General features: G+C 37.7%; 18 protein-coding genes and 1 long non-coding RNA gene across 24 annotated transcripts; 8 read left to right on the top strand and 11 right to left on the bottom strand.

Moving 5' to 3' along the window:
• Positions 1-4,956: 4,956 nt before the first annotated feature.
• Positions 4,957-6,624, top strand: LOC121768590. The gene is made up of 5 exons (XM_042165120.1): positions 4,957-5,102; positions 5,262-5,348; positions 5,443-6,159; positions 6,226-6,439; positions 6,580-6,624. Exons 1-5 carry the CDS (start codon positions 4,957-4,959, stop codon positions 6,622-6,624), a joined length of 1,209 nt encoding a protein of 402 aa, XP_042021054.1.
• A 12,952-nt stretch (positions 6,625-19,576) lies between these two features.
• LOC121767897 lies at positions 19,577-20,918 on the top strand. The gene has a single exon (XM_042164230.1). It carries the CDS (start codon positions 19,926-19,928, stop codon positions 20,778-20,780), a length of 855 nt encoding a protein of 284 aa, XP_042020164.1. The 5' UTR covers positions 19,577-19,925; the 3' UTR covers positions 20,781-20,918.
• A 2,139-nt stretch (positions 20,919-23,057) lies between these two features.
• Positions 23,058-25,340, top strand: LOC121767117. Its single transcript, XM_042163311.1, has 2 exons — positions 23,058-23,954; positions 24,049-25,340. The coding sequence occupies exons 1-2, from the start codon at positions 23,161-23,163 to the stop codon at positions 25,223-25,225; spliced, it is 1,971 nt and encodes a 656-aa protein (XP_042019245.1). The 5' UTR covers positions 23,058-23,160; the 3' UTR covers positions 25,226-25,340.
• Positions 25,341-39,646: 14,306 nt separating this feature from the next.
• Positions 39,647-42,283, bottom strand: LOC121766300 (E3 ubiquitin-protein ligase SPL2-like). The gene is made up of 6 exons (XM_042162546.1): positions 41,770-42,283; positions 41,521-41,622; positions 40,995-41,165; positions 40,776-40,897; positions 40,393-40,512; positions 39,647-40,096 (listed from the first exon to the last, which is right to left on the bottom strand). Exons 1-6 carry the CDS (start codon positions 42,166-42,168, stop codon positions 39,799-39,801), a joined length of 1,212 nt encoding a protein of 403 aa, XP_042018480.1. The 5' UTR covers positions 42,169-42,283; the 3' UTR covers positions 39,647-39,798.
• A 214-nt stretch (positions 42,284-42,497) lies between these two features.
• LOC121769152 (probable GTP diphosphokinase RSH2, chloroplastic) lies at positions 42,498-46,055 on the bottom strand. The gene is made up of 6 exons (XM_042165864.1): positions 44,930-46,055; positions 44,651-44,836; positions 43,813-44,273; positions 43,472-43,630; positions 43,038-43,389; positions 42,498-42,929 (listed from the first exon to the last, which is right to left on the bottom strand). Exons 1-6 carry the CDS (start codon positions 45,632-45,634, stop codon positions 42,633-42,635), a joined length of 2,160 nt encoding a protein of 719 aa, XP_042021798.1. The 5' UTR covers positions 45,635-46,055; the 3' UTR covers positions 42,498-42,632.
• A 3,935-nt stretch (positions 46,056-49,990) lies between these two features.
• Positions 49,991-50,629, top strand: LOC121768214. The gene is made up of 2 exons (XR_006043313.1): positions 49,991-50,082; positions 50,228-50,629. It is a non-coding gene; the product is annotated as an uncharacterized LOC121768214 (long non-coding RNA).
• Positions 50,630-51,810: 1,181 nt separating this feature from the next.
• LOC121767555 lies at positions 51,811-54,488 on the top strand. Its single transcript, XM_042163853.1, has 7 exons — positions 51,811-52,200; positions 52,815-52,914; positions 53,158-53,223; positions 53,334-53,442; positions 53,607-53,689; positions 53,921-54,027; positions 54,125-54,488. Exons 1-7 carry the CDS (start codon positions 52,034-52,036, stop codon positions 54,219-54,221), a joined length of 729 nt encoding a protein of 242 aa, XP_042019787.1. The 5' UTR covers positions 51,811-52,033; the 3' UTR covers positions 54,222-54,488.
• Positions 54,489-55,486: 998 nt separating this feature from the next.
• LOC121769550 (exportin-T-like) lies at positions 55,487-61,612 on the top strand. The gene is made up of 14 exons (XM_042166395.1): positions 55,487-57,489; positions 57,599-57,688; positions 57,758-57,847; positions 57,984-58,088; positions 58,371-58,430; positions 58,660-58,722; positions 58,799-58,894; positions 59,192-59,356; positions 59,748-59,921; positions 60,023-60,088; positions 60,167-60,265; positions 60,480-60,626; positions 60,865-61,030; positions 61,137-61,612. The coding sequence occupies exons 1-13, from the start codon at positions 55,759-55,761 to the stop codon at positions 60,952-60,954; spliced, it is 2,976 nt and encodes a 991-aa protein (XP_042022329.1). The 5' UTR covers positions 55,487-55,758; the 3' UTR covers positions 60,955-61,030; positions 61,137-61,612.
• Positions 61,613-62,986: 1,374 nt separating this feature from the next.
• On the top strand, positions 62,987-64,987 carry LOC121767471 (serine/threonine-protein kinase RIPK-like). The gene is made up of 5 exons (XM_042163741.1): positions 62,987-63,402; positions 63,494-63,629; positions 63,711-63,844; positions 63,937-64,060; positions 64,368-64,987. The coding sequence occupies exons 1-5, from the start codon at positions 63,016-63,018 to the stop codon at positions 64,913-64,915; spliced, it is 1,329 nt and encodes a 442-aa protein (XP_042019675.1). The 5' UTR covers positions 62,987-63,015; the 3' UTR covers positions 64,916-64,987.
• Positions 64,988-71,755: 6,768 nt separating this feature from the next.
• Positions 71,756-75,045, bottom strand: LOC121768258 (kinesin-like protein KIN-4C). Of its 6 annotated transcripts, XM_042164696.1 has the most exons (10): positions 74,831-75,045; positions 74,640-74,729; positions 74,113-74,274; positions 73,933-74,013; positions 73,605-73,676; positions 73,434-73,527; positions 73,329-73,360; positions 73,111-73,196; positions 72,552-72,623; positions 71,756-72,451 (listed from the first exon to the last, which is right to left on the bottom strand). In XM_042164696.1, exons 5-10 carry the CDS (start codon positions 73,641-73,643, stop codon positions 72,220-72,222), a joined length of 555 nt encoding a protein of 184 aa, XP_042020630.1. In that variant the 5' UTR covers positions 73,644-73,676; positions 73,933-74,013; positions 74,113-74,274; positions 74,640-74,729; positions 74,831-75,045; the 3' UTR covers positions 71,756-72,219. The 6 variants fall into 6 exon arrangements, with proteins under 6 accessions (XP_042020630.1, XP_042020628.1, XP_042020631.1 ...); XM_042164694.1 differs by having other exon boundaries at positions 73,933-74,230; XM_042164697.1 differs by lacking the exon at positions 74,113-74,274 and having other exon boundaries at positions 73,933-74,074.
• A 2,992-nt stretch (positions 75,046-78,037) lies between these two features.
• Positions 78,038-80,111, bottom strand: LOC121769429 (trimethyltridecatetraene synthase-like). Its single transcript, XM_042166229.1, has 3 exons — positions 79,143-80,111; positions 78,651-78,899; positions 78,038-78,514 (listed from the first exon to the last, which is right to left on the bottom strand). The coding sequence occupies exons 1-3, from the start codon at positions 80,049-80,051 to the stop codon at positions 78,131-78,133; spliced, it is 1,542 nt and encodes a 513-aa protein (XP_042022163.1). The 5' UTR covers positions 80,052-80,111; the 3' UTR covers positions 78,038-78,130.
• A 3,755-nt stretch (positions 80,112-83,866) lies between these two features.
• Positions 83,867-88,195, bottom strand: LOC121768778 (linoleate 13S-lipoxygenase 3-1, chloroplastic-like). Its single transcript, XM_042165326.1, has 8 exons — positions 87,671-88,195; positions 87,268-87,548; positions 86,569-86,806; positions 86,170-86,496; positions 85,684-85,877; positions 85,269-85,564; positions 84,906-85,172; positions 83,867-84,806 (listed from the first exon to the last, which is right to left on the bottom strand). The coding sequence occupies exons 1-8, from the start codon at positions 88,035-88,037 to the stop codon at positions 84,050-84,052; spliced, it is 2,727 nt and encodes a 908-aa protein (XP_042021260.1). The 5' UTR covers positions 88,038-88,195; the 3' UTR covers positions 83,867-84,049.
• Positions 88,196-90,666: 2,471 nt separating this feature from the next.
• Positions 90,667-91,441, bottom strand: LOC121768584 (putative late blight resistance protein homolog R1B-16). The gene is made up of 2 exons (XM_042165115.1): positions 91,087-91,441; positions 90,667-90,953 (listed from the first exon to the last, which is right to left on the bottom strand). The coding sequence occupies exons 1-2, from the start codon at positions 91,439-91,441 to the stop codon at positions 90,667-90,669; spliced, it is 642 nt and encodes a 213-aa protein (XP_042021049.1).
• Positions 91,442-97,584: 6,143 nt separating this feature from the next.
• Positions 97,585-100,190, bottom strand: LOC121768510 (subtilisin-like protease SBT1.4). The gene has a single exon (XM_042165042.1). It carries the CDS (start codon positions 100,157-100,159, stop codon positions 97,808-97,810), a length of 2,352 nt encoding a protein of 783 aa, XP_042020976.1. The 5' UTR covers positions 100,160-100,190; the 3' UTR covers positions 97,585-97,807.
• A 1,566-nt stretch (positions 100,191-101,756) lies between these two features.
• Positions 101,757-104,210, bottom strand: LOC121767153 (cation/calcium exchanger 4-like). Its single transcript, XM_042163357.1, has one exon. The coding sequence runs from the start codon at positions 103,911-103,913 to the stop codon at positions 102,036-102,038; it is 1,878 nt and encodes a 625-aa protein (XP_042019291.1). The 5' UTR covers positions 103,914-104,210; the 3' UTR covers positions 101,757-102,035.
• A 1,081-nt stretch (positions 104,211-105,291) lies between these two features.
• On the top strand, positions 105,292-109,294 carry LOC121769176 (aldehyde dehydrogenase family 7 member B4-like). Its single transcript, XM_042165894.1, has 15 exons — positions 105,292-105,453; positions 105,564-105,700; positions 106,072-106,158; positions 106,265-106,396; positions 106,594-106,666; positions 106,780-106,802; positions 106,895-106,958; positions 107,106-107,151; positions 107,494-107,674; positions 107,782-107,958; positions 108,051-108,215; positions 108,302-108,442; positions 108,524-108,621; positions 108,710-108,859; positions 109,007-109,294. Exons 2-15 carry the CDS (start codon positions 105,566-105,568, stop codon positions 109,059-109,061), a joined length of 1,527 nt encoding a protein of 508 aa, XP_042021828.1. The 5' UTR covers positions 105,292-105,453; positions 105,564-105,565; the 3' UTR covers positions 109,062-109,294.
• Positions 109,295-115,255: 5,961 nt separating this feature from the next.
• Positions 115,256-116,488, bottom strand: LOC121767671. Its single transcript, XM_042164002.1, has 3 exons — positions 116,149-116,488; positions 115,881-116,058; positions 115,256-115,807 (listed from the first exon to the last, which is right to left on the bottom strand). Exons 2-3 carry the CDS (start codon positions 116,054-116,056, stop codon positions 115,471-115,473), a joined length of 513 nt encoding a protein of 170 aa, XP_042019936.1. The 5' UTR covers positions 116,057-116,058; positions 116,149-116,488; the 3' UTR covers positions 115,256-115,470.
• A 5,242-nt stretch (positions 116,489-121,730) lies between these two features.
• LOC121768539 (putative disease resistance protein RGA3) lies at positions 121,731-125,177 on the bottom strand. Its single transcript, XM_042165074.1, has 2 exons — positions 124,584-125,177; positions 121,731-124,413 (listed from the first exon to the last, which is right to left on the bottom strand). Exons 1-2 carry the CDS (start codon positions 124,887-124,889, stop codon positions 121,843-121,845), a joined length of 2,877 nt encoding a protein of 958 aa, XP_042021008.1. The 5' UTR covers positions 124,890-125,177; the 3' UTR covers positions 121,731-121,842.
• A 715-nt stretch (positions 125,178-125,892) lies between these two features.
• On the bottom strand, positions 125,893-127,575 carry LOC121768583 (exocyst complex component EXO70B2-like). Its single transcript, XM_042165114.1, has one exon. It carries the CDS (start codon positions 127,573-127,575, stop codon positions 125,893-125,895), a length of 1,683 nt encoding a protein of 560 aa, XP_042021048.1.
• Positions 127,576-134,116: the final 6,541 nt, after the last annotated feature.

The raw sequence follows: 134,116 nt of genomic DNA, 5'->3' as shown, positions 1-134,116 counted from the left end.
GATAATTGATAACACTTGCATCTATTGTTTAATTCATAGCCAAAGCCAAAAATTAGGACAGACTAGTGTTATCACCCGTGCTATGCACGGGACATAAAATTTTTAAATATTAAAGATAAATTCTTAGGTAAGTAGATTAAAAAAAGATCATAAAAAATATAATGATGTTTATAATTAAGAATATGTGTTAAACAATAACAAAAAGAAAAATGTACTATAAACAATAACAAAAAGAAAAATGTAGTACTTCTCTAAACCCCTTCTAAATGAAATATTTCATATTCGACAAATGATGCTACACAATTTTAATTTGATATGAGTGGAGCAAAATAAAATAAAATAAACGATAAATAGAAGATGTGCGACTAAAGATCAAATAGTACGTGTTAGTTAGAATAAGATATGCAAGTAAAGGAAAATGTGCGACTACGAATTAAAGAGGAATAAATTATATAATTTGAAAAAATAAATAGCTCAATAGTTTTAATAAAAAAACTATATTCTACCTAGTTATTTAAATAAAAAATTTAAGTTAATCCATGTTTCTCTCCCTTGATTTTTTTTAATTGCCTCTTCTATCCTTCTTTCCATTCTCTGTGGCCGCCCGAGGCGTCGCGGGCGACACCGGCCAGCCGCTCACGTCCACAAAATTATGTGAGTTAATTCGAGCGCACATCATTTTATCCAAGCTAACCCAAATACTAATTAAAAAAGTGGTCCAAAAGAAAAAAGAAAAAAAGGAAAAAATAGAAGTAAATGAGAAGGCTATTAAAATGTCATTCTGTTATGTCCTCTCGATTAATTTAACACCGCAATTTATTAAAAGGAAAAAAAATCATCACAATTTCCATTGCTCCACCATAGTATGTTGAATTATTATCAATATAATATCTTTTTTTCTATTTCTTCTCTGTTGGAGAATCCAATTTGAAATCTCTCAAAAATTGAAATCTTACATCTATATTAAAATCTAACAGGTATATGCATGATTTATAGACTATTACCACCATTCAAGTTAAATTAAATGTACTACAAAAAAAATCAACATTTTAAAGTACAACAAATTAATAGAATTCATGGTTTAGGAAGATATATAGAATTAATAGAATTTTTTAGTTCATGATTTAAAACATGTTTTTTAGAATTAAGAAGACATGAGCAAACAAATACAAAAATCATATTTTTCACAAATAATAAATTCACTTTTATCAATACTAATTTCAATAATGCATGATAATATTCATAAACATAATATTTTGAGAATCATAAAAAAAGAAATAGAACTCAGTCATAAATAACAATATCTTAGGTAGTGGAATAAATCAAAATCAACTCAATTATAACTATGTATACTACTTATAGTAATTTAAATATAAATATATTTCTCTCTCTAGAGGTGTGATCAAATGCAAACTCTCTATCTTTGATACAAACTACAAACTATGTCAACGGACTGTACAAATTATGTCACCGGAGTGTACAAATTATGTCAACAGGGGTCGATGTCAACGGACTGTACAAATTATGTCACCGGGGGTCGATGTCAACGGAATGTACAAATTATGTCACCGGGGGATGTACGGAGTGTACAAATTCTGTCGACGGGGGTGTCCAAATTCTGATTTTTCGATGACAAAAAGTTGACATTAGAAAAATCTCTTATATTAACCGTTGATTAATTGTATTAAGTGAGTAGGATTAAAGTTTGTATAGTTTGTATTATAAAGAGTTTGTATTTTAACATGACCCCCTCTCTCTCTCTCTCTCTATATATATATATATATATATATATATATATATATATATATATATATGGGAGCGTTATTCTCCTATTCATCCCTTAGATCCTTTATTCTTCTTAATATGAGCCGTTAGATCTCATTCATCAACGGTCTAGATGATCTGCATTATTACACTATAATGATGCATTATTAATCAGTGTGCATTATTCAACTGAAAATCTGCATTATTACACTATAATGGTGCATTATTAGTCGGTGTGCATTATTCAACAGAAAATCTGCATTATTAACTGACACGTGGCACTAATCTAACCGTCGGATGACAAAATCGTGGGTCTGAGATCAAGGAGGAAAAAAGAGAAAATATGCAAAAAGGAAATGAATATATCACTATATATATATATATATATATATATCTTGAATGTAAATATATATTTATAAAGTAATTTCAACACATTAAATTAAATTAATATATTTAAATAATTTTAAAAATATATACTATTATATACAATAACAATCCAAATGTAATTTTAAAAATGTGTTCAATTTAAAATTCTACTATATTATTAAAAGCCCATATTATTAAATACACAAAAAAGCCCAAACTAAACCCGAATAGACTAAACCCACGCCTCCACATCTACTCTCCCACCTAGAATATATATTTATAAAGTAATTTCAACACATTAAATTAAAGCAGTTCATTTCACCATTTTTTTGTCCAATAGATGCTACCTTTTATTATAGATCCACGCTGCCACATACACAACCCATATACATATATAGTGTGAACACAAATTCTGCAATTAACAACATTCCCACAAAATGACTAAAAGGGTAAAAAATTAGGCTTCACAGTTTCTCGCCAAAAGGACATTTTTGACTTTTCATTAAACTGTCACTTTAGATTAGTATAGATTGTAATAGGCATGTAAATACATGCATATTCAGTGTTTTATGATTTTATCTGAAAATTGAATTCAAATATGTTGAATTCGGTTTATTTAATTTTTGTTTCATTAAAGTTGGTGCAGAAATCGAAATTTGCAAATTGAAATTAGTTAAGATCCAAATAAAAAAATGATGTTTTTATTACCCCAATGCTAAATTTAATTTATCATATAAGCTTTATAGACTTCTCCCCCGAAATTTGTATCGAAAAATAAGATAAATAAAAAATTTGTATATCTGAATTATAAAAAATGGTGAATTTTTAAAATACATTAAAAGTTCGAATATTTACCGACCCACTATAATATAAATTGTTTATCATTTTTTAAAATTGGGCATAAATAAATAGTGATAGTATTCGATAGCCTATTCATGTCATAATTAATTTTGCAATTACTCGATACATAATCGGTATAGTATATCATTAAATAGCGTATTGTAGGCTATAATAGTATAACTCCGATTCAAAATGCAAAAATTAAACGGCACAAAAAATAAATGATCTTGTAAATAATTATAGGGTTTAATGGTAGAAGTATAATTATTGGAGTAGTCAAAAAGCGAAAACAAATTGTAACTAAAACAAATTGCCAACATCTTATATCTTCTTATTAATTTCCCTATTCTTTTCTATTTTATGTACTAAAACAAATTGTAATGGAATTTCATAGAGTGGTCCTTGTGGAATTTAAAAAATCGAAATGACTTCTTTTTAAGTTTTTATTCTGAATTTATTATTATTATTATTATTATTATTATTATTATTATTATTATTATTACTACTATTATTATTATTATCAATCATTTACTAAATTTATCATCTGTGGAAGTTTGTGTAATCATGTCGATATTTAATTTTCCTCTTAACTTTGAGGACTTATTCAATCAATAATTGATATTGGGTGGACTATAACCATCTGATCAATTAATGCTAGTGTGAACACAAATTCTGCTGCCCACAAAATGACTAAAAGGATAGATTATTATGCTTCATAGTTTCCCGCCAAAAAGGGCATTTTTGACTTTTCATTAAACTGTCACTTTATATTAGTATAGATATGTGTCTAGGCAGTTTGATTAGTTAAATATCGAAGACATTTAAGAGCTTCCAAATATCCCACATGTGTGAGAGAGAATCTTTATCTAACCAACACATGACATAGCTAGTAAGGAATGTCAATAGGGGTTGATGACGTTTTGATTCTACCTCAGCACAAATTAAGCAGTTGGAAATGAGCAATTAAATAGCAGGTAAACGCAAAGAAGCAGTCTTACTGATCTGTGTGAACAGTGAGTTTTTAGTCTTTTTTTAATCTATCATTTTATTGGAATTTTAAATTGTGAGATTGAAGATTTTTGATATATATAGCATATAGTCTTAGACTAGTAGTTGAACCATACGATGAGAGTTCGCATCGGAGAGGAAGAAGACAATATGGTGGCTAGCCGAAGTCGCAAATTAATGACATCCTAACTAGTTGAAATAGTCTAAATCTCATGTATGGATCAGATCATCGAGGATTCACTGATTACAAAACCCTAGATACACGTTAAATAGTCACCAATCTAAAGTCCAAGCTATTAATAGAGTATTAATATACAGACATTATATAGTACTCCTATAATACAAGGTATTCTTATAATTGTTTGCCTAAAAATTATACCACAATTTATTACTACAAAAAATATGAGCAATGATGCCTTATCCAACACCTAGGACTTTTCATTGAAGTAAGAAATGCGAGCTGAATCCAAAGAGAAAAGCAAAAGACAAAACAAACTGTGAGAAAAACAAAGATAAAGTGAAGAACAAAAGACAAAGATGTAAGAAAAGCAGAAGACAAAAAACAAAGATAAAGAAAAAAGAAAGACAAAGATGTTAGAAAAGCAAAGTGATTGTTCGATTAAGTTGTGATTGTATTACAGTACATTCTTTTTCCGTATTGTGATTAGATATCTATATACTCAAAAATCAAGCTGAACCATACAGTTTGTGCTTTTAAAAAGATAAATCCTTAAAGCAGAATACATAATAATTGAGAATATAATTAGTCTCATCACTAAAAGATAATTACATGAAAAAGAGAAAGACAGTACCAAAGAAAAAGTAGATTCTTTAAGTGAAATGCTTTTTTTGTTGTGATACATTATTCTGTGCTATATATCTGCTATAAAATGTTTGAAAGATTGAATAGTTTGTCAGTATATTTTTTCTGGAATTAGTAAACAACACATAATGAGTGAGAAAGAAAAAAAGATAGAGATGGAGGAGGATGAGAGGGAGATGATTGATCATTGGAGCCACGAGCATCCACTTCCTTTGGTGGATACTCGTAAATTAGAATACTGTTATGGTTGTGAAGTTCAGTTTGGTAGCGGAGAGCAAGCTTATGGATGCAGCATCGACGGGTGTGAGTATTCAAAACTATTGCACCAAGAATGTGCAGCGTTGGCGAGAGAGATACGGCGTCCACTGCACCACCCTCAGCACATACTCATCCAACGACACAAAACAGATTTTTGGAAGTGTGGTATCTGTGAAAGGATTATTTGGAGCATTGGTTACAGATGTAGAAGCTCAGGATGCGGGTTCCAGATGCACCTGAGATGCGCGCATGACAGTGACCTGATCGATGCAGACGTTGATGTGCAAAGGCGCACCATCATACGCCATCCTAGCCATTCATGTCATCTCATTACTTGTTAGATTATCCTTAGTCATATTGACATGTGTTTTTATGTGCACCAGAGATATTGGGAAGGACATGATCCATTTTCCAACAAATGAGGTGGCTGAGGAGCTAATTACACCTTTCGTGATGAGAGAAAATGGAGGAACAACATTCATGCCACCCATCATCATACAACCTAATAATGATGATGAGTTGGTGAATGTGAAATATAAGTTCCTTCATCACCAACATGAGCTCACTTTAGTCTCATCCACATCTCAACACCCTCAAATCCTAGGAGAAGAAGAAGACGAGGAAAATTATGGAGTGAGATCGGAATTGATATGTGATGGGTGCATCACTCCTATATCTTCATCAAGTAGTAAATGTTACTACTACTACTACTACTACTACATGAGTTGCAGTGAATGCAAATACAATCTTCACATGGCTTGCTTTCACTTGCCACCTCGCCTCCACTCTGTTCCACTCCACCACCACGATTATCATCACTCACTGGACCTCCGATCTTGCGACAAACTTCGACCTTGGGAGGGGAAAATGTGCAGTGTGTGTGAGTATCCTATGAATGGGCTGTTTTACACTTGTACAAAGTGCGGCTTCAAAGTCGATATCCAATGCGCTTGTATGCCGGATACCATACACCAAGCAGCTCACCCGCGACATCTCCTAAAGTATGTGACTCAGTCGGATCTATACAGGGATATTAACCGACGGCGCTTGTCGTGTGCTGCTGGTTGTGGCATAGACATAGCCTATTATGATTGTTACAGGTGCTGCAATAGTTCATGTGATTTCATTGTGCACGTCTGATGCGCTTTGCTGCCTGTATCGGTCAGCAGCCGTAGATGGGACAAGCACCACCAGCTGCTGTTGACGTACGACGCCACTCTCAACCGTCCTGGCGATTTCTACTGCGATCAATGCGAAACACAAATGAATCCCAGGAGTTGGATGTATCACTGCCGCGCCTGCGATATATCCTTCCATCCAGATTGCTTTCCAACTACATCAGGCGAGTATAGAAACAAGAAGTTGGGGCAGGAATATGATGTGAATGCAGAAACCCATCCACACCGTCTCACCTTTCAACTTCTCACCACAAAGCGCCGCTGCGACATTTGTCGTTATAAAAGATATGAATGGGAAGGATTTTACTGTGCATTATGCAACTTCTTCATTTGTCTCTACAGCTGCGGTCCAAAAATGATAATGGTGACATGAAGGCCATTGATTGATTGAGAGAATTTATATGTTTCAGATTATTCGTTTAGTACCTCTTTCCTCTTGTATTTTTATATCTATATATTCTGTGTGTAATTATTTCATTTGTTTGAAATGGCTAAATATAAAACTACTACTACTACTAACTTAATACACTACTTATTTCAAATGATCAAGAACTAACAACAAGAGATGAAGCACGAGCCGGCACGGGGCAAGGAGAAATGGTGTGTGGGAGATCGAAAAAGCAGGATTTGATGGAGAGGTGTTGGGAGAGGATACCATAGATGGAGCCAGAGCATTGCTGAGGAAGTGCGACAGCAAGTGGGAGATTTGGGCCGACAAGAAAGGCATCACGAATAATCTCAGGAATCGTAAATTCTAACGGAGCTGTGGATCGTCTGTCTACATAGGGGAAATTTTGGAGCTATCTCATGCTCGACAGAGAGGGCGCAGCGCTGACAGCAGACCAAATGCCCGCAGGGGACAAAGGCAGAGCGCCGCCTTCTCATGAGGCAAATGACACAGAGCTCACAATCATTCAAGAAAATGGACATCTTGAATGAGACATGGGGAGTAATATAAAATATGAGCGAGGATAAGAAATGCAAAACAATCTTTGGTCTGAATCCAAAGTGAAAAGCAAAAGACAAAACAAACTGTGAGAAAAGCTAAAGACAAAAACAAAGATAAAGAGAAAAACAAAAGACAAAGATGTTAGAAAAGCAAAGTGATTGTTTGATTTAGTTGTGATTGTTTTACATTCTTTGTTTTCATATTGAAATAATGTATAACAACTATATACTCAATAATCAAAGTAAACCATTCAGTTTTTGCTTTAAAAAAATAGAGAAGTCCTCAAAGCAGAGTATAATAATTGAGAATATATATCTGGTCACATGCATCAAGAAAATAATTATTCCACAAGGTGAAATTAAGCCCTACACAATGAAAAAAAGAGAGAGACAGTGCCAAAGAAAAAGAAGATTCTTTGAGTGAAATGCTTTGTTGTTGTGATACTTTATTCTTTGCTGATGTTGGAAGTTTTGTACTATGATTTTATAGATGTGTGCTGTATGTTTGCTATAAAATGTTTGAAAGATGTGATAGTTTGTCATAACAATACATAATGAGTGAGAAAGAAAAAAAGATAGAGATGGAGGAGGAGTGGGAAAAAACAGAGATGATTGATCATTGGAGCCATGAGCATCCACTTACTTTGGTGGATACTCGTGAATTAGAATTCTGTTACGGTTGCGAAGTGCGGTTTGGTAGCGGAGAGCAAGCTTATCGATGCAGCATCGACGGGTGTGAGTATTCAAAACTATTGCACCCAGAATGTGCAGCCATGGCGAGAGAGATACGGCATCCATTGCACCACCCTCAGCACATACTCATCCAATGGCACGAACCAGATTTAATGCGGTGTGATATCTGTGAAAGGGTTATTTGGAGCATTGGCTACATATGCTTATGATGGGGTACGAACTAAACAACTAAACCCTAATGGCGAGCCCAATAGCAGTGACGGCCCATTAGCCCAAAACCCAAGAAAGAGTATCAGTTCGGCACGACCAAAGAGTTCAGTTCGGTTCGGCACAACCAAAGAGTTCGGTCGCAGCCTACAGCTCGGTAAAAGCCAACCAATCAAGCTCTACTCTCAGATCGGCAAAAGAACCAATCAAGCTCTACTCTCAGATCGACAAAAGAACCAATCAAGCTCTACTCTCAGATCGGCCAAAGCTGATCGGCAAAGTTCAGCAGTTCGGTCTCAGTATTCGACCGAACAAGGAGATAGTGGACCCATGCAGGACCTCCACGACCTCCACTACACCCACGATCTATTTAGTGGTATGAAGCAGTTGTCAACCTGCAAGCCACGATCTTGGATAGTGGACCCATGCAGGACCTCCACGACCTCCACCACACCCACGATCTATTTAGTGGTATGAAGCTGTTGTCAACCTGGAAGCCACGATCTTGGTTCACATGTATAAATAGAACTTAGATCAGATAGACGAGAGAGCTCTCTAGATATCGAATATCATATAGCAAGTCAGTGTTGTAAGCTGTAATCCAGATCAAGCAATACAAATTTGCCCTCCTTTCTTCCCGTGGACGTAGATTTACCTCAGTAAATCGAACCACGTAACTTTCGGTGTCGTGATCTATATTTATTACCTGCATTTATTACCATCAAAAATTCGCCCAATCATCACTGGCGCCGTCTGTGGGAACCAGAGAACCAAATCTGTGATAAAAGCGAGTTTTTGATCCTCTTCCACCAAAAAAATGCATACCAGATCACATAATACCCGTGCTTCCGTCCGTGATAACCATGAGGAAGCTAGTCCAGCCCGTAGGTCTGGAAAACAGCCTCGTGAGAAATCTGTCTCCAGTTCTCACGGTGAAGGAACAAGCCACTCCAGAAGTCGTCGCACCGAGTCTTCCCAGCAGCCCGATTTGAACGAGGCTGTCAAGTTGTTTTTGGCCGAGAAGCAGGATGAATTCTTAACATTCCTGCAAACAGGCCAAAAGCCGGAGACGAAAACGGCGGATTCTCCCTCTCCATCCAGACATGAAAGTCACTACCGCAGTAGTGTCGCATCTCCCCGGAGAAAGAATCCTCACCACCGACATGTTCCTCTTCCTCCTCGTTACCGGAACCACAGGAGAACTCCATCTCCACCATACCGAAGAGATGTCGGGTTCGCCATGTATGGAGCGCTGAAGACTCCATTCTCGGATGATATCACCCGAACTCCGTTGCCGCAGAATTACCGAACTCCGTCAATGACTTATGACGGGTTAGTGGATCCTCATGATTTCTTGGGACGCTATCAGTATAATATGGCGAACCAAGGTCTCAATGAGGTTCACATGTGTAAGCTGTTTCCCGAGCTGCTCATCGGGAACGCAAGGAGGTGGTTTGATAGCCTCCCTCAAGGCAGCATTAGATCTTACAGAGATCTAATGGATGCTTTTCATAGGAGATTCTTCCAGAAAGCGGAAGCCCGAATCACTTCGGCTCAGCTGCTTTCTATACGTCAAGGTCGCGATGAAAAAATTAGCGACTTCATGACGAGGTTCCACAAGGAATGCCTACAAGTAGATGATCTCAATGATCTACTTGTCATTTCGGCATTCCAAAATGGAATACTGCCAGGAGCTCTCTACAGGAAGCTCGTTGAATGCAGTCCGCAAACAGCTCAAGAGATGTGGGACATTGCGGACCAGTTTTCTCGTGCCGATGAGGCAGACCGTCGAAAACGGTCTTTAGACAGCTCATCTAGAGGAGACAAAAAGAAGCCCGATCATAGCGATCAGAGGCTTCCTCGCCGAACTCCTTTTGAAAGAATTCAAAGGGCACCGGTACAAGGCAGATTGGGACCACGTCTCGATCTTGAGAAACCGCCCGCTCAGTTCGTACCATTGAACAAGTCGAGAGCGGAAATTTTCGAACTGCATTCCGATATGTTCGAAAAGCCAAAGCGGATGACGAAATCGGCCGCGCGCCGAAGTCAGGATAATTATTGCTCCTTCCATCAAGACCACGGTCACGATACCGAGGAGTGCCGACATTTGGCTGCAGGTATTGATGTTCTTGTGAAAACAGGGACGTTAAAAAAATACCAAAGCAAGCAGCCGAAAAAGAACAAGAAGCAGAGAGGTACGAACTATGCTCCTCAGGATACGAAAAGGCAACAGGATCCCGAAAACGATGACGAGCCGCAATATGATGGAGTAATCCAGACTATTGACGCTCTCCCAGCCGGGAAGACTAAATCGTCCCTGAAGTCAGAGCGCAGAGGCTTCAATCGAGAGGAGCCAACGCATAAAAGGCTGAAGCAGGACGAAGTGATTACATTTTCAGATGCCGATCCCGTCCCGGCCATCTCTCCTCATCAAGACGCCATTGTCATTCAAGCCGGAGTGGCAAACAAACTGATCCACAGAGTGTTCGTGGATACAGGAGCGTCAGTTAGCATTCTTTTTAAAGAATGTTTCGATAAACTGGAAGTGGATCCAGCTCGGCTCAGTCCGGCTCCGCTTCCTCTGAAAAGTTTCGCCCAGGAGGACACCCGCCCTGAAGGTATTATCAGCCTTCCGATTACGGTGGGAAGAGCGCCTACAAGCTCCAGTACGATGATCGAGTTCTTTGTGGTAAAAGCTCGGTCCCCGTACAACATTATACTGGGAAGAGACTGGCTCAACACAGTTCGGGCCATTTGCTCTACTTATCACCTCACCATCAAGATCCCCACTAAAGGAGGGATAGCGGTCATCCGAGGTGATCAAAAGAGAGCAAAAGAGTGTTTGCAGATTGCGCTTAAAAGTGCCGAGCAATCAGATCGGCACCATCAAGCATAGCAATCACAGCAGCCGGAGTCAGAGGCAGGCGAAATGACCGAAGTCACACCAGAGCCGAACTCGATGGAAGTTCAGTTATATGAAGATGATCCATCCAGAACGGTGAAGATCGGTTTCGCGGGAACACCTCTACTCCGGGAAAAGACCATCCAGCTCCTCAAAGAGTACAAAGACGTCTTTGCGTGGTCGCCGTTGGACATGACCGGAGTGCCCCCCGAGGTAATTACACATCGGTTAAATATTGATCCTTCAGTCCGGCCTATAAAACAGAAGCAAAGACTCTTTGCGGCAGAAAGAAGTCAAGTCATTCATGACGAAGTCCGCCAATTACTAAAAGCGGATGTGTTATTTGAAGTGAAATATCCTTCTTGGGTGGCCAACCCTGTGATGATCAAGAAAAAAGAGGGAGGATGGCGGATGTGCATAGATTTTACCGATCTAAACAAGCACTGTCCTAAAGATTGCTATCCCCTTCCGAACATAGATAAAAAAGTAGAAGCTTTGATAGGCTTCGAAATTTTTTGTTTTCTTGATTTATACAAAGGATATCACCAAGTTTTAATGGATAAGAGTGATGCTTCAAAAACGGCTTTCATTATTGACTTCGGCATTTTTGCTTACAAAAAGATGCCATTCGGTTTAAAGAATGCCGGAGCCACATATCAAAGGATGGTTGACAAGCTATTTCGGCACCTAATCGGAAAAGAGGTTGAAGTGTATGTTGACGACATAGTCGTTAAAAGCAGAAGCACTTCGGAGTACGAAGACAATCTCAAGTCCACTCTCGACGTGCTCCGAAAAGCCAACCTCAAACTCAATCCCCAAAAATGTACCTTTTTGGTAGATTCGGGAAAGTTTCTAGGTTGTTGGGTTTCAAAGGAAGGACTCGAGGCAAATCCGCTAAAAGTTCAAGTTGTTCAGAACATGGCAACGCCGAAGTCCATACATGATGTGCAAAGGCTAACTGGATGTCTAGCCGCACTGAATAGATTCCTTTCCCAAGCAGCCGAAAAGCAAATGCCGTTCTTCAATGTGTTGAAGAAGGCACCAAAGTTTGAGTGGAGAGTCGAGCAGAAAAAGGCTTTTGACGAGCTCAAAAGTTATTTAGCCGAGCTTCCTATTCTCTCTGCTCCAACAGATGCCGAAGTGATATTCTTATACTTAGCGGCATCAGATCAAACCATTAGCGCGGTGCTTGTGCGAGAAGAAGGCCTAAAGCAGCTTCCCATCTACTTTACAAGCCGAGCATTAAGAGGTCCAGAAACAAGGTATCAACCTCTGGAAAAAATTGCTCTGGCATTAGTAAATGCAGCAAGGAGACTGCGGCCATATTTCTATGCTCACAAGGTATGCGTCTTAACCGATCTTCCACTTCGGCAAGTTTTGACTAAGCCTGAAGCGTCAGGCAGAATTGCCAAGTGGGCCATAGAGCTGGGAGAACACTCAATAGAATATCTACCTCGGAAAGCCATCAAGGGACAAGCCTTGGCAGATTTTCTTGCAGAGGCAAAGTTCGATCAAGCAATCCCTGTTATTGCCGAACAGAAAAATCCTGCCAATGACGAACTAACACAGCCCCAGGAATCCGAAGTAGAACCGCCGGACTGCTGGAGTGGATTCGTAGATGGAGCTTCGAATAAGACGGGAAGTGGAGCTGGTATTCTACTTATCGCTCCCGACGGACACGAGGTAACTTATTCACTTCGGTTCTTATTCCCAACTACTAATAACGAAGCCGAATACGAAGCCCTCCTTGCCGGACTTCAATTAGCGCAAAGTCTATTTGTCAAATCTCTCAAAATCCATTGTGATTCACAAGTCATAGTGAATCACATGCTGGGTACAAGTGAAGCCCGAGATGAGAGGATGAAAAAATACTTGGACAAAGCGCAAAGCATTAGCCGAAGTTTCTCTTATTTTCGGATAATCCGCATTCCCAGAGCGGAAAACAGCCGAGCAGATACTTTAAGTAAGTTGGCCTCATATCCGAGCTCAAAGGTGGAGGAATTACTACACCGAAGCATTGATGAAGCTGAGGTACATTCAGTAACCAGCTCGCCGAACTGGATGACGCCGATCTTACAGTATCTAGATCAAGGACAACTGCCCGAGGATAAGAGAGAAGCTCGGAAAATCACATGCCGAGCACTTCGGTATGAACTTCATGAAGGAGTCCTATACAGAAAGTCCTACCTTCAACCGTTATTGCGATGTGTAGGACCAGAAGAGACGGACTACATCCTTAGAGAAGTTCATGAAGGATCTTGCGGTAGCCACATCGGAGCTAGAGCTTTAGCTAAAAAAGTTCTGAGATGGGGATATTATTGGCCAACTTTGGTACAAGAAGCAGTGCAGCTCGTCAAGACATGTACGAAGTGCCAAATCCATGCAAATATCCCAAGGATGCCGCAGACCGATCTATGTGCTATGCAAAGCCCTTAGCCTTTTATGCAATGGGGCATAGACATAGTAGGACCACTACCACAAGCTCCTCGGCAAATGAAATTCCTTATCGTTGCCGTGGATTACTTCACGAAGTGGGTGGAGGCTGAACCATTAGCTACGATAACGAGCTCGAAGGCATTGGATTTTGTCTGGAAGAACATAGTTTGCCGATTTGGCATACCCCATATCCTCATTTCGGATAATGGGACTCAGTTCACCGACAGGACATTCAAGAATTGGTGCCAAGAGCTGAATATTCAACAGCGGTTCACTTCGGTCTCTCACCCACAAGCAAACGGACAAACGGAAGTAACAAACCGTATTCTGGTGAAAGGGTTAAAAGCTCGGTTAGAACAAGCCAAAGGACAATGGGTAGAAAATCTTCCTCAAGTCCTATGGTCTTACCGAACTACACCAAAAACCTCAAACGGTGAAACTCCATACAGTCTGGTGTACGGCACTGAAGCCGTGATTCCGGTTGAGATCGGCATACCCAGTCCCCGAACTCTTAATTTCTCAGCAGAACTGAATGAGGACGGACTGAGAGCCGAACTAGATCTTGCCGAAGAAAGAAGAGAATTGGCCTGCATAAAAGCAGCCAAGTACAAGGAGCAAGTAGCCCGGTATTATAACCAAAGGGTGAAAAAGCTGCAATTTCAAGTGGGAGATCTCGTCTTGAGAAACAATGAAGTAAGCCGAGCAGAAAAGCTGGGCAAACTCGAACCCACATGGGAAGGTCCATATCGGGTGTCAGAAGTCCTCGGCAAAGGGTCTTATAAATTGACTCACATGTCAGGAGAACAAGTACCCCGAACATGGCACATTTCCAACCTCAAGAAGTTCCATTTGTAAGAGACAGTCCGGTCAGTCAGTCTTGTGTCTAGTTCGGTCCTAGGGGTATGTGCTTTCTTTGTTTTTTACTTGTTTTTCATGCTTGTCGTTTTATAAAAGTTTAAAACCTTTTTCGTCTTTTTTATTTGTCTTTATCTGCGTTGTCTCTCTATGTGCGTGTCGTCTCTTACAAATGTTACTGAGGTATCTTGTTCTTTAAAGGCTGATCCCCTTTTTAGAACATGTATTAAAGACAATTGTGAGTCCAAGCTTCTCAGGAAGATACAAGACTCCACAATTCAGCTTAAGAAACAAGCAGTTCGTCTGAAACGAACTGCAAAAAGGGAAAGTCCGATCCGAGCGATAAAACTCGCCAAATTAGGACAAAGGGAAAGTCCGATCCGAGCGATAAAACTCGCCAAATTAGGACAAAGGGAAAGTCCGATCTGAGCGATAAAACTCGCCAAATTAGGACACAAACCAAGTCCGGTCAAAGAAGTTTACTTCATAAGACCAAAGACGAGTCCGGTCAAAGAAGTTTACTTCATAAGACCAAAGACGAGTCCGGTCAAAGAAGTTCACTTCATAAGACCAAAGACGAGTCCGGTCAAAGAAGTTTACTTCATAAGACCGAGGACGAGTCCGGTCAAAGAAGTTTACTTCATAAGACCGAGGACGAGTACAGTAAATGAAATAAAAAATCGCTGAACTGTAAGTACGCAGTGATAGAAGCGAAATGAAAAAAATTTCATTTATTAAGTCTTGTTCGGCATACAACTCCGTTGCCCTACGAGAAGGCGTTACGCTATTACAAAGGACTATTCTACTGTCCACGGTTGCTAAAGTTGAGCCACCTATCCGAAAAATCCTCATGATGCTGAGTTCGGGCGTTCCGAGCAGTTGAAGAATAAGTAGGTGGACGAGCTGCTCTGATCGATCTACCGCCTCTTCCCTGAGTCCGGGAAGTTCTGGCACCTCGGCGGCGAAGAGTCTCTTCACGAAGCATTTGTTGATCTTGCTCACTCATAATCACAGCTCCTCTACGAACTTCAGTCCGTCCTTGTCTTGACGTTTCCGGTTGCTCCTGAGTCCGTTCTCGTCTTGACGTTTCCGGTTGCTCCTGAGTTCGTTGCTGATTTGGAGTAGGATTTTGAGCAAGTGGATCAGAGGTTTGAGCTGGAGTGTGAGCATCTGTTGGCGGGAAATACCTAAGGAATCTCTCGATTGAAGGACGCCGGGAAAGAATGATGTCGTATCGAGAAGCCCAGCGCCGCAATGATTTCACAACTTGTTGGCAAGCCGAGCTCTCCAGCGCATTGTTCCTCCGGAGTACATGAAGCTCCTCCCACAGTTCATCAACTTGATTCTGAACTTCAGATATGCTCATTCCCCCGCGTCCGCAGATGAAATCCTCATATGCAGTCCTCTCAGCGACGACAATATCCAGCTCGGCCTCCAGATCCTTCCTTATGGACCCTAAGTCCTTATTGTCGGACTCCAGCTCCACTGAACGAGCCAAGAGTTCGTCATACTTCATCTGGTCCTCTATGGCTTTTTTCTCAGCTTCGTTTAAAGCCGAAGAGTATAGCCGCTTCCAGTGAAGTACCTCCAGCTCCTTAGAGTTAAAGAATACAAAGCAGCTAGGTCAGTTCGGCATTTCAGCTTACCGAGCAGGCAGTAAACCATAACAGGAGTAAAAGAGGTCAAGAAAAGCTATACGAAGACACGAGTGTAGAAAGAAAATTTTTTCATTCATAAGAAAAAAAATTTTTACATAAGGAGGGCTTCAAGGCCATTTTACAAGAAGGAAGAAAGAAACTAAACTAAGAGAAGGGAGACGAAATCATACTCCGCCAGTTTCATCTCCGGCTCCCCTCCGGGTTTCAGCTTCTCCCTCCTTGTCCACCTCGGCTTCAGCCTCAGCCTCCCTACTCCCCCCAGCCTGCTCGGCGCCCCCATAGCCGATCTGCTGCACCTCCTGCTCGGCCTGCCCGTCGCCGGTCTGCCGATCCGGCTGCTCGGTCTCCTTGCCGGCCTCGTTTTCCTGCTCACCCTCTCCTTGGAAAATTGGAGCGGGTGAAACAGGTCCCAAGGAGGCAAAGATGGCCTCCATGTTCTCGTCCCGGTCAGCTCGGCAATTACGGACTCGGTCAGCAGAAAGCAGGACCGAGGAAGACGCGAGCTCGTCAAGGAGCGGCAGACTCTGGAGACGAGCTGCAATTTCTCGGCCATACAGCAGCAGGACGACTTCGGGTCCCTGCTCAGCATTATCGGTCATCAGTTTCAGCAGATCACCGACAAAGGCCGAAAATTGATTGCTCAAAAAGAGTTTCTCCGCGAAAGCACGGAGAGCCTCCCCTTGGGCAACCACGGCAGCAGCCTCCCTCTGTTTCGACTGCTCTCTCTGGATAATAAGCTCGTTTTTTGCCCGCTGTGCCTCATCCTGAGCCGAGATCCTAGCAGCCCTTGCCTTCTCAAAGTCTGCCCTAGCCTGTTCGGCCTGGTGACGAGCAGCAGTCAACTTCCTCTGCATCTCAGCATAGTCGCTGGACGCTTTAGAGAGTTCAACTGCGACGAGCTTGCTGAGCATATCGTTCCTCTGAAAATGGAAAAAGGAAAAAGTCAACCGAGGGGCCACAAAAAATACAGGAAAAAAGCAAGGCCAGAAAATCAAGAAGAGAATTCACCTCGGCGAAGTCCGTGGGCCATAAAAAGGGCTCACAGATATGTTCCGAAGGAGGCGCCAAGACCACGTCTTTCTCTGGCGCTCTTGGGGGCTTCTGAAGCTTCGCCTTCCTATTTGCCGAAGTCGACTCCGGCTTCTTTGGATCCGAAGAGGTCTTTTGCCTCTTCGGATTCTTCTCGGCATCAGACGCCGAGCTGGTGGTTTTCGGCCTCTCCGGTTCCTTAGATTCGGAGGATTTGTGACCGAGCTTGTTTAGCAAGTTCACTGCCAAAAAGCAAGAAAACAAGGTTAGTTTTCGTCGTCAAGGTAGTAGTGCATAAAAAAGAAATCCTCACCCTCAGTCTCGTCGTCCGAAGACGAGGAGTCGAACACGAAGTTGCCCTTGACGAGCTCAGACTCCAAGTACTGCGTCCTAATCATAGGAATCTTATTGAGCTCGCCCTCGAGCTCGTTCAACGGTTCTAACCGAGGATGAGGAATTACGGACTTCGGCCCTCTCCAGGGAAAGCCCGGAGCCGCTGTCCTATTGTAAAAAAAGAAGCGATTTTGCCATTTCGGCCATTTGGTTTTACAAAAGGCTCTAAAGGGCTGTAAAGGGATCAAGTAAAACCAAGATCCCTTCCTCTTAAACTGGAAGAAATTAAGGATTGCCCTCAGAGACAGATCCTTATCTAGCCTACGCAGTTCGGCAGCAAAGGCCGATAAGTGCCTCCAAGAATTCGGAGTCACCTGACCTAAAGGGAGTTGGAAAAAATCAAGAAGCTCTACAAAAGGTGGGGGAAGAGGGAAACGAAGCCCGCATTCTAAGCAGGCTTCGTAAACGGTGGCATAACCCTCCGGCGGCGAGTTAGCCCTATGATCGTCGTCGGGAATCACCACCTTCCCCCCGGGAAGAAGATATTTTCCGTGTAGGGATATCACAGTGTCCTTACTCAAGATGCTGTGAAAGTATTCTACGGTCTTCTCCCCGGACTCTTTCCGGCTAGAAGATCCCTTACCCCCTTTCCTACCGCTACCTGACTCAGAAGAAGAAGAAGAAGACATGATTCTTACTCTTTGAAAGTCTGAAGAAGTTCTGAAGAAATTCTTGAAGGAGCGGAAGGAAATTTTGCGCAAAAGAGAGAGAATGCAGAAGAAACAATAGCAAAAGTGTTCCAATGATGGAAAATGGTAATATTTATCAGATTCACAGAGGCCTTTCAAATCCGTAGCGCCGTTTCAAATCCCCCTTTTTCTGGATTCAACGGCCGGATTTGCTATCGCATTTAATGCAGACACGCGCATGGCACGTCCCCTGACGTCAGCCTCCCCCTTACACTCATCCAAAATGCCGAAGTGATTCACTTCGCTTTTTGGGGGGGGTAGTGATGGGGTACGAACTAAACAACTAAACCCTAATGGCGAGCCCAATAGCAGTGACGGCCCATTAGCCCAAAGAAAGAGTATCAGTTCGGCACGACCAAAGAGTTCAGTTCGGTTCGGCACAACCAAAGAGTTCGGTCGCAGCCTACAGCTCGGTAAAAGCCAACCAATCAAGCTCTACTCTCAGATCGGCAAAAGAACCAATCAAGCTCTACTCTCAGATCGGCAAAAGAACCAATCAAGCTCTACTCTCAGATCGGCCAAAGCTGATCGGCAAAGTTCAGCAGTTCGGTCTCAGTATTCGACCGAACAAGGAGATAGTGGACCCATGCAGGACCTCCACGACCTCCACTACACCCACGATCTATTTAGTGGTATGAAGCAGTTGTCAACCTGCAAGCCACGATCTTGGATAGTGGACCCATGCAGGACCTCCACGACCTCCACCACACCCACGATCTATTTAGTGGTATGAAGCTGTTGTCAACCTGGAAGCCACGATCTTGGTTCACATGTATAAATAGAACTTAGATCAGATAGACGAGAGAGCTCTCTAGATATCGAATATCATATAGCAAGTCAGTGTTGTAAGCTGTAATCCAGATCAAGCAATACAAATTTGCCCTCCTTTCTTCCCGTGGACGTAGATTTACCTCAGTAAATCGAACCACGTAACTTTCGGTGTCGTGATCTATATTTATTACCTGCATTTATTACCATCAAAAATTCGCCCAATCATCAGCTTACAATGCGGATTCCAGATGCACCTGAGATGCGCGCATGACAGTGACCTGATCGATGCAGCAGCAACCCGTGACGTTGATGAGCAAAGGCGTGCGGTCATACGGCATCCAAGTCACCCCAGCCATGACTTGAAGTTGTTGAGGAGAAGGTGTCCTTTCAAATGCGATGCTTGCGGTGCCACACGCAAAGGGAGTTCCTATATATGCACCAAAGATGCTTGCCAATATTTGATCCATCAAAAATGTGCTTCATTGCCTCAACACTTGAAAAGGGAAGACCATCATCACTCTCTTTCTCTCTCTTTTCATGTCCCAAGAGAATATATCAGATTGCGATACAAATGTGATGTATGCAGCATATCTTTTCTACCCAACTATTGGATATATCATTGTCCACTCTGCAGATATATCGTCCACATCAAGTGCGCCTTCAACAAGAAGCCTCTCGTCATTGAGTATGATTTATATTTACACCATTCATGTCATTACTTACTACATCATCCTTCCTTCTGTTTACTAAATTATTGTTGTACTATTACTTATGCAAGTCCATCCATTGGGAAAGACATAGTCCATCTTCCAACGAATGAGATGGTCGAGGAGCTAATTACACCGTTTGTGATGAGACAAAGAGGAGGAACAACATTGATACCACCCATCATCATCCCTGCTGCTGCTGCTGCTGCTGTTTTTTGATGAGTTGGTGAATGTGAAATATAAATTCCTTCATCACCAACATCAACTCACTTTACTCTCATCTTCACATCTAGATGATCAAAGCCAAGAAGAAGAAGATGAGGAGAATTATGGAGTGAGATATGAATTGATATGTGATGGGTGCATCACTCCTATAACTAGTAGTAAAAATTACTACTATATGAGTTGCAGTGAATGCAAATACAATCTTCACATTGCCTGCTTTCACTTGCCACCTCAACTCTCTTCTCTTTCACCCCACCACCAAAAACATGATGATGATGATCACCACCTACTCCTCCAATCTGGTGACAAACTTCAACCTTGGACACAGGAAATGTGCAGTGTCTGTGAGTATCGTATGAATGGGTTGTTTTACCGTTGTGGAGAGTGCAGCTTCAAAGTAGATATCAAGTGCGCTTGTATGCCAGATACCATACATCACGAAGCTCACCCGCAACATCTCCTCAATCATGTGGCTGAGGATGACCTAGACAGAGATAAGGACAACTCAAGACGCTTTTTGTGTGCTAGTTGCGATGTGAATGCATCTTATTATGATTGTTACAGGTGTTGCAACAGCTCTTGTGATTTCATCGTGCATGTTAGATGCGTTGTGTTGCCAGCATCAGTCAGCAGCCGTAGATGGGACAGGCGCCACCAGCTGTTGTTGACGTACGACGCCACTCTCAACCATCCTGGTGACTTCTACTGTGATCAATGCGAAACACGAATGAATCCCAAGGGCTGGATGTATCACTGCCGCACCTGCGATCTATCCTTTCATCCTATATGCTTTCAAACTACATCCGGCGAGTATAGAAACATGAAGTTGGGGCAGGAATATGTGAGTGCCGCAACCCACCAACACCCTCTCACCTTTCAACTTCTCACCATAAAACGCCGCTGTAACATTTGCCGTTTGGATAAGCATGAACGACCTGGATTTTACTGTGAATCATGCAACTTCTTCATTTGTCTCAACAACTGTGGAGAAGATATGATCGGAACGGGCGACATGAAGGCCGTCGATTGAGAGAAATTATATGTTTCAGATCAGTTGTTCAGTACTCTGGCTAGAATGATGAATCATAGGTTGTTTACCTCTTTCCTCTATAAGTGTACTTTAATGAAACCATACATGAGTTACATAAGTAATTGATAGTTTGTTTTAGTAATGTCTCTGAATATTTGTTTTGTGGAACTGGATTAATTTTTGCTATTCTTTTGGATGACTAAATACTTGATTATCATTTACAGTTAGTTGTTTAGTTTGAAAAATATGTGACCATTTGTGAAAATGTGAATAAACACAGATTATCAGATAATTGTATGGTGAAATTCTGCGGCTAATGACTTTTTAAATCAACTCAAAAAGGCTTGACTTGAATATTCACAAGAGTTGCAGTGTTTGATTGATTTTATATTTCACATTTTATTCAATATTTGGCTACTTCTTGTTTGATCCGTTCTCGCAATTAGGCTATCGGTGTATACCTAAGTGGTGCAGCTTCCATTGAAGAAAGAACGAAGTGGCCTGCATTGTATATATAAAGCAACTTACAAAAGTGGTGATTAAGAATGCTGAGATCAAAATGCTGCTGTGCAGGAAGTCTAGGAGGCCGGGCTTCTGGGGCCGGATTGGCCTGCAGGTTAGTCATGCTGATTTAACAATGGATGGATTCTGATTAACTTTTGCTTTTGTGTTTCTTGGTTATAACATCTTCTACTGATTCAACATCAGTTCAAATTATATACTACGTATTTGATTTACTTTAGTAAAGTCAAGAGCATTATATAGAAGTATAAATGCAAAACAATCCGTGAGTTGTATCAAAAGAGAAAAGCATAAGGCAAAACAAACTGTGAGAAAAGCAAAAGACAAAAACAAAGATAAAAAAGAAACATGAAGTTGGGGCAGGAATATGATGTGAATGCCTCAACCCATCCACACCCTCTAACCTTTCAACTTATCACCACAAAACGCAACTGCGACACTTGTGGTTGGGATAAGCATGGATGGGAAGGATTTTACTGTGCATTATGCAACTTTTTCATTTGTTTTAACTACTGCGGAGCCAAAATGATCGAAGATGAGGACACGAAGGCCGTCGATTGAGAGAAATTAACTATCATACTTTGTCTAGAGTGAATGAATGATGATAAGGGATGTTGTCTACCTCTTTCCACTCCTTTTTTTTTATGTTTATCATTTCTTATAATACATTATTAATTACAACAACAAAACAGTAAAATTAGTACAATACATTTATAAGCAAGCATCACACATATTCTCTTACTAGTCATTGTAAAGATTTGTTGTTAAGTGTGATAGTTGCATGGGAAACATATTGGGGGACGGAGGGAGTAAATATATATATATATATATATAATGGGTTTTGATCTATGCAAAACTAGATTTAAATACAGAAACGCAGAACAATATCATAATTAGGTCACTTTTAGGTCATAATTAGGTAATTTTTAGGTCATGCTAACAAAGCATGACCTAAAACGATCTTAGCATGACATTAAACCCAAATATTATAATATGACCTAAAATTGCTTAATTATGACCTTCCGTGTTTTTTGTTAATTATTGACCATTAGATCATCTAATCCTAGGGCCAAGATTTGGTCTGCATTTCTGGATTTAAACACATACTTATTTTGATCATCTCCCTATATATATATATATATATATAAATATTGTCACGTTCTCAATACTTTTCTAATGACTCTACGGTCAGTACAGTAGAAGTATCACACAGATGTAGTTTATCTCTTTGCTATCATGAACAATCTCAAGAATCGTAAATTCTCACGGACCTCTGGATCGTCTGTCTACATAAGGGACATGGTCATCTTGAATGAGATGGAGGGAGTACTATAAAATATGAGCGATGATAAGAAATATGCAAAACAATCTTTGAGCTGAATCCAAAGTGAAAAGCAAAAGACAAAAACAAAAGACAAAGATGTTAGAAAAGCAAAAGAAAAAATAAAGAGAAAAAAAATATACAAAGATGTTAGAAAAGCAAAGTGATTGTTTGATTTAGTTGTGATTGTTTTACATTCTTCTTTTCATATTGAAATAATGTATAACAACTATATACTCAATAGTCAAAGTAAACCATTCAGTTTTTGCTTTTAAAAAATGAGAAACCCTCAGAGTAGAGTACATAACATTATATTTGAGAATATATATCTAGTAACATGCTTCAAGAAAAAGAGAGAGACAGTGCAAAAGTAAAAGAAGATTCTTTGAGTGAAATGAATACTTTGTTGTTGTGAAATTGTGACACATTATTCTTTGCTGATGTTGGAAGTTTTGTACTATGATTTTATTGATGTGTGTGCTATATGTCTGTTATAAAATGTTTGAAACATAGGATAGTTTGTCATAACAATACATAATGAGTGAGGAAGAAAAAAAGATAGAGATGGAGGATGATGAGAGGGAGATGATTGATCATTGGAGCCACGAGCATCCCCTTACTCTGGTGGATACTCGTGATTTAGAATATTGTTATGGTTGTGAAGTTCGGTTTGGTAGCGGAGAGCAAGCTTATGGATGCAGCGTCGACAGGTGTGAGTATACAAAACTATTGCACCAAGAATGCGCAGCGGTGGCGAGAGAGATACGCCGTCCATTGCACCACCCTCAACACATCCTCATCCAATGCCATGAACCTGATTTAGGGGGGTGTGATATCTGTGGAAGTACTATTTGGAGCATTGGCTACAAATGTACAAGCTCAGGATGCTGGTTCCAGATGCACCTGAGATGCGCGCATGACAGTCACCTGATCAATGCAGCAACCCGTGATGATGAGCAAAGGCGCACCATCATACGTCATCATCCAAGTCATCCTGACCATGGATTGAAGTTGTTGAGGAGAAGGTGTCCCTTCAAGTGCGATGCTTGTGGCGCCACACGCAAAGGGAGTTCCTACACATGCACTGCAGATGATTGCGAGTATTGGATCCATGAGAGATGTGCTTCATTGCCTCAAAACATGGAAAGGGAAGACCATCATCACTCTCTTACTCTCTCTTTTCATGTCCCACCAGAATACATCAGAATGCAATACAAATGTGATGTATGCAGCATATCTTTTCTACCCAACTATTGGATATATCATTGTCCTCTCTGCAGATATATTGTCCACATCAAATGCGCCTTCAACAAGAAGCCTCGCGTCATTGAGTATGATTTATATTTACACCATTCATGTCATTACTTACTACATCATCCTTCCTTTTGTTTACTAAATTATTGTTGGTACTATTACTTATGCAAGTCCATCCATTGGGAAAGACATAGTCCATCTTCCAACGAATGAGGTGGCCGTGGAACTAATTACACCGTTTGTGATGAGACAAAGAGGAGGAACAACATTGATACCACCCATCATCATCCCTGCTGCTGCTGCTGCTGCTGCTGCTGTTTTTGATGAGTTGGTGAATGTGAAATATAAATTCCTTCATCACCAACATCAACTCACTTTACTCTCATCTTCACATCTAGATGATCAAAGCCAAGAAGAAGAAGATGAGGAGAATTATGGAGTGAGATATGAATTGATATGTGATGGGTGCATCACTCCTATAACTAGTAGTAAAAATTACTACTATATGAGTTGCAGTGAATGCAAATACAATCTTCACATTGCCTGCTTTCACTTGCCACCTCAACTCTCTTCTCTTTCACCCCACCACCAAAAACATGATGATGATGATCACCACCTACTCCTCCAATCTGGTGACAAACTTCAACCTTGGTCACGGGAATCGTGCAGTGTCTGTGGGTATCCTATGAATGGGTTGTTTTACAGTTGTGGAGAGTGCAGATTCAAAGTAGATATGAAGTGCGCTTGTATGCCGGATACCATACTTCACGCAGCTCACCCGCAACATCTCCTCAACCATGTGACGCAGTCGGATCTACGCTGGGATATCAACCGACGGCGCTTGTTGTGTGCTGCTGGTTGTGGCCAACAAGTAGCCAATTATGATTGTTACAGGTGCAGCAACAGCTCATGTGATTTCATTGTGCACATTGGATGCGCTGTGCTGCCGGCATCAGTCAGCAGCCGTAGATGGGACGAGCACCACCCGCTGCTGCTAACGTACGACGCCACTCTCAACCGTCCTGGCGATTTCTACTGCGATCAATGTGAAACACAGATGAATCCCAGGAGATGGATGTATCACTGCCGCAGTTGCGATCTATCCTTCCATTCATATTGCTTTCCAACTACATCCAGCTGGTTTAGAAACATGAAGTTGGGGCAGGAATATGATGTGAATGCAGAAACCCATCCACACCCTCTCACCTTTCAACTTCTCACTACAAAACGCCGCTGCGACATTTGTCGTCGGGATAAACATGAACGGCCTGGATTTTACTGTGCATTATGCAACTTTTTCATTTGTTTGTTCTACTGCATTGAAAGAATGATCGATGCTGTTGATTGATTGAGAGAAATTATATGTTTCAGATTACTTGTTTAGTACTCTGTCAGTCTGTCTAGAATGATGATACACATGTTGTTTACTTCTTTCCTCTTGTATTCTTATATTCTCTGTGTAATTATTTCATTTGTTTTCCATTCAATTAACATCGGGAATAAAAAAAACTTACTCTATCCATTCAATTAACATCGCTAAATAATCTAGAAGAATCACTGATACGAGTGGCCCCCGACGCAGAGGAGGCAACTGTCCCGGAGGTGGAGGAACACACGGCTGGCCATGAAGCATCTCCAGCGCCGCAACACAAGAAGAAGGAAGCAGCCGCGACGAGGACGCTGAGACCGCGGGATCGGATCAAGGCACCGGCGAAGTTCATGAATTAAGTCGCCAAGGCTGCGACTAATTCATTTGTTACGTTTTTATTATTTTATGTTTTTGTTTTACTTATTTTTGGATTATCCTTGTTATTTTAATTATATTTGAGTCGGACGAATTATAAGCCTCGTTCGGGTTTTCTTAGTTGGTTCTTTCCGGAAAGTATTAAGATAGGTCGTACCAACTCTAGGGTTTTAGTATAAATAGAGCCAATATGTCATCCATTGAATTATCTATGAAATTAACACTTTGGCTCAATTGAGTTTTGCTTCAAGAAACAAACCCTCGGCTGCCGACGAGTTACACTCGCGCTCAGCCACCCCTTCTGCCGGACTCGCCGCCGACCCAAACGCTTGGGCGCTCGACGACGACGGCAATCGTTTCTTGATTGCGTGTGAAGTTTACACGTTGAGGAAGTAGAATCATAACAATCACAGAGATGTATATGTAGTTTATCTCTATACTAATTCTGGCAGGCATCACGAATAATCTCAGGAATCGTAAATTCTACTCAGCGCTGGCAGCAGACCAAATGTCCGCAGGGGACATTCTACTAGTTTAGGAGCAGTGAGGCCTTATTACTCTAACATTTCTTACATACGAATCTATTGTGTTTATGAATGCATTGTGATTCCTGACATCATTAGATGGACATTCTACTAGGTATTATGAAAGTTCTATATTTATCAAGCAAGATTATGTGATTATATGTAAGTCTATTTTAACATTACTTATTGAATCTAAAACTATATGATCCATTCAGTTCGTGATTATAAACGAGAAATCCTCAAAACCATGGATTATCAATGATGGCTTATCCATAGCAGTAAGAAAAGCAAAACACAAAACAAACTGTTGACAAAGCAAAAGACAAAAACAAAGATAAAGAGAAATATTAACTCTTAATAAAGCAAGAGACAGAGACAGAGAAATAAAAAAAGAAGCTTCTTTAATTGAATTTATTATGTGATTAGATATAACAACTATTCTAAAAGCATTATAAAAAACGTAGATGAAAACAAAATACTTTTGCCAAAACAGGGCTGGTATTAATTACTGTACGGATTGATTACTGAATAAAATACTCCTAAAAACTACACATTTGATTAATCTAATATTTAATGCCAGATTCGCTGTGACATTAGTGGTCAGTAGAGTAGGTGTATTCTAAAAATTAATTTTGTTAATGCTTTGAATTAAAATTTAAAGCATTATAATTAAAATTAACTAAGTGAAAAGGTATGCCTCATCCCATATAACTTGTCATAGTAGAGATTTAATAGGTAATCGAATCTAATGACCTATACATGATATGTGACATTTTTTCTATCTATATATGGACTTATTTGAAATTGTAAGTAATAATTCAAGTGTCATTTAATTACCAACTACTCTATATAGCAGTAATATATATTACGAATAAATAAAAAAACTATGCAAATTTATCACTGAATGAAAGTTGGTGTACATGAAAATGAAAAATGAAAATGAAATGAATTAGGTGTTACGTAGAACTTATAGAACCACTAGTAGTATGTTATTTTTGTCAAAATAGCTGGCTGGCATTAAGGTTCGTTACTAAGTTTATAGTTTATTTGTTACGTACGGATTGGTTAATGAATAAAATAAAGAGAAAAGATAAATGTACATTTTGATTTTGATGCTTTAGATTATAGATTTAAAGCATTGGGCTTTTCCAAGGGAAAATCTTTTTGATGAAATGTAGTGGAAGGATTTAATTAAGTGGGCCAGCTTTATTGAAATAAAAGGACGGGGCTGGTATGAAGAAATTAAAGCCCAAATTCAAATGTAAGTATCGACTGTGAGCACTATTTTTGTTTAATTCATTAATTTTATTTTGTACATTTAATTTGATTAATAATATCTTTAAAAAATTTATTGATGTTATTAATTTTATAAAGACAAACAAATCAAAAGGAAGGGGCTATACAAGGACTTCACCTACTGGAACTGCTATATTGTACTGAGCGAGTCCGAGAAGTTTCGAGTAGGTGTCGACGCTGGCTGGCCGAAGAAGCAACGACTGAACTACACCGGCGATTACAGCGGCAGCAGCGGTGGTTCCCACGACCTCCCCGAGACGACGCAGGAGTTCCCCACGCCGCGGTCGGTCGGTGGCCGACCTCGACCGATTGGGCGCAAGCGCGCTCAGCAGGCGGCGAGGGGGAACGCCGGGGCTTCCCAGGAGGTCCAGTCGGCATCCCCCCTTGGCCACTCCACCCGGGAACTCAAATTCTTCGCTCGCACCCAAACGCGCGCTCAGTTGATCAAGACGATGGCCGAATGGCGGGTGGCGACGGATCCCGTGGAGAAGAGCGTGCTTCAAACCTTGCTCATGAGCCTGCAGGATGAGTTGGAGGCGATACGGAGGGAGGACGGCGGCAGCGGCGGCGGTGGTGGCGGCGGCGATGGTGGCGGCGGCGATGGTGGCGACGGAGGCGGCGACGACGGAGACGAGGATTGAATTGTCACTCCTTTTTATTATTGTATTTTTTTAAAAATTTATGTACTTTTTTTTATTATTGTATTTTTTTTTAATTAATGTACTTTTAAAATTATTGTACTTTTTTAAATTTTAATAGTATTATTAAACTTTTTCCGTATATGTCTCGTAAATTAAATTTCGCATATTGTGTGATTGTTAATTATTTCATTTTGTATATATTTGTTAATAGTGATGTGGATATTAGTGGCTAGGCTATGGCTGGGCTATTGCTGAGCTATTTGCTTGTTTTGATGATGTGGCAGGAGTATTTTTAGTGCTGCTGATGTGGCAGTGGCTGGACTATGACTGGGCTATTGCTGGGCTATTCCTACTGTGGATGGCCTTGATGGCTTATCCATAGCAGTACGAAAAGCAAAACACAAAACAAACTGTTGGGCTGTTGGCTAAGCAAAACACAAAAACAAAGATAAAGACAAAAATTAACTGTTAATAAAGCAAAAGACAGAGACAGAGAAAGAAAAAAAAGAAGCTTCTTTAATTGAATTTATTATGTGATTAGATATAACAACTATTCTAAAATTTAATACTCCTACTATATGAAGCATTATAAAAAACGTAGAAGAAAACAAAATACTTTTATTATTGTACGGATTGGTTACTTAATAAAATACTCCTAAAAACTACACATTTGATTAATCTCAAATTTAATGCCAGATTCGCTGTGACATTAGTGGTCAGTAGAGTAGGTGTATTCTAGAAATTAATTTTGTTAATGCTTTGAATTAAAATTTAAAGCATTATAATTAAAATTAACTAAGTGAAAAGGTATGCCTCAGCCCATATAACTTGTCATAGTAGAGATTTAATAGGAAAATCGAATCTAATGACCTATACATGATATGTGACATTTTTTCTATCTATATGTGGAATTATTTGAAATTGTAAGTAATAATTCAAGTGTCATTTAATTACCTATTACTCTATATAGCAGTAATATATATTACGAATAAATAAAAAAACTATGCAAATTTATCACTGAATGAAAGTTGGTGTACATAAATATGAAAAATGAAAATGAAATGAATTAGGTGTTAGAACTTATAGAACCACTAGTAGTATGTTATTTTTGTCAAAATAGCTGGTATTAAGTTCCTAGTTTATTTGTTACGTACGGATTGGTTAATGAATAAAATAAAGAGAAAAGATAAATGTACATTTTGATTTTGATGCTTTAGATTATAGATTTAAAGCATTGGGCTTTTCCAAGGGAAAATCTTTTTGATGAAATGTAGTGGAAGGATTTAATTAAGTGGGCCAGCTTTCTTGAAATAAAAGGACTGGGCTGGTATGAAGAAATTAAAGCCCAAATTCAAATGTAAGTATCGACTCTGAGCACTATTTTTGTTTAATTCATTAATTTTATTTTGTACATTTAATTTGATTATTAATATCTTAAAAAACTTTATTGATGTTATTAACTTTATAAAGACATAAAAATCAAAATCTCAATTTATTATTTTATTTATTTACTTCAGCTATATAAATAATAGTAAAAAATAATCTTAAAATATTAATTAACTTCTAATATAATGATGTCAATAAAAATATTTAGGGTATTGGAATCAAGATAAACTAATAAAACAACAACACACACTAAATAAAAGTGTTGCTCGTAAATGGTGTTCACATGGGAATGGATCCCCTGCTGTGGAGGGGTGCACAGCAGGGGATGCTGTTCCTCACACCCCATTTTTTTATTAATTTAATTAAATTTAAATTTTTTTTTTTTTTTTTTAAAATGAGGGGGTGTGAGGAGCAGCATCCCCTGCTGTGCACCCCTCCACAGCAGGGGATCCATTCCCGTGTTCACATAAGATATGCTTACTACATTTTACTCTCTATAATGTAGGTGTGATTGATTGGATACAAACTTGATCAGACATCATAAATATTTATAAATATATCACTAAATACGAGTCCATATCCAAATTTTAACTATCCAATAAAAAAGGAATAGATCTATGTGACACCCAAAATTGCTTTACTAGTAGTACTGATTACAATTCTTTAACCCATAAGTCTTTAGTGCTATAAGATATAAATAAACCAGAGTCACATATTTCTAGATTTTGTGCATAGCCATTGTCAAAGTTTTACCTACATGACAATTAACATAAAATAAATAATTATTAGGTGATCACATATAAATAAGGTGACCCACTCTAACACTCTTGATAACCTAGAAATTTCTCCTTTCTCAAAATTCTACTGTAATTGGTCGGTGCCATGATATTTAAATCAAATGTCATATGATAACGTAATCAATTTGTGTAACTGTGAGGAAAATTGCCAACTCTTTTCCCTAAGGTACAAAACAAGAAACTGATTGTACAAACGATTATACGAAGGCGACTTATATCATTTAAATCCAAAAGTTATTAAGTAAAATTGTTTACCTGTTTTGTAAAGTCACGTGAAGAAGTCATTGTTTAGATAAGAAGTTTAATAGTACATGTCAAATTCCATGAATTTGGATGAGGACATAGAAAAGTACTTAGAAGGAAGATGAAAATAAATAAACAAGATTACCTATACTAAATGTTAGAGCGTGGAGTTTTAACTAGATTACAAAAGGACGATAAAACACATCTTAAATAAAATTCTTCTTTTCTAATTAACAGGTCGAGATTCGAGTCATCGTAGTTACAAGAGTAAATAAAGAACTATTTTTAATTAGTTTTATTATTTGTTTCATAATTATTTACCATACTTTATTCGGTTCACCGTAATTAAGCTGTAATTTATTTTGGATGGTCCTACTCTAATTGAAATATTTCTTACTTTATTTTCTTTTACTAATTTTTTTGAAACATAGGATAGTTTGTCATAACAACACATAATGAGTGAGAAAGAAATGAGTGTTAGGGTTGATCATTGGAGCCATTAGCATCCACTTCCTTACGGTTGTGAAGTGCGGTTTGGTAGCGGAGAGCAAACTTATGGATGCAGCATCGACGGGTGTGAGTATTGCAGCGGTGGCGAGAGAGATACGGCGTCCATTGCACCACCCTCAACACATACTCATCCAATGCCATGAACCTGATTTAGGGGGTTGGGTGTGATATCTGTGGAAGTACTATTTGGAGCATTGGCAGATGCACCTGAGATGCGCGCATGACAGTCACCTGATTGATGCAGATGAGAAAAGGCGTGCTATCATACATTGCAACTTCTTCATTTGTCTCTACAACTATGATCTATAATGGGGACATGAAGGCCGTTGATTGATTGAGAGAAAATCCTCTGTTTTAGATCATTCGTTTACTACTCTGTCTGTCGTTTACCTCTTTCCTCTTGTATTCTTGTATCTGTTCTATGTGTAATTTGTTTGAAATGGCTAAATATAATCTCCGTGAAAAATACTACTACTACTACTACTAACTTAATACACTACTTATTTTAAACGATCAAGAACTAACAATAGGAGATGAAGCACAAGCAGACGGGCACGGGGATTTGATGGAGAAGTGATACGATCACGATTTCTGTATGTAGGCGCTGTAGAAATCATGGAATAAAATATGTCCGGTTAATGGATTTTGACCAAATAATAAATGTGACGAGACATCTAATTTTGTGAAATTAAATGATATAGCGTCGATCTACATTTTACGCAGATAAATGTAGTATATCCACTTTCTCAAATTCGATTTCCGATGAGTGAGAAATAGTGGATTAAAGTTGGGCATGATTAGCTTTTAATTAAAGCTTGGAGTTTGAGCTTAGAGAATAATTAACTAGTGGTAATTATCCCACATAGGAGAAGTGACACATCTTTTAATGTGCTTAAATTAAGTGACTTTATGTTACTTAATAATTATAGTAAACCAAGATGGGTGAAAAAGCCCACACGTGAGCGCACGCGCGCGCGCCGCCCGCCCGCGGGCCTCGGGGCTCGGTCTCGGTCTCGGACTTGGACTTGGACTTGGACTTGGACTTGGCAATTGTCAATTGGTCTTTGGGTTGTCTTTGGGCTCGGGTCTGGACCCGTAGTAATCTTTTGAGACCACCGTTGAGTCAGCAATCCAAGTGGCTTGACACATTGTCAAGCGTGGCACAGTCAAAGCCTACACGGCTGCCACGTGAGAAATCCACACGCTCCACACGCGTAAGGCACACTCCTGCCACAAGCTTGTAACCGCTGACGGTTACGAATGAGCCATGATGAGCCTTCATGGCTTGGTTGACCCTGCATGGCGGCTTGGCCTATAAATAGGCTAGTCATTCCACTTCATTTGACACACCATTCACAAGCATAACAGCATAAGCTCTCTCCCTCTCTCTGCATTGTTTTTCTATCGAAAGCTCTGCCCTCTCCTTCATCCAGTTCGCCGGAGCTCTGTTGATTGCGGGGCTGCTTCACCAGAGACGTAGCCGTTTTATCTTTGGGGACGACACGCCAAACCGAGAGCACTACCGGGGCGTATCTCATCTTGCGGAAAGAGGCCTCCTCGACTCGGCTAAACAACTGTTCACGGTTACTGTTTCGATTTCTCAATTGTAATTTCATTTCAGTTCAGTTTCCCCTTTCGTATTCCTTCTTTTTGGTTGTATTACGTCCGGTTGTATCTCTTGTAATCCCAGAAACCAACAATCGCAAGACAAGATAGCTTGCATTTGAAGGAATTTGGACTATAAACTGAACTTAACACTTTCGAAACATTTAACACCTTTGCTGGAGATGTCGACTGAATCCAACACCGCTGCTGCCACCTCCGCCGCCGCCATTTCCTCCACCATGGCGACCACTGGACCTGTCAACACTTCGTCGATTCCCTTGATGATGCCAACCCCTAGGTTCTATCCATCTTCATCAACAACCCCTTGGGAGTTTGTTAACCCCCTTGGGCCCACTGGTGGATCCACCTTGAGTGGATCGGTTGGTTCCACTTTTAGTGGTTCCTTCGGATCCTTTAATGGATCAAGTGTGGGGGCCTTCGGGTCTCACACGAATGCTGGGACCTTCGGGTCTCACTCGGGTGCTAGTTCCTTCGGGGCTGGTACGACCATGGCAGGCTCTATGCCCAACATGAATGGTGGGGGCTCTATGCCCAACCACGTTGTTGGCTCCTTCAGGGGCAATGTAATTGGTTCCTTCCATGGACCAAGTTTGGCACCTTTGGCACCAAGAATGATGCCACCTGCCGAGAAGCCACCAAAGTTTGGAGGATCTGACTTCAAAAGGTTGTACCAAAAGATGTTGTTCTACTTGACAACATTTGGCGTCGCCAACTTCCTCACTGAAAATGAACCGCCCGCGCCAAGCGATCAAGAGACTAGGCTCGAAGTCATGGCTGACTATGAAGCTTTGAGAAAAGGAGATTATCTTTGTAAAAATTTCATTCTAAGTGCTTTAGATGATAGTTTGTACAATGTATACTCCGTTGTAACCACATCAAAAGAGATGTGGGAAAGTCTAGAAAGAAAGTATAACATAGATAATGTTGCAGGTACTGAACAAGTTGTAGCATCCAAATTTATGGACTACAAGATGGTCGACTCTCGACCCATCATGGAGCAAGTTCAAGAGCTACAAATGATCATCCACGCACTAGTGGCTGAAGGGATGACCTTGCCCGACAAATTCTTAAGGTGCACGATCATTGACAAGTTTCCTCCTAGTTGGAAGGACTTCAAGAGCTATCTCAAACACAAGCGAAAGCAGATGACCCTTGAAGACTTGATCGTGAAATTGCGCATTGAGGCTGATGTGCGCAAAAGTGACCAAAAGGCTAAGGGCTTTAGCCCACTTGAAGCCAAATCCAATCTATTGGAGCGGGGCGATCCCTCCACCAAACGCCATCGCCCAAGTCAAAAGGATAAAGGGAAGGGAAAGCAGGCTGCAAAGAAATTTGAAGGTCAATGCTTCAAGTGTGGCAAAACTGGCCACTTTGCCAAGGACTGCCGCAGCAAGAAGAAGAAGCCGGCGGCCCACGTCGTTGAGAAGGAGTTCAAAGACTGGGATGAAAACGAACTCATTGTTGTGGTCACTGAAGAAGTTAACCTTGTTGATAACAAGGGTAGCTGGTACATCGACACCGGCGCTACTGCTCATGTCTGCTCAGATAGGAGTAAGTTTGCCTCCTATACTGCGGTTGAAGGAAGGAAGATCAACATGGGGAATCAAGCATCGTCCGAAGTCCTCGGCATTGGCAGCGTGATTCTCATGATGACGTCTGGCGTCACTATCACTTTGAAGGATGTGTTGCATGTCCCAGACATCCGCAAGAACCTAGTGTCAGGATCAATACTAGTTAATAAGGGGTTTAAACTTGTATTTGAGTCTGATAGGTTTGCATTGTACAAGTTTTGAAAGTCACTCAGAAAAGGTTATGTAACCGATGGACTTTTCAAGCTTAGTGTGGCAACTCGTAGTGTTGCAAAGCCGTTGGCTAATAATAATAAAGCATCTACTTCCTCTTACTTGACCGAGTGTTCAAATTTGTGGCATTGTAGATTGGGACATGTAAATTCAAAAGCCATCAAAAGATTAGTGAATTTAGATTTACTAAAGGCTAATGAAGTGGATACCCAAGATAAATGTGATATTTGTCTTGAAGCAAAAATGACTAAGTTGTCGTTTCACTCGGTTGAACGAAGCACAAAACCCCTTGAATTAATTCACACGGACGTATGTGATTTAAAGATGGTGCAAACTAGAGGTGGTAAAAAGTACTTTATCACTTTCATAGATGATTGCACAAGGTATTGCTACATTTATCTTTGAAGAAGTAAAGATGAAGCAATAGAAGCGTTCAAAAATTATAAGAACGAAGTTGAGAATCAACTTGGTTGTAAAATCAAAACGATTCGAAGCGATAGATGAGGCGAATATGTAGCCCCGTTTGAGGAGTTATGCAACGCAAGTGGTATAATTCATCAAACAACTGCTCCATATTCACCACAATCTAATGGTGTTGCAGAACGCAAAAATCGAACTCTAAAAGAGATGATGAATGCACTGTTTCTGACTTCAGGATTACCGCATAACATGTGGGAGAAGCTGTTTTGACAGCCAACTATATCTTGAATAAAATCCATCTCATAAGAAAAGATATTACTCCTTATAAGTTGTGGAAGGGAAGGAAGCCATCCTACAAATACCTCAAAGTGTGGGGGTGTTTGGCAAAAGTAATGGTTCTCCCGCCCAAAGAAGTTACAATTGGACCTAAAACAGTTGATTGTATCTTCATTGGATATGCACTTAACAGTAGTGCATATCGATTTGTTGTTCACAAGTCTGAAATATCGACTATTACTGTAGGAACAACAATTGAGTCAAGGAATGCTATATTTCTCGAAAATACATTTCCTTGCAAAGACAAGGAAAAAGTCTCAACCAATTCTGAGATAAGAATTGAAGAAGAAGCCACTAGTTCTAAACCAGTGGAAGAAGAAGCCACTAGTTCCAAATCAGCGGATGAGGAACCTGAATCACACAAGCGTGCAAGGCCAGATTCGAAGGATACAGTACTAAGACGTGGTAGTAGGGTCAGAACACCAAAAACATTTGGTCCTGACTACATTGTTTTTATGTTAGATGAAGAACCGACATCTATAAAAGTAGCATTCGATGTCCCAGACGGGCTACATTGGAGAGAAGCTGTTCAAAGCAAAATTGATTCAATTTTGCTAAACCACACTTGGGTGTTGGTAGATCTACCTGAAGGTGCAAAACCTCTAGGTTGCAAATGGGTACTTAAAAGGAAATTTAAGGCCGATGGAACAGTGGATAAGTATAAAGCCCGACTAGTAGTAATGGGTTTTAAACAAAAGGAATGACATGACTTCTTCGATGCCTATTCACCTGTAACAATGATTACATCTATCTGAGTGCTTCTCGCTGCATTGCACAATCTTGAGATTCATCAAATGGATGTAAAGACCGCGTTTCTAAATGGTGAACTAGAAGACGAAATTTATATGGAAAAAACCCGAAGGGTTTGTAGTACCTGGACAAGAGAAAAAGTTATGTAAGCTCGTAAAGTCTCTGTATGGATTGAAACAAGCGACATTGCAATGGCACTTGAAGTTTGATAATGTGATGTTATCAAATGGGTTCAAAATCAACGAGTACGACAAATGTGTCTACATCAAGAGCACTAATAACGGTCATGTTATAGTGTGTTTATACGTTGATGATATGTTAATCTTGGGTAGCAACACTCAAGTAATTAACGATACAAAGGCCATGTTAAAGAGGAACTTTGACATGAAAGACATGGGTCTAGCCGATGTAATTCTTGTAATGAAGATTCTAAGAACGTCTGATGGAATCATCTTAACACAATCACATTATGTTGAGAAGATATTGAATAAATTCAAAGCCTATGATGGCGCGCCGGTTAAGACTCCAATTGAACTTGACGTTCACTTGAGCAAGAACAAAGGCGAGCCCGTTGCACAAGAAGAGTATGCACGGATCATCGGATGCATTATGTACTTGACTAACTGCACTCGACCTGACATTGCTTGTGCCGTAAACAAGTTGAGTCGTTACACGAGCAATCCAAGCAAAGAGCATTGGAGAGCTCTTGTGAGGGTTTTGAGATATTTAAAACATACTCAAAATCATGGACTACACTTCTCGAGATACCCCCCGGTACTTGAAGGGTACTGTGATGCAAATTGGATATCCGACAATAGAGACTCACTTTCAACAAGTGGATACGTCTTTACTATTGGGGGTGGTGCTGTATCGTGGAAATCCACAAAACAGACATGTATAGCCCGATCAACAATGGAATCGGAGTTCATTGCCTTAGATAATGCTGGTGAGGAAGCCGAGTGGCTTAAGAACTTCCTTGAAGATATTCCATGTTGGTCTAAGTCAGTGCCACCAGTGCTGATCCACTGCGATAGTCAAGCGGCTATTGGAAGGGCAAACAATGACTTCTATAATGGTAAGTCTCGACATATACGTCGACAACATAACACCGTGAGACATTTGATCACAACAAGGGTGATTACAATTGACTATGTGAAGTCAATAGATAATCTAGCGGATCCGCTAACCAAAGGGTTAAACCGTGATCAAATGAATAAGTTGCTAGAGGGAATGGGTTTGAAATCCACAAACTAAAGAATTATCATAGTGGTAACCCAACCATGATGACTGGAGATCCCAAGAACTTGGTTCAAAGGGACAACTAAGCTATGAGAGCTCATGAGAAACACTCTACTATATCTATTCCCTATAGAGCAATAGAGTGTTGGAAAGCTTGCCTAGTGGTGATGCTAAGTCTATGACTTTTAATGACTCCTAAAGGATCTCGAGGAGATTGAGTTCTCAAGGAGACCGAGTAGGGCAAGATACTCGATTAGGAATCACCTATATAAGTGTGAAGTGAGACCGCTTCAAATAACACACTTATGAACCCAAAGTGGTGTCCAAGGCCGCAAAGGACACAAAACGTGAGAACGGATGAGGTTGAGGTAATTAAGCGTTAACACCATTGTTTCGGTGCACGCCATGGGGGATTAGTTCAAAGCATCGCGCTACTAAGCCGCATGTGTATCCGATGGTGTCGACTATGGAGGGTTCAAAGCCAACAACTACCTATCCTTATTCTTATATACCTCTCGAGGGTTGAGCTTGTGTCTGCATGCATATGCATTTGGCTATTTCCACTCATGTGGGGGATTGTAGAAATCATCGAATAAAATATGTTCGGTCAATGGATTTTGACCAAATAATAAATGTGACGAGACATCTAATTTTGTGAAATTAAATGATATAGCGTCGATCTACATTTTACGCAGATAAATATAGTATATTCACTTTCTCAAATTCGATTTCCGGTGAGTGAGAAGTAGTGGATTAAAGTTGGGCATGATTAGCTTTTAATTAAAGCTTGGAGTTTGAGCTTAGGGAATAATTAACTAGTGTTAATTATCCCACATAGGAGAAGTGACACATCTTTTAATGTGCTTAAATTAAGTGACTTTATGTTACTTAATAATTATAGTGTACCAAGATGGGTGAAAAGGCCAACACGCGCGCACGCGCGCGCGCCCGAGCCCGTGCTCACGGTCGCGGGCCTCGGGGCTCGGTCTCGGTCTCGGTCTCGGACTTGGACTTGGATCTTGGCAATTGGCAATTGGTCTTTGGGTGGTCTTTGCGCTCGGGTCTGGACCCGTAGTAATCTTTTTAGACCACCGCTGAGTCAGCAATCCAAGTGGCTTGACACATCGTCAAGCGTGGCACAGTCAAAGCCTACACGGCTGCCACGTGAGAAATCTACACACTCCACACGCGTAAGGCACACTCCTGCCACAAGCTTGTAACCGCCAACGGTTACGAATGAGCCATGATGAGCCTTCATGGCTTGGTTGACCCTGCATGGCGGCTTGGCCTATAAATAGGCTAGTCATTCCACTGTATTTGACACACCATTCACAAGCATAACAGCATAAGCTCTCTCCCTCTCTCTGCATTGTTTTTCTGTCGAAAGCTCTGCCCTCTCCTTCATCCAGTTCGCCGGAGCTCTGTTGATTGCGGGGCTGCTTCACCAGAGACGTAGCCGTTTTATCTTTGGGGACGACACGCCAAACCGAGAGCACTACCGGGGCGTATCTCATCTTGCGGAAAGAGGCCTCCTCGACTCGGCTAAACAACTGTTCACGGTTACTGTTTCGATTTCTCAATTGTAATTTCATTTAAGTTCAGTTTCCCCTTTTGTATTCCTTCTTTTGGGTTGTATTACGCCCGGTTGTATCTCTTGTAATCCTAGAAACCAACATGCGCATAGGGAGTAGGGAGAAAATGCAGAGAATAAAAGGGAAAACACGCACCATGCGTTGGGCATAATTCCATGTCAGCACGCTTATAGCTGTCTAACAAATTAGAGAGAGGAAGCGGCCGAGTATAAGAAGGAAAGAGAGGCTGCAGTAGGCCATTCATGAAAATAGTGTGTTAGCTTGCGAGCTAGGGTCATCGTGAGAATCCGGCGATTCTCCGTTGAATGTATCGTGTTCATCTTATCCTTCTTCCTTGAGTGATTGTAGTCCTCATCATTTTATATTTCATTTCCAATTACATTGTAGTTCCATGTATGTGTATGTAGTACTCTGTTTCACCTACCATCAATGAAGTTCCTTCAGTCTTGCTATCGATTTGTGCATTGGGATTTTAGGTTGAGTTGCATCAAATCATGGAGGTGGTGATCGATTGGAGCTCTTCTTGTGGTTATTATTCTGATACTAATACTAGGAAAAAGATGCAACAAGAAGTCTTGGGAGAGGAGACCATAGATGCAGCCAGAGCATTGCTGAGGAAGTACGACAGCATGTGGGAGATCGCTGAGGAAGTACGACCATAAAGGCGACTGCAACGGGCTGTGGTGGAAGGTTCACCCGGTGTCGTCCTGCTCACTGTGGAAGGTGGATTTGAGAGTGAAGGAGTGTTTTGCCCTCTGTTTTTTGGAATGAATTTCAATCTTTTCTTTTTTGGTCCTGACACCTCTGATTCCTGCCCAGACAAACTTCGAAACTATCCAAATAAAGGGGAAAAAAAGAAACAATAACGAAGGAGAAAATGAATGTGATACGCTATCACAAAAATTAGTATATATATACAGATATTTTGTCAGATTCTCAACATTTAGTTCACTAGAAGTATCACACAGATGTAGTTTTATCTCTATGCTAAATCTGGCAGGCATCACGAATAATCTCACGAATCGTAAATTCTAACGGAGCTGTGGATCGTCTGTCTACATAGGGGACATTTTGGAGCTATCTCACGCTCGACAGAGAGGGCACAGCGCTGACAGCAGACCAAATGCCCGCAGGGGACGAAGGCAGAGCGCCGCCTTCTCATGAGGCAAATGACACAGAGCTCACCATCGGGAATAGCTTCAGCTTCTTCACCCAAGACTTCTTCATTCGAAGATTCTCTGGCAATCCTAGTGGAGTTATTTTGCTGCTGAGTTCGCCGTTGGCTTCTCCAATCTTTATACTTAGTCCAGTTCCTGCAGAAGACATTATAAATGAACGTTTCATGTAAACAAAATGAGATGGATTTAATTAGAGTTTAACAAGGCAAAAGGGTTGTACAAAATCTGCAGGACCTAGTAAAGTTCAGATAAGCTATTCAAGAGTTCTGAATAAAGAGAAGCAATGTTCTAATCGACCATGTAAGAGAGGATATTAATTACATCGAAGAAGGTAGTTTTCTATGCAAACAATACTTGAAATGTTTCTACAATGCCATGATTTTGTAGGTTAAAACCTAATCTAAGTTGGAGACATGTTTGGAGAAACATACCTCGCAACAGAATAGCTCAGAATACCTATAGCAACGGTACCAAAAACAAGTCCACTCCACATTAACACTTTTGTCTTGAAGGAAAGATCTGCCACTAGTTGATCTTTGGTCAGTGCAGACCTACGGAGAGAGCGCCAGATTGGTCAGTTTTCTAGACTATCTCTCGTTGAGGAGGAAGAATTAACACTAGAGACTAAAACGCTTCAGAATTACATATTGCAGAACCTACAACGGCTGAGCTCTCCTGATAAATACTTTGCTGTGATAAAGAATTGCTTTCAATTCTCAACAAAGTCCTAAATAGGCAGCACACAGAATGTCTAGAAAGGTAGCCTAACACATAACGTCAAAATCAACGGCTTTTTAAGAGAAAATCCACATACAGGAAGTAAGGAAGATCCTTGGAGGATTTTATCTCAAACCCCCCATTTTTTAGACTGCAAATTCCAACAGCGGTTACATCCTTCCCAAGAGGGAGGATTTTTTCCTCATAGAGCATTCCAACCTGATAGGAAAATATTCTTTGTAAGTAAGAAAGGAATAGTAATAAAGAGCAACATAATTTTTTTTATCACAACAAGTACATATAGAAATAAACTCACAGGATATTCAAGACCACAAATTGCCTGCAGGAAAGTGTAAGGAGTAGCAGTTATAGGCTGCAAGTGCTGATAAACTGTTGTTAGAGGTAGCGGGTGATTTGATCCTTCCATGTTGACAACAAAATAATCAGATTGTGGCCATTTTGCACCTTCAACGAGAATGAAAGGAACCTGAGGGGACATATCCAATGCATGTCATTGAAGACCAACCTCAATGTTACTGAAAATAACTAGAATGGAGCTACAAAGATAAATCTCTTCCCAAAAAAAACATGACATTCCAATAATCTGATCATGTGCTAATGATCAAACCATAGAATCCGATTTTTCAGAACATTGCAAATAATCTGATCAGTTAGTATATTAGTACAGCAGAAGCATCTAATGCTTGACGATATACAGCAACTCAAAGCAATAGAGAGCCAGAGAAGGCCAGTGCATTTCTTAGGAGACGACAACTAAATGATTTAACGAAATAATTCCAAACTTATAAAATTTTGTGATTATTGAAAATATAATAAGTTACCATTCTCGTAGAAGATGTTTCTTGCTCTTTCAACGATCCAGCAATCGTATTGCGCAGATCAGTAGTCCATCCAAAAACCCCCTTCCACTCATTGTATATACACTTCAATGATCAATCAGAAAGAGAAAACATCAATTCAATAAACATGATTTAGATATTACTGGTAAAGCTCCATCAATTCGTGCTTATTCAATCAGTTGAAGAATAAATGCAGGAAAATAAATTCAGAAAAAAAAATGGTTAACATACGGTTTGAGATATCTGCAATATCACCCCCTTTTCACCAGAAGCATTCGAAGCGACTAAACTATTCCCCATCAATGCCTTCCAATTCGCCTTCTCTGCCGCCGATTTCACCTCCACACTACCCCTTACGATGACCAATCTCCCACCCCCATTCGAGCTGGACGACTCTCCGGCGTCTGGATCAGAGCTACTAGAATCATCGCCGTCGGTGAGAATCGACCGGAGATCGGACGGTAGGACCGACGGCGCGTCGCGAATTTTTCGGAGGGCGGACGCACTGGCTGCGTATTTGCGGATGCTGCGATACGCCACGTAGGCGACACCGACGCCGAACAATACGCCGTCCGCCGCGAACATCATCTGTGCCAGGACCGCCGCCGTCGCGCGGTCGTGCACCGACATCTCTTCCGCCGCAGATTGACCGATCGGAAAATTTCTCCGGCTTGCTCTGTGTGTTGTGAATTTCGCCTATTTTTTCCCCCGCGTTAAAAAGCTTTTTTTTAGCTACGGAGTAATATTTTCATTTTCCTCTTGTAAATTGCCACTTTCATTTAATTAGATTTCAATTATTGAAAATTTTATTATTTTCAGTAAGTTTAGAACGTGTATCACTTATAAAACCTACTACAAAAATGAGCTCATTTAACTCATATCACAATCCAAAGCAAGTACAATTTAAATGTATACTAAGATTTGATACAATAAAAGGAAATAATCAACAACAGTTGCAGTTGGATAAATAATTCCATTCATAACACAACAACATGAACAATTCTTTACAGATGCTTATATACAAGAATGCCTATTTTTTTATGTTATCAAATGTAAGACTATTAAAGAATGAATTGAGCCCAGGTATAGACTGGTCAGCTTTGGAAGCTGGCCATGGAGCCAGCAGCCAAGGGCGTCGCGCCTCTATTGTACATCCGCTGGATTTCTTCCCGGTACTCTGTCAGCGCCTTGTCTGGTATGGCCAGGGTTAATTCCACGACATCGCCCATTTTCAGCTTGCAGGTAGGGTCGCTGACGGGCTTGTGGTTCAGTCGCGGCCTCAGTTCCTCCTTGACAGGAAATCTGAACGACGTCCACCTAGAACTGCCTCGACCAGCTGTCTCCAACAGATCCATTACTGATGAGCTTGCTGGAAACTCTTGAACAGACATCTGCAGGTTGGAATATAATGTTAAACGTTTAACTCGATGAAATAAAGTTCCGTCAGATTATCCTACAGAAGCGAAAAACAGACGCAAGAGAAGACACCAATAGCGAACCTTATCGTTTTCAATCATGATAACGAAGATGGGACCATCGTTGCCACAATGGGGTTTGCACGAAAAGGTGCAACCTTCGGAATGGGTAGGGAAGGTGCAAGGTGGCTTCATGGAGTCGACAAAACCAACAGAGGTCTTGTCTCTGCTTATTGCCTCACACTGCCACGTCATCACCCAACGTGCCCATTCAACCATCTGAAGTACAAAGGAGGAGTATTGGGAATCTCCTTCTTTGTATCTCCAATGAGCAGCTAACCCATACTCAGCTTGCAAATGCATCTCTTTTGTTCGAATCTGAACTTCAAGGGGCACCATATCATTTCCCGTGACTACTGTATGCAGGGATTGGTATCTGCAATTTGTAACAGAGATGAAGTATACGATAAATAAGACTGGATAGAACATCATGTTCAACTTCTGAGTCATTGGCATACCCGTTGCACTTGGGACGAACGATGTAGTCTTTGAACCTTCCGGGCACTTCATGCCATAGCTGCTGGACAACCCTTAGAGCTTTATAGCAGTCTTCTTCAGATTCAACAATTAACCGCAATCCATGAATATCGTGAATCTCATCCATATTCAGCTTCTTCCTGTAGGCGGAAGAATTTCAATCAGGTCAGTATAATAGTTACATGAATACACCACAGAGAGTTGCCAAAACATACAATGTAATTGTTTGCTCTCTAATTAGCCAATACCAACTTAAGGTAATGATGGCATACGCATCTAGATATGATTGTAGGAAGTGAAAGAAAAAATAAGTCATACATACTTCAACATTTTGGAGTAGATGCTGTACAAGCTCTTATGCCGCCCTGACGCACAGAGGTAAGAAACCCCTGCATCCTTCAGTGCTTCCTCCAACTTCTCCAAAGAAGAAGTAATGGCAGCCTCGTCAAAGGACTTCAGGAGCTTAGAGGAAAGCTCTTGATGATGGTCGGGATACAGATATGTGAAACACAGGTTTTCCAGCTGCTCTTTCCAAGTCGAGATACCTAATCTATTGGCAAGAGGAACAAATATTTCCAAAGTCTCCTTAGCAAATCTTTGTTGTTTGATCATCGGCAATGCATCCAAGGTCAACATATTGTGCAAGCGATCAGCAAGCTTTATCAGAACAGCCCTTGCATCTGCCATTGCAAGGAACATGGTATGCAATCTATCTGCCTCGACAGTTTTGCAGGCAGTGTTGTTCTCCCGTGCAAGCTTGCTCAGTTGGCTCAGCTTAGAAACCTGACAAAGAAAACCAAGTTCAACATATATATATACTATATCTCAAGTTTGAAGAAACAGTTTTTAAGCAAATTCTTCCTGATCTATTGGTAAATCCCCTCTTCCAAACCCTAAAGAGCAATCAAAGTAGTAACATATTACTACAACATTCTAAAACCCAATCCACATAATTCACATTTCAACATCAGCAGATCGACATCAACATCCCATTCATCGCCTACAACTCTACACATGGACTCTAGTGAGTCGTGAACGATAGTCACATAGTTGCATTGGCCCAACATCAAGACTAAAAACTTCATATCCAAAATTTAAAAAAGACTAAAACTTCATATCAAAATCTACGAAAACAGAATAAATATCAAATTTTGACTCACCCCCTCCACTAAATCACCAACTCCAGCCCCAAAAAACTTCGATATATGATCGAACGTGAGAAAAGAATCATCAATGGCATCATGCAAAAGCCCCGCAGCAACAACTGTTGAACTGGCGCCTATGTTTGCCAAGAGAGTAGCCGTTTCCACGCAATGCTGCAAATAAGGATGACCACTTGCCCGTTTCTACACATAACAAAAGGATCAGAACAGTTAACTCCACAATCATCTCATTTTACATAAAATCCAAAAACATTTCAAGAAACAAAAGCTTAATACCTGGCCTCTATGAGCCTTCTCTGCTTCATAAAAAGCCTTAACAACAAATTCATCCCTAAATATCGAATTCTTCGACTGCGCATCAGAAAGCAAGTCCTTTGCATAGACCGGCAAATCCATCGCCATGAAATTCTCGTCCATATTAAAAGGAAGCTCATCTGCCGACAAAGCATTCGACGACGAAGGCAAATTGAAGTCTTTCACATCCAAATCGAAAGGCGAAGAATCGTAATCAACACACGATCCTAACGCGTGCCTCACGAATCCTTTGAACATCCCCGCACTCCCCGACCTAATCGAGCTGAAATCCGCGCTAATTCTCATGGGCGGGCTCCGAGAACACGGCCCAATCGAATTATTCAGGCCTTGAAGCACCGACACCGGGCTCTGGTGCGCCTGATCTCGCTTCATAGACGAGCTCACCGACGAGTACCGATACGAAGACCCCAATTCCTCGGTCCTATCATGCCACAGAGATCCCAAATCCTCCGCTCCAGATGAATAACCCGCGGATTTGATCGCCGGCGACGCAAACAGGCACGACAGCCCACCAATCAATGGCTTCTGCGACGGCGAAGCCGACGCGGACGACGTTGACCGGGCGTTGATATCCAAATCGTACGACGCGTGGGAGCTGATCTGGTGCGAGGCGGAGCATACGCTACTTGGTGGGCTCGAGTAGAGCGCTATGGTCGAAACCGCCATGAATTTGATTTCTACGTTTTCACCGGAAATTGACTAATTGAGCACCGCCGGTACACCGGAATCCCGTAATCGGAGCAATTACAGCAAATTCACGATCAAAACTTTCTGATCCCAGCTCAAATTATGCAATTCAAGGGAAAAGAAAGGAGTTTTTTTTACCTAAATACAGAAACTGTACAGAATTATATATACAAGGATGGGTGAGTGAATTTTCAACTCTCGATTGACAATTGGGATTGAGATAGTCAAGAAAGTGGAGTTTGCGACCACGAATTCAATCGATTTTGGTGAGAGAGGTGAAGTTCAATTGGGGTTTCTATATTCTTTTGCTATGATATTTTTTCCCGTTCTTCTCATTGCTGTGATTTCTACCATTTGAAGACGGAGGAACGTACAATGTGATTAGGCCAATTTGCCCCCATTTGGTGTTTGTGTGTTTGAGTCGTACACGTATGACTATCATAAATATCATAAACTGAAGAATGTAAATGTTTATGACTCATCCGTATAATATTGTCCATATTTAACTTAGACATGATTATAAGAAATGTAAATAAAAATGAGCAAAAAATATGTGGATCATTGTTTATATACTTCATTAGTTTTATAATAAAATATAAGTATAATGAGTCAGTGGAAAGTGAAGTCTATTTACCAAAAAATAGTAAAAGCAAAAATTTGACAATATTTCACAGACGATTCGAAATAAAAGTGACAACATTTCACGAACAGAGGAAGGTATAATTTTGTGTAATATATTAAGTGCAGATTAAGGAACCTAAACCGATTTTGATCAGATGCATTGAAGAATGTCTTAGTCTGTGTCAAAACGCATAGGCAATGCATCCATTGTTGCTGACAATGAATGTGGACAAAGAATAAAGTGAAACGGACTGGAGTGGAATTACTTCAAAGTGAAATGGGTGGCAAATTAAAGTGGTGGAGTTGGTTGACCTCCATATCCACCTGTATGTGTCATTTAGAATAGTATATAAATAAATAATTATGTTATTTTTAAAACAATATTAAAATGTGTAATAATTCATTTTAATTTATGATTGATGAAGTAAAAAAAAATGTTTGAACTTTTGAAGTAGTGTTAACCCTTAGAGTGTTGCTTTTGTTTTGAAATGAATTAAACTATTGCAATCTACACACGTGGACTTGTTTGGATGCACACTGAAATAATTATACTCCATTTTGGAAATGACTTAATTATAAATTTATTAGTTAGTAATCCTCTGAAAAAAGAATATCCATTATTTGATTAGTTATTGAAATGGACCACGTGACATAGAATCATGGAGTACATTATAAAGTTAAGTTATTCGGTGTCTTAGGGCCTACATGTTTCTTAATTAGTGTTGAGTGTAGTATTTATGCATCATTATTGTAGGAAACCAATTTGATTTGAGTCGTGACATGATATTTGAGATTAAACTAAGCAAGAAAATATCTGTGTTTGGATAAGAATGGAATATTTTCCCATCGGCGTGACATGATAATTATTTTAATGCTTAGTAAAATCATTGAATAATTTATCCCATCCATCTAAAAAAATGATATTATATCGATACATTCTAAAATTTGCATACTTTGGGGGGAAATTTGGCTCTACAGCCTCTACTCAATTGATCGTTTTGCATTTTAAATTTCGTTTTATTTGTAACTACTAATAGATTTCGCAATTAAACTATTTCAAGATATTTGTTTATTTGTCAACCATTAGAAATGGCTCTTATTGAATACTTCTATTTAATGTTTTGTTTTTAGCCTTCTTTTGCACTTAATTGCACATTACTTTTAAAAGTACATATATATTGTCTAGAAAGACCCGAGTAGAAGGTTGACAAAAAACAATAATCAACTAATAAAAGAAACTATTCAAATTGGATGTTTATTTATAAAGATTGGTTTTATTTTTAATTTAATGATTTGATTTAATACTACATAAATACATGCAATAACGCAACAATAATATAATGGCATAAGGGTAATACACTAACACTCGTCATATAGAATAATTTTAACATCTCGTATCTATTTAGAATCATTATTCATCGAAAACGTTAATTATATCATTATTTTTGTCGAAGTAATTCATAATAAAATATAGACAATAAATTCCTTACCATTAATTAATACTACACTGTGTCAAATTTTAAAATGACTGAGTTTAGAAAATAGGGAATCGATATATATGTTAGGAAAACATATTACAAAGACTCTTACGATAGAATACTGATACAACAAGAAAAGGTTCGAATAATATCCCACGTCAAATAGAGTATATATTTCAATATTTGTATGATTATCAGTGGATATTACTTTAATCAGACGAGTTGCCAATTACATAGATTTACAATAATTACTTTTTCATTTAATTAGATGTAATATATATTGATAATATATTTCAAATTATATTTCATTTATGACGATTCATTAACTTCAAGTTCAAAATAAAACAAGATATCATAAAATGACCTAATTAAGAGAATTGAATTAAGCTTGGTCTTATTAAATATAATAGGCCATTAATTATTTGGTCCAACTATAAATTTAAGGGTTGGTCGAATATGATGGATACAAATGAACCTACTTATATAATTAATGGTATAATTTAAAGTACGTTAGTATAATTCAAGCATATGTTATTTCAAATTTAAGATCGATACTTCATCATCTAACCAACTCCTTAAGCAACATAAATTGACTTAAGTTATAAATGAAGATGACATGTGATATCTTTATCTAGCTATAATATTATCGAGCCTAAATGTAAGCGAATAAAGTCACAATTTTATATGGTCTTTGGAATATGCCATTCTATAATTTTGATATGAACCATCTTGCATCAATCAAATATAGTACTTTATATTATGATTACAATTTATTTGCTATAAAAAAGTTATTTTAATTACACTCTCTATTCACATGAACTGCTTATTTTATACTATCGTGGACTGGTTATATACCGTTATTTTGTTTCTCTTCATCTTTTTAATTTAAGCTTTTTTTGCTAACGTAAAAAAACTTCATGCATGTTCTTTAACATATTGTCCATTTTATAATTTCTCAACATCATTCATGCCTCTTAAATTCCAAATCATTTTATTTTCATTTTTGTTTGTTACTACTATTTCAAAAACTATTCATCAAAATTCATTGTTATGCTTGACCAATCCAATTGTTGTGCTTCTATTTTTAAATTAAATGATACACAAATAAATCTTGCAAAAATGTGGAATCCTAGAGGCATTATGGTCATTTAGAATTGTCAAAATCAATGAATCTCCACCGTCATCTCCACGGAAATTCCATAAATTTATAGATTTAATGAAAATGACGAATAAAAATTGAAACTAAATTTATCTTTCCTTTAATCGTAACAAAAGAAAATAAAATAGGACAAAATAAGGGTGTGGGTTGGGAATGACAAGTGGTCTTCCACGGCGGCGCACACTTGTTTCTTGGCCACCTATGACTACTCTATTGGTTGTTTTCTACTACTATTTCTATACTCATTTATTTTTTCTCTACTTTTATTTTGTAGTGTTTATTCATCATATATATCTAAATCTAGATAAAAAAAATACATGACAAGGCAATTTGCCCCAATTATAAAGTCACAAGTTTTGAAACAAATGCAATATTTATATAAAAAAAAAACTTGTCATGTACTAATAAGAATCCCATTAACTATGGGTTTGTGGCCATGAATATAGAATTTAACAAAAGTTTTTGTGTAATTTTAATATTTTATGTTACACTATAACTTTTTTATATTCATTATTTAATTAAATTTGAGGGTTAAGAATTTGTATTATGTCGAAATTTTAATGTTATGGCCAATTCATTTCCTTTTCTTTGTTAATTCCATCAATTTTCAAGATTAATATGAAGATATTATGTTTAACATTTTTTATGGAGATTTACTGAATTTCTGTAAACTGAGTTCAATTTTCATATGATTTTCAGATAACCATTGTCGAGAAGAGAGGCGTGCGTTGATTGTGGCTATGAAATTCCCAAAAACAAATCGACCTAATTCTAACGAATCAATGCCCCCCAATTTATTGGAGATGTTGCTTTTCTATACACGTGACATGAGATCCTTCTCTACACAACACAAACTATGTCGTTTTGTGTGAAGCCCATAATGTCCATACATTAGAAATGACCTTTTTCTCGTGTGTTTTAGTTAGGTGAATGCAAGAAGAAGAAGCAATTGTTACTTGCACTAAATTGTTAGGACAAGTCAAATATGATTTGGGGATTTTGTTCTCTACTTATTTTTTTCAATATATAGTAGCCGTTTTTGGATGACTTTTCCTATTTTGAGTTACATATACTGCTGATATATTTTATATTATACTCTTGAGTCCCATAAAAATATGATTAACTTACATTTTTATCAAAATTAGGCGGCAGCACCGCCCCACCCTTCGGTAATGTGGTTAACATGCATTCTTTCAACTATGTCTGACTATGCGAGCTTTGCTTTCTGGATTTGCTATGAATTTTAAACTTTACATGGAAAATCAAAATCAAGATTGTGATTCTATACATATTAATTGGAATTATTGTCTGCAGGGGCGTAGCGCAGTTGGCAACGGAGAGGCAGATCTTGCTGCAATGGAATTATTTGAATAACAAGTTCTATTTATTGAATGGATTATCATTTTCAGCCATTTGGCATGAGTTCGAATTCAATCAGGCTTAAATTCTATCTGAAGTGTAGTTGGCTTCAATGTATGCATAATTAAATACTGATTCCAATGCGTTTAGGAAAGATAATAGAGCATGATGAGGTCAATTATTTTTATTTTTATTTTTATTTTTATTTTTATTTTATTTTATTTTTATTTTTATTTTTATTTTTATTTTTATTTTTATTTTTATTTTTATTTTTATTTTTATTTTTATTTTTATTTTCAAGTTAGAACAATTGTAACGAGCAAACGCATGAGGGCAATAGCACTTTACCTTACCTAATTTTGTGTGTTAAGTATCACTCATCATGAGATCGACAAAATTTGGACACAATAAATTCCAAGCTATGGGTATGTTTTGATGCCTACAACAAATAGAAGTGTACTACAGTAGCAAATTTGGGCCCTTTGTTGGGCTATAATGGGCCTTAATACCTGTAAAAGGCCACAAAATTTTAAAGTCCAATTAAATATTGGTAAGAATCCAATGCCCTAAAACCATAGCAATGACGAGTCAAGTCATCAGTATATGGCATATTTCGAACTAAACATAGATAAAAAAAGGTTCAAACTATAGATAGAATCAAATCATAATCTCTTACAAAAGGTAAATGAATCAAATCCAAATCTACTTAATGATACGAATTATATAAATCCTAAACTAAATACTCACGCATTCATATATGGATTAGTCACTCATATTTTAATCTTTGGTGGATTAAGTTTTCAAATATTAAGAAGTAATATGAGTACCAATTTAATTCCCAATAGAAGCAGATATGCCTCGGAAAGCACTCCTACCCTTTATTTTAGAATTGCTCTATCTTTAAGAAGGTGAGATATATATCATATCATACCCTTCAATAAAGTTTCTATATTAGATGATGACATGATCTACAGTTAGTTCCCACTAATTTCTGAAGATTACTCATGAGTCTATTGGAAGAAGGAATTATAAAAGCAAATCTAAATTGGAAGAAGGAATTATAAAAGCAAATCGATAGAGACAATTATGTCTACTTTCTTACATAAAAAAAATTATCGTAATCTTTTCTTATATTGAACATAAAAAATAATTTACTAAATGGTGAAGTGTTTTTTTTTTTATTTTCTTCTATGAAGATTGTGCCCTAAATTACTTAATCATATACTTCACAAATTAAATAAATCTTAAACTAAATACGGACGCTTGCATATCGATTGACGAACGAGTACTCAGTTTGATTCAACCAATATTCATATTTTCAATTGACGATTACTCAGTCTGACTTGACCAATATTCATATTTTCAATTGACGATTACTCAGTCCGACTGGGCCAATATTCATGTTTTATCTAATACTATTTTGTTTATATAAAGTTTTTAAGAAATTCCCTAATCTCAAAATATCCATTTTCTATGCATCAAATATTAATTAGAAATAAACCAATTTAAATAGCAATACTGACCCACGGAAGCTTACCGCCTTCATATAAATACGTAAGAAATCCCCTTTTCCGCGAACCCATTTATTATTTTATTATTCTATTCAAATTCGGTTTCAAATTTGATCTTCCAAAATCGAAGCTATATACATTCAGAGCTGTTCGTGAGTTTCAAATTCGATTCTCCGAATCAAAGCTACATACATTCAGAGCTGTTCGTGAGTTGGATTTGATTTCGGCGTTGGTTTGGTTTTACAATTTTATGGCTGCCGGCGATAACATCACTAGCAACTGCGGCAAATCGATGAAGGCGTTGGCGGCCGAGAATTCGGCGGTACAGACGAGCCGACGAGAGCTCTTGCATAATCCTGGATTGTCGCTTGAGTGGATGCCCCAGGAAGAGTCGGCGCTGGAAGATTTGCTGGAAAAGTAAGCTTCCGGTTTTTTAGTTTCGTTTCCTTCTATTGCAGTTTTTCGTTTTGTGAATTAGATGATTTAGTTGCTTTGTGTTTGAATTGCTCATTTTTTTGATGCGTGTTTTCTAGCAATTGGATTGTTGTTCGCATTATTTGGCAGGGTTTACTTGAATTCGTGTTGGTTTGGAATAGTTTATTGGCTGAGAATGTAGATTGTTAATGTAGTGATGGTTTTGATGTTATGGACGAATAATTCCAGGGAATTGGTTATTCGCTTTTATTGGCTGAGAATGCGGATTGTTAATGTAGTGATGGTTTTGATGTTATGGACGAATAATTCCAGGGAATTGGTTATTCGCTTTTATTGGCTGAGAATGCGGATTGTTAATGTAGTGATGGTTTTGATGTTATGGACGAATAATTCCAGGGAATTGGTTATTCGCTGATTGTTTTCGATTTACTGTCTTGAGACTATTGTTCGAAACCGAGTCGAATTTTATCGTTTTCACGTTTCAGAATGTATTGAGGCTAAACTAGGAATAATGTGTAAAAACATAACTGCAAATTTGTTTAAATGGTGACCTGCATTGCTGTTATGCTTATCAATTTATCATTTACCTGATGCAGATATTCCTCGGAAAGCACTCCTACCCTTTATCTTAGAATTTCTCAAGCTTTAAGAGGCAAGACAGTCCGGGATGTTGCATTACGCTGCATATGGATGAGTGTGAGATATCATTCCCTTCAATAAAGTTTCTATATTACATTATGATTGATCTACAGTTAGTTCATTATAAACTGAAATCCAAATTAATGTGTTTCTAGAATCTCCTTTCTTCATATTTTGCACAGTTTATGATGATGGTGAACATCAAGAGGCAATGTTGATCAAAGAAGAGGCAACTTTTATAGATCTGATTTATGTTACTGCTAATTATGCCCTGAATTTGTATGGTTTCCTGTTCTGCAGAAAAAGGAGAATGGCAAGAGAAAGAAAGAGGATGTTGGTTCATCGAGAAAAAATGAAGGCAAAAAGGTACCTGTAATCTTGACATAATCAGCTAGTAATGGATATTCATTGATAAACTTATTTATAATCTGTTGGACTGATCTAACTAATATTCTTGCACAATTTGGCTATTTCAGGAAAAAGGTTCTGATGCGTTGCCGGAATCATCTCAAGTAGCAAACCACGTCAATGGACTTGCAGTGATGTCAGTGGACGTGGACGTGGACAGTGTTGACAGATTTAATGGTCAGTATTACAGCATATGGCCTTATGTTTCACTTACTCATGTAGAAAGAAAATTGTTTCTTCTTAGGTGTTGATTTTTCTTGAGTTCTTGTTGATATTAATTTTCTTTCAGAACATTTACATGTCCACAAACAAGATTGACCCTTTGAACATGTGACTTTCAGCTATCGATGATCCTGCTAGACAGATTCTCAGGAATAATGCTCGGGCCTTGGATCAGATTTCTAACAACTTGTCTGCCTGCAAGGTCAGCTTCACTGCCTTTAGTGTTGAAGTAGCTTTGAATTTGAAGAGGAATTAACCAAAGCATTATTCTTCATTCATCCGTTGATTAACTTAATTTGTAGCTTTTCTAATTTGAAGTATATGGATTATGATTACAAGAATTTGTTTCTCTTCTCAAATAGTGATCACATGGCACAAAGCTGCTCCTTAGAACGATAATACTGACGAAACCATGGCTGCCTATTTCATGCAGCTTGATGAGAACATCCGTCTCTTCACTGAAGCCCGAGCTAATATCAATTTGATCTTAAAAGAGTACATCCAAAAGCCCCGAGGTGATATCAATTTAATCTTAAAAGAGTACGTCCAAAAGCAATCTACTACTCATCTATTGTTTTGACTGATCCTTGTGCGAAATCCAGACATTCTAACGAATGTAAAATGTGTTTTTGTGCAGTTTGAGGTTGGAAGACATGGCAGAAGTTAAGCAGTCGATGCCGTCTTTTCCAGTCAAGCTGAACGACGACCTGGCCAACTCCGTTCTCCCTCCCTAGAACACTGATGCAAATCAAACAGCTTGATCTTAGGTTTCACTAGTTTAATGCATGTGCATATTTCCCTTCATTATGCACAATAGGTTCATTTATTATCCATAATATTACTTTTACTGCAAGAATTAAGCTTTGTAAACACTATACAGTGTTTAGGATTGGATTCGTGAAGGGTTATTTCATCGAATTAAAAATTGGATTTCGGATTTCGGATTTATCTAGCTGTAGAACCATTGAGAATTTAATGCATGGGACCATTTTGCACTCAAAGAGTAATGATATTATAAATTATAATCTAATTCATTTTTTTCTTCTCAAGTTTGAAACTTAAAGGGACATGAGTCGGAGCTGTCGTCAGTCCCGGTGCGGCAGCTCCGCCCAACCCTTGGAGTTGAGGTTAATTTACATTCATCGTTTTCCATCTCATAAACTAAACATAATATATACTCAATTGTCAATTATGAGACAATCTTTAAACCGAACTGTTTCTAAGTGAAATGCAAATTTAATCAATATTGTTATCTTTTTGGTTAAGGGATTTACTTGAAAAATCGATAGTGGCAATTATGTCTACTGCCCTACGTAAAAAAATCCGAAGAGAATTCAGAATAAGAAATTTAATCTTTTCTTATAGAATATAATTTTTTTTTTACTAAATGGTGAGGTGTTCTGTAGAATTTTCTTCTATGAAGACTGTGTCCTTAAATCGCATTATAGATTCAATGCAAATTTTAAAAATTTACTACTAATATGAAAAGTTTTAAACAAATAGTAATTCTACACATCGTTCTAAAGGTGGATCCTATAATTCACTAAGACTACTTTTACCACATTTTCCCACTCTCTCTCTCTTACTTTATCAATTGTTCATTAAAACCCGTACATCATTTATAACTTTGTCTATTTTTTTGGAAGGAGGTAGTATTAATATAGTAGAAATAGTAGATAAATCACTGCATTTAGGTGATATTCTTCAATAAAATTGAGTTATATAAATGTTATTAAGTTGGATCGATATTTAACCTTAAGATATATATTAATGTTGATTTACTATTTCTTAACCTTTCCAATAGAGAAAATTATAATGAAGTAAATACTACTCCACCAATTTAATTTTAGACAATCTAAGCCCAACTTAATTTGAAGTCATGCAATAAATTTTTTTATGAACATATTTAGTTGAACATGAGCAGAAACCCAATACTATAAAAATAAATTTATGAAAATCTAATTAAACAGAAAAATTAGGGAAGCAATTGCCTCGAATTTAGGATTGTGCGAACTATAAATTAGGATCCCTTGAAAATCCACGTCTTCACTTTTCTTCTGTTCTTCTACCATTGCTGAATCTCTTCTCAAACCCAAGCTCTAAATAAAAAATATCGTCGATCAAAGCTTTGGAGGCTCTGTTCGTTCGATCAATTCGATAAACAAGTGGATAAATTGAGTTTATTGGTAGAACTAAGCTGAGTTGGCAATCGGGATTGGTTTTTTAAGGGTTTGAAGTTCTGATTTTAGGGTTTAGGGTTTTTGGCGAGTGATGGATGATCTCGAAAAGGCAATTCTTATAAGCTTTGATGAATCCGGCACAATTGATTCGCTGATAAAATTACAAGCAGCTGCCTTTATTCAGCAAGTTAAAGACGAACCTTCAATCAGTAGCATTTGCATAGAAAAGTTTTGTGTGTCAAACTTAGTGGAGGTTAAGTTTTGGTGTTTGCAGTGCCTCCATGAGATTCTTCGAGTTAGGTACTCGTCAATGTCGCCGGAGGAGAAGGATATGATTCGGAAATCCGTGTTTTCGATTGCTTGTGGCGAGCCTGTCCACGCTAATGACGCTAATTTGGCGAGGATTTTCGAGAGCCCGTCGTTTGTTAAGAATAAGCTTGCTCAGGTTATTGTAACATTGATTAGTTATGAGTATCCAGAAATCTGGCAATCTGTTTTTGTTGATTTCTTGAATAAACTGGGTAAAGGAGCTGCTGTGATTGATATGTTTTGTCGGGTTTTGAATGTGATGGATGATGAGTTGATTAGCTTGGATTATCCGCGTAGTGGGGAGGATGTGACTGTGGCAGGGAGGATTAAGGATGCAATGCGAGTGCAGTGCGTGCCTCAGATGGTTAGAGCGTGGTATGACATTGTTTCGATGTATAAGAATTCGAACCCTGATTTGTGTTCTAGTGTTCTGGAATCGATGAGGAAGTATGTTTCGTGGATGGACATAGGATTGATAGCCAATGATGCATTCACTAAGTTACTGTTTGAGCTTATGTTGGCGGAGGGGTTACCGGATCAGCTTCGAGCTGCTGCATCTGGCGCTGTTCTGGCAGTAGTGTCGAAAAGGATGGAGTTTAAGTCAAAGCTTGCTCTTTTGCAAAGCATTCAGATATCTAGTGTTTTTAGGTTGGTTACAGATGATAGTGGCTCGGAGTTGGTGTCTGGTGTGGCTGCGTTGCTCACGGGCTATGCAGTTGAAGTTCTGGAATGTTCGAAGCACTTGAAGCCGGAGGATGGTAGGGAAGTTTCAGTAGAGCTTCTGAATGAGGTTTTGCCATCAGTTTTCACTATCATCCAGAACGGTGAAGTTGATTCGACATTCAGCATTGTGCACTTTCTCTCAGTGTATGTTGGCACAATGAAAAACCATTCCACATTGACAGACAGGCAGCTGCTTCATTTGAGGCAAATATTGGAAGTGATCCGCGTGCAGATCCAGTTTGATCCCATGTATCGAAATAATCTGGATATATTGGACAAGATTGGGCAGCAAGAAGCAGATAGTATGGCAGAGTTTCGGAAGGATTTATTTGTTTTACTCCGTAGTGTAGGTCGTGTTGCACCAGATCTGACTCAGGTATTCATAAAAAACTCATTAGGAAATTCCGTGGCATCATCAGAAGATAGAAATGTTGAGGAAGTTGAGGCTTCTCTTTCCTTATTTTATGAGCTTGGAGAATCACTAAATGGTGATGCTATGAGGACTGGTAGTGGCCTACTTGGTGAGCTGATACCAATGCTGTTATCAACGCGATTTCCTTGCCACTCCAATAGACTCGTTGCGCATGTTTATTTGGATACAATAACAAGATACATGAAGTTTGTATCAGAGAATACACAATATATTCCAGTTGCGCTGCATGCCTTTCTTGATGAGAGAGGTATACACCATCCAAATGTCAACGTCAGCAGAAGGGCGAGCTATCTCTTCATGAGGGTTGTGAAATTGCTAAAAGCAAAGCTTGTGCCTTACATTGAGACGATCTTGCAGGTAGCAGTTCGACTTCCTGACCTTCCTATTTTGTTTCTGCAGCATATGCTTTAAAAGACGGTGTTATATTTTGGTCTCTCTGACACATTTTGTGCATATCAAATATCAGAGCCTACAGGATACAGTTGCCCAGTTTACAAGAATGGGCAGGGTCTCAAACGATGTTTTAGTATCTGAAGATGGAAGTCACATTTTCGAGGTCAGTTTTATACATAGAGGCTTTTGATTCAATAAGATAGTATCTGATGTTGTCTTTTTGTTCTCTTAGGCAATTGGCTTGTTAATAGGGATGGAAGATGTACCCCGTGAGAAACAATCTGATTATCTCTCTTCACTGCTGACTCCTCTTTGCCAGCAGGTCAAAGTTGGCATATGGCAGTATTTTTTTAAAGTTACAGTGGGGTTTTGTAGCCGCGGAGAAGTTTTTATTTACCTTTTTGAATCTGTAGTATGGCAGAAAAACCACGCTAAATTGCAATTTTATGCTTTTGCAGGTTGAGGTGGCCATCTCAAATGCTAAGCCTCAAAATCCTGAAGAGTCTCTTTTGCAGATCGAAAATATGCAGCAAATAGTTATGGCAATTAATGCTCTTAGCAAGGTGTTCATCGAGATCTCAAGTTTCTCACTTCATATTGTGCATGCTCGGTTTAGTCTATTTCTTTTCCATGATTGTAGTGTTAACAGGGAAACGGAATATGTCTAATGATGCTTCATTTTATTATGGAGATTGCCACATTCTCAATAACATATATATTTCGTTATGTTACCATAAAACATACTATGTGTCTGTCTGGGAAGTTTGTTTCCATTCTTCTGGTTTTGGGTCTGTATTAAACTGTTTTATGCAAATATTTGCTATAAATTTCTTTTGTGTGATTAGGGCTTCAGTCAGCGTCTGGTAACTACCACCCGCCCTGGAATTGGTCTCATGTTTAAAAAGGTAATTTCAAATCAACTAGTAAGTTATGAATTTTCAATTCTTCTTTGTGTACTTGATTTAGTTATCTAGTGTGGAAAAAGTTGAATTTGTTGGAGAAATGGCAATGTGTTAATTGACAGCAAGCTTTCTCCCTTGTTCTCAATGCCATCAACCACCACACACCCATTCTTTTTCACTCCCTCACAATATGCATACATTATAATTTATAATGCCTTACTATCTGTTCCAGACTTTGGACATACTCCTGCAAATCCTTGTTGTCTTCCCGAAGGTAGAACCCCTGCGAAGTAAGGTAAGAATTGCAGATCTCTCCACTTGAGTTTTCATATTTCATACACTTTCTATCTAATGGCACATTGTTTTTCCAGGTTACATCATTCATTCATCGTATGGTGGACACTCTAGGACCTTCCATATTTCCTTATCTTCCGAATGCACTTGGCCAGTTGCTAATTGAAAGTGAGGTATAAGAATTTGGTTCTTCATTTTTCTCAAATCTTATACTTGTGTTCATATGTTCTGAAATAAATGGTAGATATCGTACGAAATTGTACCCTTTTGCCTTTTTTCTTTGAACTTTTTGATGTGTCCGTGATTATATATGATGATTCTGCATTTGCTGCTACGTATTCAGTAACATGTCTAGCTGGGATACTAAGTGTGCATGTTTAATCATCAGGCTTGTGTGTTTGGATGCAATTTTTTTGTATGGAAATATACTCTCAACTAGGGTAATCATTGTTTATAATACTTTGTTGCAGCCAAAGGAATTGGTGGGTTTTCTTGTACTGCTTAATCAGCTCATCTGCAAATTTGGTACTGAAGTCCGTGACATCTTGGAATCTGTATACCCTGTTATTGCTAGTAGGGCATTCAGTATTCTCCCAGCGAATGATATTCCATCAGGGCCGGGCTGCTGCGGTGAGGTATGTGAACGATATTTGAGCTGATACGATCGAAATTACCTTTGTATGGAGTGTGCATTCGAATCATTTACAGCAGATAAACAGTTGGACCACTTATGAGTAATATGTAGCCTCTCCCTCTCTTGGCCTAAAGCTTAGAATTTGTGAATACAGCTTTAATTATAATGCTCAGGAAAATCACCTTGAAACATAACATTATAGATTCCATTTGATTTTTATCTTTGTGTTTGAATTTCTCTTTCATTTTTTTTGTGGAGTACGAGCTATTAGATATGCATTAAATCCAATGTATCAGTTATCGTGATGTCTCTTTTAATGCAAATCTCTTCATTGCAGCAATGCAGCTCACTACCAACTGTGTTTTGAATCTCAATATGGATTTTTGTCTCAGGATATTCGCGAAATGCAAGAGCTTCAGAAAACATTCTTTGTATTTCTGAATGTTATTGCTACACATGAGCTATCATCAGTCTTCCTATCCCCTAAAAGTACTCCGCACCTGGATTTGATGATGCAGTTGCTGTTATATAATTGTTGTAATCATAAGGATATCATTGTTAGAAAGGTAGAATGCAAAATTCTTGGATTTTATAAATTTGCTTACAAGCTTTTTGCTCTGATGTAGTGTAATGTGGGTTTTTATAAATATTCTTTGTAATCTTTCAGGCATGTGTTCAAGTGTTCATTAGGCTAATCAAGGATTGGTGCGCTGGTCCTTATGGAAAAGAGACGGTATCTTACTTGGAGTGTACACCTATTATTTATGCTTTGCAATCTATTTAGAATACTGAAAGTAGGTATATATTTCAGTTGCCTGGTTTTCAGAGGTTCATAATCGAGACATTTGCAGTAAATTGCTGTCTCTACAGTGTGCTGGATAAATCCTTTGAGTTTCGCGATGCAAATACTGTAAGCTTATTGTTTAGATTTTAGACATGTACTATCAATTTTCTTTTACCATTCATCGATTAAACACTGTAGCACTTATGAATTTCACCAAATTAAGTGCACGTATAAGTATATAATCTCTCTATATCTCTGCTTCTTCTCATCGTGTTTTCTCCTACTGTTTGTCCTTTGCATCGCCTAAACTAATCCACCTTTTCTTGGCATTGTTGGACAGATCCTCTTGTTTGGTGAAATAGTAACAGCCCAAAAGGTCATGTATGAGAAACTAGGCAATGATTTTCTCCTTCATTTTGTATCAAAGTGTTTTCCGAGTATTCATTGCCCTCAAGACTTGGCAGAGCAGTATTGTCAAAAGCTGCAGGTACTATCTAATGCTTTCAACACTTTCCTCGTCATCCTAGGATTTATTTTAACAGGCCATTTTTTGTAAACTATATGGGGCCTGTAGAGTTAGTAATTCTCAACTTCCAAAAGACAATAAATTAATTCAGCAATTTTAGATGGTGACAGTGCCATTTTATTTTGTGTGTCCCCTTGCACACAGACCAAACTGTTCTAGGCAGCATGATGATTTGATGTGGTGTTGTGTTTGTTATTAGGGCAACGACGTCAAGGCACTGAAGTCCTTCTACCAGTCCCTCGTAGAAAGGTTGAGACCACTACAAAATGGCAGCTTGGTTTCCAGATAACAAAATGTCCCGCTCCATGTAATACTAAACATCCTAATGTTACAGCTGTTGCTCTTCGATATTCGTCCCTAAAAAGGTTCGTCCCAGTCACTTTCTTCTCGAGAATCCATTTAAGAACTTGATTTAAATGTGTGACAAGCTATTACAATTGTTACACCTACTTAATTGCCTGAAACTTGCAGGTCTCTTTTCTTGTAAATATCATTTGTTTGTTATTCCCATGTGACATCAATTTTGTTTCGTTCGCATCATTTGGGAGAGAGTATCAGCAACCAACGCGCTCAAGATGACGACTCGGGACCTCAGTTTCTACGTTCCATATATTGAGGAAATGGTAGATTCTGTTTTTAAAACGCTACATTCCTGTTATTTCCATTCCCCGCCCTCCTCAGGCGGGTTTAGTGTGAAAATTAGCAGATTTTGTTTTCGTTAAATGTTTCCTACCTTCATTTCATTCATTCATTCATTCATTTTATATGAAGCGATTCCATACATAATCGAGTTGAGCTGCTTCCACTACACTCATTTTAATGTTATGGAGTGTGAATGAGGACATGAGGTTGTTGCTAGTGGTTTATCTTTGCTAGTTTTTTTTTTTTTAATTATTATATGTATACTACATGTCTATAAAAAATAGTAGTACTCCCTCCATTCCATAGTAGTGGAGTCATTTTGGTACGTTCCATAGTAGTGGAGTCATTTTCTTTTTTTGTAAAAGTCAACAAATTTCTTTTTACTTATTTTACTCTCTTTTACTTTATTCCTCATTCATCTCTGGCCTCTATACCTTTTTCATTTCCTACTTTATTACCCGACCCAACTCATTTGCCCGTCTCTAAATTTTTGTGTTGCAATGGTCAATGGGAAACATCTTAAAACCACCTAAATCTGCTTAAGATATTCCAATAAATCTCTAGGTCCAATATTATAATAAAGGCGTTTCAAATTGTAACTGATAGTAATAATAATAAAATTGAACTAATTATATTAGATTAAATCTTATGTGATGCTTGAATTTCATATTGTTTCCACACGGCAATAGAAATTAATTTTGGCTCTGTAACCCATTATAACAACCATATTTTTTAAAAATAAAGTAGACTATTTTGAAAATTCTCCCCATGTTTTGTAAGCATTTAATTTAACTCAATTTGGTATAGAAGTACGATATTAATAATGAATTTTCCGCGTACCACCAAAATATATATAGAAAATAAATTAAGCTCTTTCACACTTGACTCGACTATATTTAAATAAATTCAAACCAAGTTCAAAAAATTTATGGATATGCAAAATGCATACATCAAATACTGTATTTATTACAAGAAATCATTATTGCTATACAACTTGACTTTAAAATATGGAATTCTTTTAGAATGAGTCATGGAAACAAAGCAAGGTTTTCAACTGTTTTTTTAGAACATTGAAAAATAATATATAAATTATATGAAATTATACAAAATTACAACTAAATTAATTTCTTTATTAAAATATAGTTGTATCGTATTCTTCTTTGACCATCTTGATTACAATTGGATCATTTTATTCTTAAGCAAAAAACAACTTATTTAATCTCATTTTTCATTCTATCTTCATAATTAAATATTTTAATGTTTATTCTATTTAACTCACTAAATATAATTTCTTAAAATCTATATAAAAAATTGTATCAAGTGGAATATTTGAATCCATGACAATGACCAGACTCAAATCTTTAAACAGATAACAGATCTTTTAACAAAAATCATCTAATATGAACAAAGACAATAATATTCCCACTCTAAGCAATTCTCCCCCCCAATAATGACCATACCTTACAACTTGTCATCCCAAACATTAATTCAAGAAAAGCCCGACTTCCAACATTTCCATCTCTCCACACAAAACTAGTTTCCTCACTAAACAACTTTTCCAAGTCAAGCCAACAATTCCAAAAGACAATAATGTTGGAAAAAGATACATAGACTCCCTTCTCCCCACAATATATAACCCCACCCACTCATTCAATCTTTCAAAGTTCAAACACCATCAACAATAATTTCAAAAGAGAAATATAGGGAGATGGGAATCAAGAACAAGACATTAAGATGGATTCTCCCCTCTTGTTTCAAGCCCACAATCACCCACAAAATGGATCCAAGAATCCATGTCACAATTCACAACTCCAATTCAAGAATCTCCCTCTTTGACATAAGTGACCCTGCCTCACCTCTCTCCCTAAGCGACCTCTCCAACTCCAAATTCTCCTCAAATCTACACATCTTCACACACTCGGAGCTCAGGCTCATGACCAGCGACTTCTCCTCCGTCAACTTCCTCGGCGAGGGCGGGTTCGGGCCCGTGCACAAGGGCTTCGTCGACGACAAGTGCCGGCCGGGCCTCGCCCCCCAGCCTGTCGCCGTCAAGCTCCTCGACCCCGACGGCGATCAAGGCCACAGGGAATGGCTGGTGAGCGTTCCAACCATTCCCTGTCCTAATATTTTTTTTTCAAAACTAGACCTTTGACATCAGACATTAACATTACTTTTGTCTTAAACAGACAGAAGTAGTCCTTCTTGGGCAACTGAAACATCCGCACCTCGTGAAACTGTTAGGATATTGTTGCGAAGACGAGCATCGGCTTCTTGTGTACGAGTACATGGCCAGAGGCAATCTCGAAAACCAACTATTTCGAAGTAAGTTGTGTTACATTTCGTGTTTTCACTATCATCGAAACGAGACAGAGTAATTCACTTTTTTCCTCGATTTTTCCACAGGATACACCTTGCTAGCATGGGAAACTCGGATCAAGATCGCACTTGGGGCAGCAAGAGGATTAGCATTCCTCCATGGCGAAGAGAAACCGGTCATCTACCGTGATTTCAAGACTTCCAACATCCTCCTTGACTCGGTAAATTCCAAACTCTTTCCTTTCCAACACTTCTCAATCAACTCAATTGTTCTTTGTACTATCATGGTTTTAAATATTTTCTCGACTAACAGGATTACAACGCGAAGCTGTCTGACTTCGGGCTGGCCAAGGATGGGCCAGAGGGAGACGAAACACACTTGTCGACGCGTATAATGGGCACCCACGGCTACGCTGCACCGGAGTACGTCATGACAGGTAAAATGAAAACCATCACTGCTGCACCAGAGTACGTCATGACAAGAAAAAATGAAAACCATTAATCATATATGTCCCACGTCGACTTAGCAAATGATGTTAAGACCTTTTAAAATGACTAGCAAAATATATGAAAATTTGTAAGAATTTACAATTTTATAATAGTAATAAATAAATTAAAATACCATATTACACTATTGCCCTCATACTAAACAGACATGGGAAACATAATAGGCAAATCAAATTTTGTAAATTAAGACTCACTTATAATAGGTATTGTGTTATAACATGTTGCCCCTTATTTTAGGGCACTTGACAACAAAGAACGATGTATACAGCTTTGGAGTGGTCCTGCTCGAGCTGCTCACTGGGAGGCGCGCCATAGACAAAAAACGTCCTCCCAAGGAGCAGAACCTCGTTGACTGGGCTAAACCCTACTTGAAGGACCACCACAAGCTCGAATCCATAATAGACCAGCGCCTAGAAGGGCAATACTCGAGCGATGGAGCAAGAAAAGTAGCTGCATTGGCTCACCAATGCCTTAGCCACTCCCCTAAAACTAGGCCAACCATGAGCCATGTTGTCATGATCTTGGAGCTCATCGCGCAGCTCAGAGACACGCCCTTTGTCTACATCGCGCCTGCACAAGGCAGGGTGGATGCAGAGATCAAGGAGGATGAAGAGGAAGACGAGGATGAGGGGAAGACAAAAAAGGAGGCGGGGCGAAAGCAGAGGAAAAGAGGCTATAGACATAAGCATCCCATACCCATAAGGGCTCATGGTGTCTATACTGATACTCATTTGTATAGAGCTTTCAAGAATGAGATGATTGGTGTAAGGATTGAAGGGAGATAAAAGTGGAAATTTGAGCTAATTTTTTGTTGATTTTGATGTACATTGGTTGTGTAGAAAATTTTGTACAATTTCTTTGACGACCCTTTTGTTTGTGGAAAAAATCAAGAATTTGTCATTTTTGATCATTTTAATAGGGTTACCTTTTTGGGTTGTTTTAGGAGATTAATGTTGAGAAGTGTTTGTTTTTTAAGACATGTTCCCACCAAACCAAACATAGAAGTATTAATGTATAGCAACATCAATGTCACAACTTTCCTCTTCCACTAACCTAAATTCTTACTTGAATAGCAATACTCTCGAGATTGGATATGACTTGAAGGAATTGGACTATATTATATTATCTCTAGGTAGACTGGACTCGCGCAACATAGGACTCGCCAAATTAGGGCTATGGTTTAGTTATTGTATATCGTTAGGATTTTTCTTTTCTTGCCTTTTGTGGTTATTAGATTCTTCTTCGTTTGCCTTGTTAGAGGAGATTTTATTGTTTAACATGTGGCGTTATTTGAATATGTTGTAATCTCTGGTGATCTTGTGCTGTTTGGATTATCATCATTTCCTAACATCGAATATTTTTACACTCATCAAGAAAAAATCTGAGATCGATATATATATCTCAAGAGTCAAGACACCAAAGTGGGATTGTAACAACATGAGGAGACTTAGGCCAACTATTTTCAAGTGGAAACATGTTGGCTCACATCTAGACTTTGAAAAAGCAAAAATTAATTTTTACTATCTTTCTTCATTTTTTTTTTCTAGATATCATCAGCTTTTATTGACATTTGTATCACTAGGAAAAATAGACTCGAGGTCGTGTATGTTGAAATTAAAGTTTTTGTTGTATATAATTTCTCAAATTAAAGAATCATTATGGAGGAAGACTTGGAAAGCATTTCATGAAGCTACATATCTTATTGAGGTCCATGTATTTTAGGCCAATTACGAAAAAAGTAAGTCTGAAATTTGACCTACTATTTTTTAGATCTTTGATTTTATTTTAATAAATTATAGAAATTCCCTAGGTTCACCTCCCTATGCAAAATGCATTATGAATTCCTTGAATGAGATATTTGAATTGTTTTATAAATTATTATACTCCTAAATTTGTTGACTTCTATCTATGCATAATTGTGAAACACACACTCAATTATGAAAAAAAAATGTTTCATCTATCCCATCATAATTAAGATAATGCTTTTAAACAAGAAAATTAAGAAATTAATATTTAGTGAGTTAAATGGAGAGAAAATAAATTAAGAGAAAAAAAATTAGTAAAAAAAATAAAGTAAGAAATAGTTCAAGTAGAGTAGGACAATCCAAAATAAATTACAGCTTAATTACGGTGAACCGAATAAAGTATGGTAAATAATTATGAAACAAATAATAAAACTAATTAAAAATAGTTCTTTATTTACTCTTGTAACAACGATGACTCGAATCTCGACCTATTAATTAGAAAAGAATAATTTTATTTAAGATGTGTATTATAATCTAGTTAAAACTCCACGCTCTAACATTTAGTATAGGCAATCTTGTTTTGTTTATTTATTTTCATCTTCCTTCTAAGTACTTTACTATGTCCTAATCCAAATTCATGGAATTTGACATGTACTATTAAACTTCTTATCTGAACAATGACTTCTTCACGTGACTTGACAAAACAGGTAAACAAATTTACTTATAACTTTTGGATTTAAATGATATAAGTCGCCTTCGTATAATCGTTTGTACAATCAGTTTCTTGTTTTGTACCTTAGGGAAAAGAGTTGGCAATTTTCCTCACAGTTACACAAATTGATTACGTTATTATATGACATTTGATTTAAATATCATGGCACCGACCAATTACAGTAGAATTTTGAGAAAGGAGAAATTTCTAGGTTATCAAGAGTGGGTCACCTTAAAGTTGCCTAATACTAATAAATTATTTATTTTATGTTAATTGTCATGTAGGTAAAACTTTGACAATGGCTATGCAAAAAATCTAGAAATATGTGACTGGTTTATTTATATCTTATAGCACTAAAGACTTATGGGTTAAAGAATTCTAATCAGTACTAATAGTAAAGCAATTTTGGGTGTCACATAGATCTATTCCTTTTTTATTGGATTGTTAAAATTTGGATATGGACTCGTATTTAGTGATATATTTATAAATATCTATCCAATCAATCACACCTACATTATTTTGAGTAAAATGTAATATACATATATTATGTGAACACCATTTACGAGCAACACTTTTATTTAGTGTGTGTTGTTGATCCTCTCTGTGTTGTTTTATTAGTTTATCTTGATTCCAATACCCTAGATATTTTTATTGACATCATTATATTAGAAATTAATTAATATTTTAAGATTATTTTTTTTACTATTATTTATATAGCTGAAGTAAATGAATAAAATAATAAATAGAGATTTTGATTTGTATGTCTTTATAAAATTAATAACATCAATAAATTTTTTAAGATATTATTAATCAAATTAAATGTACAAAATAAAAATAATGAATTAAACAAAAATAGTGCTCACAGTCGATACTTACATTTGAATTTGGGCTTTAATTTCTTCATACCAGCCCAGTCCTTTTATTTCAAGAAAGCTGGCCCACTTAATTAAATCCTTCCACTACATTTCATCAAAAAGATTTTCCCTTGGAAAAGACCAATGCTTTAAATCTATAATCTAAAGCATCAAAATCAAAATGTACATTTATCTTTTCTCTTTATTTTATTCATTCACCAATCCGTACGTAACAAATAAACTAGAAACTTAGTAACGAACCTTAATACCAGCTATTTTGACAAAAATAACATACTACTAGTGGTTCTATAAGTTCTAACACCTAATTCATTTCATTTTCATTTTTCATTTTTCATTTTTATGTACACCAACTTACATTCAGTGATAAATTTGCATAGTTTTTTATTTATTCGTAATATATATTACTGCTATATAGAGTAGTAGGTAATTAAATGACACTTGAATTATTACTTGCAATTTCAAATAATTCCATATATAGATAGAAAAAATGTCGCCTATCATGTATAGGTCATTAGATTCGATTTTCCTATTAAATCTCTACTATGACAAGTTATATGGGATGCAAGGCTCGATTGGATTACCTTCATGCCCAACGCGTATTTAATCCGGATAGATTCATTGGAAAGAATACTGATGTCAAGGGACAAGAATACTGATTTCTAACGCAACTTCGAGTAGTCAACAAGGACGAGTAACGAAGAAGTTATGAGCATCTGAATATTTCAAAATATACGATAGATGGGGATGCCTAGGGTGTTTTCGTGCAAACTCGACGAAGAGATAATCAGATAATGACCATACCCTACTGTTGACTATCAAATATGATTTCATACCCTGCTGTTGCCCATAAAATATGATTTCTAACGCTACTTCGAGTAGTCAACAAGGACTAGTAACGAAGAAGTTATGGGCCTCTGAAGATTTCAAAATATACGGTAGAGAGGGATGCCTAGGGCATTTTCGTGCAAACTCGACGAAGAGATAATCAGATAATGACCATACCCTACTGTTGTCCATCAAATACGATTTCTAATGCAACTTCGAGTAGTAAACAAGGACCAGTAACGAAGAAGTTATGGGCATCTGAATATTTCAAAATATACGGTATAGTGCTAGAAAACGACGTAGAATGAGGAATTTTTTGAATAATATGGAATTAGTCAATTAAGTAATATTCACCTGTAAGCAAGTTTGTTTATTAATATATGTCAATGTACATTAGTAGTTAAATGAAATGGATCATTTAGGAATATGAAATGCAATTCCTATTATGTTTTTCAATGTTCTTGGTTGAACCAGCTATTCATTGCTTTTTTTAATGCCCCCAGCCCCTTAATTTAATGCCTTCATAAATATAGTTGTGCTGGTAGACTACCTAATCCATATGCAAGTTCATGTCCCTGTCCAACAATTATAATTCATCACTACCTCAAATTATCACGTGCATGTCTCCAACTATCTGAACCCTGATTAACATATCTATGTGACAATCAAAGAATCGAAGGAGTAATAAACTAATACAACTATGGGCCGATATACCATGATTTAAATCCTAATCCCTATCGTAGATACATATTTTTACAAACTTACCATAACAAATAAAAAATAAATAAAAATCAGACTATTATGAATAATAGTACCATGTGTACATAATCACAACCTTGTCATGCAATATTACCTCGTGTTTTAACATTTTGTCCCATTCCACTAAAAATTAAAAGCACAATCTCTCCATCCAAAAAAGTTTACATTTTGGTACATTCACAAAAAAAATACTACTACTCTTTTTATTTACAAAAAAAGTACCTCACAATATATAATCTTCAGTATATCAATTTATTATTTTAATCTTTTTATTACAGTATATGCTCATCATTTTCTTTACTCGTATTTTTTAATTTTACTACCATTACCTTTTATAAGATTATGTGATTATTTTCCAACTCAAGATACTCCAATCACTTATTTAACCTTATTTTTGGTAGAAGTAGAGAATATATAAATTAGACCAAGTCGAATTATTGTACTCCAACTAACAAAAAATAAAAGAAACAGGCTGCCACCAATTAATTCCAATTTCCAAGCACTAAAAATTCAACATGTAGTTTGACTTCATAACAAATACGTACTACTAATAATTGGACAACACCGCATGTTCTTGTTGACTTTTATTGATCAAACAAACATTATTTACTGCAATTGATCCCTAAAACCTCCAATCAAAGTCAAATCACTTGTGATTTAATTTCACAGTTTTTTTTTCTTAATTATGACTATTTTCTTGATTTCAACAAAGATTCGGAAAAATTGCATGTTAAACGAATTTAGTTGATTAGTCTGGTACGGGTGTTTATGCTATTGCCTAAATTTCAGTTATGAATCAAAATAGAAACATATTCCATAATTTCCATACATGAATTGGTGGTGGTTTCTAGTTGAAATGTTGTATTGACAACAAAGCGCATCTCAGTTGGTAAGACGCTTCACCTTCAACCTCTAGGTCGTACTTTGAGTCATCACGGGGAGTCGGGGATAGATGGGGAACTCTTGTTGATCATCATAAAAAAAAGGGTTGAAATGTTGTGTTCGTTTGAAACTGTGTATTGCACTACTCCCTCCGTCCACAAAATGTTGTCCATATTTGACTCAGCACGAGTTTTAAGAAATATGAAGAAAAGTGAGTGAAAAAAGTTGATGAAATGTAGACCACATATTTGTTTCCTCTTTTTGTCCATCCAGGTGAATTCTAGATATTTTTCAGATACAAAAGTAATGGATTACTTGTTCAATCTATCATAACTATGTCTAGTGGATTTATCAAATTTATCGAACGTTTACAATTTAACAATGACATCTAGCTCTAATTATTTATACTAGGAGTATCTCATTAATTCAACTTGTCAATTCTAATCAAATCTTTTAAACTTGCATCAATTTTTATTATTAGAATTCAATTTTAACGTGGGAATTGTGACACGGGTGTTTCAGTATACGACCTAGGAGTATTTTGTTTCCAAAAATAAGTTATATACAAAATATCACTCCTAATATTTTATTTTTAGTTTTAATGTTTAGAATCGATTATCTAATAATGAATTGATTACATTTACGAGTTAAAAAGATTGAAATATACGGTAATTCGTAAATTGAAAAACTAAGATAAATTAAATTGATATAACTATTAAACAAATAAAATAAAGAAACTTCAAATTTTAGGATAAATTTAATAGTAAAATCATTATAGGTCGCAATACATTTAATCATTAACCCCAAAAATAGTAGTACTACTACTTATGTAATGTTTTTGATACCTTAGTGTAGAATTGTAGATAAAGAGCTTCAATCAAATGGCGCCATCACCATTAAGGCATTAACTAATTAAATATATTTAGTTTTGGGATTATGCCTAACTACCGACGGTGGATTTAAGTACTCTGTCGCTTATAATTAACTAAAGGTGGGCACCTCCCAGTTTAGTGCAATTTAATTTGTCTATATTTAAAAACTAGTATATAATGGAGTTTTTCTCCTCAACTTATATATATTAGTGTAATCTAACCAACTTAGATAACAATATAAAATCTAAAACTACTAATTTAATCTACGATATAGTTAACCAACCAAACAACATAAATTTAATACTAATTTAATCTCAAATACGTATTGTATATCTTAATTTATCCGATAACGCAGTACATCATTATTATCTTGTCTTAGAGAATGACACATTTTAGTAAATGTTAAATTCTCTAAATACCATCAAAAGATCACTTTTTTTTCATGCCTATTGTTGTTGATGGCCTACATGTGTTGTGTTGAGCAGCAAGATCATGACTAGTCTATGCTTCCTCCTGCAGCATGTCTTTCATGCTTGCTTCCTTATTTCTGCATCTATTAGTCACACAGCTGCACGACGAACTACAACTTCCATTCACAACACGGTATTCACACCTCAAGGTTTTGCAGGAAGAATTTCTGCTGCAAGTACAACATACCCCTAAATATCTTCTTTTCGATTGGCGTCTTTCCCTTTCTCTTGTTTGGCCCTACTCGCCATCCTCATCATTCTCTAGATTTGGTTTTTCGTCATCTGATGTATCCATTTCTTCTAGAAGCTCCAAATCATATGCTCCACTACTGAGAACTGTGGAGCTTCCAATCATTATATTGTTGAAAATAAATCATATCAAGAAAATGTTTTTCTTCCTTTAAAATGAAGTAGAAGAAGAAAGTTAAAAAGTCATCAAGCTAAGAAATTCATAAACCACCGGAAGGTTATGGCAAAATTACTTACATGATGCCAAGTTAAAAAGGAAGTTCATAACTGTTGGATATTTGACACACAAAATATAGGAACACTCAATAAGAATGAAATATGGAGGATAAGTATTAATATGCTTTTCACAAAAGGATTACAAAATACACTCAAACAAATAGTGCTTCAACACTTCAAAGCTTTCTTCTCTCTTTCTTACTTTGAGCTACGGCTCTTTCTCTATCTCACTCACAATTCTTACTTGATTAATTGTGTACGTACTACTACTAAACACCTAATGCCTATTTATAGGCAATCTAAGTCGGTTACACCAAACTAGAAAATTCTAGTATTCTAATTTAATATTTCTAATTCCTATTTTTAGACTATACTAGATAATTCTAATAACTTAATAATACAAGTTGCACAACAACTTTTAATCTTCTAGAATCCTCCGGCCACTTCATCATAATCTCATATTTTCTTGATTTCTCCACAATGTTCACCAAGCTTCCAATACTTTAATATTCCTTAATTGTGAAGTAATTGAGTTTACTAATTTCAACAATAACATTATTTGCTTCAGCAAGAGACCGAACTTGGTTCCACCTTCCTCACGCTCCTCAGCTTCTGATAGTTGAGATGCCATGGAAACAAGGGTGCTTGAAGAGGTAGCAAGCATATTCTCAAGGGCAAAAATCCTAGCACCAGGAGACATTGCTTCTAGGAACTCACTACAGTTGATGAACTAAATAAATTATTTAGTCAACGGAATAATATATATGAAAAAGAAAACATTTAATATTGTTGAAAACTTGGTCTGTAACTTCAGACCAGAAGTTCTGCTGCTTCTCAATCAATGCTTCTTCTTTCAGCCTTGCAAGCTCTTCAGCCATTCGAGCCCTCCTATATGTATATAGAGATCATAAACAATAAGAATATGGGCTATATGTACAAAATTATAGAGCAAGTGATCTTTAAAAACCTCCATCACGAGTTATAACATATGAGATTATTGCTAATTCTAGTGGGTTGATATATATTTGCACAGGATTAAAAATGGGTAACAATGCTTTTGCTTCATAACATAAAGGTAATTAGTTACACGCCCTCCTTCCAGACCACCCTACCCCTCCAAATTGCATATAAACTCTATGCATTGTCCAAAAGTGGTAACAAACAAAAAGGTTTACTGGCTGTTCCTTATGCCAAATTGCAGATATAAATAAAACTGTTCATCTAGACCAAAATATGGAAGGTAAAACAAAATACCAGATGTGAGCCATAGATGAATGAAGTTGCTAAGAAAAGAAAATAAAAACTGAAGTGCTATGATACATATCAACTGCAAAAGTAGAATGGACATGATTAGTGAGAGTGATTGTGCACTTACTCTTTCATTTGCCGCTCATACTCTGACCGCACCTCATGCACTCCAATAGTTACCTCAAGTTCGTGTTCAATAGCCTGCACTAATACCTTGACGACGAAAGAAGATATGGTGATGACATTAAATTATTGGATTTACACAATTACAATAACCAATAACAAGAATGTACAAATGAGAGGGGGAAATGTTTTCCCCTCTGGTAGAGACACCTAGACACATACCGGGATTCCAGGATCTTTGTTACTTCCTACACCTGCATAAATGTCATAATATTATAAGAATCTTTTACTATTATGCAAAATGAATATGATCAAATAGAATTGAACCAGATGTTTCACGTGATGAAGCTTTCCGAGAATCTAGCAACTCTTTAAGACGCTTTGTAGCATTTGCAGCCTCTTCAGTTTTTCGTTGCAAAACCTGACATGAAACAATTGATCATAAAATCCAGATATCTTCAATATTAAAGAATTATGACTATGTGTAAACATAATTACCAGCTTTTGCCTCTGGTTTAGTGCCAATAGCTTATGCATCTCATATTCATTCCTTCTTCCTTCCTTTTTTAGCTATAGAAAAGACACTCCCAAATGGTCAGTTAGTTACATACAGAATTAAGATAAAGCAACTTCACCTCACAGATTTTTTCCTTAGGAATTTGTTTTCTATACGATGTATTGTTCAATACATTAAGCAACTGGACTGAAAAGAGCTTTAAGAAAACCAGACATTTTACTTTCAAAATTTATGACAAAGGTATTGCTAAAAGTGTGAATTACATTGATCTGTAACAGGTCAAATTTTCACAAAGAGCAAAAGGCTTACATTCTCCGAACTCCATAAGTTCAAGGATTTGCTCGGCAGAAGCCACAATTTCTTCTCTTAAACCGCAACAAAGATGCCTCGCTTCATTTTCAAAAGATGAATTGTTGCATACACACATAGTGCTCTCCTCATTAATATGTTACTAACATTAAGATATGTAAAGCAAAATTACATTTCTACCTCAATTTCAACTCTCATGAATCTGAAGTCTTCTATGTTCAGGGGCTAACAAGTCATTTATCTCCTCGTTGTAAATTTCCAAGTATGATATACGCAAAAGAAACTCTCTATCCATTTCCTTTTTAGGAGAAAGATGAAAACCATGTATTAGGACTACACAACCTACAATAACAAACAAACCTCTAAGAACCAAATGCACCAGAGGGAACAAACTGCATAATTGTTCACATAATTATGCAACAAAGAAGCCAAAAGGTGGGTAAAGCTAGAACAACTACATGTTGTATAATGCAAAGAGATCGTGGATAGCTAAGGGGATAACTCTGGACTCCGACTTTGATCCACACATCGTATGCGTTTTTCCACTACTAGTTTGCCCATATGCAAAAACAGTCCCTAACCAGAAAAAATTATAAATGCACAAAAACAGTCCCTAAACCATAACCAGAAATAGAGAGAGCGGAAACGGAAATGGAAGCAATATTGGCATAAAATGCTAATTTGATGACTTCCTAACGAATTCATACCATTGAAACCACAAACTGCCGCTGCCACAATATCTCTTGTCCTAGCATTGTAAACATCCCGAGTTCTGCAATCTTCTCCAAAAATTTGATCTGCACGTTGAATTAAAACCACAGAAGGAGAAAAACGAAAACATGAATACGAAGCGAAAGTTCAAAAGCAAAAAATTGAGCAAAATTAAGTTAGAATCTACCAAAATCGAATTTGGTGGTGGGTTGGTTGGGTATGTAAATGGAATTCCCGGAAATGCGCCAAGGGCTGGCCTTGGCGTCTTCGGCGGAGAGGGGCCTAGCTCTTACTGAGACGTGTATCCTCTCCATCTCTCCTTCGACTGTGTGTGATGTTAGAGAGAGAGCAAAGCTACTGGGAGTTGAAAAGGGTTGAGATGAATTTTCCCGCCTCCCTAAATTTGGGTAATGATTCAATTAATTTTTACAACATTTGAAATCGTGTCTACGTCCATATACCATGCGGAGTAAGTACTAGTAGTATATTTTTTTCTCTATATTTATATTTATGTGAAAATTGTTATTTATTATGATTATCTATTGTATTTACAATAATGTGTTTTTATGGTCAATTTCATCCTGTGGTATTGTTTCTATGCGATTGTAAAGTAACATAGTAGGTTAAGGTTTATGTTCAGAAATTGGGGATAAATTATCGTTCATGATTTTGATGAATTTGGAGTCGAATTCTTAAAATTAAGGGTTCATCCTATTGAATTTGGGGTTGAATTAGTATAATTTAGGGTTGAATTTTGTTTTTAAAATATTAATTTTTAATGGATTGATATTAGAGGAATAATTTATATTAATTGGTTTTTGTTTAGGAATTTGTGGATGAATTTTATGTTTGAAATGTAGTTTGTAACTTCGTTTTTTATATTTTGAACAAACTCGACGAAGAGATAATCAGATCATGACCGTACCCTACTGTTACCCATCAATCCTCCCTCGCCTTCTTAATAACCCTGGGCGCCTTTATCAGCTCCGACATCGCCCACTCCACCATCGAGGCCGAACTCTCGGTCCCAGCAGCTAACAAATTCTAAACATAATCCAAAAGAAACGTTAACACACACTTATAACTTATTTAAAAAAACAATAAATTCAATCCATAGATTTGACTATCAGAAAACTTGTTCACAATGATTGTGTAAAATAACATATTCCACGGTCGATCATAAAACTTGTTCCACATCAATTGTGTAAAATAACATATGACAGTATATAGCATTCAACCACGGTCCACGAGCACACTAGTTCAACACTAGTCATACCAGAGTAAACGCTTTGACCCCGTTTCTCTCAATCTTCACCTCCAAGTATGATCACCTCCAATCTTCACCTGACCTCTCAATCTCTCAAACCCGGATCCTCGACCCGAATGTACTCGTACTACTCGAGGCGGCGCGGGCTGAAGAGCCCCACGTGATGTCGGAGTAGTTGTAGGTGGTGTATTTTCCGGCGGAGGTTTTGGGCCGCGAGGCGAAGGTGAGGTCCATTGTCTTGAGGAAGAGCTTCGCGGCCGCGACCGAGGAGGCGACGACACCGGAGTCAAGCCAAGCTTGAGGTGCATTATCGGGCCGTGTTGGAGTGAGAGGTCGTGGATGGAGCGGTGGGGTGGCGGGCCGATGAGATTGAGGCTAGGGCTAGGGAAAAATACCGAAATACCGAAATACCGGCCTTATCGTACCGAAAAAATATCGAAAATACCGAATTTTTGGTATACCGTGACTTTCGGTACGGTATGATACCTTACCGAAAAATTTTGGTAAGGTAACGGTATGGATTTTCAAATACCGCGGTATACCGCTGCATACCGAAATTCGGTATATACCGTAAATTAAGGTATATACCGTAAACTAAGGTATATACCATAAAAATATAAGCACAATTATATATAAAATATATTTTATATATTTTTAAATTATAAAATCTATTGTGAAATATAAATATAATTATGAATAAATTATATTTAATTTATTTTTAAAATTATAAAATATAAATAATATTCTAAAAACTCTAATTTTCTATTTTAATTGATGTTGAAAGTCAGGTATACCGAACTTCGGTATGGTATACCGAAAATGAGGTACGGTATCGGTATGGAAATTCGTCATACCGAAGTTCGGTATACCGAAAACTTTGGTAAGGTAAAGGTATGATTTTTTCGCATACCGTATTTACGGTAAGGTATACGGTATGGTAGTTTCGGTAAGGTATACCGTACCTACCCACCCCTAATTGAGGCTGCCTATCACGGGCCATGGTTTCGGGCCGGGCGGGAGGTTTAGTTTTTTTTGTGGGAAGAATTTTTTAAGGATGTGTAGTGTAACTAAGGTCTAAGGTGAGTGTGATCACTATGGAAATTGGTAGGATTTGATTTTCTTCCATTTCTAAATGTGAAAGAGAGAATTGAGGTTTATGGATGAGTTAAGAGGGATTTGAGGTGTATTTTTATAGGCACTTTGTGTAAGTATTAGTGAGTTTAAAATAACAAAACATGATAGGAGTCTATAGATTTTTAATAGTCGATGCGACATAAATTATGTAAAATTAATAAAATGGAGAAGATAAAGAGAAAATTAGGTTAAACTATTGTTAGAAGAAAATAAAGTGTACTTAAAAATAGAAGATGAATAATTTTTATGTGATAAATGCAATCCTATTTTATGTCAAAAAATCCATTTTTGTTTGAATAGAAAATGATTTTGGCAAATATTTTAATAATTAATTTAATTAAAAAGGCTTTTGGGCTTTTAAATGCTACGTGGATTTAAATAAAATATTAAATTAGAACTTTTAACATGTAAATCGTATTGTTCAGTAATTATATGAAGCAAATTAAAGTTATAATTTGATAAGAATCAATGCAATTTACTCATAAATTTTAGATGAGTTTGTCATTGTACATAAAAATACTAAAAGAGAGAATTTAGTGTAAAAGAATTCATTTTTTTGAGGTTCTTTCAATTTTGGCCCATTTGTGATTAGAATCTGGGTTTGGGCTGGGCCGAGAAGTTAATATTTTAGAATAAATATAAAAGAAAATAAAAACTATGCTTCAAATATCAAGGATCAAGATGTCAGAAACTTATTAAATTAACATAGAAAAACATTAAATTATTTATATACCAAGATGCGGCTCAGTATATGTTTCTTGTGATTATAGATTTGGTTTTTATATTTATGAATCTCTGTCCCACATCTTTAATAACCAGAAAAAACAAAATTTTAATCATTATTTTACAAAGAAGATAAGATACTGGATTTATCGTCAGCTGTCATGGGTAGACCTTTTGGAATTGAACATATTTTAGCAAATAAATTATCCATTATTGGTCGATCATCTGATTTAATTTTCTATTACTTGTCTATCCATGTATAACATGTCATCATCAAAATTAACTGCAACATTTTATTAAAAAAACACATAATTAAAAACACAATTACATTGCCATAAAAGCTAGTAAAATTTAGGCATAAAATCACATAGACTTGTAGAGGTTAAGTGGAAGTCTAGGCTCAGCCACAGCAAGAAGAGGAAATTTTCTAGGACACGAAAGCCCGAAAATCTCTTCCATGTTCAGATCTTTGGGCGTCATTTTATCCGGCAAACTCCAATTGAACCCGTGCAGTAAATTCGCTAAGCTTGACTGGATCACCTTCAGACCCAACGCGTAGCCTGGGCACATTCTTCGGCCCGACCCGAATGGTAAGAGCTCGAAATCTTGTCCCTTCACATCAATATTCTTTCCTATGAATCTATCTGGATTGAATTCATTTGGGTTTTCCCATATGGAGGGATCTCTTTGAATTGTCCATGTATTCACAAGCACTTGTGTCCCCTTCTTGATGTCATATTCACCCACCTACAATTGTACATGTCATTACTAGTAAAACATTGACTTCTTTATATAAAAAAAATACTAATAAAAACACTAACCATGAGTATTATAACTAAATAGTAATGGTACATTTGATATTATTAATAAATAATTATAGTACCTTACAATCTTCTCTTGCAAGACGAGGCACCAACATTGGTGCCACAGGGTGCAACCTCATGGTTTCCTTCACAATCGCCTCCACATAAGGGAGACTAGGTATATCATTCTCCTTCACCCACCTATTTTTCCCTATAACACGATCGAGCTCCTCAGTCGCCTTCTTAAAAATCTCGGGCTTTTTCAACAATTCTGAGATCGCCCACTCCACGGTCACTGCCGAGCTCTCGGTCCCACCAGCTAACAAATCCTAAAACAATAGTATTAAAAAAAAGTGTTACTGTCACAACTTTATAAATAAATTGCTCAATCTATCCACGAGAAATAGACATTTTTTTTCTTCTACTTAAAAAGACTTTCCTTTTATCATGACTATGTTACCTATGATCTATTCTCCATCCACTTTACTAACATTATTGTTAAAATGCAACTCGTTCTTCACTAACAATACACAAAACTGGAAATATGTGAATACACAAGCGACAATGCATACCTGAGTAAACGCTTTGACCCCGTGCCTCTCGAGCTTCACCTCCAGTGTGGGATCCTCCGCGAGCTCGAGGAGCACGTCCACCATGTCCCGGCTCGTATACCCAGCCGTCTCCCGCCTCCTCGCCTCGTGCTCGTCGAGCACGTGCTCCAAGAACCGATCAAACTTCTTGCTCACCACCTTCATCCTCCTCACATACCCTTGCAAATCCAAGAAATTGATATACGGAATCAAATCCCCAATATTCAACACCCCATTCAACAAGAACAACTCATCCAACATCTTCTTAAACTCCTCCGGCGAAACCACGGCGTTCTCGCCGCCGTCCAAGTACCGCCGCCCCAAAACCATCCGGCTTATCACGTTCAAGCTCACCGTCGACAAAAAATCCTTGAGCAAAAAAGCCCGGCCCGAAAGCCCGAAAATTTCTCCGAGAAGCGAGCTCATCTCCTCGGCCCGAATGTACTCGTACGACTCGAGCCTTCGCGCGGAGAAGAGCTCCATGAGGCACATTTTTCGGGCCTGGCGCCAGTACGGGCCGTAGGGGGACCACGTGATGTCGGAGTAGTTGTAGGTGGTGTATTTCCCGGCCGAGGTTTTGGGCCGGGAGGCGAAGGTGAGGTCCATTGTCTTGAGGAAGATCTTCGCAGCCGCGACCGAGGAGCCGACGACGACGGGGGCCGAGCCGAATTTGAGGAGCATGATCGGGCCGTATTTTTGGGAGAGGTCGTGGAGGGAGTGGTGAGGGAGGGGCCCGATTAAGTTGAGATTGCCTATGATGGGCCATGGTTTCGGGCCGGGTGGGGGGTTTAGTTTTTTGTTGGTTTGGAGGGCTTTTTTTAGGAGGTGGAGTGTGAGTATGGTGAGAGTTAGGACTATTGAAATTGGAAGGATTTGAATTTGGATTTCCATTGTGTGAAATTTTTTGATGAGAGAGAGAGAAAGTTGGTTTGGGTGAGAGGGTGTGGAATATGGTGGTTTTATTTATAGGTGTTTGGTTTAGGTGGTGTTGTGTTCAATTAAATTGGAGCTTGGTTAGTTGACTTGGAATAGTGGTTATGGAGGGATGTTGCAAGAAAATTTGGGGGGTATTTTCTTTGAAAGTTGGGAGAGAGAGTATTTTTGTGAGTCTCGTTGTGCTAAAAACAAAAATTGATGTGGTTAATGAAAGAGCATGTAACATGTTGAGAAGCTTCGGGAGTTTGTATAGATATAGAGTATGTAATAACTTCAATAAAAAGTGATCAAAATTGATAGGATTTCATATACTAATATCTAGCTAGATTATAGATCCATAGTAATTAATTATTGATCCTAGCTAGTTAGGTTTGTGACATAAATATTACTCCGTCCCACAAAGATTGTCACACTTTGACCAGACACGAATTTTAAGAAATTTAATGAACAGTGAGTTGAAAAAGTTAGTGGAATATGAGTCATATTTTTATATATTAGTTTTGTAATAAAATATGAGTAGGAATGAGTTAGAGGAATATGAGGTGCACTACTAAAAATGGTAAAAAGTGAAATGAGATAAATTTTGTGAAACAGACGGAAATGGAAAAATGAGACAATCTTTGTGGTACGGTGGGAGTAGTATAACTCTCCGCATGGTACAACAATAAGTTAATAATTAACAAATTTTTATCCCAACAAATACTCAAGTCTACTTTGATTAATTGGATGTGATGGGCGTGAGGAAAGTAAGAAGTGATCACTGGCGTATTAAGTTTCGTGATTAATTGAATTGTTAATTAAGAATACTAATTGCACTAAAATGTTTTGTGATTAAGGGTTGAATTCTTAATTAAAATAGTAAAACTCCACTAGGAAGCCACCAAGAATAATCTTTAAAATTTCATGAATAGCTTGATGATTTTCATAAGCAATAATATCTAACTTTTTAGTCAACATAAAGAAAGTTGTGAAGGCTCAACGACTCTTTGACTGGCCTTTATGAAAACAAATCACCTAATCTTTTCTAGGCACTTTCATGGAGATTTCATTATTAAAGGTCGAAAAAAAATTCATACAAATATGGCCTATATACAAGTAATACTAGTATTTAATATTTAGAGATATGTTTAAAATTTGATTTTTAAATTTTTTTTTCATCGAACAATAACATTATAAGTTTAATAATTAAGAATATTAGTAATGTTCTATTTCATCCAATTTTTTTTTACTATTAGGTAAGTAATACATGCAAGGAAACGTCTCAATATAGCTGCAGAAATACTATACTACTACTAGTATTTAGTTAATTAATTCAGAAGGAAAACTCTGACTGAAAATCATCCCTTGCTGGTGGCGTTATCATGTACACCTATCTTTCTTAAAAATAAAAATTTATAAAATATTAGATGTAAAAATAAAAACAACTGTATAATTGTATTTTCGATTAGTTCGTGTAAAAATAATTAATGTTGCAAGGTAGTATTGTAGTGGACGAAACGGTGCATTCATATTGACAAAAAAAATATTGGTTGATATTTCTAAATTGTTAACAACAATGGGATCGGAGCTGGGAATACTTTGAGATGTGACCTTTGTTTTTTCTTAATTTATAAATTTGTTAATCTATCTCCACTGCTTTAAGAAGTTGTTAGAATTATTTAATCTTAGGTACCCACACAAGAGTTCATGAACACTTTGACCAACACACATTAATAAAAGAATTAAAAATACTAACATTCATGGTTAAGTTAAGAGAATTATCATAACTAATTTTGTATTAAAATATTGTTTTAAGTTAAAATCGGTTGAGTAATATTGTCATATGCATTATTTATATTTCCAACACACGTGAAAACTGAAACTGTACTGATATTTATTTTACCTTATAATGATAGTATATGTGTAATCAAAGAAGCTAGTAATAGAATCTCATTAATAATGATTGAATAAAGAGAATTACAATAATTAAATTATTACTCACTTCATTCTATTTTAAATGACACATTTCTCATTTTAGCATATCACACTTTAAATTCATTACTTAAAATAGAATCGTAATTCTCTCTAATTTATTCTTTCACTCATTTTATTCTTTTTCCAAATAACACATAAAATAATATTGCATAAAATCATTTCGAATAACAAATGCTTTATTTAAAATGAGGTCGAGGTATTATTTAAATTAAAATCAGTTAAATAAAATTATTGCACCTTTTGAAGAAAGTGTAATGTGAAACATCATAAAGTATAAAGTTCCTTGGATTAATGACATTACATAGATGATAGCATCTTGCCACGCGTTCACGTAATTTCAAATGAACATTACACATATGTTTTATACTCATAGTAGATGTTACACTTGAGGATTGACACAGGATTTTAGGAGGTGTTGTTTTGTGTGTTACGTGGAAAGGGAAAATAATATATTTATATTAACGAGAGAGAGAGAACTTTTTCCAAAAAATGAAATGTGACATCTTTTGTGGAACAAACTAAAAAGGAAAGTGTAACATTTATTATGGAACGGAGGGAGTACGGAGGGAGTACATAAAAAATAGTGAAAATTTGAAGAGCAGAAATAATCAATACATAAACAATTAAAATATTAATGCACTTTTATTATACATTTTTACTTTTATACTCTAATAAGTGTAAATATAAACATAATTATGTGACATGTAATTTTCAGAGAGCATAACATTAAAATTTTAAAAATTACGAATTTGATATATTCATATATAGACACGACTATAAAATGTAAAACTCCCACCTTATAAACTAATTATAAAAGACAAAGAAGAAAATAAAAAACTCTACCATAAATAGAAAAACAAAACAGAGATCATTAAAATGCCTATTTGTCACGTTCTCTTAATAATAAAATTGAATATATAATGGACCTTGATATTTTTAAAAAGGAGATGAGCCTAATCTATCATCATTGGAATTCAATATGTTTCTGAATTGCCATCTCACCCACTACTACTAGTACTTACAGGTCCATGTTCATTTTGGCCCCATTTCACAATTATTGATACTCATACTCATTATGTTTTTAAATACTCATCAACTTAAAAATACAGAAAATTTCCCATTTGGATTTGTATTGGTAAAATTATGCTTCCTTTGTCCCTAAAAAATAGACAATCAATATGAATTTTAATTCACAATTGATAAAGTAAGGAAGAGATAGAAAAAAAATTATTGGAATATTGCTAGTGTAGAATGAGACTCACCTCATTAAAGATAATAAAGTTTCCTTAAATAGAATTAATCTATTTTTACATGATATTTCAAAATGACAAATATAGTCTATTTTTAAGGGACGGATGAAGTACCATCTTATACAGGCAAGGGTTTAAGGACAAGCGCGGGATCCTCCATTGCCTGGGAGCGAGGCAAGCCACGGATTGGCCGATCGGGTACGCGGTACGCCATGTGGCAATGACCGTTTGAAAATTTTGAATTGTTTTTTCCATCTTCTTTCAATTTTAATTGTTTTTGTGATTTACTACTCCCTCCGTCTCTCAGTAGTAGAGATGTTTCTTTTCGACACGGAATTTAAGAAATTGTGTTAAAAATGAGTTAAGTGAAGGAATAATAAAGTAGGAAAGAAAAAATGTGGAGAGATGAAGAGAGAATAAAATAATAGATAGTAAAGTAAGAGAGAAGAAAACTTGGTGCTTTTATCAAAATAGGAAATGACTCAACTACAGTGGAACAATAAAAAAAGAATACGACTCATCTACAAAGGGACGGAGGGAGTATTATTTTTGTGGTCTAGACTAATATATGGCCTGCGGATGTTTTAATATTGAGTCGTCTAGCAATTACAAAAGGCTCATTTTGATAAATTACACATTTAAACCTAAGTTGAACTAGTGATCATTATAACATTATATTAGGTACAACACTTGCATACATACAAACCTAATTTAAGCATTATTGTCAACTTAAATGGACACACTATTAGGTACACCTCTACATGTCACACCCGGTTCCGAACTTGGCACAAGTAGCTCATACGGCAAGACTCCGGCGCCGCACCGGTTCCGGAGGCCAGGGTTCGAATTCCGCTTCTCGATTTCCTTCTCGATCCGCCCTATCTCGGCCGAGAACTCATAGAAGGCCTCGATAACCTCGGCATCACATGACCAGATGGACTGGTGCTGCCTCTCGCCGAGGTACTCCTCATCGGGCGAGTGAGTCGACAAAGTGTCGACCACCGCCATGAACTTCGTAGCTTGTAGCAAGCTAGGGAGCGCGCAAAAGAAGTACTTTTGCGGGTCCGAGAGGAAAACCGCGTACTCTGGGTCGTTCTCCTCGGGGATGAGCCGACGCATGAGCGGCGGCCGGTTCGGGACGTACCCGCCGTAAGGGTATTGGCCGAAATTTAGGGCAGCATGTTGGGCTGACGCGAGCCATATTAAGGTGGTGAGAATCGAAATCAAGTCCTCGGGATTGGCTAATGTGGGCCACCAGTCCTCGTGACGCAGATCGGCGTGGCCCACATTGATGGACTCGGCGTACCAAGCCTGCAGCTCCTTGTCGTTGCAGACTTGGGCTGAGTCCGGGTAATAATGGTTCACGTAATTTCGGACCCAATTCTCGATAGCGGCCCATATCATCAGCCCATCCGACGCATACGGATAGTCTTCGATGACCAGTTTAAGCCCATGCGGCTGTGTGGGGTCCGGCACGGCCATTCCTCTGAAATTTAATTGTAAGAAGCAAAATTAGATTTCAAGATTTGATTTTGATATAACAGTTGGCTTAGAAATTCAAATTGATATTGGGTAATAGTTATACCTTCTGATGAGATCTGCAGGGAGGCTTTCTTGATCGAAACGCCAGAAGCTCGAGTAGGCAGCCGCACTAATTTCCATACAGTAACGGCCGGGGGTGAAGCAAGACTCGATCACACCGTCCATGCTGAGCAAGCTCTGACGAGCCAGCCCGTTGATCTCCAACGTGTACCTCATGTGAGGATCCAAGAGCTTGAAAATCGGGTGCATCGCGCTCATCTGCCTGTGAGCTGCTAAGATGAATGACTCCAACGCTGCATGCGTTCGCAGCCTATAACCAAACAATAAGTCATCAGAAACAACACATCAAGATCGAGCTACGTTAAATAGCAGAAGATTTTTAACGGGAAGCGCACAATACGCGTACCAATGGTTGACAAGCTGATGAACTCCGGCATCATTAGAGCAAACATGGGATTTCGCCAGCTGCCACATCCAATAAGTGGTGGCGTCCACCGGCGGCGTGACAACGCGCTTTGGCCTCAGAGAGCTTGGTTCGAGGCTGAGCTCTATAGCTATGGGCTTGAGGGTTCCAGCATCTGTCAAGAAGAAAATAGTCCGTGTTGCATATGTTTTGCGGCCATCAAGGGCATTGATTTTGTCGATGAATGGCAAGTATATGTCGTGGTAATCAATGATAAAGAGCTTGCTCGCATCCAAAGCCTGTCAATGCCATTGCATTAAATAACCAGTAAACAACAAATCATCAACAGAAGGACAACTAGGCACGTCGAGTACATTAACAAGATATTCGTATTTTCACAGAGTAGCCGAGAAATTACCTCTTGTACGGTCATGCCATTCAACTGTCCAGCAATGTGTTCTTCTTTGAGAGCTGATTCTTGAGGTCCATAGATTTCCGGGTCGAGCTTACTCACCGGGGGATAGGATTGAAGCCTCTCGATGGTGACAGGGTTCACCCCGGCTATGGCTTGACGGGCAAACTCGTCATCTCTCAACCATGCATATTTGTCCTCTGAAAGTTACAGGCACCGTTCACATTAGCAATTCTGACATCTCAAGCACTACAAATTAGGTTATAATCGATCCAAACGAATGTCGGTATTAGCCTAGAGGACCACTAAGGGGACCTCCACTAGTGGAATGCGATTGCTTATACAAGCCAAGCAACATAATTTTCTTTATGTCTATATCATCAATCCATAATTTTAGCCGCGTGTTCTCCACCAAACAGTGGTTATTGCTATCATATGTGTACTACGAAAACGAAACACGTCAAATCAAGACAGGAAAGAAAAGATACTCACTTGATACAATCTTTGGAAGGTTATATTTGAGTAGACCACCTTCTTGAATCGTGCTGACAGCTTTAGGCAGTGGGATCTTGTTCATGATCTCATCGTGTAGACCGAGTTTGAGGAGAAGGCCTTCGCTGTACAAGCTGTCAATGTCCGAGAACCCCTTAAAATCCTTGTTATTCGCGGAGATGCTAGCCATCAATGATGGTATGAGGTTATGAAGGACAGCCTTCAGCCTCCCGGTTGTAAAGGCATGCATCTTCGACTCCTCAAATTGCTCGTCTCTAGGCACATACGTAGGCAGTGGCTTCTCTACTCTGCTCTCAGAGTTCATATCTGTTTTATTGACATACACGAATCAGAAAACGAACATATAGTGAAAACATATCGCTGAGATTGATCACTGACCAGTATCTGTGGGAGGGCGCCCTGTTCGGCAACGCCTAGGATACGGGATCTTCTCTCCGCCAAGAATCGGTCGAGCGAAATCAATCCCCTTGTCAGGATTGCCGAGATCATTGTACACATCAAAGTCATACACTCTATCAGACAGTTTTCTTTCACCTTGTCCATCACCTCTAAGTTCTCTCAGCTCCTTCTCTCTTAGAGCCTTTAATCCCTCTGGTGTTTCATGCGGCAAATATGGCTGTTGAAATCAAAACAACTCATTTTATTTAAAACTATGCAGAAAAATGGCTTCAAATACAAGACATCAATTACTAGATAATAAAAAAAAAAGCAAAAATCTTGAATCTCATCAAAATCAAGATTTGGATTTGCTGTTGGAAAGTCAAAACAACTCATTTGATTGCAGAAAGGGCTTAAAATACAAGAAATCAAATCCTATATAATCAGAACATAAAATCCATGAATCTCCTCAAAATCAAGATTTGGATTTGCTGTTGAAATCAAAACAACTCATTTTATTCAAAAAATACAAAAAAGGGCACAAAACCCAAGTGATCAAATGTATCTCCTCAAAAATCAAGATTTTGACTTCCTTCAACCATTGTATAACCAATTTTAACTCCTAAAAACAGAATCCAGCAGAAAAAAAAAACCACAAAATCAGGACAACTAAAATGAAGAAACTATTTATACTCCTACCTTATTAGTGAAGAAAATTCTTTTCCCAGAACGATCTTTCTTGGGCTGAACCCAAGAATTGCAGGGGAAATTAACAGGGCCACATGCAAATCCTTCAATCATAATACTCTCCAAAAAGAACTCCTTTTGGTGTTTATTGGCAACTGTAATTGCACCAGGAATCCCAAAATTTGAATCCACCTCAAACTCTGCTATGTAATTCACTTTCTCAGTTTTGAGGTTTGATTTCTTTGACCAGTCCTTCAACACAGCTTCTTTGCTCTTCTTTGGAGATTTTGTTTCTAACAAATATCACAAAAGGAAAAGTACTAAAATTAGTTAATAACTCACAGATGAATTCAAGCAAGTAGTAATTGAGGTATTTCATCAAACAAAATGTGTGGGTGAAAAATCAGTAACTTACTTGGATCAAAATCAGTGCTGATAAGCTCCAAAACAACATTTCTCCCAATCCTGTCAGTAAAAGCATCCAAATGTTTGACCAAAGTCTCCTTAAAATCCTCCTTATTCTTGTTCCTCACAGTCAAAACCGCCCTAACTTTGAATTTCACGGCCTTTTCCGGCACCACCTTCACCAAATCCAGATCCTCACTGATCGCCGCAACAGGGGTTGTACTCTTCCTTATCGCCACTTGTACCTTCCTCCCCTCCAAGGGCAGAAAAGACCGGTTCCGGTTCTGGCTCAAAAGCAGCCTCGTTGACGAAGCAGAAGCGAGAAACGGCGATTTCTCCATTAGAGACGAGCCCATTAGCTCTCTAGCTAGCGCCATGGCACAATCTGGTTGAAAATGTTGGAAAGGTTGAATCTTTAGATTAGTTTTAGTGACCCTTTTGTTGGAGGAGCAGAATTGGAGGTTTAATTAGCAGGAATTAATGGTGTTTTCTTAATCTCTCTTTCTAGATTTATGCTGCTTATATACAGTTATACAGATGGTGGAAATGATGTTGAAAGTGGAAAATCATATGATCACACCGTCCACACGTTTTTTAATTTTCTAATATATGACCACATGCAGAAAAGAAAGAAAAATCATTTTATTCGTTTTTATATTTAAGTTGTAATGAAATTTCAAAGAATTTTCGTCTTATATCAAACGTGGTGTTGGAAGTGAGTCTAGTTTTTTGTTGGGTGGGTAGACCGTTTTGTCCTCGTGTGTTGGATTAAATGGCGATTGTGCCCCTTATAAGAGTGTCCACAACGGGCAAAAGATGCCTTGGAAGCACCGGGTGGCGTGCCTCGTTATCGAAGGAAAATTTGGTGTGACGGTCGCTGCTGGCAATTGAAAATGAACGAAGAACCAACTTCGAAGGATTTAGGTAGAACTATCGTACGGTGAAGTCATTTGCAATTCTAGATACAAAATTTAATGGAGTTTTCGCCTTCCATGAGTAGGAGCGGACGCAGAAAATGTTGATAGTAAGGTTGCAAGTAGGAACTTGTTCTTCAATACTAGTGGCTTGGTAATGGCTTAACATGATTTTCCAAAATTTTTAAAAATTTAGAAGTAAAATATAATTAAAAAAAAGTATATTTGGGTAAGGGCTTAAGCCCAACCCCCTGAGTCTCTGACCATGTGTGTCAGCCCATGTCTATGAGCTAACGCGTGAGACCGGTTTTCCCCAATCTTATTTGAATCTGTCATTAATAAGTTTGACATCTTATTATGTGAGTATGTTGGCCTAGTGGTAAGTGGTTAATTCTTCATATCAGAATCTTTCGAGTCCACTATTACGCAACATGTAAATCTATATTCATTTATCAATAAAAAATGTTTAACAGAAATTAAAATTTTAGATTTTAGTGTAACTAACCAGTGGCTTAATAACGGAAATAATTTGACCTAAATATAACATTAACAAATAAAAATATTGTACCTTTTTAGTGTAGTGAGTTTGCAGCCTCAAAACAAAGGAAAAATAATTAGGTAGTGATTAATATCCTACATTAATTGCGAATAACAATGAACAGAGTTTTATGTGTTATGCACGCATATACACAAATACATATGTCATATTTTGGTATCCAATAACAAATAATTGTCCAAACTCAAACGTTCTTGAAATTCTATTATCGACTCTAATTAATTTCTATCTCTAGCTAGCTAGTACTAGTAGTACTTTAAGTACAAGTACTCCCTCCATCTCAATAAATATGCAACATTTGGTTTCTGGCACGATATTTTATGCAGTGTTGATTTGTGAGTTAATGAAGACAGAGTAAAGTAAGATAGAAGAAAAAGTAGAGATATTGTTGTTTCCATTTTAGGAAACGTTTCATTTTTATTGGGTCGACCCAAAAAGGAAAACGTTTAATTTCTAATGGGACAGAGGGAGTATAATTTATTTCATCATTAATGTAATTTTATTGTACTGATATCGTTCCTACTTTATTATAAAATTTTATATTTGATACATGTTTGACTAATTAATTTGTTTGTTAAATAGTACTAGTAGGGGTTTTACCTAAGTGGAGGTTGGAGCTTTACGATTATTTATGTGTATATAAAATGTACGGAGTACTAAAAAAATCAATTTGATTTCGTAATTTAGCATCTTTACATTGATGATTCTAGGGTTATGTGAAGTAATTTATTTCATAAACACATACATACCATAATAAATTAATTCATTAGTCAGAATTCATGGTGACCCGATCTACATATTTTCTCATTTAAAAATATATTACTCACGTTTTAAAATGTCTAATTTCTAACTTCTTGTCCATGTTGTTGGTGTCCAAAAAATAAATAAAAATACTATCATGCTACACTGATACAACAATATGTTGTCTAAAATAACTAATCTTCCAATAGTAGTACTGAAACTGAACTTTTTTTTATCACAGATCATACGCTCAAGATTATTTTTTATAATATCTTAAGACAAATATTAATGTTGCAATTCTTATATAAGCACTATTTATGAGCACCGCTCTAACATTACTAACGTTATTGTTTTTATTTGCAAAAAATGGGAATTATTAAGCCTTATCAATATTAATTACTACCTAATCCACGGGAATTATTTTTTCGCTTTTCATAGTTATTTTATCTTTGACTTGTCAAAAGGTTTTGTGAAGACTAGAAAAATCGAGACAGAGGATGGAAATTCTTTGTATTCCAACTTTTGTGTGTATACAACTCTAAAAACAATTAATCAATTCAAACAATTGACTATTCCAAAAAGGATTTAATTCAAGATATTTTGCTTGGTGGTTCATGTGCATGTCACAATGATTTACAGCATATAATATGTAATATACAATTAAAATAAAATAAAAGGGATGACCGGATTTTGAACACAAGGCTTGAAATTTACTATGTAAAATTCGACGTCTGATTTTATAAAATTATATAAATGCCCGTTTGCAGAGATATTTTATTAAAATAAATATTAAAATTATATAAACACAGTTTTGCAGAACGTAATCCAGCTACTTTCCACATTCATAAACTTCATTTTAAGGCTATAATTGTTATTCAATTGAGATCCCAAATTCGATAGCCTAGTTGTCACCATTATCCGACTACCATTACTGTTATCAGGAAAATAGCGTTGTAGCTTCTCCCATGCCTCAATACTCCACATATCATCCAACACAATTACATACCTTCTATGTGATAAACATTTGTGGAGTGATAGTCTTATTTCATCTTCACTCATTTCACTCAACCTTTGTTTATTGGCTGGAGAAAGAATTTCACCAAGAAGTTCTTTTATGCCAAATTGTTGAGAAATGGTAACCCAAGCACAAATATCGATCGAAATGGTGACAAATAGATGGATGTGCATAAACATGTTCGGCAAGAGTGGTCTTACCAATTCCTCCCATCCCTACGATTGGGATGACTTGGCGACCGTGCTTCTCCATGAGTCGAAGCATCACATCATCAAAGCCCACCATGGTTGAGTTGTTCAGCCTAGGAAGAGATGATTCCTTAGAAAATGTTACGGAGCCAGCAGACGATGAGGAGACTTGCTCATCTTTGAGTGCAACCACTTCTTTCTCAATCAAGTCCATTTCTTCTATCACCTTCTGCAAACTCCCATGCAAGTCTGAAGATGCTGAGGCCCATCTCTCATCTTTGAGTGCAACGATCCCCCCATCACTTCTTTCTAGATCAAATCCATGTCTTTGATGAATTACAATTGGAAGGTGCAATGTAAGAGGCATCCACGAAAGAATGTCCCGTGTCCTTATCTTAATAAATTTTGGTCTTATAAACTACTTTTGTAACATCCACAAGAGCATGTACATAAATCAATTATCTCATTTCCTTTTTTCTTTCTTATATCCTAATTAAATTGACATTCAAATAAATTAAAATACAAAATTTTATTGAAATTAAAAATAAATAATTAAAATCGTAATTATTCATTGATCGAGGGGACCGGAGTACCCCCGAACATGACAACCAAACGCTCATAATTGAAATTTTGATTCATTAACTTGAAAAATATGATAAATATAGAGATAAAATACCTCCAAGTTCGCATTTTGCTTCAGAGTTGCAGAAGAAAGTTTAATTAATTGTTTTTAAGTTTTAACCTTTTGAATGGAATTAATATTGACTTGTCATTTGAGCTTTGGACTATGGGCTTTTTTTTGGGTTTTGGGCTTTATTCTTTCTGCTTTTTTATTGGATTTTGGGCTTTTTTTTATTTTGGGTTTTGGGCTTTAGGCTTTCTGCTTTTATTTTGGGTTTTGGGCTTTAGGCTTTCTGCTTTTTTTTTGGATTTTGGCTTGAAACTCCTGAGTTAGGTTCAACCTTCTATCTTCTGTCAGCCATTTTAAAAATACAATGGAGAATGGATGTTGAATAAAATTTAAACAAAAAATGTGTGTTTGTTGTGTTTTTTGGAGGGTGATTGGAGACTACTATAGGCACAATAATAAAGTAACGTGAAAGTTGGCATTTTCCAAGCTCAGCAACTCAGCAACTCATCATCATCATCCTCATCTTCGAGGAAAACTGCAACATTAAACGATAGTTGCTCTACCCCTTGTAATTCCTCTTGTTCCTCTACATTACTGCTTTGCTGCAACCATCTAAGACCACGGAAGTGGGAAGTGGGAACTCTCCATCACCCACTGTTAAGGACCGTCCTCCTTAAACTCATCCCCATCATCCGCATAACAGAGAATGCGTTGTTTACACACATGTCCCATCACCCATTTCTCGGGACAGTGCCAGCAGAGACCTAACCTGGACCGTTCTGACTTCTCCGCCTGGGAGACCCGTATTAGCGGCAGGCGTGGCTGCTCCGGAGTTTGACTGGTCACACGTGCGGGCTGACTGTACAGGTCCCGCGTTGGCTTTTCGGTGGAGTAGCGGGGCTGGTGGAAGACGGGCTTGACTCGCGCTCTCACCTCCTCCCGAGGGTGAGGTCGATCCCAGCACGTCTCCGAGCGTCGGGGCCGGTCAACGGTCGGGTAGCCGCGGTCCTGCTGTTGCGCTGGTGGGTCCCAGCACGTTGGGCGGTGCTGCTGCCTTGCGGTTGTCGGGTAGCGATCAAACCCTAATTGGGTCTGATGATCTCCGCGATCAGATAGGTGGCCACCCCCCTCGACGTAGCCACCGCGGTGTCGGGGCCAAGCGTCTTGCGCGCGATCGCGGTACCCGATGGCCTGGTATCTCGGCCGAGGGCGACGATCAGGTGGATCCAAGTGGTGTGAGACGTAGGGTGATTCTGGATCAGGCCACGACGGCGGGCGGAGTACTTCCACCCGGCTTCTCGGAGGGTCCCAACTGGTTACACGGCGAGGTTGGGCCGGTTGGTAGGGATGGAATGGCTGTGTGGCCTGAGGGAAGTCGTATTGACGACGACGATAGCCGGCGTAGTCGTATGACATGTTGACGGACTGAATCGTGGTTGCAGTAGAAATGGTGGTGATTTATTTGGGGATATGGATGAACGCAGACGGAGGATGCTGAGCTCTGGATGAAAGCACCAGTTGTTAAGGACCTAAATCCTTAACGTCGATTTCCACACAAAATCAAGAAACGAGATGTCGTCGTTGTCAAGCGCCCAACGTTGGGTCGTGACTTGGACGGCAAAAAGGGGCGGTTGAGCGCGAGATCAGCCTCGTCGGCAACCTTAGGAGATGTTTCTTGTTTGCTACTTAATTGAGCCAAAAGAATGATAATTTCATATATTGATTGAAATGAATAAAAAAGATAACAGTCTATCCTATTTATAATGCTACTGACTTAATGAACAAGAAAACAAAGATATAGAAAAAGATATGCTAAATCCCTATGATATCTAAACTAAATAATAATAATAATAATAGACTCGTATCACCCACCCTTCCAAGCTCGGACAAATGTCAAGTGACAAATATTTGAGACTTACCAACTCGCCTTCAACTGTTTCCCACTTGCCTGTTGTGAAAACTCCATACGCCAGCTTGAGCTTTTGAAGGCGGGGTAGTACTTACCTTTTTCATTATATGTCTTCCATTCTACCATTTTCTATTTTAAGAAATAGACTCTGTGGAAAGGTAAGCTTTCGCAACAAATCACCCCTACCATAGCTTTTACAGTCAAGAGATTCCAGTTTCTGCAGACGTTCTATGTTGTTGACACAGTAGTAACCATCACAAGGCTCAGTTCTCACGTCATTTTCATAATAAATTAGTCCCAATTTCTTGATATTGGGAAGGGAGAGGATCCCCTGCTGTACAAATCACAGCAGGGCCCTACTGCCCCCATACACCACCATTTTATATTATTATTTTTTTATATAAAAAAAATAAAAATTTAATATTTTAAAATTGATTGTGATGGGCAGCAGGGCCCTGCTGTGATTTGTGCACAGCACGGGATCCTCTCCCTATTGGGAATCCTATGGACCATCATCTCATCACACTAGAAATTACTTACTCCATGTTCCCGTCCGGGGTTATAAGTTCGGGTCTGATTTGTGGCCTGGCTTCGGATGCTGCTGTGTAATCGGGTGTCGGGCCAGGCCCCAAATTAATATTTTATTTTGTTTTTTTAATTAAAAAAGGAGTATTGATATTAACTAGGATTTAATATTTTAATTAATTAAATATTAATTAATTAGTTTAAAATAAATTTTCACTTCTTTATCATCTTGTTACATTTTGTATTTTCTAACCCACGAAAATGTCCTACAAGTTTTTTACATATAGGATAACTCTTGTTAAAATGTCAACTTTTTAACTATATAAAGACAAAACTAACCCTACAACAATATCATAGTTATGAAATTGCCCTTAATTGTGTCATTTCATATATCTAGCTCAATTATTAATATTTTTGCATGCGTTGTATTAATTATACTCATTTTGGAAGCTAGTGGTGATAGCAACTTAATTAATTACTAAAATTTAACAAAAAACAGGACCATACCTGTTATAAATAATTAAACATTAACGATTTTGTCTCCATGGTATGATATTATTCATGTGTGAAGAGAAAATCAACAATTTATTTTCATTTCTCCCTTTTAGATTAATTTGAAGGTATTTAATTTTTATGTAAAAACCAAAAAGTGTAACTATGTATAGGCTGTCTGCAATCCAATTAAACCTTTTGGCTTCTATGTTTATTATTTATCTAGATAATAGTCCCGTGTTTATGACAATTAATCATGTGCTACAAATTATGAATTTGTAGGACGGTGTATTACAACTTTGATATCATGTGCAGAATAGCTGTTTGCACATTATTTGGTTAAATCAAGAAAATATTTAAATTTTTTAATTGCAACTTGACTTTCTTGATTTGTGCATCATAATGAGATTCGTTGTCTGAACAGCAAATCTCTACTAATATTATCAATTCTAGATCCATACACAATACATGCACATACTTCATTTGTTATTTTTCTGACCCATTAAAAGAAAAACAAGTAGTATAAAAATATTCATAATAAATTTCAATATTCCAATGCGAGAGAGACGTTATATTGACTACTATAGTTAAGTGGAGTATATATTACATAGGAAATTTAAACAATATACCTAATAAATTATGAAGAGTCGGAGTCGGAGGGGATGGATTCATTTGTATAAAACTTGTATTTATATATGTATATGTTCTTTGAAAACAAAAATATGGAATACATTGATGCTGAACTCACATGTGATATAAATTTAAATGTAAAAATCTCATAATAGTAATGTAAGAAGATTTTTTATTTGTGTTTCTTTTGTAAGTAGTCTTTATTTGTACATGTAATTCTTCAATCTCTTTTACACAAAAGAAAGTGATTGATCATGCTCTTACAATTACTCAAAACATAAAAAGTTATGATTACAAATCCAAAGCATAAAATCACAAGAGATTCTCAATTTCATCAATATACATCTTCTATTTCATCACCATGATTTTACACATTTCAACTATTACAACAACACCCTGAGATGCAAAAAACATTATTTATTACATAAAAATCAAACCTCGTCATTCTTCCATTCACCAATGTTGATTACTTGATGGATAACTATTCAATGAAAGGCCCATGACCGGAACGGCAAAAGAAGTTTCTAGAAGCATGCGTTGCTGAAATGACTCAATTGTCCCGCTCCCTTCAATCATATCCTTCACTAAATCTTTATAATAACTCTTCAATTTTTTGAGCATGCTCAAGTACTTGAGCTTTAGCCACTTAAGCTTCGCCTTCTTGCATAGCCTAAGCAGGAAGAAGCCACGCCGTGGCTTCTTCCCACCAAGGCGGACGGTGGGGAGCTGCGGCCGAGACCGGAGGCTCCACCGGAAGGAGGCGGCGGAGTGGCGGCGTTGGCTGAGGCTTTTTTGGTTGATGAGTTCAGTTTTGGAAGACATTTTAATTTGGTGGAGTGAAATTTGAAGAGAGAGAATGGTTGACTAAATGGAAGTGGGATTGAACAACTTTTGCATCTATTTATAAAGGATAAATTTTGGTGGTGTGACATTACTATGTTACATGTATACATCTAACGTGGCAAATTTCGTAAAGATTTGTGATTGAATTTTTTTAGTTTTTTGGGGTCATACTATAGTGATTAGTCTGTAAATTATCCTCATTTAAATAATACAATTGGGAAAGTAAACAATTACTGTTGTCGGTAAGTATGTTAATGTATTTATTTGACTAAGCATGCAATAAAAATAATAAATATGAGGTGGTCGTTCCAACTAATCTCACGTATGACGTATTAGCTTCATCTTTATTCATTTTAATATCTTATATAAAACGTTATATTTTTCAAGAATAAGATCCGCAAAAATATGTAATTTCAATTGAAAGCAAATATAATAATTAATTGTATTTTTCATAGTTAATTTGATTTTATATTCAAGATTAGAATATCTAACCTCATTTCCGTATAAGGTAAGGATGAAGCAAGTAGACTTATTTAAAGTAATTTAAACCTAACAGTATGGCCATCCACCAAACTATTAGGTTCAACTCAATTATTGGCTTACTTTGCTATATTTCCATGCTAAAATCCAATTTTAATTAAAAAAAGATTCCATATAACTTTTAAATATACATTGCTTTTGAAAAAGACGATTCACCCTATTGCTAGAGACGGTTGTCGCACCTATACCGATGACCACTTTCTGCACCTTCCGACTTTACGAGTTCAATTTCCTGAATTCATCAGTATCTATATTATAAGTTGCAATGGTAATTCTGTTTACAATTGTCTCAACAAAGTTACCCTGTATTGAAAAACCAAACCAAACCAAATTGAATTGATTTTTCTTATAATTTCACTTAACCACCATATATTTGTATTAGGCTATTAGCTCACAAATATTCACTATTGGGTATATTTAGATCTATTTTGGTAGAAAAGCCCAATTGAATATTAGGCCTGAATGAGTTAAAACACTGATTTTGTCTAAACAAATGTCCTCGAATTATTGGGCCTGGGTTTCAAAAAATTGTTTAACGGGAGGGGGGAAATATTTTGAAGAAGATTTAAAATTGTATATTTTCAAAAATATTAAAAATTTTCCGTCGCCTGAGTGATTCGAACACTCGCGGGGAATCCCGACGATTTGTATTATATTAATCTAAATTTAAATATATATAAATCTGGAATACTGATTTTTGTGATTGTGAGTTTAGTTTAGTGTATTGTATAATCAGAACTACTTGAAAGTGAATTGCTACGTTGGATTAATAATTCAAAGAAATTAATATAGAAAATTTAATTCGATTTATGTTAAATGGTAGAGAAGCATATTTAATTGTTCTAGAGTAGAACGAAAAAATGTTAGTAATATGCTGCAATATTGTTAACCTATAACTAACTAGCAATTCAAGATTGAAAAGCTCCATAATAGAAGTGGATAGAAACAGAAAGCCAAGGCTTTTTATAGCATCGCAATAAACCCAATTTCACAAAGCTCTTGCTCAATAATCTCAAATTCTCCATGAAAATAAGCTTTAAGTTATGTGCTTCCATTTGTTTACATCCTTATTCTACACACAACAACAGAGCACAAACAAGCAAAGGCCCAAAACCTTCACTTTCCCTTCCACCAAACAAATCCCCTCTCCGGCAACATCACCTTCACATCGCCGCCGCCGCGCCACCGCTCTCCTTCCACAGCACCGCGATCTGGCTCCTCACTCGGTGCCCACCCCCGTCGCTCCACTCCAGCCACCCGAACGACGACTTCGCACCACCCACAACCGCGAATCCGGCAGCATCCACCGAGTCCGCGCCGCTCTTGAACGTCACTTCATACGACAACTTCTCCCCCTTCTCACTGAACACCAGCTTGCTCGGCGACACACTCACCTCCACCCCCGGCGGCGCCGCCACCCCCACCTCGTACACGGCTTCCGCCGTCTTCCCGACGTTCGTCACCGTCCTCTTGTACGTGATCACGCCCTCGCCGCTGTTAAACACAACCGAAAACGAAGGGTAGTTCAAGTTTCCGGGATTCTTGAATCCCAACGCATCACAATCCAACGACGAAGCATCTTTCGAAAACACAGAAATCCTCTTCGAATCGTATCCGATTGTGCATAGAAATCCCAAATAATCCAAAGTTTCCAAATCGTAAACCAAACCCGGATCCAGAGACCGGTTCGGGTCGACATGGCCCGACCCGTGGATGTAGGCGTTGGACTCGGATCCGGTGGCGAGGTCGCTGAGATTCTTCCCGGTGTTGTCCACAATGTAGGCGGTGGTCATCATCGCCGACTTGATCGCCGCCGGCGTCCACGCCGGGTAAGCCTTCCTCAGCAGCGCCGCGAGGCCGCTGACGTGGGGGCAAGACATGGACGTGCCGGAGATGATGTTGAATTCGACTCTCCTAGTGTCGATATCAATGTCGGTGGGGCCGATAGCGCCGGTCCACCCCGCGAGGATGTTGACGCCGGGGCCAATCACGTCCGGCTTCAAAATCTCGGCGGTGCGGTAGCTCGGGCCGCGACTGGAGAAGGCTGCGATGCGCGGAGCGGAAGGGGAATCGCTGATGACGGTTCCTTTGAATACGATTGTAGCCGTTGGATTTGGATCTGAGGTAACATAGGCTCGGATTTTGTCTCCGGCGGAGGCTCCGACCATTGTGGCGGGGATGAAGTGAGCGTCGGCGAGAAGCTCTTCGCCGTTTTCGTCTAGATTTGCCATGATCATGCCGGCTCCGCCTGCGACGTGGACGGCTTCGCCTTTCTCCACTCTCGCATTGCCGCCGCGATCGCAGATCACGATTTTGCCGGCGACCTTCGATGGATCGAGTTTGCCGGTATAGCAGTACTGGCTTCCGCAATCCTTGGAGTAAACCAACGGAAGCAGATCTTCGCCGAGTGAATCGCCGGAGTAGAGAGAGACGCCTCCGTAGACTCTGCCGTCGCCGAGAACGACATCGGCGGGGAACTCGCGGTCGAGCGTGGAAGCTCCGACGGTCAAAATCCACGGCGCGATGTTGACCGAAGTGTAGGCGCCAGGTCCTGAGTTTCCGGCGGAGCACGACACGACGATTCCATTCTCCGTCGCTGCGTAGGCTCCGATCGCGATGGAATCGTGGTCGTACGGCGGCGCGTAGCCAGTAGCGCCGACGGAAAGCGAGATCACGTCCACTCCGTCCTCAATCGCTTGCTCAAACGCAGCTAAAATATCGGAATCGTAGCATCCAAACGTCCAGCAGATTTTGTAGACCGCGATCCTCGCCTTAATCGCCATGCCTCTAGCTTCACCCTTCGCAAATCCGAGCAAACTCGCGTTCCTCACCACAGCTCCGGCGGCGGTCGACGCTGTGTGCGTGCCGTGGCCTTCCGTATCCCTAGGAGACTTCAATTCATTCGATTCCCCCGCCGATTCGCCGTTCGCAGATTCGTGACCTAAATAATACGCTCTCGCACCAATAATCTTCTTATTACACAACGTCGCCGGGAAATCGGGGAAATCTCCACATTTCCCCTTCCACCGCGCCGGAACGGGGCCGAGACCTTCATCGGAGAAGCTCTCCCGCTCCGGCCAGATACCAGTATCCAAAACTCCGACGATTACATCATCACCGTAGTAGGAATTCGGCCATATACCGAACGAATCAGCTAAACCTAGAAATTTAGGCGTTTGGGTAGTGTGAACCCGACGGATCACGTCGGGCACGACGGAGACGACGCCGGGGACGCTGCGGAGAGCGGCGGCCTGATCGGCGGAGAGGCGCGCGGAGAAGCCGCGCACGGCGCGATCGTAGGTGTAGAGGATCCTGGCAGGGCGGTGGTGCGGCGGAAGGGAGCGGAGGATGCTGGAGTACCAGTGGCGGTGTGTGGAGAAGGTGAGGGGCTTGCGAGAGTGGGAGACGTGGACGATGAAGGTCTCCTGGCCGTCGGAGGAGACGGCGGAAAAAAGGAGGAGAGAGAGAGTGATGAGGTAGAGAAAGAGTAAGGGCGTGTATGGGGGAGGCTTCATTTTGTGAGTGGAAGTGAATATTCGGCGAGCAGATAAACGGAGGCCTATAAAATGGGAGTGAGGAGTGATTGGTGGGTTCGGATAGGGCCACGTTTGGGGATAATTTTTTGGAGATATTTGATTCTTTTTTATTTCAATCATACTAGTAGCAATATTTTATTATATATGTGCCCTCTAATAATTGGTTGCTTATGATTTCACTATTTTTCATTTTTCATTTTTCATTTTTCAGTCATTTTCAAAATAATGAACCTTAATGCAATAAGACACTTTCAATCAGGTATGGGTTCACTTTATTTTTAGTTTTATTACTTTCAATATGATAGTAAAAAGGACACTTATTTTCAACTTTCTTATAATAATAATAATAATATCTCGCCATAATTTGTGTCACAGTCGCCATTGTCAATTAATTTGCCATAGCCAAAAGGGGTTAGGTGGGGTTGTGGTGGGTGGATGAGGGGGTAGTTGTGGACTTGTGGGTAAATTTATAAACAATGCAACTTTGTTTATTTAAATAAATAAGGTAATTATTTATTACTAATATAACTGAGATTCACATGATTTAATAGAAGTGCTTTCATTTCTATTGTATCTATAAGTTCAAATACAAATAAGAATTTATTGATGTTATGAATGTGGCTAAAAGTGTGGGCAAATATTAGGATGAGATCAGCAACAAAGATTAAAATTAAACAAAAACAAAGACCAAACAAATAAATGAAATGAACCTAGCCTGAATTGCGTCCTATGTAGGAAGAAATGTGATTTTGAGTGTGTGTATGTGAAATGAATCTAGTCTAAATAGCCGTCTTGTGTAGGAAGAAGATATTACCACCCTATCATTTTCTTTCGAAGTAAAAAATAGAAGTCGTTTGTTCGATAACAGTGAATAACGGCGTTGTCAGATGGACGAAGAACGGAAATGAATCCCAAGCAGGAAACTGCCACACTGGGGGTTGGATGCTCCAAAGACCGAATTTAATGGCATTTTCATGCCCATGACACGTCACTTGAATCCTCGGTTGTTTTCTTTCATGTAAGCAAAGTTTAGATATTTCATTTCAATCAAGGGCGTTTTATCTAAGTCAATTATTGCATATGACATAACTCCAAGACATATGAAGATCTCTCCCTCTCTTCCTATCTTTATCACACACAATGGGACAAGAATTCATTTGCCCTAAAATCATCAACTGAGATAAAATAAAACTCTACATAAGCAACAATTCAATATAACAAAGTAAAAGAAAGGCAAAATATTTTGCTGAAGCAATAAGTGATAGTATGGCTCTTCTAGTAACTCTTCTTATCAAAGAGAGGGGCACTTTGCACATTGTCTTACCAAGAATACCAGATTGTAAAAACTACAAAGCACTCCAATTTAGAAACATACCAGAACCGGGACGTGACCATGAACGTCTAGTTCTTACCGTTGCAATCACCTTGGCAAGTATGAAAAATTCAAGAACAATGAAGTCAAGAAGGAATCAGATTCTTGCCACTCAATCAACATATGATATCAAATGCAGAGTTAGAATACAAGATTTGCAAATATAAGACAAGTATTAACCTCAAGAAATTACTTCAAATGAAGTGGACAAAATACTTGAAACTAAAGTCATTGCCTGAACAAGGATATAATTTGTAAACACAAGCAGAAATGCAGCAGTTGATCAAGGAAAACAACGATGTGGGCGAGTTCATACTAGATATAGAATTTTGAAACTGTGTTTCATAAGCCAAGCAAAACGCCCGCTTCATCATTGTAGCGTTTAAAAGTCAACAAGACGAACCCCCTCCGCAATCGTATACAAATAAAATAGTACATTTACAATATACCTGTCGTAGATTAATGTCATTTGCGTGCTGCCAATCAAAGGAAACCCATAGCAGATCCGACCCTGACTGAGAGGAATAACATATAAAGTGCGATGAGGCCCGCTCCAAGCATCTTGTTAGGACGCATATCATTATGGGGTAAGATGACGAGTGCCCAGATAAGTCCAATCAAGATAAACCCCAAAGTGTAGTACAAACTCGAATCTTGGGGGATAGCGAACGAGCCTGGTTTCTCAGACCAGGCTCCCAGCAGCATCGAGATGCCCAATCCAATAAGTGTATTGAACATGGGACCCGCATAGCATCCAGACATAGCGATCTGCACGCCTTCCCCACTGTTCATGGACAATGCAAGATTCGAAACCAGATCGCCCATCGAGTTGCCCCAGGCCAATACAGTCACTCCAAGAATGGAAGGATTGACACCAAGAATCATACCCAATCCAACAAGCAGAGCAACGAGCTCGTTTGCTATCATATAGAACCAAACTATGCTCATTAAAAACCCTCCTAAAACCCATGGGAGTAAGAACCTTCGTGGTGGATGCTCTGCCCTTGTGTGCTTGTATGCGAAAACACAGAGCACAGAACCAACTGAAACACCCAAGATATACGAAACTATTCTACTTTGAGAACTCATTTTCTCCTGCGTATTCCATAGGCAAGCGAGGAGAACTGGTGCAAACAGAGCACATCCGACAGCATATACCCTTGACCAGTTTTCCTCCTTTACTAAGGGGATAGTGAGTCGCCTTGGAATTGTCAAAGGCAACTCCAGAAGTGCACATATCTTTGAAAACGAGAGTAATCGTTGCTCTGCATCTCTGTCTTCTTCATTCCATCCCCACACATTCTTGTCATCAGGAATCTTAACTTGATTTGAATATATTGCCACGTTTGAGGCCCACATCCACTGTGGCAAGGAAGAATGAGCCTGCCCCCCATCACCATTAGTTTCAAGTTCAAGCAACGAGCCAAATGCAGACTCATCGTCTTGACCTCCCGAAAACACACTACCCTTGACAGGGAGCAGAGGGGTAACAACATCCAATTTCAGCCTCAGCACTTGCTCCCTCAAAATCTCATTAGCAGCAACAGCAAAGGCATACACTACGTAAATCGCTACAAAAGCAATGGCAGCACCAACAGTCACTTCACCAACAATCAAGATCAATAGAAGGGCCATAAGTGTAAATATGAAAAATACAATATCCCTTATAAAGCACTTTTTATCAATCTGAACATCCTGATCAGCTACAGAAAGGGAAACAGCCCCAACAACAATGCAAGTAACGAACACCGCTCCTCCCAGCACACTATGAAGCCCAACGTCTCCAGCTCCAGTCCCTACGAAGGCAGCAATACTGGCAAATACATCAGGAGCGCCATTTCCAAGCGGAAGCAGGGCAACCCCAGCAACCGTCGGAGAAAGCTTCAATAGACTCGAAAGCATCTCCAACGAACAACAGAAATAATCAGCTGCAGTGTTGCCCAACAGATAGAACAATGCAGTAAGCCAAACAGCTAACAACAAGAAAGTCCAAGGGCTGCCATTGCAATCACAGTAGTAGAAGTTCAGGTAGTCGAGAAACCCATTCAATTTGCACTGAGGCCGCGCTTTCAAGAACTCGCAACTATTATCGTACCCCTTGTGATCGAGCAGCCCCAAACAAAGCTCAGATCCATCACTATCTACATAAGTAGGATCAGTTCCATTTACAATCGAATTGGAATCTACTCCCAGTTCAACCATTCTCCTCCTAAACCCAGACAATTCCCCTCTTGAGCTCAGTTTCGTCAATGCATAACCATGATCGTAAAACATAATGATCAAAACTAAGGTACATAGCCCATTGAAAAGCCCTCGAAATCGAGAACTTTTTCTGCCGTAAAATAAATGCATATGCCTCATCTCCCCCTCTAAATACACATGTAACTGCAATTACACAGCTAAGAATAATTTCCTAAAACCCTAATCCCCAAAATTGAACTGAACCCGAAAAGGAAAAAAAAACGGGTCTTGATTTGACTAACCTGCAAATAACGAAAATGAATCGGATGATAATCGGGTTCGAGAAATTGGGAACTAGGGTTCCGAAATTGAATTACGCTAGCTCAATTAGATGGCAATCGGGTTATTGCATCTCAGTGTATGACCAAGATTTTGTTCTTTCCGAGAAGCTTCCCTCGGAAAACTGATTTTTCAATTGCCGGGATATAAATATGGATTTTTCAATCATTTGTAATTTGATTTTTCATAATTATATTTTGCCCCCTGGGTAATGCTTAATAACTAAACTGTCTCAATTTTCTTTTTTACTTGAAAATAGAGTTCTGATATAAACGTAGAGATAAGATATTTTTATAACAATGAAATACTACTCCACAATTTAGTTGCAAAAACATTATCTTTCAACTAATATATCAAAGGTTAAAATTAATATGAAAGTAAACGTTGAACTAATATTGATCATCTTAAAAAGAATTGAATAATATTTCTACTTCTTTTGTCCATCGAAGAGATTAAGGAAGAAGTAATTTATAAAACTAGGAACACTCTTTAACTCCTATGAATATATGATTCATAAGTCAGGGGTGATTGACATGATCCAAATTTGCTTAAAAAATTCGTTACAATTATGGATTTAGAGTGGTTTGTAATTAATTGTCAACTTAAACAATTCTATCAGTATATAACTAATAAATGTATTGATTAAGTATCTCTAATTAATTGCCAAAATTCTACTCCGTAAGGGATGATTTAATTAGGACATGGATGGTTAAAAGATCTATTCATAATATTGTTGACACGTACTGCTAAATTAATATTCGAATAAATGGCAGTCCGATGATTGAATTAGATATGCGTAGTTAATTCTATCCATTATTTTTTGACACGTAATAAATAATAATATAGAGTATTAGGGAGTACTACTTATGATAAGACAAATTAGTAGACGGCAGTGTTTGAGAATTTACCAATGTGGCTCCATTACTTATATACTTTTACAATATTTAATCCACTACTACTATTTTTCTTAATAAATTTATTTACATCATAATTCAAAGCCACGCAACTTTATAAAAATTAAGTTAAACTTATCGAAATATTTTTGAGAGAGCAGAGAATAAACATGAGAAAAAAATTTCATTGCAACATATGCTAGTAGTAAAAAGTAAAAATTATTATTAATTCTTTACAATATTAACAAAAGTTTAATAGAGAGAAACGTGAGAAAATAAGAGAGACGCACAAATCATCGTCGTTAAATATGGACAGAAAGATTGGATTTTTGCATCACAACTTTGCTGCCATCACTCAAAACGTAGAGTTCTCAGCGGACACGTTTCTTCTTCATCTTATTAATCATCATCTTCTTCTTCTTCTAAATCTGCTGCTTCTTGTTCTTTTTGATCGTCACCGTTTATACTGTACAAATCTCCATCTCACTGTAAGTCTTGTTCGAATTTTTTTAATGTCGCAATGCGTGAATTGAGTACTACTTCTCATGCTTACGGTACAACCACCTCTATGCGTCGCTGTGCGATTTGGAATTTGCAGAGATGAGCTTCGCGAAGAGGGAGTACGAGTTCCTGAAGGAAATCGGGCTCGGGCCGCGAAATCCGGGCTGCTACGTCAATGGGGCTTGGCAAGGGCACGGGCCCGTTGTTTCTTCTGTGAATCCTGCTGATAATCAGGTTTTTGAACTGTTTTTTTACTAATTTCGATCCATTTGTAGTTAATTTGAGAAGTTGTCGAAGTGTTGAAGTTAGTTTTTAGGATTGGATGATCAGATCATGTTGTTGAATTTGAAATTGATCAATTGAATTTGAATTGGGGGGAAAATGCACCATTACATGAACTCAGACTATATTAATTTGTGCATCATTGATTGAGAACGATGAAGCTTCATATTATGATTCATTTATAAACTCAATCAATTGTTCATATAATTGATATTTATGCTCCTTTTTGCTGAGTTTTCCCCCCCAAAAGCTAGGTAATCACGTTGTAAGATACATTTCGTTATGTGATTACTAAATTGGGTGTAAATCGTTTCCTGGTTTAGCCGATTGCTGAAGTTTCTGAAGCATCCATTGGAGACTATGAGGATGGAATGGAAGCATGTGCTGATTCTACAAAGATATGGATGCAGGTTCTGTTTTGATTTCTTCACGAATTTACTCATCATGATGCAAAATTTTTCAATGCATTTAGAAATGAGTTAGGACTATTATATATGACGTCTCATCTTGTTTCAGATTCCAGCACCAAAGAGAGGTGAAATCGTGAGACAAATTGGTGATGCATTGAGAACCAAACTCCATCATCTCGGCCGACTTGTATCCCTTGAAATGGGAAAAATACTTGCTGAAGGCATAGGGGAAGTTCAGGTTTGTCTAAAATATTGGGAAGTGAAACACTCTTGTGCAATGCATTTCTATATCATATTCTTATTTGTGCATTGTCTTCTTCTATAGTCTTATGCGTTTGTGTGGATTGTTTCCGATGGATCGTACTTTCTATAAACTTCGATAAATTTTATGATGATGTTCAGCTTATTCTCTTTTGTTGGGGAAAATTATTGCAGGAAATAATTGATATGTGTGACTTTGCTGTGGGATTAAGCCGTCAGCTGAATGGATCTGTTATACCTTCCGAACGTAAGCTTGCATATTTTTTCCTTCGAGTATAGAATGAATCATGTAGACAAGCTTATAGGCTTATGTAATTCAAAAGTAACTAATTTCGTTATTGTCTTCAATTTTGGTTGCAGGACCTAATCACATGATGTTGGAGGTAAGCAAGGGCTATCGTTTTCTTCTCAGCTCATGATTTATGGTTATTGTAAATTGTTTTATCTGACATTCATGCATCCTACTATGGAGCAGATGTGGAATCCCTTAGGGATAGTTGGTGTTATTACAGCCTTCAACTTCCCTTGCGCTGTTCTTGGTGAGTATATCGAGCGAGGCTAGCGAGTTTTGGTATTAAATAGTTGGTGTTATTACATCCTTCAACTTTTCCATATCATTTTAGGAAAAATCAATAGTTTTAACCTATGTTTAAGTTCTAATGTTATCTTTTATTGTGTGAATGTAGGATGGAATGCGTGCATAGCTCTAGTTTGTGGAAATTCTGTTGTGTGGTGAGTCCTTTGCTCTGCTATAACTGATGTTACAATTTGTTTATGTTAGTCCCAACCATAAATATCAGTAAATTCCATTATCATTTGGTATGATTTTAATCTAATATGTCAATGTAAGCTATTATAGAATCATTCTGTTTTATCGGAAATAGTTCTATTTTTGGATACCATGATTTAAAGCTGGAGCAAAAATTGGTTAATGTATCTGTATACAGTAGGTTTAGTTTCTTCAATCTATCTTTCCTCTTTATGATACATAACACGATTGAGCTCTGTTTTTGCCAAAAACTGAATTCAGAAGGTTGCATTTATGAATTTCACGAATCATATTAAAATTTTCAGGAAAGGTGCTCCAACCACACCTCTCATTACCATAGCTATGACGAAGATAATCGCTGGAGTATTCGAGAAAAACAATTTACCTGGAGCAATTTTCACGGCATTCTGTGGAGGTGCTGTAATCGGTCAAGCTATAGCAAAAGATCCGCGTGTTCCGCTAGTTTCGTTCACTGGGAGTTCAAAGGTACTATTTTATGTACTCACCACTTACCCGAATGAGTCTAATTGTCTAAGTCTAAGGACAATTCATTTTTCCAAAGTATTAAAAGTTTGATTTGTGTCTGACTCCAGGTGGGTCTAATGGTCCAACAAACAGTGAATCAAAGATACGGCAAGTGCCTGCTCGAACTAAGTGGAAATAATGCCATAATTGTCATGGATGATGCTGACATTGAACTCGCTGTTCGCTCTATTCTGTTTGCTGCTGTTGGTACTGCTGGTCAGCGATGCACAACTTGCCGTAGATTGGTATGAAATTGATAAGTACCTTCTACACACCTTAGTGGACGAGATAGTCGATGTTTGGTGCATAACTTCTTTTTCTCATCCTGAAATTGCAGCTTCTTCATGAAAGCGTTTATCAGAAAGTACTTGATCGGTTATGTGATGTCTACAAGCAAGTCAAAGTCGGAAATCCGTTAGAGAAAGGTACCTTACTTGGGCCGTTGCACACTCCTGTTTCAAGGGAAAATTTTGTGAAGGGAATCGAGAAAATCAAATCTCAGGTTTGTGCCTGGATCAATCTCAATTATTGTCATATTCATCTGAGGCAAATCTTAGTTGTTTTTGACTCTCTGTTATAACGTTGCAGGGAGGAAAGATTCTCATTGGTGGCAACATTATAGAGTCAGAAGGAAATTTCGTGCAGCCCACCATAGTCGAAATATCCTCTAGTGCTGACGTTGTTAAGGAAGAGTTGTTCGCTCCCGTTCTCCATGTGATGATGTTTCAGGTATGGCTAGTTTTCAGCTGTCCAAAGATCTCCAGTTTGTGTCGTTGCAATGGTCAGGAAAGTGTCTAATTTTTTTTGCAGACGTTAAAGGAAGCGATTGAAATAAACAATTCCGTGCCTCAAGGTCTAAGTAGTTCCATCTTCGCTCGCAGACCTGAAATCATATTCAAATGGATCGGGTGAGTGATAAGACGCTCTCTTCTTTGCTGTTTTTAAGATAGAAGAATGTTTTCGAGTTGCTGACTTAAAACCTATCTCTTGATACAGTCCCCAAGGAAGTGACTGTGGTATCGTAAATGTAAACATCCCGACAAACGGTGCTGAAATTGGAGGCGCCTTTGGTGGCGAGAAGGCAACTGGGGGCGGCCGTGAAGCCGGAAGCGATTCTTGGAAACAATACATGAGGCGCTCAACTTGGTAAAAAACCCAATTATGTTTTCAAGTTTCCATCTCTGTATCTCATCTCGTGTCAAAATCCTATCGAGAATCACGGTCAGAGCTAACGAAGCTCGTTTGATCCAATTTCCTTTCTGACTGTGAATGTATTGCCTTGTGTATATGCAGCACCATCAACTACGGAAGCGAGCTGCCTCTGGCTCAAGGGATCAACTTCGGGTAGTGAACGCGAACGGGAAAGCTCGACTCGGGTGGGTATGCTTCTAATGGCAAGAATCTATATTATCAGCATTTCTTGCTGGAGAAGATTCTAATTAAGGAGATATGGTTCTATCTCTATGTCTAGAATGTTTTGAACTATTTATGAAATAAATGCTGTTGTATACTTATTACTACTATTAAAAGGGTTTGAAAAAATAACTCCTACATTCTCTAATGTATCTTCTATTCTTCTTACTGTTGGATGGTGTAATGCCCAGAAAATTCGAGAATTTAAATAATTAAAATCATTGTTGTATGTTAGTAGTATTAAGTTTGGAAATAAGAGGATAAAAGGAAAAAAAATTACCTCCAAAAGTTACATGAGTGCCATTACTTATTCGATTCTTCAATAATCGAGAAGAACTGTTACAGCTGGTACGTTTGATCACGATAATATGCAGGTCTGATCCTCTATTGCGACGCCGACGTCACGCATTATCTCCATCTTGTCACATGTTAATAAAATTTCAAATTTTACCAAATTTTGTTTATGAAATTGTTAATAATTTTCTACATGCAATTTTTTTGAAATTTCATAAAGCAAAAATTGGTAAATACCTTACATTTTTCTTGACATATGTCAACCATCTATAAGTCAATAGAAGATTTTATATGTACAATAAATCAACCAAAGTGGATGAAACACTATTTAGCAACTGGTCAAACTCCAATGAAAGATAGGTCTAGTGTCACATTTTGTGAAACACTTTCTAATTCCACTTGCATTGGGTATATGGATTATACAGTACTCCATCCGTCCCACAAGAATATGCACTATTTCCTTTATAGTCCGTCCCACAAGAATATGAACTTTCTAATTTTGGAAAGTCCTTTCTCTCTAATGAGGTGGGACTCATTCTCCACTAACAATACTTTAAGGTCATGTTTGGTTGGCGGGAAAGTAAAGTTGGTAAGAAAAATGGAAAGTAAAGTTGGCAAGGAAAATGATTCCTAGGAAAATGAATCCCGGGAATATGATTTCTAATAACTTTACTTTCCCGTGTTTGGAAAATATCAAGATCTGAAAGTATATATTTGATTTAAACACAAAACTAAAAATATACTTATCATTTTTTATTTATAAAAAATAATAATACATATTATTTAATAAATTATTAATTACAAATGATAATAATTATATTATTTTATTTATTATTACGATGGATAGTTTAAATATGGATTATACATCATAATATATAATAATAAATAAGATTATTATTATCATTATATTTACTTAATTTTTAATTGAATAAATTTTATAATTTAAAATTTCACTTCAATTTTATTGTTAATTACTAATTTATAAATTAATAATTATTATATTATTATTTATTTATAATTATATTTAATTATTTAATAAATTATTATTATTATGATAATAAAATAAAAATAAAATTAATAATATAGTTATAATTATGATAATTTGAATTATAGTTATTTATTATCCTAAAATTAAGTATGGTTTATACTTTTAAATTATTTTTTAAACATTGTAATAAATAATAACAATAATAATGACGATGATGATGGTGATAATAATGATAATAATAATAATAATAATAATAATAATAATAATAATAATAATAATAATAATAATAATAATAATAATAATAATAATAATAATAATAATAATAATAATAATAATAATAATAATAAACTGTACTATATTGCATTAAATATGTAAGAATCTTAAAACTGGGAAAAAGAATAACTAAGAAAAGTTAGGATTCAGAATCCTGGAAAGTTGTACTAACTTTCCTTGTTTCAGGATTTTGATTACTTTTCTAGTTTGATTAAAAACGGAAACAAACTCAGGAATTTAAAATTTAAGGAATCAGATTACTTTCTCAGACAGAATCCTGACAACCAAACATGGCCTAATTACTTTTTTCTCTCTACATCTCTCTTACTTTACCAATTTTACATTAAAACTCGTGTCGACCCCAAAGTGTATATTCTTTGGAAACGGAGGGAATATTAATTAACTAGACTGTCATTATCTCTAAATTGGGGTTTATGTCTTTGAGTCATTATCTCTAAGTTGGGGTTTATGTCTTTGATAAAGTGATACTTAACAAAATAAAGAGTGAACTACATAAATGGTACCCGATCTTTCATTTTTGCACATAAATGGTACCTGATCTTCAGGGCCGGCTTTGTGTTTTGAAGGGCCCTTGGCCAAGCTGGATGTCAAGGCCCCATACTGGTCGGCACTCGGGACGGGACGCAGCGTCGAAGGTGCGATGCCGTGCCGCGATCTGATCTGAGAGACGACGGATGCGCATCATTTTTTGGAGGCGGCAAGGTCAAGGGCTGTTCTGTCTGTTCATTTTCGTATGGATCGACTGGCGACTGCGTCTCGGACTCTCGGTGGAACGGTGGCAGGCTGTCAACTCAAAGCCTCAAAGGACATCGCTGGGTGCCTGGGTTACCTGGGCTGACCTGCTGGGCCTAAGAAGCTGCAAAAAAAATTTGGGCCCCTGTCCATCCTGGGCCCCTGGCCGTGGCCTTGGTTGCCTATGCCCAGAGCCGGCCCTGCTGATCTTTATTTTATATCGTTTTCGGTACCTATAAATCACAATTTTGGTACCTGATGCAATTTACACCCCAAAATACCCTATAAACAAATTTATTTTTCCATTTGTGGATATTTTGGGCATTGACAAAGCTAGTACCAAAAGTGATATTATAATATCCTCACTCGTTATACTATTATTATTAATCAATATTAATATTATTATTTTGATGTTATAAATTAATAATTTATTTTTTTTTTAATATAATTTAAATATACTTAATCATAATTATAGTTATAATTATATTTAATTATTATAATAATATTATTGTTATAGTAGTAAAAACTAGTAGTAATTAATAAATACTACTCCGTGCAATTTAGTCAGGACACGGATTTTAAGAAATTGTTGGAGTGTGTAATAATTGAAGTGAGTTAGTGGTTGTTGGAGTGTGTAATAATTGAAATGAGGTAGTGGAAAGTGAGACCCTTTTAACTTTTTGTATGTTTAGGATTTTGTTTTGTTTTATTTTTATGAAAGTAATGGCATTTGAGTGTAAATTTCATCAATAATGAGGTTAAATTTATATCCAAATATGGTGAATTCTAAATGGGACTCTTAAACTGGTACGGACGAAAATAACAAAACATGACTCTTAAACTGGGACGGAGGGAGTAATAATAATTATTTTATATAAAATTAATAACTAATCAATATAGTCTTAATCAAAATTTAAAATTGTGAATTGTATTCATAATGATAAAAAGTTGAGTATTTTTAGTTATGTTTCAACCCTAAAACGAGTATAAATAGTTTAATTAAAAATATTCAATTGATTTAATTACTTTAAATGATTAATTTAATTAGGTGCTTTGTTATTGATTTATATTATGAATGCAATTAAATAAATGTATGTATAAAACACTAAAAACAAAAAATAGAAAAGAAAAAAGAGGAAACATAAACTAAAGAGAAAATAGAAAGAAGAAAGGAAGATAAAATACTAAAAAGAGAGAAGAAAATGAAGAAAAAAGAAAGAAGAATAAACTAAAGAAGAAAAAAAGAAATAAGAAAGAAGAAAATAAAATCACATATTTGGTTCTATTTAATTGAAATTTCCAAAAATATCATTCATAACAAAAAAAATAATATGTTTGGTACCCATGGTTATTTTTGTCATAAGGTACCAAAAATGATATAAAATAAAGATCAAGTACCATTTATGTGCGAAAATAAAAGATCATATATCATTTATGTAGTTCCCTCCAAAATAAAAAGTATTCCAACTCATCCTTTTTCACTTCAAAAGTTGTTCACCAAATCTACTTGAAATTGAAAAAATTATTACTATGCCATAGAAAAGTGACATCTATGATTGATATTAGTTGTTTTAATTGACTTCTTTTTGCAGAAATCGGCTGCATTATTTTTTGTAATCTTGCTCGTGTGTGACTTGAGATGATGATTACTTCATTTGTCAAACAATAGAAACCAATGAAGAATTTTTGTTTTTCATTATTTATTTGTACATTTATTAGGGAGAATCATGGAGATTATACTAATGGCACGTATTAGTCGGTTTCGTAACATATAGAATAATATATATCACTTTGGTTAATTTACATTTTAATGTTTTTAATATATGTAATATAGTTTGAATTTTCTTTAAAAAATTAATATCAACCATACATTATCAGCATTACTAATATTCCACACCTATGCCCAATCAACTTCTGGGGAAAAAGGAATTAATAAAATGACACATTTGTCCTTTTCGGTGATGGAAGAAAATAAAAAATGGCAAAACTTTCAATTTTTTCTATAATGTACAGTGCGCCGAAAATAAATCAATGTGCTTGAAATTAATTCCGCTGTGTTTAATTTGGGATCACAAATAAATTTCTCATGAACAATCCAAATATAAGTTCGTCACAATTAAAGATTTTTGAGTAGTTTCTCTTCCAAATGGTTGGTTAATGCTTGAGTAAATGATCGCATTTAGGTAGGATTCAGAGAGTAAACTGACCCACGCTAATCCATAATGATTGCAAAATTCTACTATTAATTTCGACCTTTGTAACTGCCCTACCTCTGATGCGGCAGCTCCACCCCAATCCTTTCTTGATTGGGTTTCACTTGCATTCTTCGTCTGATATTCATTAATACGATGATTGTCGCTTTTAATTAGTTCTTGGTCTAAAATAGAAAAATAAGTTGCTATCAAAAGGGAATGGGGCTCGAGGAAAAGACGCACTTATTGAGATTGGCCATTTTGAAAGAGGTTAAATACGATCGACGTTTTAGTATAAATTAAATTTTAAATATACTACAATAATTGATTGAAATAGGGAGTTGGGCCCAATTTAACCTTATTATACATAGCAATTCTAGCTGCCACTCAAGATTATCTCATCATCCACACACCAAATTTGGTTAGTATTTTTTCTTAACACTTAATCTTTTTACTAAGTTGACGTCCGGCTAGATAAATTAAATAAGATTGAGTCTAATAATAATAGTTTGTTCACCATATAAAGTCTTGATAGTTCATTTCAGAATAAGATTACATATGATTAATTATGAATTATGAATTTTGGTCTTTTCTGTGACATAATTAATCTCGGATCAATTTAATTTCGGGCAATCTTAAGCGAACTTTGTCTAAGCCAATTATTGCCCACAACTGAATAGTAGGAGTACTAGTAAGTAATCATATTTTTGGACATTTAGCAAAGTGGCAAAATTGGCTATATATAGTTTGGGGGCAACTAAAATTGAGATGACAAAACAGAGACATCTCTTATTACAAGTCCACAGAGGCTTTGACAACGACTGCACAACTCATGATTCTAAAGAACCCTAAATTGTTGAAGCAATTTGTGAAAAGATACTCACCAATAAGCCAAGATGCATGCCCTAATCTTATAGTTTATGGCTGCAAAGAGCACCCACTTTTTAAATAAAGCACAAACACATCATTAAAGAGATAGGGATTTTTCAAGCTTCGTGTCATATGCTTATCCGGTTCCATTCTTTTTAGGATGTGTCCGATTTATTGAGGATATCCACTATAGGGGGGCGCGCCGGCCGCCCCCTTCCCGCCGCCCGCCCCGCCGAGCTATAGTGGAGCGAGAGGCCGCCCCGAGCCGGACGTTATTTCCGGGGCGGAACGCCCTTCGGCGAGTTTAGTGCGAGGACGCGCCTGTCCCAAACCCGCGGGGCGATAGGCGCGCCGGCCGCCCCCTTAATTTTTTTTTAATTTTCGACATTTTTTGAGAGAGGAGGGGAGATTGAAGAAGGAAGGAGAGAGAGAAGTAGCAGGTAATATACGTTTTTTGTTATAATTGATTATAATTAGTTATAAAATTTTGGGACTATTGGAAGTGTCTGCCTATAGTGGCGGAAACATTTTTTTGGGGGCGAACAAAAAAACTGGGGATGTGGACAAAAAAGGGGCTGGGCTATGCGGGACGTCCGCCTGATAGTGGATACTCTGATGTTCAATTAGTCTGAAATAATTTTGTTATTATGATTAAAAAAAAGGGTTTAAGAGCAATAAAATAATTTAAGTTAATTATTGTTTTTAATACTAAATTAATCAGTCTGCATATTTGGTGAATTAATTAAACACGCCAAAATATAACACCAACCATAAGATGATTTAATTAGTAGCATATCAAACTATTGGAAGGTTAAGATTTATACCATTATTCTAAAACATACTACTAAAAACTAACACGTAAATTAAGCATTTCAACTAAACAAACCTCTAAGTAATATCATCACCACTATTTTTCCTCTTCATTTCTCTTTTTCATCTGAACTATATCAACTTTACCATTTTACCCTTAGACCTCATTCCAACCCACGATGATACACCGAGGCATCCACTAGGGTTAAACTCGGTATACAACTCTCCGACCGAGTAAACACACCAACGCCTTCTATTTCGAGCTTATTATTCGGGCTACACGGCACCGACTTCGGGCTCTCCAGCCCCTTCCTCATTAGCCTCCCCATGGCCCGAATCAGGTGCACCGTCGGGTCCTCCGGCGGCCCGACGGCCCGAAACTTGCTGCAGAAGCTGATATGCCGGGCCACAGCCTCGTCCGGGCTTATCAGCTTCTGACACCTCACGATCTCGTCCTTCACCGCCTCCGCACAAAGCCCGCATATCCACTTCCCGCCATATCTGAAACCCGAATAACAGTTTTTTAACAGAATTAGACTCCATTTTTTTCAAAATTGAATATTTTTATTGTTACCTTTCGCGAATAGTCTCGATGTAAGGAAGAGTGCATTCCTCCGTAAGCCCGCAGCAGTCGCATGTAGCGAATTCCACCTCGACTTGGCCCGAAATAGTGTTCAAGGGCCCGTTTACAGCGGGCCCGTCCGGGCCGGAAGCAATCACCATTGAATCGTTAATTATACTCGTAGACATCCCTAAAAAGGCAAATTCACAAGCAAAATCAATACTTTTAAACTGGGAAATTCACGAAATTAGAAATTAAGTGAGAGAGAGAGAGAGCTTACCAGATGAATAATACCAAGATTGAAGGTGCAAATTTACAATCTTGACCTAGAAATTGGGGGAGAAATTAAATTGAAAGAAAATTTCGATCTTTTTTCTTGTTTTTCTATCGTTCTTTCTCCCACTCTACTACTTCTGGGATGAAGAATGTAGTCATGAAAGACATTCCAGAAAAAGGCCCAATTCGATCGAAGAGAGAGAATGGGAAAGATTTCACCTTTTCTTCTCTTATTTGGCTGGTTGAAGACAGAATCTCTCAATCAATCAATGGGTTTTAGAGATGGATTAAATATTCGTGCTCGGGTTTTTTCGGATGAAGGGAAGAGACAATTTAGAGAGAGAATTGAGTAATGAAAGAGAGAGATTGGAATAAAAAGAGTTTTTTTGTGCATTTTATATAGAAAAGGGGGTCAATGATTGGTGGGGGTACACGTCATCATTGACTGTGTTTTAAAAAACTTAACCTTATTTAATTTAATAATTTAACAAATTAAACATGATTTTTTTTACCGAAAATATGGAACTAAATTGTAACCTTTGTCCAAAATATGTGTCACAAAAAAATTTCTAATAATAATTTTGCGCAGATATGGGGCTAAATTTGATTGCTTTAATAACGAATGGGTTTATTATGGAATTAACGATCATGACTATGAATATTTGGTTTGATCACGAGTGATTTCGTTGAATCTGTACTTAATTATCGTGTTTAGAGTAACAACTAAAATAAGAGGATTATTGAGGGACGAAAGTTTCTTGAAATAACTTTTTTTTATGTATTTCTGATATATGAATCTTTGGTTTTATCACAAGTATTTTAGTTGAATCTTTACTTTATGGAACTAAAAATAAATTTTCGAAAATATGGAACTAAATTTGGAAACCTTTATAAAAAAATACGATTCACGACAAAAACTCTCTAAAAATAATTTTTCGAAAATATGGAGTTATTATGGAATTAATGATCGTATCTTCTTGAAAGTTTGGTTTGATCACAAGTAGGAGTAATTTAGTACAATCTTTTTACTTTAATATCGTATTTAAATTAACAAAGAAAATAAGTGGGAAGAAAGTTTCTTAAAATAACTCTTTCTATGTACGTATTTTCATTGAGTGGTCAATTAAGTGAAGAATAAGTTAAATTAAATAAAATTGATAGGCTAATTAAATAAAATTGATAGGCTAAGGGTTGAAGTAAAATACAAAAGAAATTGGTGCCGTCCTTTTCAATTAACTGATGTATTAATTTTAATGCACATATAAGAAATTGATATAGAAAGAAAATATAAATTTATTCGTTTATCCTTTGAAAAGAAACTATAAAAATATATATGTAAAGTCTACTATTTTGTTTTTCAATCTTATTTTATGTTCATATCTCTTTCAGCATATATTTAAAATAAATAAAGCATATAACTTTTCAAAAGAATAAAAATATAATAGTACTCCATAGTAGTAGCATATAATCTTCCAAAAAAATAGATTATCTCTCACGCATTCAAGAAACAAACAAATAAAATAGAAAATATATCCCACTTAAAATAAAGCCTTGCAACGATAAATACATATTTATAGTTAATTATTATTTGTTTTTTTTTTCAAATTATGATTTACCAATTCAATATAAAAATGTATTATGAAATTTAAAATTTAAATTGACAGCCTCGCTTTTAAGCATTAGATCATGCATTTATTATCCTTACACTAATAGGAATTTATTTACGTGGGTTAGTCAAATTTCATGTAAATCCAATATTTTAGCTCAATTTATGCATAATCTAGAAGCTTTCATAGAATTTAAACTAGTTGTATTTCAAGTATATTTATTTTATCCTACACATGTTATATATTACCACTACGAGTTATTTTCCCACTTAAAGCTAAAAAAACGAACTCAACTCATATAAAATATTTATATAATTTGTATTGTAATGACAAGTGCATTGAAAATGATGAATCACGCATATTAATTAATGATTATATAGAATAAGCCAATAGGCTAAGAATGCGTGTATATAAAATAAATTGCATGATCTGAAAAAGGAAATATGTCACAGTCCAACTACGATATATATAATTAGTCGTAATCGTATGAAAATGAAATAAAATGATAATGACAAATTTTCAATTTTTCATGCACTTTTGTGGAGGTACTCCCTCGATCTACTAAAAAATATACCCTCTATTAACATGGCATAAGTTTAATAAAAATAGTTAAAATACTAATATTATTAGAGCATGAGTTAAAGCTCATATTAATGTTAGTGATTATTTCAAAATATATTATAAGTGAATAAAGTTAATAAATACTAATCATTATAATATAAGAGAAAATATTCAGTGGTCTACTTTGTTAATATAGTTACTATAAATTAAAAGGGACCATTTTGTTAGAGGAACTAAAATGACGATCAATATGTAATAAAGTTGTGTAGTTATATTGTGAATAGCCATAGAAGATTTTTTTCTATTTTTATAAAAATAATAAATTAATGATATAGTACTTTGATGCTCACTTTTCTTATATTTTTATCCATTTCTGTTTATACTATAAATGATGATTTGAACCAAATTAAGGTGTAGTATTCACTATGAAAATTATGCTTTTTAGGTGAATTGAATGTTTTACTACTACTACTACTAAACTTCTAGCAAATAAATTGTTTTATTTGGACTGGAATTATGACAAGTCATTGTAGCTGAATAATATTATCTCTAGTTTTTATGTATTCCATTCCTAAATGTCTCATAAACCAAACCAAGTTTTCTTCACATGGCTGTCCCCATTTACATAAACTCTTGCACGTTTTATTTTGTTTTGGTTTGTTTTATTCTGCATATAAATACAAATACACTTCTATTTTCCAAGATAATATTATTGGATTTTATCAATCCAGACGTATGCGATTTCCTCTTGTCGCAGTACATTATCCTTTCGATTTTATTGGAATTTTTATAATATACTCTAGAATTGTTTTTTTAATCAAACATTCACATCATTACATGTTTCTCGATGAATGATAGAAAAACACCCTGAAAATTGTGGAATTTTGTCATTAACTATTCTACCACTATGTCATCTATGACTCTATGTGAGTCGGCTTTGAATAGTCCTCCTTTTACCGATATACTTTTTTTTACTACTATATATTTATCTTTTTTTTAAAAATAATTTGTTTCAATAATAGCAAGAGCTATATTTCCCAATACTTATTTATTCCTAAAAAATATATCTACCAAAAGGTTTGATGATACCCCAACACCACTCATCCCTCTAAATTTGCCCTAAAAACAAGCATTAAACTCTTCATCAATCATCACACATAGGTAGTACACATAAAAGCAATTAATTTTGAAAAATCTGTCACGCAAGGAAATAATAATTATTATACATTGATACTTTGTGACAAATGTTTGGTTCATAGTCCCCCTAGCTAACTGATTAACTCCACCATTATATACTCCCTCCGTCCCATGCTACTCGCACTTTTCATTTTAGGCCGTAAATTTGGGATTGATTTTTTTGTGTAATTAAAAAAGAATTTTAGGTGTAATGAGACATCACTTAATAAAAGAGCTCTTAACTTAAACTAACATATTAATTAAATGCATTAATTCTAACTTAAATTATAAATAGTGTAAGGACTTTGTGACGAGCCGAAAAGCAAACGTGCGAGTAGCACGGGACGGAGGGAGTAATAAATTATTAAATAAAGCAAAAAAAATAATGTTTGCCCTAATAAAGAGTGGACAAATATACCTAAAAAGGGTGCTTGGGTTGTATTATCACACCCCAAATAAAAAGTCTATTTCTTGTCGTCTAAAATCCAAATTAATATAAACACCTAGACCTACAAAACACCTACATTGTATGAAATCTAAGGTACAAAAATGCAGCTCATTATCTGTTTAATTTGTGCCACATTTATTGGTATGTGACATTATTGATTTATTGCGTGTCACATTGCCATTTCCCATTGTTCTTGGATTGCCATCATAACAATATAATGGAACAAGGACATTTTGATAGAGTTTTATATCTTTTATGTGGTTTATATGGATTGGAGTGTGATGTGGAAATAAACATCCCAAACTATGTTGTTGCATGTTTGTCTCCTTCACGTGATTAGTACGAACAATGACGGATCGAGGTAGGATCGGTGGTCGACTGATCACTGGTCTTATTTATGATTTGTGAAAGGCCTAAAAACTCCATCACACTTGGCCTTTGAAACTGCAACCAATCTTACGGGGCAACAAATTCGCCCCAATCAACAGCGAATCCACATGAGAACAAGGGATCTTCTTATAACAAATCTATATTCATATGGTTAGAGAACTATTTTCACAAGCTAAGGGATTGTTATATATTTATTGCATCATAAACTGAAAAATGGAGCCACTGGCTCCAACCTTTTGGGATTGAGGTTCACTCTTGTTTTTTCGATTGTCATCCAATGTCAACAACAATTGTCACGCCCCTTTTCGCCTTCTGATGTAGCCGACAACCTTTTTCATTGTGTCTGACCTTACGAGTTCTATTTCCTATAATGTCATTAAGACGAGTTTATAAAATTTACAATATTAAATTTAAGATCACTTTAGTTATTAAATGTTGTAAGTACAATTTTAAATTTCATCAAAGTACAAAGCAATTTTTTTTTTAAAAGAAAGATATTGTATGCGTTATTTCCTGATTAAACAATCGATTTAACATAAGATCAACATGCCCAAAGTCGTTACTTGTTTTCTTTGAAAAAAAGCAAACTTCATCCAATAATTTATAATTATAATTTAATTTCTTCAAAAGACAATCAAATGCGTTCATATGAGTCGATAAATGTAATCTCAGCCTATGATTAAAATATTTAATGTGTATCAAACGAATCAAATGTTTGTTTGCACATGATTTGAAGCAACTTGTGAAATCAACTATATATGATTGAGACCTGTGTCTATAGAATATATATTAGATTATACAGTTGCAAAATAAGTAAAATATTGCCCCACATGTTCAACAGGTTGAGTGTTAGACTAATCACTCTATGTATGATTGAGAAATAAAATAAACAAATACTACATTTGAATTATTTGATCCTTGAAATCTCAATCTTCATACGAATTATTTGTTTTCAATCATTCTATAAGACTATAACCATCTTAGGAAGTCGATCACACATCGATTGCATATAACACATACTATAATATTTTGTTTTCTTCTAATTTTATCTAATTAAAATTATATCTATAGATAAATTAGTATTTTTATGCTAATATTCTTTTTCTTTTAAATATTACTATTTAACCATTTAATTTCTCTGGCTAATTCATTTCTCCGTGTTTATATTTCTTTGTTTTAAGATTATTAGTATTAAATAAAAATACAATTTTGGGAATTTGTTAAACTTGTGGTAAGTTGAGTTTAAATCAAAGAAAAGTCACTAAATAAAGTAGTGTATGAAATAGAGATGTGATCAAATGCAAACTCTAAATATTGTACAAACTCCAAACTATGTTCTAAACCGTTAGAAAATATCAACAGATGATAAAATAATAGCAACAAAAAATATCAACACAGTGTCAATGTTTGAAGTTGTGTTGACATTGTGTTGAAAAGTTTGGAGTTTGTACCATATATGAGTTTGCATTTTATCACTACCCGTATGAAATATCTTCAAATAAACCACACCAATGATTCAAACAATAACATTAACAACTTCAAATAAACCGCACCAAAACAAAACACAAATTCTTCTCAGCACCACATTTATAAACTTCAAGAAACTCTTAACTTTTGATATGTGTGCAATCTCACTCCAAAGCTCCCCACTCTCCTTGTTGTACAGCCGATGCAGCACGGGGCAGCCGTCGATCCGCAGCTTCCTCAACATCGAGCCACGGAGGAGGAGCGCCGGCAGCGCCTTCACCTTGCCACATTGCGAGATCTTCAAGCACCGGAGACGAGGCATCGCAGCGCCCCCCAAGCTCACATCCCACTCCTCCCACCTCTCCATCCTCGAAATCTTTAGCTTCTTTAACGCCGGGAAGGCCAGCGTGGCACCCCCATTCGCCCGCGCCCCCAACGAGTCGAAATCAAGGCACTTCATAGAGTTCAGCCCCTCCAAATGAAGAGTCACGAGCAACGGGAGCAAGGTCAGAGGAGGCAGAGCCGCGCAGTTTGGGCAGTCTTGAAGGATGATCCTCTGCAGCTTAGTGAGATTCATGATCCATCGAGGAAGGCTCATGCCCCCGTACGACGTGATCTGCAGCGACTCGAGATTCTCGGGCGCCTCAAGCTCCTCGATCACCTCATATTGGCTATCATCACTCTTGATCAAAGGGCTGAAGTCCATCTCAAGATCAGAGAGGCGCGCCTTGTTCCTCAGCTCGGCCTTCTTCGCCTCAGCCGCGCCTGCTGCAAACCCGAGCCCCTCGATCTTCAGACAACCGCGTAGATTGTTCAGGCTCTTTAACTCCACAAGCCCACAAGCAGCATTGCTTCTGTCATTCATGATGATGAATTTGTTCAATGTTTGAAGTGAGGCCAACTCTGCTATTCCCTTTGGCAGCATCTTGAGGCTACTAGTCCTGTCGATCTCGAGGTGTCGAAGATTCGTCAGTTTCTCGATTTTCGAGGGCAATCTACGGAGATGATGACAACCAGAGAGCTTCAAAGTCTGCAGATTATAGAGATCACACAATGTCTCAGGCAGCTCCCAAAATGGATTATGAGACAAGTTGAGATGTTTCAGCTTGATCAAAAGGCCCATCTCTTTAGGCAGCTCCCCTAGCCGGTTTCGGCTGAAATCCAACGCCCGGAGGGAGAGCAGACGGCGTATGAAGTCCGGATCAACGCGGTCGAGCTGGGATATGATAGGCGGGGTGTCGTAGAAAGACTGCACCCACAATGTGAAGAGCTTCCCCACATTAGTAACATTGGGGAACTGGCTGCCTTCTGCTCGGACCACGGTTAGGTGTCGGGCCCGCTTGTGTGATGACTCCATCCTCCGTTGGAAATCGAAATTGAACTCGATGACAGAGCACTCGTTCTTCGCGATATAGTGCGCGAAATCATGGACCATATCATGCATTCTAACACTCACAATCCTATCCCTATCTCTCACCACATCTTGGAAAAAGGATCTCATTGCAAGGATTTGCAAGTAGTCTTGCCCTACTCTCTCCGCCTCTGCCTCGACCGAGAAACTCCCGGTCGAGGCAGCCAGGTAGCCATGCGCCATCCAGAGCTGCACGAGGTTGCTAGCCTCAATGGCGTGGTCCTTTGGGAAAAACGCACAGAATGTGAAGCAACGCTTCACATTCGAAGGCAGGTCATAGTAGCTCAACATCAAGGGCGGGAAAAGACTCTCCGCCTCCGCCTCCTCCAACTCCCAAAACTCGCTCCTCAGCACGTCCTCCCACTCTTTAACCGTCGCCTTAAATCTCATCAAACTGGCTATCGCCTTGATAGCCAGAGGCAACCCCTTGCACTTCTCTGCTATCTTCCTCCCGACCTCCTCAAACCTCTCGCGTTTCCTCTCAAGGAACGCGATCTTCTCAAACAAGGTCCACGAGTCCGCCACAGAGAGCCCCCCTAGCCGGAGCAGGTCGCTACTCCCCATGATCCTTGCCACGCTCTCCTTCCTCGTGGTCACGAGGATCGTGCTACCGGCTTTCCCGGTCTTTAAAGACTTTAAAAGTTGCTCCCACTTCCTAAAATCCTCAGTCCAAACATCATCCAAGACTAGCAAGAACCTCTCCCCCTCCACATAGTTCCTAATCTTGGTAACCAATGTCTCAAGCTCAAACAAATAAGGGGCACTACCCTCGATAAATTCCAAAATCGCCCTCGCGATCCGCACCTCGTCGAAAGGGTCGGACGCGCACACCCATACCGCTCTGTCGAAGTGGTTAACCACCTCGTCAGAGTTGAACGCCAGCTGTGCGAGGGTCGTCTTCCCGACCCCACCCAACCCCACCAACGACACCACATTTAGACCTTTTCCTCGATTCTCGCGGCCCAACAATCGACCAATCAAATTCTCCTTATCCACATCCCTCCCTTCTACCTCGGCATCGTCGATAAACGACGCCGTTTTGGGCCTCTCCAAAATCTCATTACTCAAAACCTCACTAAAATTATACCTTACTTTCTCAGCTGCAATATCTGAAAGCCTCTCGTTGATTTTCTTGATCTTTATCGCTATTTCCCGGCGAAATGCAACTCTATCGAAACTGAAGCAAGGCATGGTGAAGAGAGAGGTCACCTAACAAAGAAGCCCAAACTCAATTTTTAAGACAGTTTCCCTCTAAAGTTCAAATTTTGATTCTGTTTTCTGATTATTTGCTTCAATTTAGTTTGAAATTTGAAAAAAAAACTGAAATTTTAATTAATTCCTTAAAATTAATTCACAATTGAGAGAGAAAGAGAGATTACCTTTCTAGAGCGAGAAGCTCGGCAGCCGTCGCTTTCAACTTTCTGCATCGCGGTGATCCATTCCGAGAGAACATCTTCGGTGTCGTAGGAAACATCTTTGAGCTTTTCGAGCCAGTCTTTGACGGACTCTTCTTTCACCTGACGCTTCTCTGCGTCGGCGATTACTGCTCTGATCGACTCGAATTCGCTCTGGAGCTTCTTGAATTGGTGGCCGACGCCGCAGACGAGGCTGAGCTCTTCGCGAATCTGCTTTTCGAGGATCGTCGCGACCTGCGTGAGGATGACTGTGATGACTGCATCGGACATGGTTGGTACAGAGAGAGAGACTGGATTTGGGCAAATTTTGATTTTGTAAGAGTTGTTGGAGATGTCAAATGTTTTAGTAACATGAAAATTAAGTGGAAGAAGATTAGAAATTGTGTGGGGAAATTCGATTTTTTCATGAAAATGGCCAAACGAAGGAAGTGATGGAGTAGAGTCGACTTTGTCTTCGTGATTGCCGCGTCATACAATAGTCATAATTAAAGTGTACTGAGAATTACTAAGAAAGAGAGTAATGTCTGAGAAATTTCATTGTTGTCACCAAAAATAACCTGTCAACGACTTTAAAAATCAACTTGGGTCTTTAAATAATTTTATTTAGCTGGCTTCTACTAGCAAAAACAAGCTAATCTAAAATAGACTCCCTCAGTCCCATTAAATATAAAACATTAGGAAATCGGCATGTTATTTTTATGTAATGTTGTTTTGTGAGTTAATGAAGAGAGGGTAAAGTAGAGATGAGAAAAATTTGTTTCCATTTTAGAAAACGTTTCATTTTTAATGGGACAATCTAAAATAGAAAATGTTTTATTTTTAATAGGACAGTGAGAATAAATGTTCTAGTTTTTGGACCATAACCCCGTCTTTTGGGCTGAACTTAATGGATTTGGATCACCAGTTGTGGCTCAAGCACATGGGATTTAGATTCTAGAATTTTGAAACTATAATGCTTGATTATGAATTAAAACAAAAAAGAAATTGAAAATCTGTAAAAAGTTGGGACCAAGACGAACGACATCCCTAGCCTAATCTATGGATCATAAGTAATAACTAAAGCATTCTATCATAATCATACCCAAAAAAATGCCGCTTTCACTAATGAAATTGGTCATAAAACTTGTTTTCTTTTTCCAATTGAAGGGAAAACAGAGGTGATATTTGAACTCTAAACCTCTTTATTTATAGAAAAGGTCTCCATATTAATTGAAAGTTCCCTAAGGAAAAGAAAAATTGTGGAATATCTCCAACACAATATTTTACACATGAATCAAGAATCACTATTTGCAAACAATCTTTGTTGAACTAAGGCCTCAAGTTCCTCAGGTCGATACTTCATGTTACCTTCAACTAGTAGTAGCCTTGTCTCAGGTTTATTACCAAATTCTTCAATAAATTTTCTATAACGTGGTACCAAAATTTCCGACATACGAAGACGAACTTCATTTCTTAGTTGAAGATCCGGAATCTTCCAAAGAGAATGCAATTCATCAACTTTCTTGAACACATCGTTGAAGCTGTTCAGCCGCCGTCTCACCGCGGCCTTCGACGCCCGCGATCGGAAGCAGCAGCGGCTCGTATAGATCCCGTCGCGGCGCAAGCACGTTAGGAACTTTTCGCACATGGTTGTCTCGTAGCTCGCCCGGGCGGACTCTAGGTCGTCGCTCATCTTGGTGATCAGACGTCCCCCGACCATCTCCTGCAGGTTGGGCGACGCCTCGATCACCTTCAGGATGCCACGGAGATTGTTCATCGCGAACAGATGCCCTAGACAGGGGTCTCCGTAGCTCCTCGATTTCTTGTCGAGGTTCCTGAGCAGTACTATGACGGTCAGGACCAAGTACTGCTCCAGGAAACCGCTGCCGTTGGCGTACTGCCGCAATTCCTCGTCTGGAATTGCGGTGTCGCCAAAATTCAGCGACGGGGCGGATCTGATCAGCCCCGTGAGCAGGTCTTTATTTTTCACCACTACCTCAATCTGCCCCACCACGAAATTCGTGGTGGGGTGGACCCCGCCCCCGCCCTGCTCGTCTGAGGCTGCCGCATCGTGGAGGATGTCGTGCTGCAGGTCGTACAGCATCCTGACGGCGTCTCCTTGGATGAGAGAGTATGCCTGGGAGCATACGTCCCTGATCCCCTTCCCCGGTGTAGAGGCAAACAAAGCCTCTGTGCTGGGGAGCACCCAAAGGAACGCCTCGTAAACATCGAGAACCGCCGCCATCGTGTGGTGCGGCTGCTTCCTGAGGCTAAGATCCTCCGCAAATCGGAACAGAAGGACCGCGGAGTCCTTCACTGTTCCGATGAAGCAGTCGGCGGCGGCAGCGGCGTCGACGTCTCCGAAGATCTGATCGCAGAGTTTCTTCTCTCTCTCGAAGAGGATTTTTACGCAGATTTTGGAGACCTGAATCCATAGCTCCATCTTCACCTTGAGCTCGTCTTGGACGTATCTCCTCTGATTGTGATCTCCTCTCAGCTCATCGAAACGGAGTCGTATTAGCTGCGATTGCAATTGGGGCTTTCTCACGCTCTTATAAACCCTAACGCAGTCTTCGATTTTCCCGCGAAAATTCAATCTGGCGGTGATGTTTTTGAGGAAATCGGCGGCGTCGGGGCTGACTGCGTCGCCGGCGGGGGCGTAGTCTTCGAAGCGGAAGGCGTTGGCGGTGCTGTCGGACACGGAGGAGCTCCACTCGGTGGTGGTGGAGGCGGGGCCGGGGGCGGCGGCGGCGCTGCGGCGGAGGACGGCTTCGAATTCGGATTTGAGGCGGTCGGTGGCGGTGTGGAGGAGCCTGTCGTTGGAGCCGCGCGCATTGGCGTCGTCGAGCTTGTCGATCGCTTGGAAGTACTGCCGGATCTCGTGGAGGCCGGAGTCGAAGATCAGCTCGTGGCGCGGCCGCGATCGCCACTGGTTGATGGTGTCGACGGCGGATTGCTGGCTGAGGGTTGCTCCCATGATGTTTGATAAAAGTGTTTTCAGCATTAAGCTAAAAAATTGGAATTTTGGATTTGATATAATTTTGATTTGATGAAAATGTTTGATGATTGGATTTTTTTTAGTGAGAAGTGGTCATGTTTGGTTGCTGTGGAAAATTCAAACTCATGAGCTTATAAGTATTTGGTGTTAATTGAGTTAATAAGCATAAGAGCATCCGCAGCGGTGGCGGTTGGCGCCACCGCCGTCCGTGCCAGCGGCAAGGCGAAGAACCGCCGCCGCTGCAACCGCGCCGCTGGCACGGCGCTGCTCGATGTATCGAGCACGTCCGTGCCAGCGGACGCACACGTGTCACTCTCCCATTCGCCAACGGCATAGCGTTTGGTTTCAAACAATTTTTTATTTTTATTTTTTAAAAATCGGTTTTTTATTAAAAAAACCGATAAAAAATAAAAAAAAAAATTTTCACTTCCCCAAAAAATTATATCCGTTTATAACCGTTTTTCCCCACTTTTTAATTTTTTTTTTTATTTTTTTTACCCCAAAAATACACACTTTCATCTATAAATACCCCCAATTTCACTCCCAAAAATTCACACTTTCACTACACAATTCTCATCATCATTCTCTCATCTCCATTCTCATCTTCAATCTCTCATATCCATTTTCATCTTCCTCTCACACCCTACAACACCACTATGTCCGGTAACGACGACAACCCAAGCGGCTCTCACGGTTGGAACCCCGAATGGTTCGGTTCGCAACCGTTTCCTAGTCCGGAAACGGAATATTCGGCCCCTCCTCTCACCCAAGATTCGGGCGTTCCGAGTGGCTACCGGCCATACCCAATCGACGATCAAGGTGCCTCCGATGGGCGCTACGGGTGGACACCGGAGCCTAGGCCTCGCGCCCCTTCCCAAATGCCGAATCCTCCATCTCGCGCCGGTGTCCGCACACCGTACTCACCGGCGGAGATGGAAAGATTGTTCAAGGCGTACTTGGAAATCTCCGAAGATGCGGTGGTTGGAACGAACCAATCCGGCGATCACTTTTGGTGGCGCGTCTCTAGCCGGTACAATGCACACCGGCCGCCGGGAACGATCGAGCGCAACGAGAGTATGGTGCGCAACTGCATCGGCCGAGCCAACGAAGAAATTGGCAAGTTCAACGGCTATTTCATCCAGGAGTCCCGGAATGCCGGGAGCGGCCAAAGCGAGGTCGACATCATCACCGCCTCGCTGAGCACCTACCAATCCATGAACGGTAAGTCGTTCAAATATCTTAACGTTTGGCAGGAGACGCGGACGCACCCGAAGTATAAGGGAGGCATAACATCCTCCTCTAGCGGCTCCTCCAAACGCTCACGGTCGGTAGCACTATCCGACTCCGGCTCGGAAGAAGTGGCTAGCCAACTCGCCGGAGCTAACTTGGGTAGCCCCGATGCCGGACCAAGCGGTTCCCGACGCCGACCGCAAGGTAGGAAGAAGGCGGCGGCCGAACGACGTCGCGCCGCGACTCCATCTGCCCCTGCTCCCGAACCCGCACCCTATGTTCCACCTCCACCCCCGAACAACTCGTTGTGGGCCCTTTTGGCCCAACTCAATATGGCCGATAGGTCAACTATGACCCCCACGCAACTTCAAACGCACGAGTCCATGATATTGGGTCTCCAAAAACAATTGGGGTTGGTGCCGCCGGATGCGTAGTCTTCCTCGGGTTATATTAGCCAATAATTATGTAATTTTTAATTTTTAGGAGTTTAATTATGTAATTTTTAATTTTTAGTATTTTAATTATGTAATTTTTAATTTTTAGGATTTTAATTATGTCTTTTTATTTTATTTGTAATTTGTAATTTTTATTGTGGTTTTTTTAATGAATTTTAGTATTATGAAAATGTTGTTGTGTAATTGAATTTTATATTAATTGTGCTCGTCCTTGCGGAAGAGCACAGTTGTGGGTGTTGTGCTCTTGCCAGAGAGCAGGCATGAATAGTACCGCCCGGGCCCACAACCGTGCCGCTGGCAAGAGCACGGTTGTGGATGCTCTAAGGTTAAATTAAGTGAGTTATTGAAGGACGCGTTTGGGGGAAAATAAAATAAAATAAAATAAAATAAAATAAAATAAAATAAGCCTACACGAAATCAACACGTAACTGGGGAGAGATGGATTCATTGATGGTTGACCTAGAAGACTTTGGGGGATGAAGAGAGAGAAGTGTATTTATTGGGGAATTTAATTTGTTTAGGTCCCATTCACCAATAATATGATAATGGAACTTTGTTTGTTTCTGTGATTGGTGAAAAGATTGAGGAAAAGAAAGAATCCATCCAATCTTGGCCTAATCATGAAGTGAAATAGGAGTTGTATTAAACAATGGTAAAATATTTCACTAAAGAAAATAAGTACTCCTACCTTGTTTCAATGCTATATAGCTTCTCAACTTGAATAGCTATGTACTTATTCAACTTAAAATGTTAGGTTTATTTGAATTGTGAAATGTAATTAATGGTTACAACATTTAAGAAATAATAAATCAATGAAAATACTGTATATACTATATTAAAATTTTCTTAGGTAATGTAGTTGGATGATGAAAAAGAAAACCAAGATATCTTGCTTCATTTCCTTTTAAATTGCTATATTTGGGCTGTAAATTGTAAGTAGTGATATTGATGATTTAATTTTTATGAGTGGAGAGATTGAAGTCTCTCTATTGGGCTGACGCTGAAACACTATTATTGGGCTTACTCTATATTGGGCTGACATTGAAACACTATTATTGGGCTCACTCTCTATTAGCCTAACATTGAAACACTATTATTGGGCTTACTATCTATGGGCTCAGGTCAATTTCATGTCCAAGGCCATATTACAAATTATTTTCTTCACCTTCTTCATCTTTTACAAATAAACTTCCATTAAGTTCAAGATTCAAATTACTACGGGCATGAATGTATTGAATTTCCCAATAATACAATCAACAATGTTACATACCAAACATGATAACTAGCTCTCAAATGCCCTCATTGGATACGACCACAGTTCCTTGTCCAAGTCAGGCCTCATTGAAATAGCAATGTTACATGCTAAATAAAAAGAACGCATCCCAAAAGATCAGTCTACCAGAATAGAGAGCTCGTTTGGTCTATAAACATCTATGACGTGTAACAAGTTTCCTTGCACTGAGATTCATAACATCTTCATGCCTATCAAGGAAAATGAACTGTTGCCTCATGTTGTCTAGTACAACTTCGTTGAATACTAATAAGGCCAAGTTGATATAAGAGTACATTTTTGTGCTCAAAGATTATTTAGTATCCAAGATCCAATGAGATTTTCACTATTAGCCACTTTATGGAGGATAGTAGACCACATCAACTTAATCAGCCCCCTTTGTTTAAGGTGTTGAAACAGCAAAATATTCCAAATTTGGCAAGTTTTCGAGTTTCAATTGCACCACTTATGGCAATGGGGAGTTGGATTTCTCAAATTCTAGACCATTTGCTAGTTCTACTCATTCTCACATGGCTATGGCTTTTTTTTTTCTTTAAACGGATAATATAATAATGGGGTGATTTTTTCTTTCTTGATTGGTGTGAATTCTTGAGGTTTCTTTAACTTTTCCCTTTTCTTTAACTTGTGTCTATTTACATGCATCTCGAGGGATATATGCAAATTCTATATACTACCTCCGTCCCTGAAAATTTGTCCCAATTTTCCATTTTTGTCTGTCCCTGAAAATTTGTCTCATTTCACTTTTTACCATTTTTTATAGTGGACCTCATATTCCACTAACTCATTCATACTCACATTTTATTATAAAACTAATATATAAAAGTAGGTCCTACAATCCACTAACTTTTTCAACTCACTTTCCATTACATTTCTTAAAACTCGTGCCGAGTCAAGGTGGGATAAATTTTTGGGGACGGAGGTAGTACAAGCTAAAGGAAGTCTGAAATAGAGAAGTGACGGTTTGCATGACGTTTAAGGATTAGTGTTATAGTAGTACTTAAGAATTACTTCATCGGTTTAAAAAAAATAGAGTATTTTTATCATTTTGAGGTGTCCACCAAAACTAGATGAAGTTTAAAAATGAAAAGTGTTCAACAAATAATAATTCTACACATCATTTATATTATTCATTCAATTACCTTTTTCCTCACTCACTCTTACTTTTTCATACCTCTTTTTTTTTTACCAATTATACATTAAATTGTGTCATTCATAATCTTGTCTATTTTTTGGTGGACGGAGAGAGTAATAAATATATTGTGAATGCAGACCATCGATAAGGTAAATAAAATAATACTATAATAATATGTTGTTAGATAATAGTATCATTTAATAAAGAATGAATAATTATTTAATAAATTAAATAAATTAATAATTATTTTATTGAGATATGCTTGGTGGATACTTTCTCCCATCATCATGCAGTAACATGCCGAGTTATTTCTATTTTTGTTATAGGACACTAATGGAATTCCATTTTAATGAAGGAGTGTAGATTTATTCCGATTTAGGGAGTGACGCATAACGCTTATGCGTCGTTATTAATAAAACGCACAACCCTTATGCGTCTTTGATTAATGACGCACAATCATTATGCGTCGTTAAAAGACGCATAACCATTATGCGTCACTCCCTAATGACGCATAACCCTTATGCGTCACTCTTTAATGACGCATAACCCTTATGTGCCATCTTCAAATATTAAGGGTTGCACCAAACTATTCTCTACACTTATGTAATTTATTTTAATGGGGGCCTCCCACGCTCATTTACAAAATGCATGCCTATATCAACCCTAAACAATTATGGGTCCCCACTAACACAAATTGCACGTTTAGTTATCATTTATAAAATCTAATTACACAACATATATGGTTGGATAGAGATGTGATCAAATGCAAACTCTATATATTATATAAGGTGTTGTGTTGACATTGTATTGACAAGGTATTGACATCAAAATCTTGAACTTTTATACTATGTTGACATTCTGTTAATGTTGTGTTGACATTGTATTGAAGAGTTTGGAGTTTGTACAATAAATAGAGTTTGCATCTTATCACTATCCGAGTGGGATATATCTCACATTCTATTAGAAATATCAAACGAGCCAATTTATTGAATTTCGGATCAGTCCTATTTTGATTGCAAGTTAATTGGGTTGATATTTTTTCGCATTGAAGTTGTCAATCTAAAACGTTCAAGTTTTATACTATCTTTTATGGCTAATCAGACTAGAATCCAACGATGAAAATTAATCTATATATGCATATTTCATTCTTAATAATTCAAGACGAGTAATTTTAAGTTTTTAGAATATAGTAGGAATGATAGATTTGTTAGGCACTAATGTGTCAAAATCGAAAAGACGCACAACCCTTATGCGTCTTTGGTTAATGACGCACAACCATTATGCGTCGTTAAAAGACGCAAACCCTTATGCGTCACTCCCTAATGACGCATAACCCTTATGCGTCACTAAATAAAGACGCATGATGGTTATGTGTCTCTCTATTAACGACGCATAATGGTTATGCGTCACTCCCTGAGTCGGAATACAACTAAAACCCTTTATTAAAATAGAATTCCATTAATATGCATTATCAAAAAAAGAATTTTTCCGTAACATGCCATACCTAGTAAGGTTCTGATTGGCGGGGACCAAACTTGAAACGTGTTCGAATCAAGTGAATTTTTTCCATTAACTCAAAGTAATGAAAAGAGTATTTTAGTTGTCATGCTAAAGAAAATAAAGTTCAATTCACTTTGTAAACAAAAGTATTTTTTTAATCTTTTATTGGGATTTAAACATTAGGATTAATTGATACCGTTTGACTTATAACACGGATTTTAAGAAATTTAGTAGAAAGTGGATAGAAAAAATTAGTGAAATGTGATTCCTACTTTTATATATATTAATTTTATAATAAACTATGAGTTACATACAATAGAAACAATGGTGTTTAATCGTAAAATCAGTTAGAAACAATGTATCGTATTTTAACTGATAAAATGTTTTTTCTTTATAATTAATAAATCAAGAGTTTGAATCCTTCACTTGTTAAATCAATCCACTGTTATTGTTCTCTTCATGTTAGACAAAAAAATCACTTAGAAGTTAGAAATTTTAGGAGGATTTTATTACAGACATGTTAGATTCTTATGAAGCCATTGATCTTGACCAGCTCGTCAAATAATTAAATGCATAAATATTACCCTATCACGAATTATGATGCATTTTTGTCACGTTTCATTTGATGTACGTACTCAAGTTAAAAATGGCATTGGAATTATGTACATGTATATATATAAAAAATATTACTAAATATAAATTTAAACCACAAAGAAATGAAATTAGGAGAATTTCTTCACATGGGTATGTGATAACTAATTAAGTACTTAACTAAGTATATTAATTGCATATATTTATTTTGTCAAAAACACAACTTGTTCATAGTTCATACCGTGGCGCCATATGTCCAGGTTCTTTGAATCGAACGAATCGATGAACATTCAACTTTATATTTATAATTAAATTTTAATT

The sequence above is a fragment of the Salvia splendens genome, chromosome 15 (genome assembly GCF_004379255.2).
Source record: "Salvia splendens isolate huo1 chromosome 15, SspV2, whole genome shotgun sequence".
Classification (NCBI taxonomy): domain Eukaryota; kingdom Viridiplantae; phylum Streptophyta; class Magnoliopsida; order Lamiales; family Lamiaceae; genus Salvia; species Salvia splendens.
This window is presented reverse-complemented; position numbering and strand designations above follow the sequence as displayed.

Bases quoted from the DNA above. Each gene is read 5' to 3' on its own strand.
- LOC121767153 (XM_042163357.1), bottom strand. From the start codon at position 103,913: ATGAGGCATATGCATTTATTTTACGGCAGAAAAAGTTCTCGATTTCGA.
- LOC121769152 (XM_042165864.1), bottom strand. From the start codon at position 45,634: ATGGCGGTTTCGACCATAGCGCTCTACTCGAGCCCACCAAGTAGCGTA. The intron at 43,631-43,812 runs GTATGTATGACT...TTCCGCCTACAG, and splicing joins ATCTACTCCAAAATGTTGAA to GAAGAAGCTGAATATGGATG. The intron at 43,390-43,471 runs GTATGCCAATGA...TACAAATTGCAG, and splicing joins GTTCGTCCCAAGTGCAACGG to ATACCAATCCCTGCATACAG.
- LOC121768584 (XM_042165115.1), bottom strand. From the start codon at position 91,441: ATGCCTCTTACATTGCACCTTCCAATTGTAATTCATCAAAGACATGGA. The intron at 90,954-91,086 runs GTAAGACCACTC...TTCTTTCTCCAG, and splicing joins CGTAGGGATGGGAGGAATTG to CCAATAAACAAAGGTTGAGT.
- LOC121767897 (XM_042164230.1), top strand. From the start codon at position 19,926: ATGAGTTGCAGTGAATGCAAATACAATCTTCACATTGCCTGCTTTCAC.
- LOC121769429 (XM_042166229.1), bottom strand. From the start codon at position 80,051: ATGGAAATCCAAATTCAAATCCTTCCAATTTCAATAGTCCTAACTCTC. The intron at 78,900-79,142 runs GTATGCATTGTC...CTATTGTTTTAG, and splicing joins GGGTCAAAGCGTTTACTCAG to GATTTGTTAGCTGGTGGGAC. The intron at 78,515-78,650 runs GTACTATAATTA...GTACAATTGTAG, and splicing joins TTGCAAGAGAAGATTGTAAG to GTGGGTGAATATGACATCAA.
- LOC121768258 (XM_042164692.1), bottom strand. From the start codon at position 74,696: ATGTTTACAATGCTAGGACAAGAGATATTGTGGCAGCGGCAGTTTGTG. The intron at 73,197-73,328 runs GTATGTGTCTAG...TTCGTCGTCAAG, and splicing joins ACAAAGATCCTGGAATCCCG to GTATTAGTGCAGGCTATTGA. The intron at 72,624-73,110 runs GTAAGTGCACAA...ATATACATATAG, and splicing joins TATGAGCGGCAAATGAAAGA to GAGGGCTCGAATGGCTGAAG.
- LOC121769550 (XM_042166395.1), top strand. From the start codon at position 55,759: ATGGATGATCTCGAAAAGGCAATTCTTATAAGCTTTGATGAATCCGGC. The intron at 57,848-57,983 runs GTCAAAGTTGGC...ATGCTTTTGCAG, and splicing joins TGACTCCTCTTTGCCAGCAG to GTTGAGGTGGCCATCTCAAA. The intron at 58,089-58,370 runs GTGTTCATCGAG...TTGTGTGATTAG, and splicing joins CAATTAATGCTCTTAGCAAG to GGCTTCAGTCAGCGTCTGGT.
- LOC121766300 (XM_042162546.1), bottom strand. From the start codon at position 42,168: ATGTCGGTGCACGACCGCGCGACGGCGGCGGTCCTGGCACAGATGATG. The intron at 41,623-41,769 runs GTATGTTAACCA...TGATCATTGAAG, and splicing joins TATTGCAGATATCTCAAACC to TGTATATACAATGAGTGGAA. The intron at 40,097-40,392 runs GTATGTTTCTCC...TGTCTTCTGCAG, and splicing joins CTGAGCTATTCTGTTGCGAG to GAACTGGACTAAGTATAAAG.
- LOC121768539 (XM_042165074.1), bottom strand. From the start codon at position 124,889: ATGTCCGATGCAGTCATCACAGTCATCCTCACGCAGGTCGCGACGATC. The intron at 124,414-124,583 runs GTAATCTCTCTT...CTTCTTTGTTAG, and splicing joins GAGCTTCTCGCTCTAGAAAG to GTGACCTCTCTCTTCACCAT.
- LOC121767471 (XM_042163741.1), top strand. From the start codon at position 63,016: ATGGGAATCAAGAACAAGACATTAAGATGGATTCTCCCCTCTTGTTTC. The intron at 63,630-63,710 runs GTAAGTTGTGTT...ATTTTTCCACAG, and splicing joins CGAAAACCAACTATTTCGAA to GATACACCTTGCTAGCATGG. The intron at 64,061-64,367 runs GTAAAATGAAAA...CCCTTATTTTAG, and splicing joins ACCGGAGTACGTCATGACAG to GGCACTTGACAACAAAGAAC.
- LOC121767555 (XM_042163853.1), top strand. From the start codon at position 52,034: ATGGCTGCCGGCGATAACATCACTAGCAACTGCGGCAAATCGATGAAG. The intron at 53,224-53,333 runs GTACCTGTAATC...TGGCTATTTCAG, and splicing joins GAAAAAATGAAGGCAAAAAG to GAAAAAGGTTCTGATGCGTT. The intron at 53,690-53,920 runs GTCAGCTTCACT...TATTTCATGCAG, and splicing joins ACAACTTGTCTGCCTGCAAG to CTTGATGAGAACATCCGTCT.
- LOC121769176 (XM_042165894.1), top strand. From the start codon at position 105,566: ATGAGCTTCGCGAAGAGGGAGTACGAGTTCCTGAAGGAAATCGGGCTC. The intron at 107,152-107,493 runs GTGAGTCCTTTG...TAAAATTTTCAG, and splicing joins TGTGGAAATTCTGTTGTGTG to GAAAGGTGCTCCAACCACAC. The intron at 107,675-107,781 runs GTACTATTTTAT...GTCTGACTCCAG, and splicing joins CGTTCACTGGGAGTTCAAAG to GTGGGTCTAATGGTCCAACA.
- LOC121768510 (XM_042165042.1), bottom strand. From the start codon at position 100,159: ATGAAGCCTCCCCCATACACGCCCTTACTCTTTCTCTACCTCATCACT.
- LOC121767117 (XM_042163311.1), top strand. From the start codon at position 23,161: ATGAGTGAGGAAGAAAAAAAGATAGAGATGGAGGATGATGAGAGGGAG. The intron at 23,955-24,048 runs GTATGATTTATA...TACTTATGCAAG, and splicing joins AAGAAGCCTCGCGTCATTGA to TCCATCCATTGGGAAAGACA.
- LOC121767671 (XM_042164002.1), bottom strand. From the start codon at position 116,056: ATGTCTACGAGTATAATTAACGATTCAATGGTGATTGCTTCCGGCCCG. The intron at 115,808-115,880 runs GTAACAATAAAA...TTCGGGTTTCAG, and splicing joins ATCGAGACTATTCGCGAAAG to ATATGGCGGGAAGTGGATAT.
- LOC121768583 (XM_042165114.1), bottom strand. From the start codon at position 127,575: ATGGGAGCAACCCTCAGCCAGCAATCCGCCGTCGACACCATCAACCAG.
- LOC121768778 (XM_042165326.1), bottom strand. From the start codon at position 88,037: ATGGCGCTAGCTAGAGAGCTAATGGGCTCGTCTCTAATGGAGAAATCG. The intron at 87,549-87,670 runs GTAAGTTACTGA...GATATTTGTTAG, and splicing joins CAGCACTGATTTTGATCCAA to AAACAAAATCTCCAAAGAAG. The intron at 85,878-86,169 runs GTGAGTATCTTT...TGTAACTTTCAG, and splicing joins CCTTCCAAAGATTGTATCAA to AGGACAAATATGCATGGTTG.
- LOC121768590 (XM_042165120.1), top strand. From the start codon at position 4,957: ATGGAGGAGGATGAGAGGGAGATGATTGATCATTGGAGCCACGAGCAT. The intron at 5,349-5,442 runs GCGCACCATCAT...TATGTGCACCAG, and splicing joins GCAGACGTTGATGTGCAAAG to AGATATTGGGAAGGACATGA. The intron at 6,440-6,579 runs GTGAATGCAGAA...TTGTCTCTACAG, and splicing joins AGTTGGGGCAGGAATATGAT to CTGCGGTCCAAAAATGATAA.